Below are 117,638 nucleotides of genomic sequence, written 5' to 3'. Positions count from 1 at the left end.
CATAGGTGTTCCTTTTGTCCAGGTGGGAAAGGGCAGTGTGGAGTGCAATAGAGATAGCATCATCTGTTGGTGCGGTAAGCAAATTGGAGTGGATCTAGGGTTTCTGGGATAATGGTGTTGATGTGAGCCATGACCAGCCTTTCAAAGCATTTCATGTCTACAGACATGAGCGCTACGGATCGGTAGTCATTTAGTGTTCTTGGGCACAGGGACTATGGTGTTCTGCTTGAAATATGTTGGTATTACAGACTCAGACAGGGAGAGTTTGAAAATGTCAGTGAAGACACTTGCCAGTTGGTTAGCACATGCTCAGAGTACACATCCTGGTAATCCATCTGGCCCTGTGGCCTTGTGAATGTTGACCTGTTTAAACGTCTTACTCACAGGCTGCGGAGAGTGTGATCACACAGTCATCCGGAACAGCTGATGCTCTCATGCATGTTTCAGTGTTACTTGCCTCGAAGCGAGCATAGAAGTTATTTAGCTCGTCTGGTAGGCTCATGTCACTGGGCAGCTCTCGGCTGTACTTCCCTTTTGTAGTCTGTAATAGTTTGCAAACCCTGCTACAACTGACTAGCGTCGGAGCCGGTGTAGTACGATTAGATCTTAGTCCTGTATTAACGCTTTTCCTGTTTGACGGTTCGTCGGAGAGCATAGCAGGATTTCTTATAAGCTTCCGGGTTAGAGTCCCGCTTTATGAAAGCGGCTGCTCTACCCTTTAGCTAAGTGTGAATGTTGCCTGTAACCCAAGGCTTCTGGTTGGGGTATGTACGTACAGTCACTGTGGGGACGACGTCCTCGATGCACTTATTGATAAAGCCAGTGACTGATGTGGTGTGCCCCTCAATGCCATCGGAAGAATCCCTGTGCTAGCAAAAAAGTCCTGTGGTTTAGCATCTGCTTCATCTGACCACTTTTTTATAGACCTAGTCACTGGTGCTTCCTGCTTTAATTTTTGCATGTAAGCAGGAATCAGGAGGATATAATTATGTTCAGATTTGCCAAATGGAGGGCGAGGGAGAGCTGTGTGTGGGGTAAAGGTGGTCTAGAATTTTTTTCCCTCTGGTTGCACATTTAACATGCTGATAGAAATTAGGTAAAACTGATTTAACTTCTCTGCGCTACGGATCCCTTTTACGGGATCATTTTCCTAAACAACCGCTAGAATTGCAGGGCGCCAAATGCAAAAATATAAATATTTATAATCATGCAATCACAAGTGAAATATACCAAAACACAGCTTAGCTTGTTGTTAATCCACCTATCGTGTCAGATTTTGAAAATATACTTTACAGCGAAAGAAATCCAAGCTTTTGTGAGTGTAGCAATCAATGCTACAACAGCTAGCCCCAAATTAGCATGGTCACGAAAGTCAGAAAAGCAATAAATTGAATCGCTTACCTTAGATAATCTTCGGATGTTTGCACTCACGAGACTCCCAGTTACACAACAAATGTTATTTTTGTTCGATAAATATTACTTTTATAACAAAAAAACGCCATTTGGGTTGCGCGTTATGTTCAGAAAACCAAAGCCTTGTTCCGTTCGACAAATTCCAAAAAGTATCCGTAATGGTCGTAGAAACATGTCAAATGTTTTTTATAATCAATCCTCAGGTTGTTTTTAACAAACATAATCGATAATATTTCAACCGGACCTTAACCTATTCAATAAGAGAGAAAAGCAAAATGGAGAGCTCCCCTCTGGCGCGCAGGTACTATTCAGAGGACACCTGACTACTTTTGAAAAATCTCGTTCATTTTTCAAAATAATAGCCTGAAACTATGTCTAAAGCCTGGTCACAGCCTGAGGAAGCCATTGGAAAATGAATCTGGTTGATACCCCTTTAAATGGAAGAAAGACTGGCCAGGAAACACAGAATTTAAAAAAAGAATATTACTTCTGGGGTATATTTTCTCAGGTTTTCGCCTGCAGAATCAGTTTTGTTATACTCACAGACAATATTTTGACAGTTTTGGAAAATTTGGAGTGTTTTCTATCCTAATCTGTAAATTATATGCATATTCTACGATCTGGACCTGAGAAATAGTCCGTTTACCTTGGGAACATTCTTAAAAAAAAAAAAATATGACCCCTAGCGTCAAGAGGTTAAGTTTCCCTGCATTAAAGTCCCCGGCCACAAGGAGCGTTGCCTCTGGATGAGTGTTTTCCTGTTTGCTTATGGCGGAATACAGCTCATTGAGTGCGGTGTAAATGCAAGCCTCGGTCTGTGGTGCTATGTAGACAGCTATGAAAAATACAGATGAAAACTAGTATGGTATATAGTGTGGTCTACAGCTTATCATGAGATACTCTACCTCAGGCAAGCAAAACCTTTAGACTTTCTTCGATATCGTGCGCCAGCTATTGTTTACAACTATGAATAGGCCCCCGCCCCGTGTCTTACCAGAGGCTGCTGTTCTGTCCTGCCGATATAGTGTATAACCCGCCATCTGTATGTTCTTAATGTCGTCGTTCAGCCACGACTCGGTGAAACATAAGATATTACAGTTTTTAATGTTCTGTTGGTAGGATATACGTGCTTTCAGTTCGTCCCATTTATTTTCCAGCGATTGAACATTAGCTAGCAGAACGGAAGGCAAGGGACAAATCCAACACAACACATCAGTGAGTAACTGCCTTTTCAAGCATGGTGGTGGCTGCATCATATTATGGATATTCTGGACATTGGCAAAGACTGGGGAGTTTTTCAGGATAAAAATCAACAGGATGGAGCTAAGCACAGGCAAAATCCTAGCAGAAAACCTGCTTCAGTCTGCTTTACACAAGACACTGGGAAAGAGTTGCTTACCAAGAAGGCAGTGAATGTTCCAGAGTTGCCGAATTAGTAAAAAAAAAAATCTATGGCAAGACTTGAAATGTGCTATCTAGCCAGGACACCCAACACCTTGACAGAGCTTGAAGAAATATTGCACAATCCAGGTGTACAAAGCTCTTATAGACTAATAAAGGAAGCCTCACAGCTGTAATTGCTTCCAAAGGTATTTCTAACATGTTTTGACTCAGGGGGACAAATACTTTTAAAATCTAGGTAATGCATATTGTTTCATTTTTTATTATTTTGTAAGAAATGTTCCTCAAAAAATTCCACTTTTTCATTACAGAGTATTTTGTGTAGACAAAAAAATGGCAATTAAATCCATTTGAATCCCACTTTGTAACAATAAAATGTGAAGAAATCCAAGGGGGGTGAATATTTATGATGAACACTGTATACCCTCCCTTTGCAACCCTGCTCGCGGTGCTCTCCAACCCTGTTCCTGGAGAGATAACGTCCTGTAGGTTTTCATTTCAACTCTAATCTAGCACACCCGATTCTAATAATTAGCTGGTTGATAAGCTGAATCGGGTAAATTACAACTGGGTTTGGACCAAAAGCCTACTGGAGGGTAGCTCTCCAAGTACAGGGTTGGAGAGCCCTGCATTACAGCATATTGTTATTCCCATGCATTACCCAACCATTACCAGCAGATGGAAATATTGACTTTACATTGACTACTGCTTAGCCACAATGGAATAAAATTACTATTTGACACTTCACTGCAAAACACAGACTTCTGATATTGCCTCATGCAGCACGACACATCTCCTTCGGATAGAGTTCACCAGGCTGTTGATTGTGGCCTGTGGAATGTTGTCCTACTCCTCTTCAATGGCTGTGCGAAGTTGCCGTCATACATGTCAATCCAGAGCATCCCAAACTATTTCCCCCATAATTATCCATGTAATACAGTCCCTGCTGGCAAGATGTCAATTTTAGGACCTGCCATCCTCGGTCATCATCATGTAGGTAAGCTCAGCAGCAGCCTCTGTGATGTTTATCAATAGAAGAAAGTCTGACAGGTGAGGTGACTGCCATTGATAGTAAAATGGGACTTCTGAGGGGAATACAGAGCATAGTAAGTAGTCTACCTTTATTACTAGCCACAAGTGAACAGTTCCTTCAATTAATTCACTCCAGTTATCTGTCTGCCATTCTTTGTAGGGACCTTTGACAGTGTAGGGGCCGGAGACCCTCATCAATAGATTGTAAGACTGTGATGGTGTGTGATAGTGGTTTATAAGCTTGTCATGTTGGCTGACTAGGCCCTCGGGAGTAATCCACACAATTGAGAGGAAGAAAGATTTTGAATTTGCTCTAAAGTTTGTCAGTTTACAATGGGCTGATAAGGGCTGAGTTTAAATATTTGCTTGTGTTTATTTGAATAAAGGGGGTTGGCAGAAACTTGAATTTGGGACAATTTTCCAGTGATGACCTGAAAAGGGACTAATTTATGTCAATAAAGAAAAAATTCTGAGATATTATTCACTCACCCTTTGTGGCAAATAAAGACAGTATTTGAGGCAGTATAAACCAGACAGGCAGCGCATTTCTGATATTTTTTCCACTTATTGGTCTTTTGACCAATCAGATCTTTTCATATCAGATCTTTGTTTTAGATCTAATCTGATTGGTCAAAATACCGATTAGTGAAATAAAAATCAGAATTGGCCTGCCTGTCTAAACGCAGACTTTAATTAGACAATTTGAGCCAGCAAATTCTACCACTCTCGATTAGGTTGCGTGCTTTGGAAGTAGGCGGTCTTTGACCATTGCTCGCTGTACTTTGATATGTGTTCGGCTCAGCTGTAGAGTCAGTAGAGGACAACTGGGCTGTGCGGAGGATTTCTGTGAGTTAAACTATGGAAAACTAAAACCGTAATTATAGTCTACAGAAAAACTAGACCTACACTTTCGCGGGTTCACAGGCAGACGACTACATACTCAAACATTTGGTAAGTGTTTGTAATGAACTCTAATAACCGGGGAAACATTCGTGAATCAGAAACGGTTCGACTCGAATTTTCTTATGAAAAGCCTACACAGCCTAAAGTGCATGCTTGGTCGATACAACACTGCTTTTCTTCAAGAGTTCATGCCGCGTTGTGGTGTAGAGCCTATCAATTTATTCAGTCAAAGCCGTAATTGATTTTTTAAAATCTGCGTCTCGAGACGTTCCTCACTGCTCTGAAACTCCATCAAACTTTGCACCCAGAACCTACCACAACACGTGAAATATGCCAAATTGTTTTGACAGGATGAGGTAAAAGAGCTATGTTGTATTATTTAGGCTATAAAAGGCACACCGCTCTTGCACCTTTACCATTGAAATGACAAAAGTCGCCTATAGGTATATTATTAGGCTTTTTATTTCTTTAACATGTTAAAATTAGGGCTCTTGTCCATGACATGGCAGTGTCAAATATCCATTACGCTCCCCTACTTCAACAGGGTAGCCTACTGCATTGCTAGGTAGGTGGACCTGCTGTTGTATATGGAGATTTAGTAAAATTCCATGTGGATTAAATAACGGTGTACTATCTGAGATCCTTGGGACTTCCCTACCCTTTTGAAGTTGACATGTGTAAGGGTTAGGATTTAGGGTAGGGATTTCCTAAGGATTCTGAATTGCACTGACCATTAAATTACCTATAATCTAAAACCGTCAGGTCTTTAACTCCACTGAGTCAGGCTAAAAGCTTAGATCCCTGCTAAGAGTACGTTTTGGTACTGATTATGTATTTTCTAAAAAAAGAACATTCTATGACTGAACTTTGATCAGCTGCAGAGATCACCTTTCCTGGATAGGTGCCTGGGAGACTAAATATGGCTAAAAACTAGATTGCTATTTTGAGACTTGGTGACAGTATGCAACTTTTTTTGGGCAACCTGACCAAATTTACACAGATCTACAGTATAACTCACATTCCTATCATTCTACTTGAAAGCAAGTCTAAGAAGCTGTAGATACATTCTATGTGCCCTATTTCTGTTTCATGTTTTTGCTCTTACTTTGGGTTTGTACACCAGCTGAAACAACAATATTTTAGGTTATGGAAAATATACACTGAACAAAAATATAAACAGCACATGTAAAGTGTTGGTTTCATGAGCTGAAATAAATGATCCCAGGATTTCCATATGCACAAAAAGCTTACATCCCTGTTAGTGAGCATTTCTCCTTTGCCAAGATAATCTATCCACCTGACAGGTGTGGCATATCAAGAAGATGATTAAACAGCATGATCATTACACAAGTTCACCTTGTGCTGGGGACAAAAGGCCAATCTAGAATGTATAGTTTTGTGTCACAACACAATGCCACAGATGTCTGAAGTTGAGGGAACGTGCAATTGGCATGCTGACTGCAGGAATGTCCACCATAGCTTAGTTGAAAAAAATTTTTGCACTTTTTCTACACAATTTTGTAGTATCCAATTGATACTACAAAATTGTCCCATTGCTACAACTCCCGTATGGACTCGGGAGAGGCAAAAGTCGAGAGCCGTGCGTCCTTCGAAACACAACCCAGCCAAGCCGCACTACTTCTTGACACAATGCCTGCCTAACCCGGAAGCCAGCTGCACCAATGTGTCGGAGGAAACACCGCACACCTGGCGACCATGTCAGCGTGCATTGCGCCCGGCATGCCACAGGAGTTGCTAGTGCGCGATGGGACAAGAACATCCCTGCCGGCCAAACCCTCCTCTAACCCGGACAATGCTGGGCCAATTGTGCGCCGCTCCATGGTCTCTGTCGCGGCTGGCTGTGACAGAGCCTGAGCCTGGACTCTAACCAGGATCACAGCTAGCGCACTGCGATGCAGTGCCTCAGACCACTGTGCCACTCGGGAGGCCCGTCCACCATAGCTTTTGCCAGATAATTGAATGTTAATTTCTCTACCATAAGCTGCCTCCAGTGTTTTAGAGAATTTGCCAGTACATCCAACCGGCCTCACAACCGCAGACCACGTGTAACCACGCCAGCCCAGGACCTCCACATCTGGCTTCTTCACATGCAGGATCATTGGAGACCAGCCACCCGGACAGCTGATGAAACTGGGTTTGCACAGCTGAATACTTTCTGCACAAACCTTCTCAGGGAAGCTCATCGTCCTCACCAGGGTCTTGACCTTTTTTTAAATTTCTTATTATTTATTTTACCTTTAACTAGGCAAGTCAGTTAAGAACAAATTCTTATTTTCAATGACTGCCTAGGAACAGTGGGTTAACTGCCTTGTTCAGGGGCAGAATGACAGATTTTTATCTTGTATCTTGATTTGATTTTGCAACCTTTTGGTTACTAGTCCAACGCTCTAACCACTAGGCTACCTGCCGCCCCACCTATAGTTATAGGTGACCTGACTGCAGTTTGGCATTGAAACTGACTTCAGTGGGAAAATGCTCACCTTTGATGGCCACTGGCACGCTGGAGAAGTGAGCTCTTCAAGGATGAATCCTGGTTTCAACTGTACTGGGCAGATACTAGACAGGGTGTTTAGTGTTGTGTGGGCGAACGCTTTGCTGATGTCAACATTGAACAGCATGCCCCATGGTGGGGTTATGATATGGCCAGGCAGAAGCTATGGACAATGAACACAATGGTATTTTAATCGATGACAATTTAAATACACAGCAATACCATGACAAGATCCTAAGGCCCGTTGTTGTGCCATTTGTCCGCCGCCATCACCTTGTTTCAGCATAATGCAGGGTCCCATGTTGCAAGGATCTGTACACAATTCCTGGAAGATGAAAATGTCCCACTTCTTACATGGCCTGCACTCTCACCAGACATGTCACCCGTTGAGCATGTTTGAAATGCTCTGGATTGACGTGACGGCAACTTCGCACAGCCATTGAAGAGTGCGACAACATTCCACAGGCCACAAACAAAAGCCTGATGAACTCTATCCGAAGGAGATGTGTCGCGCTGCATGAGGCAAATGCTGGAAACCATTTTTCTGTTTTTGTATCTGTGATGCATATCTGTATTCCCAGTCATGTGAAGTCTGTAGATTAGGGGCTAATGTATTTCAGTTGACTGATTTTCCTTATGAACTGTAACTCAAAAAAATATATTTTTAAAATTATTTTTATATTTGTGTTCAGTGTATGATACTGAAATTGGTACAAACTGAAATTAGGCTAACCTATTCGTTTTAGCAACCAGGAAATGGTGGTGTGATTTCTGCGTAGTGCAACTTTGAGATGAGTGAAATATTCCTACTATTTCTGGGTTGGTTGGTTGGTTGTGTGGGGCCAAACAAACTGGATTGGCTTAAATTGACATGTAAACTATATTGAGTACTTTCGGAAAGTATTTAGACCCCCTTCCCTTTATTCCCACATTTTGTTACGTTACAGCCTTATTCTAAAATTGATGAAGATTTTTATAATTTAATCAATCTACACACAATATCCCACAATGATAAAGCAAAAACAGGTTTTTAGAAAAAAGTGTGCAAATGTATAAAAAATATACCTGAAATTCCATAATTAAGTATTCAGACCCTTTGCTATGAGACTCAATTGAGCTCCTGTGCATCCTGTGTCCATTGACCATCCTTGAGATGTTTCTACAACTCGATTGGAGTACACCAGTGGTTGGTTAAATTTAATTGACTTGATTTGAGAAGGCACACACCAGTCTATATAAGGTCCCACAGTTGACAGTGCATGTCGGAGCAAAAACCAAGCCATGAGGTCGACGGATTGTGTCACAGGCACATATCTGGGGAAGGGTACCAAAACATTTCTTCAGCATTTGAAGGTCCCCAAGAATACATCATTCTCAAATGGAGAAGTTTGGACTCTTCCTAGAGCTGGCTGTCTGGCCAAACTGAGCAATCGGGGGAGAAGGGCCAACCAAGAACCCCATGGTCACTCTGACAGGGCTCTGGAGTTCCTCTGCGGAGATTGAAGAACCTTCCAGAAGGGCAACCATCTCTGCAGCACTCCACCAATCAGGCCTTTATGGTAGAGTGGCCAGATGGAAGCCACACCTCAGTAAAAGGCACATGACAGTCCACTTGGAGTTTGTCAATAAGCACTTAAAGGACTCTCAGACCATGAAAAACAAGATTCTCTGGTCTTATGAAACCAAGATTGAACTCTGGCCTGAATGCCAAGTGTCACGTCTGGAGGAAACCTGGAACCATCCCTACGGTAAGAATGGGGGTGGCAGCGTCATGCTGTAGGGATGTTTTTCAGTGGCAGGGACTGGGAGACTAGTCAGGATTGAGGGGAAAGGTGAACAGAGCAAAGTACAGAGATCCTTGATGAAAACCTGCTCAGGACCTCAGACTGGGTCAACAGTTCACCTTCCAACATGACAATAACCCTAAGCACACAGCCAAGACAATGCAGGAGTGACTTTGTGACAAGTCTCTGAATGTCTTTGAGTGGCCCAGCCAGAGCCTGGACTTGAACCCCATCAAACATCTCTGGCAAGTCAGTTAAGGACAAATTCTTATTTACAATGACTGCCAAACCCGGATGACTCTGAGCCAATAGTGCGCCGCCCTATGGGACTCCCAATCACGGCTGGATATGATACAGCCTGGATTTGAACCAGAGATTGTAGTGACGCCTCTTGCAATGAGATGCAGTGCCTTAGACTGCTGCGCCACTCGGGAGCCCACTGTGCAGTGACGCTCCCCATCCAACCTGCCAGAGCACGAGATGATCCGCTGAGAAGGATGGGAGAAACTCCCCAAATACAGGTGTGCCAAGCTTGTATCGTCATACTCAAGGCTGTAATTCCTGCCGAAGGTGCTTCAACAGAGTACTGAGTAAAGGGTTTGACTACTTACGTAAATTAGAATATTTATTTTTTTGTAAATTAGCAAACATTTCTTTTGCTTTATCATTATTGTGGGAAAACTAATGCATTTTAGAATAAGGCTATAACGTAACAATGTGGAAAAAGTCAAGGTCTGAATACTTTCCCAATGCACTGTAAGTAAGGTTATAACTTGTCAATAGACAATGAAGAGACAGCACTTTTCACTTATGTATTTTAATTGACCATTCTAAATCACCTTTTATAACTATGGGGGGAAATGTGCTTGCTTCTAGGGGGTGTAAACGTTTAAGCCAAATTGGGATCGCTAATTCGGCTAGGATTAAAAAAAAATTATAAAAAAATTCTCCCACAATTTAAATCCCACTGAAGTTATCATAAATCAGATTCTTTGCCATGATAGACTATAAAGGCACAGGGAAAGTTGATTTTACGAGTCAGGCAAAACGACATTGAGAGATACAGATTACCAAGAAATGCCCACGGTTCTTTCTGCCTGCCCCCTCTCCCTCACGCCGGCTCGCCTGCTCTTTCTCTTTGCTAATGATGCAAGTGTGTGTGTTCAGTCTTCGGACTGTTGCGTGTAGAATATCCTAGCCTTTTCATTGATTAGGCCCTGCTTTACTGAAGTTGTGAGATATAGCATTCCATTGTGAGATACAGCTTTTGCTTACCGATAGATGGGCCTAGTGCACGGTTCTGACTGTCTGCCTGGTGGCCGACCTGCATATACTGTGCCCCTCCGTTCTCTGTCCCTCACTAGCTCGCTATGAAGGATGCAAGTGTTTGTGTTCTCGGAAGTGCAGCAACTAATCAGTCTCCTCCCGTTCCAGAAATACTTATACGTCATTAACAGTTGTAAAAATAGCAGAGAAAGGCAAGTGATAGCAGTGAAGTCTTGTATGGAAATACTTTGAGAAAGTGGTGAAATGCCAATTTGTAAGGTGGAATTGAGGTACAGTAATGGTAGTACGTGTGCAATGCTTAACCATCTGAAAAATACACACTGAGACCCAAACCATTTTGTCTTAGTTTTATCTGAATTTTTCTATTTGTCACATCACTACTTTCTACGATTTGTGATATGTTTCACCTAGCTAACTTAAGATGAATGCACTAATGTAAGTCGCTCTGGATCAGAGCATCTGCTAAATGACTCAAATGTGTAAGTGCTGTGCCCACACATTGCACGATCTTCACGGGCTCTGGGCTTTGAGGGACACATCTTTTATCGGCCCATCTTGGCAGCATGCTCTGAATCGTAATTACTAAGCTGCCCAAAGTGAAGAGTTCATATGTTAAATGTCTTGTGAGTCCGAGGTTGCGAAGATGCTATTCTAGAATGAGCTGGTTTTAATTGAAGTTAAGTTGGAGTGTCTGGTTCATTGTGTTCTCCAATGAATGAAAGGCTGTTGGTTTCTTGTGGGCTATGTCAGGGACATAGTGGAGGAGTAATGTGGGGAAAGAGGACGCTTGATCCTAAGTGTTTTATGGTGCCATTCTGCAATATGGCACGCTTCAAATTGAAATACTTCAGATTTTATGCACCATTGGGATTTTTCCATAGTGCTGACATCCACGTATTCCTATCACTATTTACTGGTTTAATGTCTATGGCTAAGAGAGGTCCACAAAATGGACAGCCCTACCACTGGAAAACATTTGTCTGTCAGTCTATAGACCTCCTGGATGTCAGTCAGCTCAATTAGGTTTCTATTCACTTTCTGAATATAAACATCCTGACCGTGTCCTGTCTGAGGACATCCCGGAGGCTTGTTTAGTATTCCCAGAATCCCTTGTTGGGTAGACTGTTTGGGGACAAGAGAATGTTATGTTGTCTCTCGCTGACTGTGGGGTGGAGCAGCTTACATTCTACTACACTATTCTTAGCCTGCTTGCTATCTAATGCTTCATTGATTCATGTCGCACCCGGAAGCAGTTCATTTGCCAAGTTATCTGTTGCATGTAATGGGGAGCAGGGATCTCTGCATGATTGGGCAGCTGAGTCAAGACGGGAATGACAAGGCACACATCATATGCAGCAAGGAAATTGCTCTGATGCTTAGATGGCAAAAAGTACAGTCATTTCACCATCAGATTCCACCGTTATTCACATTTTCATTATCTCTGATGGAAACCTCCCCCAGGCACTACTGAGTCAGTAAGGCATACCAAATGATTCCTTAGGGTTCAAATGCAATATAATTGTTATCTGTGGCACTCAATAGAAAATTCACTGGTTGGTTAAATGTCACTTCCTTCCTGCGCTGTCTATGCCCTCTGTGTGTAACCCTCAATTGCATACTCCTCGCGTCCTTTCTCTCTCTCTCTCTCCGAGTCTCTTTCTCAAAACCCATTGGCGGAGAAGGTCAGAGGGGATGGACATCTGGCTTTCTCATCCAATGGGTTTTGATAAGACTGCAAGGGGATGTGAAGAATATGCAATTGAGATCTTCCCAGATTGTGGCTTGTCTTATTACCCTCCATAGTCTGCCCTCTGTTAGTTCAAGGTTTCACTTCCCTCGTAACACTGGGAGCTGTCAGTGGTGAATGATATTCCCCAGATAGTAATCAGATCTCTCACCAAGGAGCCGATCAGTCAAGAATTCCAGGCTTTGGGTCTGAAGTACAGGGAGGACAGGGTCAGCCTTTTGTTATTTACATTTACATTTACATTTAAGTCATTTAGCAGACGCTCTTATCCAGAGCGACTTACAAATTGGTGCATTCACCTTATGATATCCAGTGGAACAACCACTTTACAATAGTGCATCTAACTCTTTTAAGGGGGGGGGGGTTAGAAGGATTACTTTATCCTATCCTAGGTATTCCTTAAAGAGGTGGGGTTTCAGGTGTCTCCGGAAGGTGGTGATTGACTCCGCTGACCTGGCGTCGTGAGGGAGTTTGTTCCACCATTGGGGTGCCAGAGCAGCGAACAGTTTTGACTGGGCTGAGCGGGAACTGTACTTCCTCAGAGGTAGGGAGGCGAGCAGGCCAGAGGTGGATGAACGCAGTGCCCTTGTTTGGGTGTAGGGCCTGATCAGAGCCTGAAGGTACGGAGGTGCCGTTCCCCTCACAGCTCCGTAGGCAAGCACCATGGTCTTGTAGCGGATGCGAGCTTCAACTGGAAGCCAGTGGAGAGAGCGGAGGAGCGGGGTGACGTGAGAGAACTTGGGAAAGTTGAACACCAGACGGGCTGCGGCGTTCTGGATGAGTTGTAGGGGTTTAATGGCACAGGCAGGGAGCCCAGCCAACAGCGAGTTGCAGTAATCCAGACGGGAGATGACAAGTGCCTGGATTAGGACCTGCGCCGCTTCCTGCGTGAGGCAGGGTCGTACTCTGCGAATGTTGTAGAGCATGAACCTACAGGAACGGGTCACCGCCTTGATGTTAGTTGAGAACGACAGGGTGTTGTCCAGGATCACGCCAAGGTTCTTAGCACTCTGGGAGGAGGACACAATGGAGTTGTCAACCGTGATGGCGAGATCATGGAACGGGCAGTCCTTCCCCGGGAGGAAGAGCAGCTCCGTCTTGCCGAGGTTCAGCTTGAGGTGGTGATCCGTCATCCACACTGATATGTCTGCCAGACATGCAGAGATGCGATTCACCACCTGGTTATCAGAGGGGGGAAAGGAGAAGATTAATTGTGTGTCGTCTGCATAGCAATGATAGGAGAGACCATGTGAGGATATGACAGAGCCAAGTGACTTGGTGTATAGCGAGAATAGGAGAGGGCCTAGAACAGAGCCCTGGGGGACACCAGTGGTGAGAGCACGTGGTGCGGAGACAGATTCTCGCCACGCCACCTGGTAGGAGCGACCTGTCAGGTAGGACGCAATCCAAGCGTGGGCCGCGCCGGAGATGCCCAGCTCGGAGAGGGTGGAGAGGAGGATCTGATGGTTCACAGTATCAAAGGCAGCCGATAGGTCTAGAAGGATGAGAGCAGAGGAGAGAGAGTTAGCTTTAGCAGTGCGGAGCGCCTCCGTGACACAGAGAAGAGCAGTCTCAGTTGAATGACTAGTCTTGAAACCTGACTGATTTGGATCAAGAAGGTCATTCATTCTGAGTTATGGTTTGTGTACGTTTGGGGTGGGGCATTGGACACAATGACCCAATTTGAATTTCCCTCATCTCCCAATCTCTCTTCAACTGAGCACAGTCTCTATAATCTCATGGCAACAACTGTTTGTCATTTGTTAGAAAAAGGTTCCTGTTGGAATTTAAACTCTGGCAGTCTGGATCAGGAAAAATAAGATCACAGGAACAAGGGGTATCATCTGCTTTGCTGAAAGGGATATTACAGACCAAGTGATCTATTGCAGCTCTAACTTAACCACCATCAGATTATCCATGGTGGCATCTGTGTCCACTTAGAGAACAAGCTCCAGATCTCCAGAAGGGAGGTTCAGGTTGCGGCTAACACACTTATCAGCTGTGGGAACAAATGTTCTCAATTTGTGTGTAAAGAAGGCTGGCTTCAGCACAAATGGCCAACTCCACATAACTGTCAGTCTGGCTAGTGGTTACCTAAGGATTTCAAGGAAGTTTTGATTCTGACTTTACAGTTTTCATATCTCAGCAAATGTGATGGGTATAGAGGTTTAAAACGCAGTAAATCTGTAGGTTGGGAGTGATAAATTACTGTGCTGACCTTGTTCTTGCTAGGAGACACTTTTATAAATGTTATTTTTCCATTCAAGTGTGTTCTCTGATTTTTTTGTTTATTTAAAATATTTTGTGGATCTGGCATTTTAATGGAGGACTACCTTTTGAGCCCTTATTTCTTGTCTAGTCGCTCATTGACCAGTAAGGGTTCTGAGAGATTAGCAGTGGTGTAAAGTACTAAAGTAGTTTTTTGGGGTATCTGTACTTTACTATTTATATTTGTCAACTTTTACTTCACTACATTCCTGGGGGGGGGGGAATTGTACTTTTTACTCCATACATTTTCCCTGACAACCAAAAGTACTCATTACATTTTGAATGCTTAGCAGGACAGGAAAATGGTCAAATTCACACACTTATCAAGAGAACACGTGGCCATCCCTACTGCCTCTGACCTGGTTGACTCACTAAACACAAATGCATCTTTTGGAAATTATCTCTAAGTGTTGGAGTGTTAACTTGGCTTTCTGTAAATTTTAAAAACAAGAAAATTGTGCCATCTGCTTTGCTTAATATAAGGAATTAAGTGATTTATACATTTACTTTTGATACTAAAGTATATTTAAAGCCAAATACTTTTACTCAAGTAGTATTTTACTGGCTGACTTTTATTTGAGTAACTTTAACTCAAGTATGATAATTGGGTACTTTTTCCACCACTGGAGATTTAGTGTTCTCGTTCAGCTGGTATAGCTCTGAGGTCATAATTCCAGACGTGTCTGAAGTGGACTTGCTCAGTGCACTGGGGGAGGAGTTCAAAGTCTTGCCTTAGACATGAACAATCTTGGTGAAGTCCTCCACTTAAAAATCAATTGGCTGTACTTGGTCAAAGGGTATTTTTCTGAAGAGGCTTGAAGCTTTAGGAACCGTTTTTTAAATTAATTACAGCCTTTCATTCACTGCAATGCAATGATTTCTAGATGTAGCACCTGTTACCTAATTTGATAGCTGGCTGTAACACAGCATGTAAATTGATTTATATTTCTTCGACTCATGTTTTTTATAGTTCAGACACCCCAGTAGGATTGACATGTTTGCCTGCCGATAGTACTTAGCACCTCTGAACGTAGTTGGCAGTCACACTTTTCTGTTCACACAGCAAAGAACTTAATCTCGTCAGCCTTGATAAAATATTAAAAACCATAAGGTAGTGTTGTTTTGGCAATGCATGTCTGTGTGTTGCTTAATTTATGGTCTCGATTCCAATGTTTACTAGCTGCGCCAATGTTGCTATTTTGTAGAAAGTCCTTGTTGATACTAGCCAGATGGCCATGCCTAGATAACTACCTAGTAAGATGACAAAGAAACCATTTAATTCACTCTCTATAATCCCCCACTACCAGTGCCAGCTTATAACCAATTGTTTAGCTAGCCAACGTTAGCATATTCGCTAGCTAGCACAACAGCCTAGCATCCTTAGCTGTGGAATTAACTAGTTAACACAGGCACCTGTTTCATGGAAACGAATCCATTGTGATCTAATTATGACTGTCAATACTGACTACAGTGGTTAGTTAGCTTGAAGTATTTCGTTTTGTGCGCATTGTCAGTGCACTTATCTAGCTACCATCCCAAAGTCTACATTGCATATAAAGTGTAACTGGCTCATGACATTTAACCGTGGATGTAGAAAATGGCAGAATATATTAATTTCTGTTACTCCTGATGGCTCCCCTACGTGGGGGTTTGTTCTCTGATTGGCTCAAAGTTGAGTTATTGGCCACTGAGTATTTCGATTCTACAAGTAGAAATGGCAGGTTCGTTGCTACCTGGACGGCACTCAGCAGGTAAGTCATGCTTTAGAACCAATAAACATGCCTCTGATGCATGGTTCCCAGGCCCCATGGTGTTAATACACAACCAACTCCACAGCTGCAGGAGCACTGCTCGCTGTTAAACCAATGATCATAATGTGTTGAGCAGGGCTCTTGTTTTCACCCAGCGTTCCTGTGCAACTTAACTGACAAACCTCGTGTGGCAGTGGGCTTGGCCTCAGCAAGCCAGCCTGTCAGCTCGTAGCAATGGCCACTGATTGCGCTCGGGAACAATGCCCGACACTAATCCCTGAAGAATTCCTTCCTCTCTGATCTAGCTGTGTGAAGAATGTAACTGAAAGATGGAGGCTCGCTAAGAATCACAGGAGATGAGTTCTCAGGCCCAGTCATCACTATTAATTTAATTTTGAGGGTGAGAAGCAGTGATGTGGGGAAACTGTCAGGGAGGCTGGGCCTGGAGGTGACACATCATTAAGACCAAAGTACTCTGGCATGATGAGGGACAACCTAACTGCAGGCCACTGTTTGAACTCCCCGACCTGTCAACATGTGAAGCCTATGAAAAATTATGCCTCGGCTTTTGATTCAATTAAGCCCTTGTTGATTTGAATTGGAAACTATTATAGAAGAGGGTAGCTAGCTATGGAATTTGTGTATTCTGGTAGTTTGCTTACTGTAAGGCCTGTTTGACAGGATTTCACCATTACCTTCACACACTCTTCAGGTGGCTGCAGAATTCGGATGTCTCATCCCAGCTAGGACCCTGTAGCTCTGTCATGTCACTGCCGCAGACTTCCAGTCACTGGTCTGGTATAAGCTCATGTTGTAATCTCAGGACTATCTACACAGGCCTATGGAGCCCCATATGTCGGAGAGTGGCTGGCGCGAGCTAACACAGACTAACCATGCAGTCATCAGTGGAATGGGAGGAATTTCTCAAATGCTGATAAGAATCCAGCTAGTTTCCCCTCAATCATGCATAAGCTTAGAGGAGTGAGGAATGTATGAGTTCCTTTAGCATGGTCTAGAATGTAGGCACAGAAGATGGTGTAACATGCACGTTTTAATAATACAAGGTATATGTGTTCACTGGGGAAGGAGAGGTTTAAAGCTGTGATGAAGCTAGTTGTTCATATGCAGGTACTGCAGCTCCATACTGTACAGAATCTAGATTGAGTTGACTGACAACAGGGCATCACAACATTGGCCATACCGCAGCAGAAATTGTGTTTTGTCCTCTTGCTGTCTTAAGCAGAGTTGCATTATTATGTGAAAGCTTATGTATTGTTGATCGTACTACAATGAGTTGACTTGAGACTGACCCTACTTTATATGTTGTCTTGGCAGGTCCTGAGGCCTGAGTGCCATGCCAGAGGAGTCCCACAGTGCTCTCCATAAGGGCCCAATGGGGGAAGGTAAGACCAGCCCTTTTAACATCTTATTGACTTATGTAGTTAGTTGTACAGTAGGCTATATGCTGTGTGATCTGAATTCTCCGATGCACTGGTAAACAATGATCACTTGGTAGTTTACAGCTGAAAGTCCATTACTAACCTCTGACTTGATTTTTGCAGTAATGTTTGTTTGCCGATGTGACTGTAGGATGCCAAACTAATGTAACAGTGATGGGTTATTCTAATCCAAATGTACAGGTTATTTTCCTTCAGCCAGAGTCCTGCATTGGTAAGTGGAAAAGGGCTGGCAACTGCAGAATAAAGAACATCTGGAAAAGCAGAACTTAGAAACTCGTGAATTCCCTGCCCACAGTCGGTCAGAGCTGGCCTGGCAGAAAAACTTTGATTCTGGAGCTAGACTGCCCCTTAGACTGCTTAGACCCTTTAATGTGCAAACCCAAACAAGGATCAGGATGTGTCTGAATCTAAAACCGTTCCTATGCTTTACCTGGCCAGTGTAACTGACCTGCAAGGTGGGGGGTGCTTCCTTAAATTACACTGAACAAAATAGAAAGGCAACATGTAAAGTGTTGATTTCATGAGTTGAAATTAAAGATCCCAGAAATGTTCTATATGCACAAAAAGCTTGTTTCTCACAAATTTGTGCACAACATTTGATTACATCCCTTTTAGGGAGCATTTCTCCTTTGTCACGGTAATCCATCCACCTGACATGTGTGTCATATCAATAAGTTGATTAAACAGCATGATCATTACACAGGTGCATCTTGTGCTGGGGACAATAAAAGGCCACTAAAATGTGCAGTGTTGTCACAACACTGCCACAGATGTCTGAAGTTTTGAGGGAGTGTGTAATTTGCATGCTGACTGCAGGAATGTTCAACAGAACTGTTGCCAGAGAATTATGTTAATTTCTCTGCCGTAAGCTGCCTCCAACATCGTTTCAGAGAATTTAGCAGCATGTCCATCCGGCCTCAACCTCAGACCACATGTAACCACACCAGCCCAGGACCTCGACATCCGGCTTTTTCACCTGTGGGATCGTCTGAAGAGGGGAGGGGGTTTGCTAAGGAGTTTTTCTGTTAGTAATAAAGCGCTTTTGTGGGGAGGAACTCTCTGATTTTGTTGGGCCTGGCTCCCCAGTGGCTGCGCCCCTGCCCAGTCATGTAAAATCCATAGATTTAAAGCCTAATGAATTTATTTCAATTGACTAACTTCCTGTAACTTGCTAAAATCTTTAAATGTTGCGTTTTATGTTTTTGTTAAGTATGCATTTCTTTGCAAATAATATTTAATAAGAACTCTACACAGTGCTCCTGTGTCCACATTGTCCCCCCCCCCCCAACCTCTCTTCTCCACTGAACACATTTGGCGCTGAGCTTCCACTCTGGCTGAAGAATGCCAATGTGTCAATGGCTCCCTTTTTCCTCTCCACCCGACCTTTAGCCACCACCACGGCCAAAAGAGGCCAGTGGCTTGGAGGGGGGACGTGTGCCGCCCTCATGAGTTGTCTCATTTCCTCAGACTATAGTTCAGTCTGTATTCAGGTGCCTTTAGCAATTGAAGCCTCACAAATCTCCCAACTGTTTTCACCCTCAAATTGTAGTTAAACAAATTGTGGCTTATTTGAACTAAAGCGTGAACCCAGAGGAGTTAAAGAAGCACGTTGTCAATTTGTCTCCTGTGGCTGGATAAATCTTAACAGGCAGCTGGGAATGTTGTCTTTTTGACGTAATGATTGGTTGACGTGAAGAACCAAGAGGAATGTGTGAAAGGAAGACCCCGGTCTGTGTGAAAGTAAACAAAATGATGACGTTGTCGTGACTTTCCAGCTCCAATGCATCTCTGGGGTTAAAAGACTCAAAAGTTTATGAAGTGACCACTCAGCTGAAAGAAAAGCCAGGGGGTTTGTTTTACTGCCAACAGCGTTACAATAACATTAGACACGTTTTGTCTACCTATGGCTGTCAAATATTCTGGCACTGCTCCAAGATGGCTTTATTTCATTTGATGTATCAGCTGAAATTCTTTTTTTTAATAAAAATATGTACAAAAATGATTCTAAAATAAGCAGGCTGTGATGGATTAGTACCCCCTAGAGTCATTTAATTTAATTGACTGTTGGCTGAATATTGGAGGAAGTAAATCCTTTCTCGGGTTTTATACGTTTATCTGTTTTTTGATAAATGTTGCATTATCCCATTTTTAGGAGTCCATTCATGCAAACTCTGACTTCTAAAAAAATAAATAATAATATATATATAAAACTTAGTCAATGTCCATGCTGTAGGAAAGCTAATGTACAGCTGTGTGAAGCTGTTGATGAAATGTGGCTGAACAGTGTGCCAAAGATCAGAGCTACCCCTGACCTACTTAGTAGAGCGTGCTGAAATTGGAAAGTAGCTATGCTTGCAGAATGTATGGCGCTGTAAAGGGGTTGTACTAATTTGAGACATCCACCCAGCAGCAGCTGTTCCAGCTGAGTATTGGCATGGGGCTCCAGACTATGGTGATCTGGCCAGGCAGTAGGGGCGATCTGGCATTTCTGGGTTAAAAATGTGATGGTGTGTTAGAAATGCCAGGGGTGATTTCTGGTCTGAGTTCGCCCCTGCCAAGCAGGAATGACTGGTCCTCTAAGTGCTGCTTGTTTAACTGAACCTCCAGACCTTTACTTTCACCCCTCATTCTGCTCCTCTATCAGTCATAGGCTGGTTGGCTGCACCAGCTCCAGTCACATGCACTCTAGGTGCATGTGGAGACTGCTTTAGTAAGGGTTTTAATGCTCTTGTCATTTAGATCCATTGACTGCAACACCGATCAGTATATACCGTAAAACTTTAATAGCCCAGGCGTTTCTTTGCTTATCACTGAACACAACAGGCACTTTTTATAGACTGCCTTCTATTTGAGCCAGGTGTCTTTCTTAATGCACACAGCTTTTGCTAATTTGCTAATTTGCATAGTTAATTGTTTAATTCAAGCATTCATTTCTAGCATTTTAATACTTCTAATTTCCTGCACTGTCACGTTTATTTTGTCTTTAGTATGCCTCTATTTAAAAAAATATTTATCCTTGACAGAATTATTTTCCTTACTCATTTTTGGCAGTTCTTATTTTCACCACTAAAGGTCTGTACTCCTGAAGTTGTTGCCTGCTTTTATGTTTGCCTGTTAGCTAGCAGTTCTCAGCTGTTGGCAGCCAATCACTAGCAGTTTCATACTACCGAATTTTTTTTATTTAAGTGGGGGAAAAAATATTTTCGGGTCTATACTGGATTTTTTCATTTAACACATTAAACCTCACAATTTTGACACAATGTTTATTTGAAACAGGTGTTTTATTTGCTAAAATGTTGCCTGGCTATTAAAAGGGAACAGCTGCTATTTGAGCCTCTGCGTTTAGGCATTATAATTGAAGTTTTACGGTATGTGTTAACTTCTATTGTTGGCTGAAGAACTTACTGTTTTGGGACCAGGTTGAGCAAAATGTAGGAAACTAGGATAGTCACTTGTTTTCAACATTTTCAGAAAACCTACTATTCTTTCATGTTTTTTTTCAACTGGTGAAAGGGATCATCTCTAAGCTCTTTTGTTGCCAATACCTTTATACATTCAGCCTTATACTGCATTGCTCAGTACCCTGCCTCCCACTCCCCACAGTCACATGGAAACATCTATAGAAATGTATCAGTCAAACTGACTTATTGCGGATTAAAGGTAGTTCGTGATGACGTAGTGCACAGAAAAATAACTTTAAAAAATAAATAAAATCCCATGTGCCAAATAAATTAAGAGTTGAAAATGTGATGGAGACCCAAACGCTACAGTTTGTGACAACTGTTGCATTTATATGGCAAATGTGCACCCTCCAGTCTTGGCATGTGCGCTCTAGCCAACAGCTCGTAGATAGTGTGGGTAGGCTAATGATGATGAGATTATTATGGATAAGTGCGAGAATTTTTCTTTTGTCAAATGGCAGCCATGCATCAATCATGTCACTAGAATAAGACCCTCAATATTTATTGGAAAGAATGACCTTCAGCACCCTGTGAAGTTCACATTAAATTAATGAATCTGTGGCCTAATAAACTGCATGCGTTCACCAGTCGTAATGGGAGGACCAGACAACATATCGTTGCGTGACTTAAATTGTACCGGAATTTCCTGTTTCCATCAGCCTGGTTTCATTTTTGCGTCATGTAATTAATCAGCATGAAATGGTTGAATGGAAACCTGGTTAGTGTGAATGATTTTACTGTCTCTTACAATGACATTCCTCCCAGAACTCTTCCAGTGGATTACACACATTAGTCAGACTTTCTGTTGAGTCTGATTCCCAGATCTGGGGAGGATCCACTTAATGTGCTACCTGTCTAAAAGTAGCTCTTGATAATCTCCTTCCATTTAGAACCCCCCACATTAGTTTCCTCGGATACAATGCTGCTTGTTTAAAAAAAAAAATGTTTCCTGTGTCAGTGACCCTCAGTTAAGATACGCCATCCTGGATGGACTCCCGAAGTCCCCAGACTCACCACCACCTCACTGCCCAGTTGTCCCCCACTGCAGGGAAGTGCTAACGGGGCCCTTGGCCTATCTGTGGACACACAGCCTGGTGGTAAAGTTTACAATGTGCTTGGACCGCTGTCAGATGGTGTGTTGTCCAGAGGAAATGGACCTTTTGAAGAGGCTATTTGGGAGGGGTTGCATGGAGACTTAAGTGGATCATCACATGCCTGTGCACTGAGGTCAATTGGCACTGCTGGGTCCTTCAGAAGTCAAATGTTGCTTTGTAGAAACTTACAGGATTAAATCAGGGTCTTTTGAAAAGATAAGCATCTTAAAAAACTTTAACTCTTTTTCTCGTTCAACCACTTTCTTCCCCTCATTAGTATTGGAATGATGGTACAATAGGTTGTATGTGCAGATAAATGTTTCCCTTGCCCCCAATTTTAGTTTTTAATCACTGTAAATTACAAGGTTTTTTCATTAACACAATTGTTGATCAGATCTTTAAAACTAAATGGGGGGGGGGGGGGCGGATTAGGAATTCCTTTTTCAGAAACAAGTGCACAGCTGAACTTGCAAATTATTAAGAAGACATCTATACAGTATATTCAACGATCACATTGTCATTATGGCAACTAAGCTGTATATTTAGAAAGTCAACCACAAACAGTTTCCCTTGTAAACACAGGACACCTAGCTAGATCTTGACGTATCTTGTGGAATGCAGGTTCAGGTTGTGTGCTCAGCCTCATTCACTGCTGCCATTCAGGTTTATTTACTGGCCTCTAAGCTAATCATTAACATTTCTTTGACAGTTTTGAACATTGAAGGCAAAGTGTAAATAAAACAAACAGGCTAGAAGCGAGATTCTTATAATACCAAAATCAGTGTTTTGTCGCTAGAGACGATTCATGGCTGAGAAGCTGGTTTACCTGACCTTGTGACTAGGGGCAATGTTTGGTTGTAAGGTGCATGATAATGTAGTCTCTGACTAATTGTTAGCGTCAGCCTCTTCCTCCTGAGGAGCAGTCTTTCCCAAGGGGATAAACTCCAGACTACACCCTCTGTTCCTTTATATTTTATCTTAAGGAAAAGAATGGAGGGGATGTTGGGAAGAGGAAGCACTCATTTGAGATGTAGAGCAAAGTGCAAGTCCTGGCTTTCCCCAACGGCATGACGCCAAGCCTTTGGCTCAAAGGATAAGTTAACTTATTAAGGGGCGCCTTCACATCCACAGGAGTTTGCAAGTGAAGGATATATACAAAAAGTACTAATCATCCAATTAGAGCGGAGGATTTTCCAGCTTGTGTGCCTTTTTAATAATAAAAAAAAATGTGGCTAGAAAAGTCAGCTTTATGGCTAGAAGGAATATTTAGGTTTGCGGATGCACAGTCGAGACATACAGGAACAAGGAATGCCCTGGTAGCAGTTAATCAGGAAAGTAAAATAGCGTGCTCATAAAGGTGACTGTAAATTTCTCAACTATTCCTACAGGTTGCTTTCAAAATGATCTTTTGATTGTCTTGATTCATAAGAATAGGTATAAAGTGAATACAATTGTCTAATTCTTGGGATTTTACGATAAAAGGCAAAATACCTTTTTGACACAACAGTGTGAATGAGATCCAAGATCCATTCTGTATCCAGCAGAGTGCTCTGTAGTTGATCATGTCTGATAAAAATATAAATGATTCTGTCTTAAGTAATCACTCGGCTTCATTTGTTGCATGAGTCTGTGTGAATAGAACAGCTATGTCCAGCAGTACTAACAGAATGGGTGGGGCTATACTATGCTGGTGCCTGCTTAGGAGGAAGGACACTGTTCACACAGTGAAGGACTTGATACATGGTTAATTTTCATCCTGGTGAACACATGCCACTTGAATGCCAATATCAGACCTGCAACAGGAAACAAGTCCAGGGTTCAGGAGAACTGTGGTTTTCTTTCATTGGCTTTCAGCCTCTAAAGAGGATGTATTCATGATCCTTTGTTTTCATAAGTGTCCATGCAACTATAGGAGGGAGAGGGATTTGCAGGCTGGATGTTAGACAGGTAGTCTTGTTCCTCTTTGCTAGTTCCTGATTTGGTTAGAAACATTCAAGGATCATTTAAAGGATGAAGACCGGTCACTTTTTTTAATGGAGAGGGTTTCATATCAAACAGATGAGGATTATGATGAGACTACCAAGTACCCTTGATACAGTTCACCTTTTGTTCATAAGGAAAGGTCTGAGGGTATAGGCTGCAGCAGGAGGAGTCATGGGTGCCTGTTTTGCATGTTATTTTTTATTTTTTTATGTGTCCTATCAGACGAACAATAAAAAATATATATATATATCATTGAGTTAATAAAGCCACATACAAACATGGTCTCTTTTTGTTGTTGACTTGAGTAAGGTGGATCCAAAATGCAGGTGTTTCAGCCTAGCTCAGTGCTTTCTATGGTGGGGCAAGCCAGCAGAAAATACGGAGCGTTGCGCCGTGATTGGCTCAGTGTTCTGTCACTCATGGGGACACTACGTCGCCGCCAAGTCTAAGGGTAGAGCTCAAAATCTAGCCTCTTGGGTGCTGCATAGAGTTACATTAGAAGTGCCCATCCAAGAAGGCTAAAGGTCATTGGCTACAGATAAAATGATGCCAAATCACTTTATATCTACAGTAGCTTTGATTGGACTGATTATGTCAACATTATACTTTCAATCTTAGCTAGCAAGCTATACAAGCAGTCATCATGAATTACGTTCACAATCTACTGGCAAATCCTTTTCAATCCTTGTCCTATGAAGAGAAGTTATAGATAAATCGTATCGGTGCTCATCGGCCATTGGACATAAACATTACATAAGTCTGAAATCTAAAATGTAACAATGAGTGGTTTTGAAGGAATCTGAGGCGAACTGCAAGCATTGCAAAGCAATCGCAAGCCTGCTATTTAGTGGAGTGGGTGTTTAAGGGTCTCTTTTCCAAGCTTAAAAGGATAACCATTCACATGCAACACCATGGGCCAAAAAAGGTTGAAAACATTGGCCATGCTGTCAATCCAGCATGACTTCTGCTGTTTTCAAGACAACTGGAAACTCTGGGGGGGGGGGGGAACTAGCTCCGACCGGGAAAATATGTTTTGAACGGTTATCCGACTCTGAATTCTAAGTCTGGAACTCTTGCCTCTTTTTAGAGTTCCGACCTGAAGATCACTGACGTCATGATTCAACCTTGTTTTTTCCTTAGTTCCCAGTTGTCTTGAAAGCACTATAATGTCAGACTGATGATAAAGTTTGACACAATTTTCCCACAAGGACTGCAGCGCCACCTTCCTATTCAAGTGAGCACAGCACATAAGAGAATCTAATGTATTGTATGCTACTGCATAAATTATGTAATATTAAGTGTATGTTGTGTAGTAAGCTGTTAGTAGCCCATGTGCCTCATCCTAATAATTTGGTCCCGTTCCTCCTCATAACTTAGCCTACTGTTCTGACTTGGTAGGGCACATGTAGCCTAGCCTGTTTTAGAGAAATGTAATCATTGACTATTGTAAGAGCTTTCATTGTCTGCTTATATGCCCGCTTTATTTATCCTACGGTTCTGACTTTGTGTACAGGGAGAAGACTAAGAACGGCCCATGTTCTGAATTCTGTTGCTGTACATTTCAAAAGTGCTTAACGTAGTTATATTGTCTATGTCCATCCTAGGTCGTTCTTAATCGAAATTATGGATTGCCTCTTATCCACTCGTCTCCTTATGCCATAGTTTGTACCTCTCAATTGTCAGTAGAAACCACATTTTGTTTAAGCAAGTCAGTCATATCAGCAATTTAAATTTTTTAAGCCAGTAAATGAGGCTGAATTAACTGTTTTGCTGCCAGCAAGGCTCCGCTGATAGTCAAGCCTAGCAGTGGTAAGGATTCACTCAATGGTGCAGGAAAGGAACCTCTGCTGTTGGGACAGCTTTATTTAGGCCCTAACAGTTTGTGGGCACCGTTTGTCATTGTTATAGTGCAATTCATGTGTTGTGTAGTGGCTTTGCTGGCATGCATCTAAAAAAATCTGAGTTTCTTAAACTCTCTACTGCGTGTTCGTAGATTGTAGGTGAGAAGGAGGTTTATATGTACAGTACATCCCAAGGGAAGGATTTCTCAGCCCTAAGTAAGAGAACATCTGGAATTTCTCACCTTCGTCATAGTGAGCACCTGGGTGGCGAAGACCATGTTCATCACTGCACTCTTTTGTTAAAGGTATGGGCGAGATTTAAGGAAATACGTTTTCTTATTGGAGTATTTATTCCAAGGTGTAGTTTTCATGTATGGTAGTATTACCAACATTTCAACAAATTTGATTTGTTGCTGGGTTTTCATGTTTCAACATCTCTATGGATGGATTTAGATCCTTTGCTGTTGTTTTACTATTATTTTCAACTTGGTTTGGAGTCCTTAGCTCATGTAGTCAGTTCCTCCTATTGAAAGCAGGATGTGTTGCGTTAGACAGAACTGTTAAGCACGGAGTCTCCATAGCAACTGCTTTGACTGGGCCATAAATATTTCCTAGGACAAAAACAACAACCCTTTGTCCAGTGTCAAATTTACATATGAACATGGAAGCCAGGGCAGGTTGGTTTGCATACCCCCACGTGAACATGGCAATCTCGCAACATCTCTCAATGTTTTGCAACTGACAAGTTACACAATTCTGTGGCTTGCTTGTCATATTCTGTCTTATGAAGGAAAGTTGATGTTGGAAAAAGGATATAGCTTCCTGATGAAGAGATGTAATCCTATTGTATCATAGAGAACACAAGACAATGTTGGGGGATGGTGGGGAAATGCGAAAGATTATTTGTCTTTGATTTGCCACTCGTTGACGACACAAATGTCAGGAAAAGGTCCAGTTGATGGATGTCTTCACAATATTGTTTTGATCACATGGACTCGGAAATGTTCCAGGTCGCCTGAGAATAGTATTGACGTATACACTGACTTGGTGACTGGGTTCATCAGGATGTCCAAACCAAAAGCGGTAGATAGATGGAAGCTTTTGCGCAAAACAAAGCGGGAACCACCACATTTAACCATGGCAAGGTGACTGGGAACATGGATGTGTACAAACAGACCAGCTATGACCTCTAAGGCAATGGTGGAAAAATGACAGTACAGGGACAAGGATATGAGAGGTATGTGTCAAGGACTCCCAGACAATCACTGATTTACTAAGGGAAAGCCAGTCATGTCGTGAACACCGACTCCTTGCTCCCGGACGAACTAAACACCTTCGACCACTTAGAGGAAAATTACTTTGAGCTGCTGACGCGGGCCCCCGCCACTCACGAGGACTGTGTGCACCCTGGTTCTCCGTGACCAACATGAGTAAGTCATTTAAGCGAGTTAACCCTCGCAAGGCTGCCGGCCCAGACGGCATACCAAGCCGCGTCCTAGGAGCATGTGCAGACCAGCTGGGTGGAGTGTTTACGGATATATTCAATGTCTCCATATGTCTGGCCTCACGTCAAGATGTCCACCATTGTTCCTGTACCCAAGAAAGTAATTTAGTTCAGTTACCTTGGCTATTGCCCCGTAGCACTCACTTCTGTCATCATAATGTGCTTTGAGAGGTGAGTTAAAAACCATATCACCTTACCCTAGACTACTACAATTCACATACCGCCTCAACAGATTCACAGATGACTCAATTGCCATTGCACTGTACACCGCTCTATCCCACCTGGACAAGAGAAATACCTATGTAAGAATGCTGTTCATTGACTACAACTCAGCCTTTAACACCATAGTGCACTCCGAGCTCAGGGACCTGGGTCTGAACCCCTCCCTGTGCAACTGGGTCCTGGACTTCCTGACGGGCCAAACCCAATTGATGAAGGTAGGCAGCAATTCCTCCACCATGCTGATCACCAACTTGGTGGCCCCACTGGTGAATGCTCAGCCCCCGCCTGTACTCCCTGTTCACCCATGACTGTGTGGCCACGCACGTCTCCAACTCAATCATCAAGTTGCTCAATATACAAGGGGTAGGCCTGATTACCAACAATGACAAGACGGCCTACAGGGAGGAGGTGATGGCCCTGGTGGAGTGGTGCCAGAAACCTCTCCCTCAACGTCAACAAAACACAGGAGCTGATTGTAGACTACAGCAGAGAGCACACGTCCACATCGTCGGGGCTGCAGTGGGCATGTCAAAAGCTTAATGTTCCTCGGCATGCAAATCACTGACTACCTGAAATGGTCCCTTCACACAGATTGTGGTGAAGGCTCAAGAGCACCTCTTCAACCTCAGGAGGCTGAAAAGGTTTGGCTTGGCCCCTAAGATCCTCACGAACTTCTACAGATGCGTCCATTGAGAGCATCCTGTCGGGCTGTATCACCACCTGGTACGTCATTTGCGACATCTGCAACCACAGGGCTCTCGAGGGTGGTGCAGTCATCCTAACGCATCACCGGGGGCACACTGCCTGCCTTCTAAGGACATCTACGGCACCCAGTGTTACAGGAAGGCCAAGATGATCAAGGACCTCAGCCACCCGAGCCACGGCCTGTTCATCAAAGCTGGAACCAAGAGTCTGATGGCCTGGCGATGGAAGCTGTTTAACAGTCACGACTAGCTGGCATCCGCCCAGTACCCTGCCTGAACTTTAATCACTGTTACTAGCCGGTTACCACCCGGTACTCTACTCTACACCTTTAGACTGCTGCCCTATGTACAGAGCCATTGAACACTGGTCACTTTAATGTTTACATACTGTTTTACCACCTGTGTGTGTGTGTGTATATACTGTTTTCTAGTCATGGCTCATCCTATATAACTACTGATGTACATGCCTTTTTCTAGTCATATACTGTCTATACACATTATTTGTGTGTGGGTGGTACCATTCAAAAATTTGGACACCTACTCATTCAAGGGTTTTTCTTTATTTGTACTATTTTCTACATTTGTAGAATAATAGGGAAGACATCAACTATGAAATGGCACATATGCAATCATGTAGTAACAAAGTGTTAAACCAATCAAAAATACATTTTATATTTGTGATTCTTCAAAGTAGCCACCCTTAGCCTTGATGACAGCTTTGCACACTCTTGGCATTCTCTCAACCAGCTTCATGATGTAGTCACCTGGAAAGTGTTTCAATTTACAGGTGTGTGTGTGGAATTTCGATCAGGAATTCCGCACACTCAATGCGTTTTGAGCCAATCAGTTGTTGTGACAAGGTATGATTGGTATATAGAAGATAGCCCTATTTGGTAAAAGACCAAGTCCATATTATGTTGAGAACAGCTCAAATAAGCAAAGAGAAACGACAGTCCTTTACTTTAAGCAATGAAGGTCAGTCAATCTGAAAAATTTCAAGAATTTTCAAGTTTTCTTGAAGTGCACTTCCAAAAACCATCAAACGCTATGATGAAACTGGCTCTCATGAGTATTGCCACAGGAAAGGAACACCCAGAGTTACCTCTGCTGCAGAGGATAAGTTCATTAGAGTTACCAGCCTCAGAAATTGCAGCCCAAATAAATGCTTCAGAGTTCTAGTAACAGACACATCTCAACATCAACTGTTCAGAGTAGACAGCATGAATCAGGCCTTCATGGTCGAATTGCTGCAAAGAAACCACTACTAATGGACACCAATAATAAGAGACTTGCTTGGGCCAAGAAACACTAGCAATGGACATTAGACTGGTGGAAATCTGTCCTTTTGTTCTGATGAGTCCAAATTTGTCTGTGATGCAGCGTAGGTGAAGCATTCCAGGTGACGCTGGTTGAGAGAATGCCAACAGTCTGCAAAGCTTTCATCAAGACAAAAGGTGGCTACTTTGAATTGTCTTAAAGAAATCTAAATATATTATGACTTTTTTGGTTACTACATGATTCCATATTGGTTATTTCATAGTTTTGATGTCTTCACTTATTGTGTGGTTTTTTTGGGGGGGGGGGGGCTTTCCTGTTTTGCATGTTATTTTTGCATTAATACGTGTCACATCAGTTTGCAAACAATGTTTAAAAAAATATATATCATTGAGTTAAAGCCGCATACAAACATGGTGTCTTTTTGATTTCTTAAGGCAGCTCCAAAATGCAGGTGTTTCAGCCTAGCTCAGTGCTTTCTATGGTGGTGGGGCAAGCCAGCAGAAAATACAGAGCGTTGCGCTGTGATTAGCTCAGTGTTCTCACTCATGGGGACACTACTTCACCACCAAGTCTAAGGGTAGAGCTCAAATTCTAGCCTCTTGGGTGCTGCATAGTTTACATAGTTACGTTAAATCACATATGTAAAGTAGCTTTTATTGGACTGATCATGTCAACATCATACTTTGAAAATCTTAGCTAGCAATCATGAATCATGTCGACAATCTACTGGCAAATCATTTTTGTTTTTTTCTTGTTTTTCAAAAACTCCAAAAAAATTTAAACCTGTAGTTTTGGCAAGTCGGTTAGGACATCTACTTTGTGATTGACACGTAACTTTTCCAACCATTATTTACAGACAGATTATTTCACTTAACTCACCATCACAATTCCAGTGGGTCAGAAGTTTACATACACAAAGATTGTACTTTTTGGAGAAATGTCCTCTGGTCTGATGACACAAAAATAGAACTGTTTGGACATAATGACCATCGTTATGTTTGGAGGAAAAAGGGGGAGGCTTGCAAGCCAAAGAACACCATCCCATCCGTGAAGCACGGGGGTGGCAGCATCATGTTGTGCGGGTGCTTTGCTGCAGGAGGGACTGGTGCACTTCACAAAATAGATGGCATCATGAGGGATAAATTATGTGGATATATATAATATTGAAGCAACATCTAAAGACATCAGTCAGGAAGTTGAAGCTTGGTCGCAAATGGGTCTTCCAAATGGACAAATGACCCCAAGCATACTTCCAAAGTTGTGGCAAAATGGCTTAAGGACAACAAAGTCAAGGTATTGGAGTGGCCATCAAAAAGCCCTGACCTCAATCCTATAGACAATTTGTGGGCCGAACTGAAAAAAGTGCGTGTGAGCAAGGAGGCCTACAAACCTGACTGTTACACCAGCTCTGTCAGGAGGAATGGGCCAAAATTCACCCAACTCATTGTGGGAAGTTTGTGGAAGGCTACCCAAAATGTTTGACCCAAGTTAAACAATATAAAGGCAATGCTACCAATTACTAATTGAGAGTATGGTAACTTCTGACCCACTGGGAATGTGATGAAAGAAATAAAAGCTGAAATAAATCATTCTCTCTACTCTTATTCTGACATTTCACATTCTTAAAATAAAGTGGTGATCCTAACTGACCTAAAATAGGGAATTTTTACTAGGATTAAATGTCAGGAATTGTGAAACTGAGTTTAAATATATTTGGCTAAGGTGTATGTAAACTTCTGACTTCAACTATGTTCAATTGTATTCTTCATACTATAAAATATTGCCATGGAATTCTAAGCAAATCTTGTCTGCTAAATGAATTAGTGTAGGCCAGATCAGGGCCTAACATAAGGAAAAAGAGTGTGCTATTCTGTTCTTCTGAAATGGACTACATTTTCTAATCGTAAATTACTGTAAGACTGGCAGTTATTTGCTTGACAATCACCGGCTGACACAATTCTGACTGCCACAGCCCTATCTACTACCATGTCCCGTTCAAAGAAGCTTAAACATTTTGTCTTGCCCATTCACCTTCTGAATGGTACGCATACACAATCCATGTCTCAAGGCTTAAAAATCCTTTTTAACTGGTCTCCATCTACATTGATTTTAAGTGGATTTAACAAGTGACCTCAATAAGGGATCATAGCTTTCACCTGGTCCCGTGTCACTCAGTTGGTAGAGCATGTCACTTGCAATGCCAGGGTTGTGGGTTCAATTCCCATGGAGGACCAGTACAAAAACTCACTAATGTAAGTCGCTCTGGATAAGAGTGTGCTAAATTAGAAAGTGTGTGTGCCGGACTCTGACATTGCTCGTTCTGATAGTTTGGGATTTTGTGTATTGCTAGGTATTACTGCTCTGTTGGAGCTAGAAACAAGCATTTTGCTGCACTTGCGATAACATCTGTGTACGTGCCCAATAAACTTTGATTTGACATGTCACTAATTCCAGTAGACTGTCTGAGATGGACATCATGGTCGTTGTGGAGAAGACGAGGTGTTTTCTGATCGTGGAACATCCTTTACATCAACAGTACCTTATTTGGTTCTGTACCGTGTGTAGTTCACATCAATCATGTCATCATAGGCAGACAGGGTAATATCAGTTATGTTGTCAACAAAATAATTATGGCTGAATTGTAAACGTCTGTAGATTACATTGTTCTGAACTGTCTGATTACTCAGCGACCCTTTAGAATGTCTCGGCTTCCTTCATCTCAGACTGTGGAAATACTATACTATTGCTCAAAGCCAAGGGCTGATGTACTCTCCGTTAATTACCTGCGCTGTTCTTCCAACTAGACCTGGCTTGGCTCAAGGGAAGGCCCATGGACCTGGAGTTCTCATTTGTTTAACTGTCTGACACTGTCTGTTCAAAGTGGTCCAAAACATGCAGGTCCCATTCACATTGAAGAACATTGTTCAACAGTATAATCTAAGGTGAACTATAGCTTCCCAGGGGGCCGGAGGACTGTGAACTAACAGAAGTAGTCATGCTTGTGGAATTTACATTGTCTGTGAAGTTTAACAGGCAGCAGCAACCAGGAATTCAAAGAATTACAATTAAGGGTTCCGAATGAATACAGCAGGAATCCCAGCTATTCTTCCTAAACAACAAGGTGATTAATAAAACAGCCCATAGTACTGTGTTCAGACATTAGCAGTTGATCTGATGTAATCCCTGAGCATGTACCTTACTTTACAATGTGACTTTTAACCTATTCCATTGTCATACTGTAACTATTTGAAACAGAAAACATACTTTGTAACGCTAAGTTATTGAAGTTGCAGTGTAGGCTAAAATGTACTCCAAATACTATGGTCTTTGTAACCTTGACTTTGATAATACTTCTGTTTGGCTGGGTTAATGATTGTATTGAAATGGCAGCCGCAAAAAGAGCTTGACATAGGACTAAAACAATTTTACCAAACCTTTTAGTATGTGACTGAGCTAAAGCTGGAGGGTTTGCATTTTGATTGTGTTGCTGTCACTCGGATTGAATAATATTGTGAATATAAAGTAGGTCTAGATCTTTTCTGTTTTGCTATTTTGTCCGTCATGGTAAATGACTGACGTACCAGAGATGTGTACTTTCCTCTCTGCTTATCCTGCGTCTGACTTCCTTGTCCAACTCTGCCATGCATCACAGTAGGCTAGCTAACTTAGTGCTAACCTTATTGCCAGTGCCACATGTTTACCTAGGCCTACAGTAGTTTCCCGATAGTGGAGGAATTTAGGCTTACCAGTGTTTTAACGATGCATCTTTCCTGCAACAGGGAAGATGTAACATGCATTTCCCAAAACACCACGAAGAGCGAATTGTCGCTAAGTGCGTTGTTGGAGGATGTTGATACTAAAAGGATCAAAAACGGGAGCACTGCTCTCGGATCAGCTTTCTCCATTCAAATCTTTCCTTGTCAGTATTGTGAAATAATTAACTGTTAACAGATCAGCTCCTATAGAGATATTACCACCTACGGCTGCTTAACCAATAAAAATTAACAAAATCACCAATTTGGCACGTTAGGCTACACATATGTTGAGACAAATTAGTCAGTAGCCTACAAATAGCCAAATAGAACTCAATTGATTGAACAGGAAATGTATTTCACGGCTTGAAATAGGCCTATAGCGTACTGTTTATTTTAATGGAATCATCTACGTTTTCATTTTAAGCATATTTTTACATGTTGCTTGTTTTGGTTCAATTGCTAAGACATTGACAACTTTGTAGTCCTCTTTCATCTGACGTTATGGGTGGTCGCAGAGACGGAATTACATGGTTTATCAATGTTTAGCGGAAAGCTTCTGTGTATAAAGTGACACGGGAGGGCAGAAAAGCGTCTAACGATGCACTTGGTCTGAGGCAGGTGTTAGATTATGACCATTTTCAAGTGCAACGTTAATAATGATGGTTTCCCCCAAATAAACTCTCCCACGAAGGTTCTAATGATGAAATTAGCCTTAAGAAGCTTTCGGGAAACCTGGCCCAGGGCATTTTTAATTTGCATTCCTTAGCATTGCCTGCTACATCAAATCAAATTTTATTGGTCACATACACATGGTTAGCAGATGTTAATGCGAGTGTAGCGAAATGCTTGTGCTTCTAGTTCTGACCATGCAGTAATATCTAACAAGTAACCTAACAATTTGCAAGTAATCTAACAAAGCCACTCCATGTGTGGTGGATGAAATCGTACAGAGGATCTCAAACCAATGGAGTGTGGTATCAGGCAAAGAGTACTTTCTCTTCAGTGGGTAATCGGAGTAAGGAAAGGGGGTGGGGAAGTTGCAGTAGAGTTGGTTTACGATTGCTGTTTTTGTCCCATATCATGTCTGGTCTGGGTGCTAGTGCCTTAGGCCTTCATGAGTTATGTTTCCTGCCTTACCCATCCCTTACAGAATTTGGATTAGGACCAATCTCACTGCCATGACTTGTCCTGATGGTGGTGATCCTAATGTTGAGTGAGTCACACCATTAATTTCAGAATTCTGTAAAAACCATATTACGATTTTATTAGCCTAGGACAAGTTATATAATTTGCTCTCCACTTGTATAACTGAGCGCCTTTGAGACTTCATTAGGGTTTGTTAGGAGACCGGGAGATCAGGGTGTATGTTTGGACTGTCCTTACTCCCCCAGTATCACCTCCCAATGGCTGGGCATTGACGTCAGCACAGCGGTTCTAGGAAGGGAGGGGGCGGCCTTGGCGGTTGGCGCTCAGAGCAGGCGAGGGAGTAATTTTCACAGCCAAAAGTAAATGGGGAAAGGAGGAGCTTCTGTCTGAGCAGAGACCAACGGCCTACTGTGCTATTACTCCCTGTAAGTAGTACTATTACATGGTTTTAGAACTACTTTAAACAGCTTTTTAAGAAGTGGTCAAGGTCAACCTTTGCTTGCAGGCTCATCCCTTGCTTCCTCTGACTTGACATGCGTGAGTCTGGTGTTGTTGCAGATGAGCTCTACAGTGGATTGTAGAGGCTGGATTGTAGCCCAGACTGAGATCACTGACATCATCCTGTCTATAAGTCTGTAGAGGGAGAGAGAGAGACTTGTTTTGTTTCCTGTATCTGTTGACTCTACAAATTACTGACCAGTGACCTCAAAGATCTTTCATCTACAATTTCTAATCATTTTTGTTTTACATTCATTATACCTAATCACTTTTGATTCTTTACTATATAAAAAGGGCCTCAGTTCTTCTGAAGTCATTGCTGACAGATCACATTTCTGTCCCGCTTTCCAAGTCCAGTCAAATGGCCAAGCTGCCTAGTGACAGGTCCATGTTATTAGTTGTGGGATGTCTGCTAATGACGCACATTTTATGACCGCTTTATTGATTTCATTAAGAATGTGTCAACACTGCTGTAGTTGGAAACAATTTCAAAGAGTGCTCCATGAAATGTCTGTACCACCGCTATCTCTCAAACTCTCTGTCCTCACTTGGCAATATCCCTGACTGCTGTGGCCAATTAAGGGATTTGTTCTCGACGGTGCCGTTTATTGGCAAGAGTATGTATTATTTAATCATGCAAAATGGGTTTGACCTTTGACCTTCAGAATACTTTCTGACTTCATATATTTGGAACATTCCCTGTCTGGGCAGGAAGGATGTGAAACTGAATATGGAATCAATTTCTCTTGATTTGAAAAGTAGCTCAATAAATTAGATGTATAAACAGGACTCTGGTTCCGACTCCCCTCTCTTCTCCCCCTCAGTTTTCCTTCTGTTTTTCCAAGACTTCGCCAGTACCAGTAAGGGAGGTTGGAGGAAATGGCTGGGTTTTCCAGAGAATGTGGAGCGCTGTAATTGGGGCGTGTCCGTAGGATTTGAGAAAGCCCCTTTTGCAGTAGAGCACTCTTCCTCAGGCTGGGACGCTGAACACTGGGTTCATACTGTCATATCATCTGACTACAGTATTTGATTAAATGTATCTAAAATGTAGTGGAATGTGCCAATTTTAACAATCTGTTTCTGCCCATGTGCTCTGAGACTCAATTCTCATTCTCTCTCTCTCCTCTCTATCAGAATCTCCTCGGTTATACTCTGCCCTCTCCATCAGTGGTGGCCATGAGCGACAAGACAGCTACAGCCGGCTCTGTGCTGACCCCTCAGCGGGAGAGGCTGAGCGTCCAGTGAGCCTGGTGTCCACTCTGTCCTCAGTCTCCTCCCGGGACAGCCACAGCCTCTACGGCAGTACCTCAGCCCTCCCCTCCACACCACCTCCCCCCAGTGGAGCAGACATTGACCTGGAGCTCAGCCCTGCAGAGGGAGCCAGGGAGCAGCCAGAGATCAAGACGCAGGGCCTCAGCCAGGGGGGGACCAGAGACCAGTGGCTGGACCACAGTCAGACCAGGTCCCAGTGCAACAACAACGCCACCACCAACAGGAGGACTAATGCACCTCAGACCCATACCTCACCCGTTGCCACTGAAGCCATGGCGCCCAACCCTAAGCTCAGCTACGTGGACCGTGTAGTCATGGAGATAATTGAGACGGAGCGCATGTATGTCAGGGACCTTCGCAGCATCGTGGAGGTGAGTCGCCTTGAGGGTTACACCCAATCAGTTCTGGTTATTAGGACGTGATCTTAATCAATGCAATCTTTTCACTATAGGTCATATGATTAGTGTCATTTAATAGGTCATTTCAGTGTTTCTTTTGGAATGGTATGTCGTTATGACTTAATGTCTGTTTAATTAATGTCTCTTTATATGGAGGTGATTTATTGGAGTTGGCCGTTAATGAGACAAAGGAATGGCCTTCATGGGTTTAGAGAGCAAATAAGGTTCTCAATTTTCCAAGTGACTGCTGGCCTTTGAAGCCACGTGTCTCTGGTACCTATAAAATATTCTAGGGTTGATTGTTTTACCAGAATCTAGTTTGATTTCCTGTTTTTTTTAAAGATGTGTTTCAGGCAAATGTTCCCTGTGTATTTCGTAACTCACAATAGCAGTTGCATTTCTTTTCTAAATGGCATTCTCATATCAGATGGAGAATTCCATAGTATGCAACCATTATAGCCTGTAAGACCAGCAGATTAGAATTGTAGAGTAGCTGATATGTGGTTAAGCTTCTGTATGTAGGTTAATGCTTTCTACATTACTGTGAAAGCATACAGAGCTGAGAGTGGGATCTTGTGATCTTTTCACGTATTTAGTTCTAAAGCAGAATCAGGGCCAGGACACAGCATCTCAAGGCAGAAACTTCTCCCCTGATGATCTTGGTCAGAGATTTGAACAGCTGCTACTGATTTCATCTTCTGGTTGTGGCAAATGGGACAGAGCTGATTCATCCGCTCTGCAATCAAGTCAACTGGTCTCTTATGGCTGCTGCCTTTGTAGTCAAACAACTACCAACTGTGCAGGTTGATCAGCCTCCCCTATTGCACCCTTCAGGTTGGAATAATTATCCACTTTGGATGAGTACTGACAGGAGCATGGTGGCGTAAGTCCTGTTAAGTGCAGGTTATAATGTCTTTAACGCATGATGCCAACAGGTCAGAGGTAGTGTGTTACTGGCACTCCTCACTGAGTCTGTGTCTGACTGGGCTGCTGGCGCCTTCCCTAGGTGTTGAAGGGAGATCTGCCCTTACCGAGCCCTCGCTACAGCATCCGCCAGAGTAATGACACAGTCCTGCTCCCCAGACACTCTCACACTTCCACTGGACTTCCAACTTTTCCGTGAGCCCTGCCTAGCTGCCTGCTGCACTGCGACCCAAACTAGGATACGGAGCCCTCCGGCCCCTAGCAGGCAATGGCCAACAAAAACACAGCCATCACAATGCCAACTGAAGAAACATAGGAGAGTAGCAACTTTTTTTTTTTCACATGCTGTTGCGGTGGGAAAAAGCTGGCCCAACAATTTGAACAAAATCTACAATTCTCTCAACTCCAAAAAAGTTCAACCTATCCAATCTAAATTCAGCATTTCAATGACTTGCTCTGCAGTAGCATCTTATGGTGCGAAGTTACAATAGCAGGGATGTTAAACTTGTCACTTCAGTGATGTATTTGATGATGCATCTGTTTGATTTTGTCCTGCTACTGTCACTTATGACGTTGACAGCTGTTAGTGTCTGCTCTACACATAAACTATCCAGGAACATGCTCCTCCACACCATATCATGAAAGCAGAAACCTCTTAATCTCAGCTCTAAGACAGTTGTGTGACAGGTTGACTCACACCTCCAATTCCGCCTCGACAGATGTCCTGAAATTCTGACTGTCAATATCTGTTTAATAGGTTCCATAGCCTTCTTCCCAACCATTTCTCACTAGGCCATCTCTGTCACTTGACTGCCCAGAAGTATTGCAACCCTTTAAATGCCTCTTCCCCTCCCATCCCCTAGAGGGCATTACCCTTTATGGGTTACCCATCCATAACCACAAGCCTAGACCTAACCTTGTACTGACAGTCTAATAGTAGGCTGTACATATAGCTAACTGCCAAAATAAAGGAAATGCCAACATAGTGTCTTAATAGGGTGTTGTGCCACCAGAACAGCCTCAATGATCCTTGGCATAGATTCTACAAGTGTCTGGAACTCTATAGAGGAATGTGAAACGTTCTTGTGTGTGAAGACTCTACTTTACTCTGCACTGACTGGGTGTGTGCATGTGTTTGTATACAAACATGAGTGTAATTAGGTGAGAGGAGCAACTGTGCCTATGTTTTTAGTTGATATTGTCTAGGCCAGAGTAGTCCTGCAGCCTGATGAGAGAGGGGTCATGGGAGGAGAACACTGTGCTGGTCTGAGACTGTTTTTTACAGAGCTACTGACCTCACAGTAACAAGTAATACATCCTTAAAATTACTATTTGAACCACTTAGATTTGAACACACTGATCATGAGTCATACAGTTTTGGTGTAATAGACAGCAGATAAAGACTTCATCCTATGTGGTCTTTTTAGCCTGCGAACAGGATGTGTAATAAATTGAAACAACATTGAAGCGGAATCCACCAAGGTGGCAACCACTTGAGCATGTTCAACTTTATCTATACACAAGCTCCCTCTACTGCAAATAATCAGAAATTGTAGTTTAGACAGAACACTCACTCCAGGATGGTTCTTCATTAGGCAGATTGTAGGTGCAGTATAACCAGTGTTATTGTTTCTCTAGGATTACCTGGCTCACATCATAGACATGGACAACCTTCCCATTCGTCCAGACCAGGTTTCTTCCCTGTTTGGGAATATAGAGGACATATATGAGTTCAACAGGTAAGCTGCAAATGTAATTGTTTTATTTTTACAGACAGTCTTCACAAAAACAACATAACCTAACACTCAAACTTTCGAGCAGACGTTGAGAAGACATATTGACCTTTTTAGTGGAATGCTCTTTTGACAAAGATTCAAAGGCTTCCTGGCAGGACATCTGTTTTATGGCTGTGTTGGAGAGTTTATCCGTCTAAATCTGTTTTGAGGACAAAGAGAAAATGACTGACTAACCAACACCAAACGCAGATTGGCCTAGAACAACACAGCAGATTGGGATCAGTAAAGAATGAGACAAATCACAATATGGCTCTATGTGTGAACTCTGCTCCAGACGTTATCAGGATGATCACCTGCTCTGTGCACCCATTTGGATGTTTAGATGGGAGATATGAAGCTGTTGTGCAGCATATGCTCACCAAGCCTCATGCCAAAAGAGAAAAAATGAAACATCCTCTCAGAGTAAGGCTCCTCCCACATGATTCCCAATGATGGCGTAATGCCATAAAAACCAAAGGGTTGAAAATAATGGTTCTGGTGCATTTACAGTTGAAGTTGGAAGTTTACATACACTTAGGTTGGAATCATTAAAACTCGCTTTTCAACCACTCCACAAATTTCTTGTTAACACACTATAGTTTTGGCAAGTCGGTTAGGACATCTACTTTGTGCATGACACAAGTCATTTTTCCAACAATTATTTACAGACAGGTAATTTAACTTATAATTCATTGTATCTCAATTCCAGTGGGTCAGAAGTTTACATACACTAAGTTGACTGTGCCTTTAAACAGCTTGGAAAATTCCAGAAAATTATGTCATGGCTTTAGAAGCTTCTGATCGGCTAATTGACATCATTTGAGTCAATTGGAGGTGTACTTGTGGATGTATTTCAAGGCCTACCTTCAAACCCAGTGCCTCTTTGTTTGACATCATGGGAACATCAAAAGAAATCAGCCAAGACCTCAGAAAATCATTGTAGACCTCCACAAGTCTGGTTCATCCTTGGGAGCAATTTCCAAATGCCTGAATGTACCACGTTCATCTGTACAAACAATAGTACGCAAGTACAAACACAATTGGACCACACAGCCGTCATACCGCTCAGGAAGGAGACACGTTCTGTCTCCTAGAGATGAACGTACTTTGTTGTGAAAAGTGCAAATCAATCCCAGAACATCAGCAAAGGACCTTGTGAAGATGCTGGAGGAAACGGGTACAAAAGTATCTATATCCACAGTAAAACGAGTCCTGCATCAACATAACCTGAAAGGCCACTCAGCAAGGAAGAAGCCACTGCTCAAAAACCGCCATTAAAAAAGCCAGACAACGGTTTGCAACTGCACATGGGGACAAAGATCGTACTTTTTGTAGAAATGTCCTCTGGTCTGATAATAGAACTGTTTGGCCATAATGACCATTGTTATGTTTGGAGGAAAAAGAGGGAGGCTTGCAAGCCGAAGAACACCATCCCAACTGTGATGCATGGGGGTGGCAGCATCATGTTGTGCGGGTGCTTTGCTGCAGGAGGGACTGGTGCACTTCACAAAATAGATGGCATCATGAGGTAGGAAAATTCTGTGGATATATTGAAGCAACATCTCAAGACCTCAGTCAGGAAGTTGAAGCTTGGTCGCAAATGGGTCTTCCAAATGGACATTGACCCCAAGCATACTTCCAAAGTTGTGGCAAAATGGCTTTAGGACAACAAAGTCAAGGTATTGGAGTGGCCATCACAAAGCCCTGACCTCAACCCTTGTGGTGGCATATTTCTGCTTTACCAAATAAGGAGAGTTACAAACTTCACACACCAGTCAGAGTTATACTTAAACTACATATTTAATAATAAGAGCTTTGCAATAGCAATTTGACTTTCAATGATGCACCATTTCTAATGAACCATTAGAAGTACCAACAGAAAAGTACAAAGATATTTTATAGCCAAGATACACCCCTCTCAACCTACATGATCTTAGGAACAGTTCAAAGGTTACGATTTGTATGAAAGATATCTATAAAACATAGCAGACAGTTACTGCTGTGTCAACAGTTTTCATTGTAAAGACCAGTGTCTGGCCCCCCTACTCCAAACTGGAACCGTCTCTCCCTGGTACGGTATAGAACAGAACCATTAGCTCATGTTCTCTGGAATGCTCTTTAGGTTTTATCACCCAAAGACATCGTAAATCTCCTCTGTCAGTGTTATTTCATAGAGGCCCATCCTCAGTAGAACACACACACAATAGTTAACGGAATACTCTATTCTGTCGAATAAATCAACCATTATAATGCAATACAAGCATTATAACATAATCTTGCAATTTTCCACGACATCCTATAGACAATTTGTGGGCAGAACTGAGAAAGCGTGTGCGAGCAAGGAGGCCTACAAACCTGACTCAGTTCCACCAGCTCTGTCAGGAGGAATGGGCCAAAATTCACCCAACTTATTGTGGGAAGTTTGTGGAAGGCTACCCAAAACATTTGAACCAAGTTAAACAATTTAAAGGCAATGCTACCAAATACTAATTGAGTGTATGTAAACTTCTGACCCACTGGGAATGTGATGACAGAAATAAAAGCTGAAATAATCATTCTCTCTGCTCTTATTCTGACATTTCACATTCTTAAAATAAAGTAGTGATCCTAACTGACTGAAGACGGGGATTTTTTACTAAGATTAAATGTCAGGAATTGTGAAACTGAGTTTAAATGTATTTGGCTAAGGTGTATGTAAACTTCTGACTTCAACTGTATGAGATTTCCACCAGTGTAGACTACTAAAATAAAGGTTTTGATTAGTCATTGTTACATCTAAAGCAGGGGGAGTTTTCATGTACATCCCTCTGGCTCAACTACAGCATCAATATACAATGTGTTACACTGTGGGGAGTTTGCTTTTGTTTTATAAAGTAAATGAAGTTAGACTGGATTATTAAGATTTAGTCTGACCCAGACATGGCTGCTACAGCCTGGTGATGCGTGCCATTGCCAGCGTTACACTTCCCATCATCTCGGCTAAACTCTGCGACTGAGTCGTGCCATTTAGCAGGAAGTGCCCAGGGTGAGCTGATCCGCAAGAGCCAAGCATACTTTTAAAGCACTGGTTTGAAAACATGTGCAACTCTTGCACTTTTCCCAGGTGATGGAGGACATATTAATTCAAGCAGAAACTGTATGAACCTCTGAGGAGATGTGAAATGGCATTCTCTTTTATCATTGTATTGGAGAATGAATGTCTCATGCAGCAGACTGTAATACAGTTCATTTTCATACACAGGGTTTTCAGGCGGTCCTAGACTTGTCATTCAGTTTATAGATGTGCATGACTGACTAGTGACTGCCTCTGAGTCATGCTATTATTAAAGCTACAGTACTGCTCCCGTTTCAGGGTCAGGTCTCTGTAAAGGTCATCACACTGAAATCTTATTTTATCCCTGAAACAGAAACAATGTTTCCCTGCCACTATAGGCCACATATTGGCTTGATGAAAGAATGTCTTGGAACTTGTTCATGATTTGTCAAGCAAATGTTTGTCTTCAGGCAAAAATAAACCTCAAACAAAAAAGTATAAAGACAAACCATTGTACTCAGCATATTGACATATTGCTATGTTCCTTTATTTCGTCAGCCCATGCAGCTGAAGGGTGTTTGTTGTAAGTTATGAAAATGTTTGATTTTGTGTGTGACCATGTTAAAAAAAAAAGAAAAAAAGTTGGTTTTGTACTCCTTTTTATGTTTTTTGTTCTCCTTGTGTCCACTCTGCTGTGGGAAACCTGACCCTGTTGAGTCTTTGGGCAGAATGAGGTTAACCAGAACAAATGCATTCAGCCATGCAAAACATAAGCATACATAACATAGTACCTGAATGTAGTTTACACTGACCTAAACCTTATTCTAGCCTTGCGTCGGTCTGTCTTCCTCCACAGTGAGCTGCTGCAGTCTCTGGACATGTGTGAGAATGACCCGGTTGCTGTGGCCAGTTGCTTCGTAGACAAAGTGAGAGGAGGCCACTCACACAGACTGAATTGATACCTATCATCGGGAAGCTGGACAGGCTGGAGTGTTATTGATCTGGTTTTGTGTTTTTCCTCCCTTTGCTATTTTATAGTGTGACGCTTTTGAAATCTATACACAGTACTGCACAAACTACCCCAAGTAAGTAGAAGAATGGAAAGGTTTTCTGAAACCTTTGGGGGACATGTTAAGAATCTGTAACCTTAAATAACAATGGAAGTCATATGATACGATCCATTGACTTGTGTTCCCTCTAGCTCTGTGGGTACACTGACCGACTGCATGAGGAGTAAGACTCTGGCCATGTTCTTCAGGGATCGCCAGGCCTTCCTCAAGCGTTCTCTCCCCCTGGGGTCCTACCTGCTCAAACCTGTCCAGAGGATCCTCAAATACCACCTGCTTCTGCAGGTACACTGGTCCTCACTGCATACTACCTTTTCTATGGGTGGAGATGGTCTAAGTAAGCTGTATAGAATTGTACTTCTGCAATTGCAGGTTAATTGTGGGGTCCCTTGACAGGAGGCCAATTCATTTTTTTTTTACCTGGTAAGATGGCAATGGTAGAGCATTGTATAGCATACAACAACACATTCAACTTCTTTCCAGAGGTCTTGATTCCTCATGTTCTGGCTGTTTGCCCTCTAACAGGAGATCGCCAAGCACTTTGACCCTGAGGAGGAGGGCTATGAGGTGGTGCAGGAGGCCATTGACACCATGACCGGGGTGGCCTGGTACATCAATGACATGAAGAGGAAACACGAGCACGCTGTCAGGCTGCAGGTCAGTATGGCTACTCTCAGGGAGAGGTGAATGGAATTTGACCCACCCCTTTCCACCTTCCACTATTGTTACACCTGCATCATTATATAGTGTATCTAATTGGGCTAATTTTGTATGTGATTGTTTCTCAATAGGTTTTATATCAGTTAATGAAGTGTAGCTACTTCTGCTCTGCTCATAGTTTATCCTGTCTGTCTTGACAGAGGTTGTGTTGATGGGGAATCCTTTTAGTCACCCAGCAACTATTCCAGGTTGCTCTCCTGCTGCTCCCACAGTAACTCCCTGACTGAGTTTACTGTACTGTGTGGGGGCAGGCTATTAAAAAAAACAATGTTTAGTTGCACAGTCTTTGTTGTTCCAATAAAGCAGCCCATTAACTTCCATAATCAACCTTAATACGTTTGCTGAAGCCTAAATCTTTAGAAAAAAATTGGCCAAAGCAAATGTGTAAACCTGCTCCGTGTGGTATTGATCAGTAAGCCTCCGAGGTGGCTCAAAGCTCCATGTCTCCCCGACCTCTGTTTAGTTTGGTCAGGGATTTGGGGCCTCGTTGTGACTCAATAAATCTACCACAGGGCCACAGTGTCTGCTGGGTTTTCTATTTGTTTAAATTTATGCCTCATGGTGAGTTCACTGCCCATTGGTTCCTGGCCTACTTGTTGTTTTCTGTTGTCGCATTAAAAAAATACTGTTCTCTTCAGACTTTGCACCCCTTGTGCATGCTTTCATGTACAGTTTTGTCAGTGTTGTGTACCCAGACTATGTTTAGGAGACCTAGATACAATCAGGAGTGTGTGTGCAGGAGATCCAGTCTCTCCTGATCAACTGGAAGGGTCCTGACCTCACTACGTATGGAGAGCTGGTGCTGGAGGGAACCTTCCAGGTCCAACGTGCCAAGAACACCAGGATGCTGTTCCTCTTTGACAAGATGCTCCTCATCACCAAGAAGAGAGGAGAGCACTATGTCTACAAGACACACATATTGGTAATGAACAAAAAGTAGAGGAACTTAACCCAAATACCATGAGCTTGCTCTGTTAGGTTGGCGTAACGTTGCTCCCTGTGGTTTCAGTGCTCGACCCTGATGCTGCTTGACAGCGCCAAGGACCCCCTGCACTTCAGTGTGATCCACTTCAAGCATCCCAAGGAGCCTCACATTGTGCAGGTGAGTGTGGATCATAAGCCCATCCTCTCTTGTAATAAGAGTAGTTCTGTATGAGCTCAGTATAATTGACAAGTGTCTTTTTCAGGCCAAGACTGTAGAGGAGAAGTGCCTCTGGGCTCATCATATCAAGAAACTGATTCTAGAGAACCACCACACCATTGTCCCACAGAAGGTAAACCTATAGCGACAAGGGTTTCCTCTCCACTCCTGTCAAGTAGCCCACAGTCTTGCACCAGCCAACTCTAATCCCTCCTAAACAAATGCTCTGACTTCCGGGTTAACATGTGAATGAAGGTTGTATGTGAGGGTGGGTTCTGTTCTTTTCAACAAAGTTAAAATATACATTTTCTAGTTCACTAACTTTTCTAAGGTCTAACGCAACTTCTTACTTGAAAATAGCTCATAAACTGCGTCCCAAAGACAAGAGAAATCCGAACGAAACTTACCCACAGTACCTATGGCGGAAGAGACTAGTATGACAAACTCTGCACCAGGCCTACCTACCGTCTTTGACAAACTTTGCTTCATGATTCTCAGAACTCAATGGGACAATAGACGCTGCTTTGGCCCCAATATCAGCTACTCTCGATAGCGTTGCAAAACCATAATGGCCATGGCCAACAGATTTTGTTCAACATCCATTATCCATCTGGCTACAAATATCTTTCAACTATGCAGTGATGTTTAACATACAATTTCAATCTATCAAATAGAATCTACAGATTGCAAATTTAAGATAAATACTTTTACTAAGATATTAGTATATCATTAATTGACTGACGCATTCTCGCCATATCTCCCAACAGTACTATTTCTAGGGTCAATTTTAGATCAATGTTCTGCATTTTCAGCCATTCCTGAATCTGAGACCAGAAACGGGCTACCTGAGGGCAATACCAAAATAAATGGTCTTAATTCTGTATCCTCACAACAAAATCTGCAGAGCTTTGATGATTGAATGCCCCAAATATTCAAAATTTTGTTGGTGGCAAGAATTCTATATAATAATTTTAGCTGAAAAGCACAGTCTTGAATCTTGCGTCGTTTATATATCAACTCATACACCCTGTACCATGGATTCGGTACATCAAAAAGCTCATCCCAACTATTTTGCAATCTGTATGGCACAGCTATCAACATCCCGGTCCTCATATGAAACTGGTACACTTTCCTATTTATGCTATTTTTATTCCTCTGCCAGTTTTGATCCTTTACATTGGGCAGACAGACCAGTTCCCTGCCACCTGCCTCCAGTTTTGGGGTAATGCTGCAATCAATTGGTTGTACTCTTGGAATGAGCAGACCTTCCCATACAATTCTGGACTAAATATAAAACTTGAGTCATTGGCATACATGGACACCTTTTTTGTTTTAAAGCCTTGGATTTCTAATACTCTGTTGTTATTTGATCTGATTTTAACTTCTTATGGATGGGGGGCAGTATTGAGTAGCTTGGATGAATAAGGTGCCCAGAGTAAACTGCCTACTACTCAGGCCCAGAAGCTAAGATGTGCATAGTATTAGTAGATTTGGATAGAAAACACTCTAAAGTTTCTGAAACTGTTTGAATGATGTCTGTGAGTATAACAGAACTCATATGGCGGGCAAAAACCTGAGACAAAATCCAACCAGGAAGTGGGAAATCTGAGGTTTGTAGGTTTTCAAGTCTTTGCCTATCCAAGATAGTGTAAAATTTGGTCCGATTGAACTTCCTAAGGCTTCCACTAGATGTCAACAGTCTTTAGAACCTTGTTTCAGGTTTCTACTGTGAAGGGGGAGCGAATAAGAGCTGTTTGACTAAGAGGTCTGGCACAATGCCAAGAGCTCAGTCATGCGCGTATGCCGTGAGAGCGAGCTCTGTTCCTTTTCATTTCTAAAGACAAAGGAATTGTCCGGTTGAAACATTATTGAAGATTTATGATAACATCCTAAAGATTGATTCTATACATCGTTTGACATGTTTCTACGAACTGTAATGGAACTTTTTGACTTTTCGTCTGGACTAAGTGTGCCTGCGCCTCATGAATTTGGATTTGAACTAAACGTGTGAACAAAAAGGAGGTATTTGGACATAAATTATGGACTTTATCGAACAAAACAAACATTTATTGTGGAACTGGGATTCCTGGGAGTGCATTCCGATGAAGATCATCAAAGGTAAGTAAATATTTATAATGCTATTTCTGACTTCTGTTGACTCCTCAACATGGCGGGTATCTGGTATGGCTTGTTTTGGTGCCTGAGCGCTGTACTCGGATTATTGCATGGTGTGCTTTTTCCGTAAAGCTTTTTTGAAATCTGACACAGCGGTTGCATTGAGGAGAAGTATATCTTTAATTCCATGTATAACACTTGTATTTTCATCAACATTTATGATGAGTATTTCTGTAAATTGATGTGGCTCTCTGCAAAATCACCGGATGTTTTGGAAGCAAAACATTACTGAACATAACACGCCACTGTAAACTGAGATTTTTGGATATAAATATTAACTTTATTGAACAAAACATACATGTATTGTGTAACATGAAGTCCTATGAGTGTCATCTGATGAAGATCATCAAAGGTTAGTGATTCATTTTATCTCTTTCTGCTTTTTGTGACTCCTCTCTTTGGCTGGAAAAATGGCTGTTTTTCCGTGACTAGGTGCTGACCTAACATAATCGCATGGTATGCTTTCGTCGTAAAGCCTTTTTGAAGTCGGACACTGTGGTGGGATTAACAAGTTTATCTTTAAAATGGTGTATAATACTTGTATGTTTGAGGAATTTTAATTATGAGATTTCTGTTTGAATTTGGCGCCCTGCACTTTCACTGGCTGTTGTCAAATCGATCCTGTTAACGGGATTTCATCCATAAGAAGTTTTAATAGCTAGCATTTCGATGGCCTTAAGGAATAGATATGGTGACAGCAGACACCCTTGTTTTAACTCCTCTTGACAATTCAAAACTCTCTCGCGAAATATCCGCTATTTACTATTTTACACCTGGGGTTGTTATACATTACTTTTACCCATTTTATAAGAATCACTGAAATTGAACAAATCCAGGCATTTTTATAAATAAAATCCGGTCTTTATCAAAGGCCTTTTCAAATTTCGCTTTAAATACCAGGCCTGTCTTCTTAGATGTTTCATGATGTTCTATTATTTCTAGTAGTTGTCCTATATTATCTCCAATGTATCATCCATGTAAAAAAAAAAAAAAAAAACTGTCTGATCAGGATGAGATGCTATTGAGCCCACACTACTACACTGTCTGAGGCAAGGACTACATGCTTTCTGGTAAGTTTTGATTACAATCCTGGGTGGGGTGAATATATTTTATACATGATATACATGATTTTTTGTTAACTAGTAAATAGTAGCCAACAGCAAAGTGTGTTTAAATCATTTCTAACTTGTTAACAATTTCTGCTAGTTAGTTTTTGCTACCTACCATGTGGGTTTTGGCTTGCTTGAGCCTGCTAACTGAGTGTTAATTCACCTGCTTCCATACATGTTTCATTTTAAAACGTTTATCTTAGAAAGGAGTTGTTTATTTTAACTGGTCAACTATTTATATGTACATGGAATTGTATTATTTTTAACTCATTTTTTTCTAATCTTTACAGGAAAATGCCACGGGCACAATCTGACTGCAACTAATGTAGAAGGAAAAGCTGTGTACATTTGCAAATACTGTGCCAAATCATACGTGAAGAATGCAACAAAGATGCAGAATCATCTGGCTAAGTGCGTAAAGTTCCCTCAGCGCTCACAACAAGCAACCTCTGACAAAAGTCCCTCTACTTCTATTCGAGGTCAAAATGATGAATCGGACACATTATCGATAGCAGCAGCTCATGGTCCTCGAATCAGAAGTTGTTTTCTTTACTCAATGGCGGAACGTAGTCATAGAAATGCTGATGAATGTCTTGCACGAGCTGTGTATGCAACTGGTTAACCTCTGGTGCTCACAGGCAATGTGTATTGGAAGAGATTTCTGAATGTTCTTCGACCCAGCATACACCCTTCCAAACAGACATGCTTTATCTACTCATTTGCTGGATACAGAGTTCAACAGAGTTCAAGTGAAGGTCAAGCAAATCATAGAGAAAGAAGACTGTATTGCAATCATCTCTGATGGGTGGTCAAATGTTCGTGGGCAAGGAATAATTAACTACATCTCCACCCCTCAACCAGTATTCTACAAGAGCACAGACACAAGGGACAACAGACACACCGGTCTCTAAATTGCAGATGAGCTGAAGGCAGTCATCAATGACCTTGGACCACAGAAGGCATTTGCACTGGTGACAGACAATGCTGCGAACATGAAGGCTGCTTGGTCTAAAGTGGAGGAGTCCTACCCTAACATCACACCCATTGGCTGTGCTGCTCATGCACTGAATCTGCTCCTCAAGGACATGACACTGAAAACAATGGATACACTCTACAAGAGAGGCAAGGAAATGGTTAGGTATGTGAAGGGTCATCAAGTTATAGCAGCAATCTACCTCACCAAGCAAAGTGAGAAGAATAAGAGCACCACGTTGAAGCTTCCCAGCAACACCTGTTGGTTTTGGTGTTGTCATCATGTTTGACAGTCTCCTGGAGGGGAAATAGTCTCTCCAAGAAATAGCCATATCAGTCTGTCGATATGGACAGCCCCATCAAGAGGATCCTCCTGGATGAGGTATTTTGGGAGAGAGTGGTAAGCAGCCTGAAACTCCTGAAACCTATAGCAGTAGCCATTGCACGGATTGAGGGAGACAATACCATCCTGTCTGATGTTCAGACTCTGCTTGTAGATGTAAGACAATAAATCCATACTGCCCTGCCTACTTCACTGTTGCTCCAAGCAGAGGAAACTGCAGTACTGAAATGCATAAAAAAGCATGAAGACTTCTGCCTGAAGCCCATACACGCCGCAGCGTACATGTTTGACCCCAAGAATGCTGGCAAGAGCATCCTGTCTGGTGCAGAGATCAACAAGGCCTATGGTGTCATCACTACCGTGTCTTGTGACCTTGGCCTGGATGAGGGCAAGGTTCTTGGCAATCTGGCGAAGTACACTTCCAAGCAAGGGCTTTGGGATGGAGCAATATGGCAGTCGTGCCAACATATCTCATCAGCCACCTGGCGGAAGGGACTTTGTGCATCTGAGGCTCTTTCCCCTGTTGCCTCCATCCTCCAAATCCCACCAACATCAGCCGCCTCAGCACAACTGGTCCTTGTTTGGGAACACACACACACCAATGCATGCAACAGGCTGACCTGTACAAGGGTTGATAAATTGGTGGCCATCTGGGCAAATTTTTGGCTTTTTGAGCCTGATAACGAGCCATCCGCAACAAGGTTGGAAAGTGACAGTGAAGATGAGGCCTCAGTCTGATGTTCAAGAGGTGGACATTGAGGAGGTCCAGGGAAGCCTGAGAGGAAGACAACCAAAGCTTTAGTTTCTAGACTATCATTTTTACAGATGTATGTTGCGATGGATCATTCAATATTCCCTTTTGTTCAGTGAAATCATCCCATGTGAAGAGTCAACTCCATTTAATTAAAGTTCAATTTGTAACTAAATTGATCATTTTAATTCTTTGAAGGATTTAATCATTTGCAATTGTCTACTTATAAGGTAAAAGGTTTATGTTTCTGTCTCCACATGATATGGTAAATATATCAATGCAAATTGGTATTAATATTAATTCCCATATTCCCGTTAATTCCCACGGAAAGTTTCCACCTCTGAATATTCCCCAAAATGTGCAACCCTAAAGGTATCCCAAACAATATTTGCTGAACCTATATTATTCTGGAAAAATTCAGTTATAAATTATTTTATCCTCCAGTAAACTTTGATTACATTTCCAATATCCCTGTCCACATGGAAATTCTGTAAGAGTTATGTGAAGGTCAATGATGATCCGATTGCATTCTCTCCTATTAAAACTTTTTTAACCTTTTGATGCAAGAGACAAAGTAGTCAAGATGACTAGCTTGATTAAGTCTCCTCCGTGTACACTACCATTCAAAAGTTTGGGGTCACTTAGAAATGTCCTTGTTTTCCATGAAAACATGCATGGAAATTATTGGCAAAATGAATATGAAATCTAGTCAAGATGTTGATAAGGTTATAAATAATGATTTATTTGAAATAATTGTCCTTCAAACTTTGCTTTCGTCAAAGAATCCTCCATTTGCAGCAATTACAGCCTTGCAGACCTTTGGCATTCTAGTTGTCAATTTGTTGAGGTAATCTGAAGAGATGGCTTTTTCTTTGCAACTCTGCCTAGGCCAGCATCCCGGAGTCGCCTCTTCACTGACATTGAGACTGGTGTTTTGCGGGTACTATTTAATGAAGCTGCCAGTTGAGGACTTGAGGCGTCTGTTTATCAAACTAGACACTCTAATGTACTTGTCCTCTTGCTCAGTTGTGCACCGGGGCCTCCCACTCTTTCCATTCTGGTTAGAGACAGTTTGCGCTGTTCTGTGAAGGGAGTAGTACACAGCGTTGTACGAGGTCTTCAGTTTCTTGGCAATTTCTCGCATGGAGTAGCCTTCACTTCTCAGAACAAGAACAGACTGACAAGTTTCAGAAGAAAGTACTTTCTTTCGGGCCATTTTGAACGTGTAATCGAGCACACAAATGCTGATGCTCCAGATACTCAAGTAGTCTAAAGAAGGCCAGTTTCATTGCTTCTTTAATCATTACAACAGTTTTCAGCTGTGCTAACATAATTGCAAAAGCGTTTTCTGATGCGCAATTAACCTTTTTAAAATGATAAACTTGGATAGCTAACACAACGTGCCATTGGAACACAATAGTGATGGTTACTGATAATGGGCCTCGGTACGCCTATATAGATATTCCATAAAAAATCTGCCGTTTCCAGCTACAATAGTCATTTACAACATTAACGATGTCTACACTGTATTTCTGATCAATTTGATGTTATTTTAATGGACAAAAAATTTGCTTTTCTTTCAAAAACAAGGACATTTCTAAGTGACCCCAAACTATTGAACTGTAGTGTATATCTCACTAGGTCGAGGGTTTTTTAGTCTCCAAATATCAACTATTACTCTGCCACTCTTAATAAAGCATGAAGATCTCTAATGGAGATCAGCGCATATATATACAACCACATATATTTCAGACCTAGATCACCAATATGCTATAAACCCAGATCCTCAGCTATACAAAAAGCAATGATCTTCAGGCACAATTTGATCATTTGGCTACATCCAAAGCTGAAAAGCTGTTACAGTCCAAAGGTTCTTTCTATGAGTATGGTGACAAAGCCAGTCAACTATTAGCCCATCAGATAAAATGCAATGCAGCTTCTCGTTTCATTCCACATATTAAAGATGCCCATGGTACTTTGTTGTCGACCCCTTCCGATATCAACAAAACCTTTATCATTATATTCATCTCTTTACACATCTGAATCCCCAACTCACTGCCTCTAAAATGGACTCCTTCTTGGCAAACTGAAATGCCCCTACAATCAGCTCATCTGACGCAAAACATTGCAAGAATTACGAGAATAATTTTGGTAAATGCAGAGTAGCAAAGCTCCTGATGGCTACCCCAGAATTTTACAAAACATTATCTGATAAACTTGCTACTTTTTTGAAGGTGTTTAGTGATTCCATAGCAAATGGTTCCCTGCCACTTATACAAGCTTCTATATTGCTTATACTTTAATTTATTTTGTATTTACTTAACCTTTATTTTGAAAGAGAAGACATTGAGACGTAGGTCTCCTTTCCAAATGTGCTCTGTATAATACTATTTTTAAATAATTTGTGTACTTTTATAATCATGGTAAGCACAACAAACACCACAAATCAACCCGAAAAACAGTTGCATTCCTCCTCAAATAAGTCCCCAATCAATACGTTAAATTGCACAAACGGCACCAGAACATCAAGATAAAATGTATTTTGAATTTTGTTCCAGCAATACAGTGCATTACATTTAAAAGCAAATTTACCTAGCTCGGTGGAGACCCTAGAAACCTTAAGTTAACCAATCCTGTGACTGGGTTAGGCAACTTAGGTGTCTATACTTCAACAGAAGTTTATGAAGTAGGGCCTTGTAAACAAAGGAGTAATGTACATTTCTCTGATAAAAATGTTTGCAAAGTTGTGCATTTACGAATGATTTAAGAATGTTAGCTAGACAAGGAAGCCTTGAAATAAGGCGATAATTCATTATTAAAATCACTACGATTTTTTTTTTTTAAGGCAACAATGATGGGCACTGCACACTTAAGCAGACCAGAATCCAATTGCCGGCTTCAGTGGATTTCTTATCTATTGCTAGCATCACTTGTCTATTGCTAGAATAATTTCTCTGATCATTCAGCAAGTTTTCCCTATCAGCATCCAGCCCAATATCTTTGTAAATAGGCTTAGACGTTCTTCCAAATAGAGCCCGCTGATTGAAATGCATCAATTACGGCATTTTTTCCCCCTGTAATGAGGCCAGTGTATGAAGGAATTTGTTGTGGCAGAGAGGAGGCAGTTTTCCAGAATTTAGCCAGGTTCCCATTACAATCTGAAAGAGCAGTTTTGTAATAATCAGATTTAGAATTTACACAATGATTCCTCAGTTGCTTAAAATCTTGTCTGACAGGCCTGAGCCTGTGTTTCTGACCTTGACCCAAGCATCATCCCTTTTTATGAATGACTTTTGATAATTATAGGCGTGTACTAGGCATTGAATCTACCTTTTTAACCCTTCATTTTTTTGAAGGGAGCATGATTATTCCCAATGGTATTGAAGACATCTGCAAAGAGGCGCAAAGCTAAATCGGGTTCAGGGATAGCTGAAATACAATCAAGGTCACTAGAATAATGATTGTGTGGACTCACTTTCCTCTTTGTAATGGCGCGAGGCTTATATTTTTTCTATTCTCACATCTCTAACACAACTGGGCAATGATCACTAATCTCTTGGAAGAAGACGCCAGTAGGAACATATTTATCTGGCGTATTCGTTAAAATAAGATCAATCACAGTTGACTTTGAAGGATCTTCCCCAACCTGCCGGAGGCATTGCCATGAGACAAACTGCTTTAAAATGTTAAATCTAGCCAGAAGGGGTTCATCTCATACATTTTACTCGTATGTTATGTGCTTCGGCAACACCAGCCTTAACAGAACTATGGAGAAGTGGGAACATGAGATGAATATAGAACTTAAACTGGTGGGAAAGCGCTATTAAAAAGGGTAAACTCGTCTTCTTCCTGTGCTTGACTCGGACTCATCCAGTTCAAGGTGCTCCTTCGAGTTCATTATGAGCAAGTCCAGACTAGCAGACATATACCCTGATATATAGAGGACAAATGTGAATGCTGTGCTCAATCTTCTGCAAACCTAACACGCGTCCTGGTCTTTCTCCAAATGGATAAGCTTTCTGGACTTCCGTCTTCTGAAATCTTGTCACCGTATCTTAGGGAGATGGTTGACGTTGAATAGCTATGTTGCTGTTTTTGGAGCTGTAGAAGACCCCCCCCCTCGTATATTGTCTAAGCACTCCATATTATTGCATTCACAACTCTTCTGGCTCGTGGCAGGATTCTGCTGAATTGGAAATCCGCAGCCCCTTCTTCCCTAGCTGTATGGCTCTAAGATGATATATTTATTCTTAAATTAGAAAATATCATTCACCTTAAGAGGATAAACAGATAAATTGTACTCTCTTTGACAACCCTTTATTTCATTATTTGAAGATTTCTCTACCCTTCCTACTGAATGAACAATTACCACGCTTAAATATAAACAATTACATTTAGCTTTAACCTCTATGACTGGACTCCCATACAGTTTTAAGATGTTGACCTAGACTGCATCTATGGCGCTATATACTATTCCTTCTAATATGACTAGTAAGATTACCCAAATAAATGATTCTCATTCAATTATCTACTACTGTTATCTCTTATATATTCTCTTCTTATATATTATATACTTCTCTTATTATATATTTATATTATGACAAAAAAAAAAATATTAGTCTGTTAACACACTTCTGCATAAAATGTTTTTTGTGTGTATCTCCATTTAATCTCCTTTATGACATGCTGACGTTCGTTGTTTACATGTAGGCCTATGCACCTTATAGTAGGGGTGGGGGGGTGGAGCTGTTCTTTGTTTTAAAAAATAAAATAAACATATCAATGCTGCATTTGTAAATTTGAAGTCTAATAAAAATGACTCTACCGTTTTCTTTTGATTTCTGTCTTCCAGGTAAAAGAGGCCATCCTCGAAATGGATTCTCTCTGTGAGTATTCCAGATAAATATGTTTCATATGAATAAAAGGTAAAGGCACTAAACATAGCTGTGGCTGTTAACAAAGCAACAGAAAAGGCTGTCATTGAGTGCAAGCGGATCACTTCACTGGAAATATGGAACAATTATTAACTGTTGCGTCCCCATTTGAAGAGTAGAGAACGATTTCTTTAATTCACTGACCTGGTTTTGAGTGAGTGAGCGGTAGTGACTGAGTGATGGTGTTGCTTGCTGTGCTTTGTGCAGACCCAGGGTCGGGGAAGTACCGCTACAGCCCAGAGAGGCTGAAGAAGGCTGGATCCTGCCGGGCTGAAGACCTTTCCGCAGAAGGGAGACCCGGACGCAGGACATCAGGTGAGTTAGTTCCCTCCCCCCTGCACATGGTAAAACAATGTTTTGTTTTACAACACCAAAGCCATCTCTTCAGGCTCGATTGGTTCCACTTACCCCACAGTTCTACAGTCTGAAACTATTCTTAACGAGGCTCCTTTTTTTGGTTGCGTCTCAGAAGCTCATTGCTTGTGATATCAGTCCATGAGAATACTGTGTTTGCCACAAATATATTCACTATGCTTCAACTATGTCTTTTTTACATTTTAGAACCAGGGAAAGAGATCGTAAGGACAACCAAAGGTAAGGCAAAAGGGATGCCACTAATTTACTTATCATTGCGAACTTGTTAAAGAGGTCCCTGTTAGAGGCTATTCATTATCATGATGAGATTTGTACGTTAAATGAAGATTGAGACCAGATACTGAGTCTCAGTACTCACCCCATGCTGTCATTCTGCCGTAGATGGACCCCTGGACAGCCAGATCAAAAGGCCAGACCCCTACTCCTCTCTCAACCCCACACCCCCCTCTGTCCTAGATGTTAATTATGGGCCATATTACTGAAAGGCTTTGTCATTCAGGAGCTCTTTTCAATAGTCAAATTCAGTCCTGGCTTTAGATCTGTGGCTCGCGCTGCTCTCATGCATTCTAATTGACCCGCAATGAAAGGGCAGTGATGGGAGATAGAGGTGATTATGGTTATATGAAGAGCAGCAATAAGTTGGAAATAAATAAGTGTGGTTAGGTTATATTAAAAACTAATGGATTTTGGAGGAAATTGTCCGTGTGTCTTCCCCAGTCAGTCTGCCATGGCTGTGCAGTCAGCCTCGTTATCTCTGCTGATTTTTAAATAGAGAGCAACAAAGGGATAAACTAAGTACCTCTGTCTTGTCTCTCTGACGTCTTTACGCCCTCTCAAATCAAGTTAGCTACAAACCTAATGCCGTAATTTTCTTGTTCTTCATCTTCCTCAGTCAGAGAGGACTGTCCTTGTGAATTGCCTCATTTCTAAGTCTCTGAAAGGAGCCATTTCTCATTCACAGTTTATCCAATTAACTTGCCAGTTTTCAGATATTATTAGTGTGTTTACAGTGATATAATTCTACTTTCTTGTTGTGGCAGCATTGTTGACATTCTCTTATTTTCTCCTCTTCATTATCTTCTCCTGACTTGCAGCCATTCTGAAGGTAAGCTTCCCAATGATGAAAGTACATTTTTCCCTGCCATGTTTTTTCTCCTCTGTGCAGAAAAGAGAAATCGGTTGACTCCGTTCAATGTGGTTCAGTGAGATGTTGTTCTCACAGGTTTGACACTGACTCTGAAAGGAAATGCAGAAAAAAGCTTGCTGAGAGAAATTAACCCGAATAGAGGAATTGCTACTGAACCATATTGTGTTAATAATGGGCTGAACCATATTGTGTTAATAAAGGCAGAGGTTTCGGTCTCAGGGTTTTGTTGATTAGTGATGTGTCCACAATGTGGGGCGCACAGCATGCTAGCTTGGCATGATCACATTGTTGTACCTTCATATCTCACGCCGTGCTAAAGCAGTCACATTGATACCATTCTTTTCAACACCTTGCAATTACATTAAAAAGGAACATCTCTATGCTGGCCTTGCAATAACACCTCAACTCTCTGTGACTTCAAGCTACAGCACGCAGACAGTGAAGGTGCTCTTCTGGGGGACAGGCGTTCCCTGCAGCCAGCTGCTAGTGTCAGTATGCTGGGCTCCAGTCTAGGTGAGGCTGAGAGGCCTGGTGTGCTGGGAGCCCAGGAGGAGATAGCTGCTCCAGAGATACCCTCCTGTGGCCTGAGTCCTAGTGAGGACCCTAAGCCAGGGTCCTTACCCTGCCAGGGGGGCACTGAGCAGCAGGAGGAGGAGACTGAGGAGGAGAAGGGGGAGATGAACACAGATGATATTCTGATGGAGGATGACCAGGTAGCCGACTTTGCCATCTCCTGCTGGCACTATAGGGCCAGGGCTTTACTTTCCGCTCGGTTCACAACGGTGAGGCTCACTGCCACCAAGGGGTTTCCTATTTCCTCTGCAATTTCACTGGCTTGCCAATCAACCATCTCCCTCTCTGTTTACCTCAGCCTTGATGCAATTCACTAAAACCCAGCTACCATTTGCCGTACTCATGGAATGCTTCTGGTTTTCACACTCGCATAATAACTGCATGGACTAAACCTTCCAGGAATGGTAACAACAATCAGTATCATGGAAATCTGGTCACTGCAGATCAGATTTATAATTCATCATGTTTGTGACTTCATTGAATGTTGGGGAAAATGTGACTATTGAAAGGCCTGTTTGAATTTGAGGTTTTTAGAATGGAATGGTTAATAATGATGGTGGGAAAAATCAACAGTTACATCGTAATAGAATTTTGGATGATATTATATTGATACTTGACTCTGTATCGATTTAATTAAATTGTTGCTAGGTAGCCTTAGCTAGCGCTAGTCGGCTTTACCTGCACCAAAACTCTGGTATTTTTCATCCTATAGCTTGTTCTCCATCTCTTTTTTTAATAGTGAGCCAACATGTTATCAGCACGTTTATTTCCATGACTGATCAAAACAAATGTTCTCATGCTCTCTTGTCTCTCTGCAGCAGACATATAGTGAGCAATATGTTTGGAACATCATATCATAGTATTGAATCACAATACATATAGAATTGTGAGAATTGCAATAGGTATTGTATCGTGAGTATGTCATATCGTGATAATGTCGTATCGTGATAATGTCTTATCGTGATAATGTCGTATCGTGAAGTCTCTGGCAGTTCCCAGCCCTAATGGTTAACGCGCACACTACCATTGCTTTTCTCTCGTGTGTTGCGGAGCATTACAGACCCCAAAAATTGTCAAAACCTTCAGCCACCCAAGTCATAGACTGTTCTCTCTGCTACCGCGTGGCAAGCTGTACTGGAGCGCCAAGTCTAGGTCCAAAAGGCTCCTTAAGAGCTTCTAACCCCAAGCCATAAGAGCCATGTTTTACCCTGCTGCTATTTGCTGTTAATTATCTATGCATAGTCACTTAACCCCTACATGTACATATTACCTCTGCACATTGACTCTGTACTGGTACCCCCTGTATATAGCTTAGTTATTTTATCGTGATACTTTTTTTACTTTAGTTTATTTAGTAAATCAAATGTTATTTGTCACATGCGCCAAATACAACAGTTGTAGTAGACCTTACCGTGAAATGCTTACTTACAAGCCCTTAACTATTTCTTGAACTGCATTGTTGGTTAAAATATTTACTAAATGAAATAAAAAGTAACACAGTAAAATATTATTTTCTTAACTGCATTTTTAAATATTATTTTAAAAAATTATTTCACCTTTATTTTACCAGGTACGCCAGTTGAGAACAAGTTTTCATTTACAACTGCAACCTGGCCAAGAAAGTAAAGCAGTGCGACAAAAACAACACAGTTACACATGGGATAAACAAACGTACAGTCAATAACACAATATAAAAATCAGTATACAGTGTATGCAAATGGGGTAAAGAGGTAAGGCAATAAATAGGCCATAGTGGTGAATTAATTACAATTTAGAAATTAACACTGGAGTGATATATGTGCAGATGAGGATATGCAAGTAGAAATACTGGTGTGCAAAAGACCAGAAAAGAAAATATGGGGATGCGGTAGGTAGATGGTAGGATGGGCTATTTACAGATGGGCTGTGTACAGCTGCAGTGATCGGTAAGCTGCTCTGACAGCTGATGCTTGAAGTTAGTGAGGGAGATATGTCTCCAACTTCAGTGATTTTTGCAATTCGTTCCAGTCAATGGCAGCAGAGAAGTGGAAGGAAAGGCGGCCAAAGGAGGTGTTGGCTTTGGAGATGATCAGTGAGAGATACCTGCTGGAGCGCGTGCTACAGGTGGGTGCTGCTATGGTGACCAGTGAGCTGAGATGAGGTGGGGCTTTACCTAGCGAAGACTTATAGATGACCTGGAGCCAGTGGGTTTGGTGACGAATATGTAGTGAGGACCAGCCATCGAGAGCATACAGGTTGCAGTGGTGGGTAGTATATGGGGCTTTGGTGACAAAACAGATGGCACTGTGATAGACGGCATCCAATTTGCTGAGTAGAGTGTTGGAGGCTATTTTGTAAATGACATCGCCGAAGTCAAGGATCGGCAGGATAGTCAGTTTTACGAGGGTATGTTTGGCAGCATGAGTGAAGGAGGCTTTGTTGCAAAATAGGAAGCCGGTTCTAGATTTAATTTTGGATTAGAGATGCTTAATATGAGTCTGGAAGGAGAGTATACAGTCTAGCCAGACACCTGGGTATTTATAGTTGTCCACATATTCTTAGTCCGAACTGTCCAGAGTAGTGATGCTAGTCGGGCAGGCGGGTGCGGGCAGCGATCAATTTGAAGAGCATGCATTTAGTTTTACTAGAATTTAAGAGCAGTTGGAGGCCAAGGAAGGAGAGTTGTATGGCGTTGAAGCTCATTTGGAGGTTTGTTAACACAGTGTCCAAAAAAAGGCCAGATGTATACAGAATGGTGTTTGCGTAGAGGTGGATCAGAGAATCGCCCGCAGCAAGAGCGGCATCATTGATCTATACATACATCATTGATATACATTGTTGGTTAAGGGCTTGTAAGGAAGCATTAAAAGGTAAGGTCTACATTTGTTGTATTCAGCGCATGGGACACAATTTGCTTTGAAAATCAACATTGTAGAGAAAACAAGTTAGCAATTAGCCTTGTGCGTATTTGATGGGTGCATTTGCATTGAGTCAATGGATCCACAGAGCTGATGTATGACTTCAAAGGTGAATTTGGCTGTCAAATCAGGGAGTCAGGATAATATGTGCTTTGGTCTTCACATTAGTTAGGTTTCCCTTTTGATTTTTCCAAAACTACAGAGGAGCTTTATTAGGGTTAATTGCTACAATGGCATTAAAATGGCTTGAATGTTGAACATCCTGTAATATGAATGGCAGCTGTCTATATAATGTATTGTCACACAGGTGCGTTACAACTAAATGCAAATCAGTGCTGCCCAGCTTGTGTCTGGAACCAGATGATAGAAAAGTCTTGTGATTCTTCACTGTATGGATTTGGCCATCTAAGACCCCGTGTTCACCCTAAGCATGCTGCAGTTCCTTTCATGTTGTGTTCTGCTACCCCAGGATGAAGAACACTATGAGGTTGTAGTTAAGAAGGCACCAATGGGGGAGAGGAAGGACACATCAGCCCAGGAGATCAGCGAGTTTGCTACAGAGGAGACCTTCACTGACCAGGTATGAAGAGTTTGGACTGGCTGGGTCAAAGTTGAACCAAATCTGTCACATGAGACTAGGCTTCAAGAGATTCTGAACGGATGAATGTTTTCTTTTGTTGTACTGTATCTCAAATATAGGGGATACTAACAGAAAAGTCTTTTGAGGGGATGGGAATTTGGGAAGACTGGTAGGTGGCCCAAAATGGTTCGGTTCTGATCTAATACAACTAGGGGGTTGTGTATTTATACCCTGTAAATGAGAATGTTCCCTCCATGTTGTTGCCCCCTGTCATCTCTCATGGTCAGAGGGAACATTTTGATAGATCCTGGGTGCTCTTGTCTGCTTCCAAGCCGAGTGTAACAAGTTGTTTTGATCCCTCCCTTATTTCCTACCCGACGCTCCCACTGCATTCCTTAACACACACACATTCTGCCACAGCCAGACTGCAGCTGGAAATTAGTCTGTTATAACTTCACACTGCGTTCAAATCTGTGAAATTAAAACTGTTAAACGTTTTTTAAAGTGCTACATTTTTCAGCAGGGGCGTGTGAAATGGCCGGTGGCAATTGTGATGAATTAGCTATAAAGATACAAATGGAATCAAAATGCTCTGAACGTTTTATTACACATTCTACTGTGACTCTGTCATGTAGTCAGAATATTCGACGCCATGCACTACCAGACGTGGATCAGAGATCATGGCTGCTGTAGCAGATTTAACCTGATCATTTGACTTTGACTTTGGCTCATTGATCCAATGTCAGATAATGACTGGTGATTTATAACTACCTGTTGACTTATCATATCCATATTGCTTTATTCCATCCTGATGTTAATATTCACTCTTCCTTCCTCCTTATCCAGGTGTATGTGGAGGAGGTGCCTCCTCAAAGCAGTGCTTCTAAGGTATTAGTGATGGAACAGAGTGAGGCGAACCCACCCCTATGCACAGATCCTGATGCTTCGCCGACCCTGCCTCCCAGACAGCTTGAGACGTCTCAGACACTGGAGCCTGAGAGGGGTATCGGGGGAGGAGTAGAGGAAGAGGGAAGGTACAGAGCGGGAGGGGAGGAAGAGGAGAGTGACTGCTCTGTCCAACAGGATGAGATGAACTCATCAGTGACAAATGGAGAATGTTCAGAGTTTGGTGCGGCGGTGGGAACTGAGACCAGCCGCATCCTGCCTGCCTCTGTGTTGTACCAGGGCAGTATAATCACTGAGCATTTTGTCGGCAGCCTGGTGGTCTCAGAGGACCTGTGTTCCCTGGGCTACCCCTCACCTCAGTTGGGCAGCAAGAGCAGCAGCACACCCTGTCTGAACACCGAGCTCGAGGAGGTCCAGACCCTGGTTAACTCCACCCCAGAGCACCCACTGCTCCTGAAAGGCAACACCTATACGCCTGCCCCTAGACCAGATGACCTCATGGAGGTGGAGCGCAGATCCACTCTCTCCAAGCAGGACCGGATACTCATCCACAAAATCAGGAGGTACTATGAGCATGCAGAGCACCAGGATGCCAGCTTCAGCATCAAGCGCAGGGAGAGCCTGTCCTATATTCCTGCAGGCCTGGTCAGACACCTGAGCCGGCAGCTCAACAGCAAACCCCAGGACCAAGCGGTTCCAGGGCACAGCAAGGTCTCCCCGAACAACCGGCCCACATCCTGGTCAGTGTTCGACCTTCCTGGCTTAGAAAAAGAGCAGAGGACTAATAATACCCCTGTGCTGGAGCCACAAAAAGCTGCAGACATCAAGCCCAGGTCCCAGAGTGTCAATGATGTTCCTGTTGGAGACGAGGATGAGTTCTTCAGACCATCCTTGGACATGGTCCAAGTGTGGCAAGACATGGAGATGGAGGAGGTTTATGGGAGCCTTGGGAAACCCAAGGGTATCCAGGGTACAGAGGACATTGTCCATCCCAGATCACATCTATCCCGGAAGGGGGGAACCAGCAGCGAGAGCCCTGAAGCTGAGTATATCGAGCCCCTGAGGATCCTGGAGGAGTCAGACATGGATGCTGTCTCAGAGGAATCCCCATCACCCATCACAACCTCCCCAGACCCCTTCTCAGGGCAGGAGTCCTGCCAGAATAAGACTACCAAGTCCTGGGAGAGAGACACAGTCAGTAGAGCTCCCCTCCCTAGGATCATCAGCCTGCGTTCAGGGGCGGAAGAGGACCTGATTCTGCAGGATATGGAGAAGATGAAGAACAAGGTTTTCCAACTGGCCCGCCAGTACAGCCAGCGCATCAAGAACAGCAGGCCCGTGGTGAGGCAGAGAAACATGGAGGCTGAGAACCACCTTGCCCTTAAGAACCTACCAGCTGTCTATGAGGAGAAGGTCCAAAGGAGAGACTGGGGTAAGCTGTCAGGGATCTGTTTTAATGTTTTGCTGATCCATTATGATTTGATATGATACTCTAATCTGCAAAGCTAAAATGATCAAGCTGCTGTCCTTTATCTCTGACCTGTCTTTCTGTGTATGCAGGTAGGCCTAACCTGACACTGTCACTCAAATCCAAAGAGCAGGTGGTCGTGCATGAGCGGAGGACCCCAAGCCCAGTCCCAAGTCTCAACTCTGGGGCTAGCTCACGGGTCACGTCCCCCTGTCCCAACAGTCCTCACAGCCCAGTGCAGACACAGAGTTTCCACTGGCCAGATGTCCAGGAGCTGCGCTCCAAATACACTAACCACAGGCTGGACCCTGGTTCCTCCCACCCATCACCTGTCAGCCATAGCTGCTCCGTCCCAGAGAGGATGCAGAGTTGCACTGAGGGCTTCAGTACCTCATGGAGCCCCAATGGCTACTCATCCAGCTGCAACTGCTCCACAAACACTAACAGTGGACTAACAGACTCACTTGAGACTATGCCATCCATGGACCACCAGGGTGGGAGTTCTGTGGGAGAGGCTCAGCCCCAGCCACCACTTTGCAGGTGGCACTCTTTTGATCACTTGCTAGGAACACTGCCTCTACAGGAGCTGCAGAACCTTCAGGAGACAATGAGGAGCTGTTACATAGCTGGTCAGGCTACCCTGCCCAACGAGCACAAGGTTATTATAGTGGAGCGGGTTGCTGGCGATGGGCCAGAGGAGACTGGAGGGAAGGCGAGAGTGGAGGAACAAGGAGCTAAAGGAAAGACCAAACTTAAAATCTCGAAAAGCCTCGACTACCAGTACTGTGCCAAGAGGTCTGCACTGACTTCAGGCAAAAAGATTGAGAGTAGTCTGGTAAAAAACCTACGAGCAAAATTCCAGTACTTGGGATCAAACACTGTAAATGCCCTGCCTATTTGATCGCTTTCTGTAAATAATGAAATAAGCCTTTTCTTACCTATATATGCAATTGACGTTGAGAAATATGACTATAAATACTGTCTATTAGGCAGTAACTACTGCTACTGTGTTAGGAGTACCATTTTCATGTTCATTTTCTACTTTTTGTCTGTATTATCACCTTATCTCACATCACTCTTTTCTCACTTCTGGTGTTGCCTACTAGGGATATTGAACAATCAAGAGCACCCCATGGGAAAATGTTGTGACTTTGTAAAATGTATAAATAGTTGTACATGTGTCTTGTTCTTACACCATCATGAAATGTGTTTACATAAGGAGAATGACTATGTATATAAGGAAAATGGTTTTGAGAAAAAAAACGTCAGCATATTGAAGTAGATCTGTCCAGATTACAATTTTTTTTACCCCCCTGTGTAACAATGCAATGGTCATCCTCTATTTGTGAATCAATTGTGAGGGTCATAAGCAAGGAAATAGTGAAAAGAGATATGCGACTTAATATGTCAATTTGGAAGGTTGGGCCACCATTTTTAAAGTTATTTATTGCAGATTTACAGCCATTAGGATTCACTCAACCCTATTTGACCTTTGGTCAAAGTGTTTTTCCTTCAGTTGTTTAAAAATGGGAGATGTATGGTCTGTGCTGTCTACTATTCAGCCAGATGCGCCACATTTAGCTACTATTCAATACTATGATTGTTTCCATACATCACTGGAGTTGTTTTCTGATCTAGTTCCTTGTTATTTATAAAATGATCCTCGTCTTCCTAGACCATTCCAGAAACGGCACAGAATAATTTCATACTTGAAATGGCATATATGCTCAATAAAATCTGAGCTATTGAAATTACAGTACATTTTTTGTGGTTAATGTAAGTAGGAAAAATAATCAAATATGAAAAATGGATTTCCATGTCTCGCTGAGTTAAGTTATTCTGAATGACTGGGTCTTGCTATTACAATATCCTAACATCCCTTTGCAAAACCCTTTTTAGGGCATAACTGAATGACGGAAATAATGTATAACCATATTAGGGGGGAAATTCAGGCAGAGATGTTTACAGAGGATCCATTATCTGATAGTGACCAACAGTAAAAGTTTAACAGACTTGGTAGCTTATGCTGTTCCTGATGTTTGAGCAGTAATACATGACAACGGAGCAACTAATGCTGCTCTCAGAAGAGATTTATAAACAGGATATATCAAACCCAATAGTTTATTACAGGACTACTGACTTAATGCAGTGATCTTCAACCCTGGTCCAGGAGACCCACAGGGTGTGTAGCCTTGTGTTTCAGCACAGCACCTACACCTAGGTGATGATCGATTCAACTACCTGATCGAGTCAACCAATCATCAATCCCTTGGTTGGTTGAATTGAATGTTATAATAGCAAGTCCCTGGCTGCCCTGAGGATTTAAAGACTCCCAGTTGGTGCAAACACAAGGTTGTAGTCTATTTATTGGACATTGTGACTGAAATATGATATACACATTATATAATTTCATTTTGATGCCATTGATTAATCATATCTCTCCACATTGTTTTAATGGTCATTCACCTACATGGAAAATAGGTTAGATCTATATGCATAGCCTACTACAGTAGGCCTGCATTGCGCTTTTAGCCATTGTTCTAGGAAAGAAATGGTTCCCCGCCCCTCAAGGTTACAGAAGAGTAACTCTTATGACGCGCTCGGGCGCTCTGGATGTCACCGAATCCCATTAATGCCTGGATGCTGTAGACTACGTGTACAACCATACGCGCAAGAGGCGTATACCTGAACCATATCCCAGGTGCGCAGACGTTTCTTTCCGTGTGTTTTAACTACTTTTTAGTAAATTTTGCTGTAGCAAGAACAATGGGCTGCGCAATATCAGGGCTGGCACCGAAAACAGCTGGAGAGTCTAAGACGGAGGATGCTGTTGCGCATCTCAGCAAGGAGCAGATTGAGATGATCAAAGAGACGTGGAAAGTTATCCAGGAGGACACTGCAAAAGTTGGAATTATTATGTTTGTCAGGTGAGATGTTCTGATTCTTTTTGTTTTAGTTATTTGTAAGCAAGATAGACATTTTTGCTTTATTAGACTGAATATTTTCATAAATATTTATGGTACCTCTCATAGAAAGGCAAAACATTATCTTCAACACTATTGCTCTCAATTTAAAATAACAGCTATTCAATTCCAGATATGATTGAATGAGTTGCGTAGATCAAAGACAGTTGATGACCACAGGGACTGCATGATGACTGACTTATAATAATTAATGACACGACTATAAACCAAAAAATGAACCAACAACTTCACATTATTAAAATTGTTATTACACAGTAGTTTGTCTTTTTGGAAATTATACCTGCAATACATATGACTGTGGAAACAGGATAAAATTGTAGGATCAACACATTATTATACACAATATAACAATTAAATGAGAACTGACCCCCATCATCCTAATAAAATGTTGGCCCTCCTTGTGCTGCCTTATACAAAAAGCTCTCAAGACCTTTTTAGGGAGAGACATTTAGTCCACAACCAAGAGGGCTCTTGGGGCTCAATGATTTAATGTGACATGGTGCCTAATCTCTGCTCACAGCAAGCAACTGTACAGTACGTAGTCCTATTCTTTAACCGCTGCCACATCCCTCTGCCTTGTGGCTTGAAGACTTTCATGAAGGGGTTGGAGGGTGTTGCCTCCCTCCCTCCCTCCCTCCCATCATCTTACATCATGTCTCAATATTACATGATAAATATACAGCACAGGCCCCTTCCCTTCCTATCTATTGACAAACGAAGACACTTGCAGCAAAGAAAATACATATCAACAAGCCCAATAGCCACCCTTTGAAATGTAATAGTTTGCAGAGAGAAAAAAACAATGAATAGTTTATGCAGTCCTAGTTTGGTGCTAATGTAGTCTGACATTATGGCTGTTGATGGAGAGAGAGAGAGACCACCAGGCACAGCACAGAAGATGCTCAAATCCCAATCAGGGCAATATAGTGCCTTCAGAAAGTACTCACAACCTTTCACTTATTCCACATTTTGTTGTTACAGCCTGAATTTCAAATGGATTCAATTTAGATTTGTGTAGCCTTGTGTTCCAGTACAGCACCAACACCTAGGTAATATGGAAGTGGATTCTTTTTTTTAGAAATGTTTACAAATGAATAAAAATGAAAAGCTGAAATGTCTTAAGTCAATAAGTATTCAACCCCTTTGTTATGTTAAACCTAAATAAGATCAGCAGTAAATATGTGCCTAACAAGTCACGTAGGTTTCATGGACTCACTCTGTGTGCAATAATAGTGTTTAACTTGATTTTTGAATGACTACCTCATCCTACCGCAAAAAATGTGGCAAAGAAATGAACTTTATGTCCTTAATACAAAGCGTTTTGTTTGAGGCAAATCCAACACAACACGTCACTAAGTACCACTCTTCCTATTTTTAAGCATGGTGGTGGCTGCATCATGTTATGTGTATGCTTGTAATTTTTTGGGATAAACTGAATAGAGCTAAGCACAGGCAAAATCCTATAGGAAAATCTGGTTCAGTCAGCTTTCCACCAGACACTGGGAGAGGCATTCACCTTGTGTAAATGAGATTTCTGTATTTTATTTTCAATAAATGTGAAAGAAATTCTAAAAACATGTTTTCACTTCATTATGGGGTATTGTGTGTAAATAGTTAAGAGGAAAAACATATTTTATCCGTTTTGAATTCAGGCGGTAACAGAATAAAATGTGGAACAAGGGGTATGAATACTTTCTGAAGGCACTGTATGTGAGAATGCTGTTCATTGACTACAGCTCAACTGTATCCTAGACTTCCTGACGGGCTGCCCCTAGGTGGTGAGGGTAGGCAACAACACATCCGCCACGCTGACCCTCAATCAGGGGTGCGTGCCAAGTCCCCTCCTGTACTCCCTGTTCACCCACGACTGCGTGGCCGCGGACGACTCCAACGCCATCATTAAGTTTGCTGACGACACGGCTGTGGTAGGCCTGATCACAGATGATGATAAGACCGCCCACAGTGAGGAGGTCAGAGACCTGGCAGTGTGGTGCCAGGACAACAACCTCTCCCTCAACATCAGCAAGACAAAGGAGCTGATTGTGGACTACAGGAAACGGAGGGCCCAGCACTCCCTCATTCACATCGACGGGGCTGTAGTAGAGCAGCTTGAGAGCTTCAAGTTCCTCTGTGTCCACATCACTAAGGATCTATCATGGTCCACACACACCAACACAGGGGTGAAGTGGGCACGACAACACCTCTTCCTTCTCAGGAGGCTGAAATGATTTAGCATGGGCCCTCAGATCCTCAAAAGGTTCTACAGATGGACCATTGAGAGCATCTTGATTGTCTGCATCATCACTTGGAATTGCTATTCCTTGGAATCTGACCTCAAGGCACTACAGAGGGTAGTGGATATGCCCCAGTACATCACTGGGGCTGAGCTTCCTGCCAACCGGGGCCTCTATACCAGGCAGTGTCAGTGGAAGACCCTAAAAATTGCCAAAGCTTCCAGCCACCCAAGTCATAGACTGTTCTCTCTGCTACCGCAAGGCAAGCGGTACCGATGCACCAAGTCTGGAACCAACAGGACCATGAACAGCTTCTAAGCCCATGCCATAAGACTGCTAAATAGTTAGTTAAATAGTCCAGGTAGCTATTTGGTTAACTATCTGCATTGACCCTTTTTGCACTAACTTTTTTTGACTAAACACATACAGTGGGGAGAACAAGTATTTGATACACTGCCGATTTTGAAGGTTTTCCTACTTACAAAGCATGTAGAGGTCTGTAATTTTTATCATAGGTACACTTCAACTGTGAGAGACGGAATCTAAAACAAAAATCCAGAAAATCACATTGTATGATTTTTAAGTAATTAATTTGCATTTTATTGCATGACATAAGTATTTGATACATCAGAAAAGCAGAACTTAATATTTGGTACAGAAACCTTTGTTTGCAATTACAAAGATCATACGTTTCCTGTAGTTATTGACCAGGTTTGCACACACTGCAGCAGGGATTTTGGCCCACTCCTCCATACATACCTTCTCCAGATCCTTCAGGTTTCGGGGCTGTCGGTGGGCAATACGGACGTTCAGCTCCCTCCAAAGATTTTCTATTGGGTTCAGGTCTGGAGACTGGCTAGGCCACTCCAGGACCTTGAGATGCTTCTTACGGAGCCACTCCTTAGTTGCCCTGGCTGTGTGTTTCGGGTCGTTGTCATGCTGGAAGATCCAGCCACGACCCATCTTCAATGCTCTTACTGAGGGAAGGAGGTTTTTGGCCAAGATCTCGCGATACATGGCCCCATCCATCCTCCCCTCAATACGGTGCAGTCGTCCTGTCCCCTTTGCAGAAAAGCATCCCCAAAGAATTATGTTTCCACCTCCATGCTTCACGGTTGGGAGGGTGTTCTTGGGGTTGTACTCAACCTTCTTCTTCCTCCAAACACGGCGAGTGGAGTTTAGACCAAAAAGCTCTATTTTTGTCTCATCAGACCACATGACCTTCTCCCATTCCTCCTCTGGATCATCCAGATGGTCATTGGCAAACTTCAGACGGGCCTGGACATGCGCTGGCTTGAGCAGGGGGACCTTGCGTGCGCTGCAGGATTTCAATCCATGACAGCGTAGTGTGTTACTAATGGTTTTCTTTGAGACTGTGGTCCCAGCTCTCTTCAGGTCATTGACCAGGTCCTGCCGTGTAGTTCTGGGCTGATCCCTCACCTTCCTTATGATCATTGATGCCCCACGAGGTGAGATCTTGCATGGAGCCCCAGACCGAGGGTGATTGACCGTCATCTTGAACATCTTCCATTTTCTAATAATTGCGCCAACAGTTGTTGCCTTCTCACCAAGCTGCTTGCCTATTGTCCTGTAGCCCATCCCAGCCTTGTGCAGGTCTACAATTTTATCCCTGATGTCCTTACACAGCTCTCTGGTCTTGGCCATTGTGGAGAGGTTGGAGTCTGTTTGATTGAGTGTGTGTACAGGTGTCTTTTATACAGGTAACAAGTTCAAACAGGTGCAGTTAATACAGGTAATGAGTGGAGAACAGGATGGCTTCTAAAAGAAAAACTAACAGGTCTGTGAGAGCCGGAATTCTTACTGGTTGGTAGGTGATCAAATACTTATGTCACGCAATAAAATGCAATTTAATTACTTAAAAATCATACAATGTGATTTTCTGGATTTTTGTTTTAGATTCCGTCTCTCACAGTTGAAGTGTACCTATGATAAAAATTACAGACCTCTACATGCTTTGTAAGTAGGAAAACCTTCAAAATCGGCAGTGTATCAAATACTTGTTCTCCCCACTGTACGTTGCTGCTACTGCTAATGATCTATCCCGTTGCCTAGTCACTTTATTCCTAGTTATACTGTCACGATCGTCTTTCTGTGGAAGAGAGGACCAAGGCGCAGCGTGATACGAATACATCTTCCTTTTTATTTAGAGAAGATGAACACGAAACGAAACACTTTTACAAACTAACAAAAAACGACCGTGAAGCTACAAAACGAAAGTGCAGACACAAGCTACTAACGTTTAGACATAGACAATTACCCACAACCTGTCTAATGCCTATAGCTGCCTTAAATATGGCTCCCAATCAGAGACAACGATAGACAGCTGTCTCTGATTGAGAACCACTCAGGCAACCATAGACATACCTAGACACCTACACTGAACACAACCCCATAAACTCTACCAAAACCTCCTAGACACTACAAACACCCTCGACTAGACAAAAACACACAAACATCCCCCATGTCACACCCTGACCTAACTAAAATAATAAAGAAAACAAAGATAACTAAGGCCAGGGCGTGACATATACGTACATATCTACATCAATTACCTCATAATCCTGCACATCGACTCAGTACTGGTACCCCGTGTATATATCCAAGTTATCATTACTCATTGTGTATTTATTATTACGTGTTATTAGTTTTCTATTATTTCTCTATTTACTTTCTCTCTGCATGGTTGGGATTGGCCCGTAAGTAAGTAAGTTAGTCTACACCATTTGTTTACAAGGCATGTGACGAAGAACATTTGATTTGAATATACTGTAGTTTAAGGTGTGAAGCTCTTTAACTATTGTTTTCTGTAGTTGTGTGGGAGCAACAGAGACAAGGGTAATTACCCTTACATCAATGAGGTGTGGTATGAATTACATTGTGCCTATAAATTAAGAACGACATTCACGGTGAAGAATATTCTGGGTCCTACAACAATAGGGTTCATCTAGAAATCTACTTGATATCCATCTCACCTAGTAACAGAATTATAATATAATGTATTGAGGTCTACATTCAGTGCAGCATATGTCTAGAATATGAAGATGTTTTTGTTTATTTTCTTTTGCGTTATTACTTTTCTTCTCTGTCGTTAATTATATTATTTTAAGGTTCTAGTAATTTTGACATAATTCCGTATAATGAATGTGTCAATTTAAGTCCCCTGAAGCATGTCTCTTGTATCATCAGCCAAAATTCAGAAAATTATTTATTCTTAATGCTAGGAAAACATAGCAACCATTCAGAGACCCATTTTGAAATCACCTCTCACACACCTCTTCTCTGCTCCTATTCATTCATCTGTCTTTCATGGGCATTGTGTTTATGACAGTGACAATTGGCTGTGATACAACTGTGAGTGTGAATATGACAAGGTTATTTTCTCTCTCACACAGAGGCAGTAAGAGGTGGAAATTTAAGTGTATGTGCAAAGCTCTTATACCCCACTTCATAACCAGAGGGATGGGGGAAAACACAAACATGGGAAGGGGAGGAGATAATTAGCAATATAAAGCCAAGATATTCATGCATGGATCCTATAGATTCTACAGAGCTTTAATGGTATGTACCGTATATAGTGATGTATGCATTATGGAACCCAAAGCAGGGCATTGGGTTTAGTGATTACATGACTATTTTAAGATAGACACCTCTGCTGGAATAGCTACCTGATAGGACTGCAGCATTAATGAAATATCTTGGTAAACTGGAGCTGGAGGTGATTGAGGTAGAGGCTGTGAGGAGGAGAGATGGGGCACACATACACATACATACCTCTGCACACGCACAAACACACACACAAATTCTGTGCCTGCACTGTATCTAAGCTTATTGTGGGCTTTTGGAACTTATGTACCATTTGACTCTGATATGACTGGGTCTGAGAAGGCAGGGGAACTCATTACAGCTCTGTAAGGGGAGAAGGAGAGAAGGCTATACTGGTCACCCCTGACAATGAGTGGCTTGATGCTGTGTGTGATTGCAGCCCGTAGTAGGCCTGGAGCCCAGCAGAGAAGGACTGATGATGAGAGCGCAGCCAGGACTGAGAACTACAAGGGGCTCAGTGGTACCATCAGATCTAATGGAGAAGTTCTTAAAATCACTGCATGGCTCAGATGGGATGACTTGTAATGCCACCTTGAAGACAGATATTTACAAGGATAGAGACAGGCAAGGCTTAACCAAATCACAATATCAACAGATGATTCAACACTTGCATTATAAAAAAAACCATAAATAATTACTTTCAATACCTTATTGACAGCCTTGCTTGAACTCTGTTATGTAGTCAGTGGGAGAACTTGGAGGACAGAGGGATGTTTTTTGTGAGGGAATGAATATGTCAGTTTGGTTTAAGGCAGGCTTTATGAAGCTGGCTCTTGGAGGCTCACGAATGTCTGTTGTCTTGGTAACAGGTTGTTTGAGACCCATCCAGAATGCAAAGATGTATTCTTCCTGTTCCGAGACGTGGAGGACCTTGACAGGTTACGGACCAGCCGGGAGCTGAGGGCACACGGCCTACGGTCAGTCGCCACAGTACACTGATTATTTTTCTGTCAATTTTGCATTGATATCAATGTGAGATTCCTCTTTCATCCAGCTCTCCATTCAGTACTCTGTTGAAGTCTCTACAGTGCACAGCTCTCAAGTTCCATACACTACAGCCGTTGTGGTATTATTACATTTCAAATGTCAAAATCTCACAATGGAGCATCACTGATTTTATTGAAACAAAGGAATTTATGACATACTGTACAATTTAAGTTTCCTATTTCAAAGATCTGTCAACACTGTTTGTGTCCCTATATGAGATGTAAAAACGACAGTAACATGAGAACAAACTACAATGAACATCCCATAATCACAATAGTGTTAATGTTAAGAGAGCTTTTTTCTAGCTGAGACTGAAGAGCTGTCATATCCAATCTCTGGCTGGCTATTATCACATATTGCTGCCAGTGAAGAACACTCTTATCCTCCATATGCAGTTCTCCAATGGTGTGTTTACTCCATTCTGTTGTGTCACTGGGTATGCTGAGCCTCTTTGTTTATCTCACCATGAAAGGCCAATAAACCTAATTAAGCCTGAGGTCTCCACTTACAGTTTTACTCAATCGCGTACAAGCAATTTTGGGATCTGTGTTGAAACGTACCTACAACAGAACAGAAATGATAAAATGCTCAAATACATTTACAGAACCTCTGATATTTTTCTTACCTTAGTACGTGACTTGCTTTTGCAAAACTTTAAATACAACTGTCATCAGTGAATACAAAATTCTGTTCACAAAATATAACACATTGTTTTCATCAGAAGACAAATGTGTGCAACTGTGTTCTCTGTTTCTGGCAATCAATAAATACTACTGTACATAATTCTAAATCACCCCATCGGTGTCAAACCATGTACAGTATAAGGAAATATCTAGGGTCGTTACATGTCATTTCAGCAAGCCATAACACCCACCATCTCAGATTGTTCTGAAATACTTCCTGTAGTTAGAAACAGATAAGATTAGCATTCCTGCAACTTTATTGATCTCTGAGAAATTATGCTAATTCATTGCACCCAAATTGGCCAATCCCACCCCAACATTGAGTATACAGTATCAGGTCTCTATGTCTGACAAGTAGTATGGAGCTGCGGCTCGAAGTATTGTTTCTTCATCCTATGTAATCTATTCTTAACGAATTTGTTAAAGTTTTTTTTCCACTGTTCAGAGAAATTAGTTATTGAATTTGTTGTGTCCCATCCTACATCCTGATATTTGACCACTAGATGGTGCTGTTCCTGCTGTTCAGGGATTTTTTAAGAAACCCCTTTTGATGTTAAAAGGATAGTTCACCCAAATTGCAAAATTACATATTGGTTTCCTTACCCTGTAAGCAGTTCATGTACAAGGTATGACAGCAACCCATGCTTTGGTTTTGTTTATCTTGCCACTGTTTCAAAAACAAACTTTTTAGCAGTTGTGCAACAAATCCAATGCAAGTCAATGGTACCTATATTAGCATTTTCACACTTCATGTCCAAATCATCCTAAAGTATCTAAAAATGCATTGTGTAACTCAATGATGTTACTTATAGATGATTTGAATATGACGCGCAAAAATGCTAATATAGCTACTGTTGACTTGTATTGGATATAGTTTTGATTAATGTATTTATGTTCTGAGAAAGCAACTACATTTTAAAAACAAATTTACTGTTTTGCAAAAGGCCACAGAGTTATGTGTCTTGTGAACTTTGTGTCTTCTGAACTCAACAACATTGTTCCAAAAAATGCTTCTACGTGATTGAGATTTTATAAAAAATCGAAGGTATGGAGGCTGCAGTGGCATTACAAGAGAAAGACAGGGATATGTACACAACATCTCCACACAGCCTCTGCACTCATCCTCCCAGGAGAAGGCCAAGTGGCCCTCAAACCACTCACACGGACATTAGTACAAATGTCCTCACCGGCGGCCAGGCTAAGAGGGAGCGCACCCATTTAACCTTTTGTGCGTATTTATCGTTCTGCATAAAACTCCCTAAATCAAATCAAATGTTATTTGTCACATGCTCTTTAACGTAAAATACAGGCCTGTAGGCAACAATTAAACCATGTTCAGCGTTCAATGTTGTAGAACAATTATTGAAAGAGAGGATAAAAGATGACAAAATAAATTGGACCATATAGGTGTCTGCTGTATGATCAGTGATGGTCCAAGGTATGCCTGTATGCTTGTCAGTCAGGCTGTCTTTCATAACCAGGCCTGTCTTCCTTTTCTCTCAGAGTGATGTCCTTTATTGAGAAGAGTGTGGCCAGACTGGAACAGCTGGAGAGACTGGAGGTTCTGGCTGTGGAGCTGGGGAGGAGCCACTACCGCTACAACGCCCCACCCAAATACTACAGCGTAAGACACACACTGACAATGCATGTTAAGCAAAGTTACAGTTTGCATTTCTATAGATATTGATATAGATAATTTCCTGTTCTGATGTGATTTATTTCCAGTATGTAGGAGCAGAATTCATCTGTGCTGTTCAACCCATTCTCAAAGAGAGATGGACCCCTGAGCTTGAGGAGGCGTGGAAGGTACACAATTCAATCTTTTTCGGCGACCACTTTGATTAAATACGTGGGTGTCAATCATGAGAATCACATCTGAAACCAATTCTTGTCCAAGAGGTCCCTTGGCTTTCTGCAGTGCCAGAGTTTTCCACATCCAATGACACATGTCAAGATGGAAATGGTCACCAGTGGAAGAGAGAGGTGACTGACATGAAAACTAAAATGATCCAGAAATGACAATATTGAGAATGGCATGGCTCTGTCACATCATGGCTACTACAAGATCTTTTACATGTTAGCGTCATGTGTGGTAACCCTACTTGACATAATTTGCAAAGTATTACTACACTCATCAATTGAAATATCAGTTTCAGTAAAATGTAAATCTGCGCTCACATAGATTTAACTGTGTGTTAGTGTGTATGATGTAAATAGTGTGTTTTAGACAGTCACTGTGTTTTTAAAAATTGGTTTTATGCACCACAGGACTCTGGTAAATCAGGGCAAGTTTTACTGAGTGCACTATCCAAGTTAAATATACGGAATAAAAATATAAATGCAAAATGCCACAACAGTAAATTTAAATAAAGAAATTAGGCCCTAATCTATGGATTTCACATGACTCTAAAGGGGTGTAACCATGGGTTGGCATAGGCCTACCCACTGGGCAGCCAGGCCCAGCCAATCAGATTTAGATTTTTTTATTTTAACCTTTATTTAACTAGGCAAGTCAGTTAAGAACAAATTCTTATTTTCAATGACGGCCTAGGAACAGTGGGTTAACTGCCTGTTCAGGGGCAGAACGACAGATTTGTACCTTGTCAGCTCGGGAATTTGAACTTGCAACCTTTCGGTTACTAGTCCAATGCTCTAACCACTAGGCTCCCCTGCCGCCCCAGAATGAGTTTTCCCCCACAAAATGGCTTTATTACAGACAGAAATATTCCTCACCAATTGCACACCCCCTCAAAACTTCAGACAACTTTGTCATTGTGTTGTGTTACAAAACTGCACATTTTAAAGAGGCCTTTCATTGTCACCAGCACAAGGTGCAATGATCATGCTGTTTAATCAGCTTCTTGATATGCCACACCTGTCAGGTGGATGGATTATCTTGTCAAAGGAGAAACGCTCACTAACAGGGATGTAAACAAATTTGCGCACAAAATTTGAGAGAAATAAGCTTTTTGTGCGTATAGAAGATGTCTGGGATTTTTTTTATTTCAGCTCATGAAACATGGGACAAACACTTTACATGTTGCTTTTATATTTTTGTTTAGTGTAAATTAGATGAAATGAGTGGAAGCACTGTAGTTTACCATTAACGTTCCAATGAAACTGTCCGTATTGGCCTCTAGTGGATTCATGGAGAACTACCCTTACAACTCCAACCTTATTCCTGGGATCAGCTCCTGTGCCGAGGATAAACTACTGGCCCTACTTATCATTTATGTGGAGTGAGCAGTATTTCCTGACCAGAAACATTCCAGGCTCTACTTATTTCCTAGTATAATGCCTCCCTGCACTCCTCTTAACCTAGACTGTTAATACATTGTACTTACAGCTGTAGTGCCAACCAAACACTAGACTAGTAATACATTGTATTTACAGCTGTAGTGCCTACCCTAACCCTACTGATGTAGCCTACTTAGACCAGTAGTGCTAACCCTAAGCTGGTACTAAACTCATCAAAAAAAGAAACGTCCTCTCGCTGTCAACTGCGTTTGTTTTCAGCAAATGTAACGTGTAAATATTTGTATGAACATAACAAGATTCAACAACTGACACATAAACTGAACAAGTTCCACAGACATGTGACTAACAGAAATGGAAAAATGTGTCCCTGAACAAAGGGGGGGTCAAAATCAAAAGTAACAGTCAGTTTCTGGTGTGGCCACCAGCTGCATTAAGTACTGCAGTGCATCTCCTCCTCATGGACTGCACCAGATTTGCCAGTTCTTGCTGTGAGATGTTACCCCACTCTTCCACCAAGGCACCTGCAAGTTCCCAGACATTTCTGGGGGAAATGGCCCTAGACCTCACCCTCCAATCCAACAGGTCCCAGACGTGCTCAATGGAATTGAGATCCAGGCTCTTTGCTGGCCATGGCAGAACACTGACATTCCTGTCTTGCAAAAATCACGCATGAAGGAAGAGGATGTCTTCCCTGTAACGCACAGCGTTGAGATTGCCTGCAATGATAACAAGCTCAGTCCGATGATGCTGTGACACACCGCCCCAGACCACGACGAACCCTCCACCTCCAAATCGATCCCGCTCCAGAGTAAAGGCCTCGGGGTAGCGCTCATTCCTTCGATGATGAACCCGAATCCGACCATCACCCCCGGTGAGACAAAACCGCGACTCGTCAGTGAAGAGCACTTTTTGCCAGTCCTGTCTGGTCCAGCGACGGTTGGTTTGTGCCAATAGGCGACGTTGTTGCCAGTGATGTCTGGTGAGGACCTGCCTTACAACAGGCCTACAAGCCTTCAGTCCAGCCTCTCTCAGCCTATTGCAGACAGTCTGAGCACTGATGGAGGGATTGTGCGTTCCTGGTGTAACTTCATTTTTACAATGAAGATGTGAATTTATTTTGATTTTTACAAATTATCTTTGAAAGACAGGGTCCTGAAAAATGGATGTTTCACTGAGTTTACATTAGACACACAAACCTTGATTATAATTCAACATTATTACAGGTGTCCTCATAATTCTGTTTTGTGTTTCTGAACCAGACCCTATTCCTGTACCTAACCAGGCTTATGAACCAAGGCTACCAGGAGGAGAGGAACAGACATCACCAGGTGGGAGCCTCCCCCAAGGAGAGGAACACAGCCTTATAAGAGACCTGGCTGGCCTCAACTCAAGAGCTGGTTGCTTAGCTGTGTATATAGTGTATTTATTACTTATAGTGACCATTTTCTACTTTGCTCATGTTATCAGCCTACAACGTAAAGTTAAACTGTTCATTCCTTGTTATTTTATTTAAAATCTATTTCAGTCTTTAGATCAACAAACCACTGCCATATTGTAATTTATTTTGAAAAAAACAGATCAATTTATAACATCAGCTGTATTCCTCATCAATGAAATTCTGATACAGTGACATAAATGGCAGATGAATTATGTCAAAGCAGCAGCTCTGCTTTTGTCTGTCACATTCACTGGAAAGTAATTATAATCCTTACAGAGCATTTCCATGGTTAGGTGTACACCCAGTAAGGTGGTGATAGTGTTTGATGAGGTTAAAAACAAATGTACATGGTTCTCTCTGTATCCATAAATCAAATATGCCTTTCAGCTGCCAGTAAATATACTAAATCATTAAGTTTCAAAATACTTTCCCCTCACTCAATATTCCATCATGACACATCCATCCCACAAATTAGATGATGAAACACAGGAAACTGCACATATTTCTAAATACCAAAGCAGCCTTGTGTCAGCTAACTTTGGGACCCTTCCTCTACAGCTTGCCTTACAACTATGAATTTACCAACTTAATTTAGTGGACAGACACATGACTGTTGAAAAATTTCATTGGACCAATAAGGAACTCAACCATTTAATAATTTTGTCTTAAATACCAAAGAAAACTCAGGATCTCACTTTCCATCATAAAAATAATATTAATTTGAATAGCAAGAAAAAGCATTCGGCCCCAACCATAACAAATGTATATGGCATCGTCACTCACAGTAATAATCTATCCACAAATGCTTAAGACAAGGTCCAATTGGAAAGTAAATCAGAACTTTAGTGAAAATGTAATCAAATTGACAAGCAAACCAAACTGAGGGATAATTCAAACATAAATAGAGACAGGGCCTAGTAGTTCAAATTAAAACGATTTGAAAGGCATTTCATCAACATGTTCCATCCTTTCGGTGACTCCATAAATGAATGCAGCTCTGTGTAACTTTGATCCACACCATAGATGGGGGGGGTGAATCAAAAGGCAGCTCACTTGTAGTATCCTCTGACTGTTAAACATCCTCAGCTCACCCTTCCTCCCTATATAGACTGATGCCATTCACTGGCCAGGGATGAGACATTGCTGTGTAAACAATGGCATGATGTCAAAGCTGTCCCCAGGTGGAGGATGGTGGGCCTCAGGGAACATATCAGAGCAGGAAGGATGGAGGTAGAGGTGATAGTTAGAGCTCCTTGGAGGTGGTACAGGCCAGTCTGGGTTCCCCCAGTATGCTATGAAAGAGTCTGTTGCTCATTGGGTGGCTTTGGTTTTCTTGCTTTTGCTTTTCTTGTCTTTCTTCTTGAGCCCGTCCATGTGAGCTCTCAGGAGGTTAGAGTATGCCTGGCATGTTGAGAAGAGGGAGAGCAGACAGACATTTCTCAAGTCAAGAGAGTATTTAAATGATTTGCATAATACCTTTTAACATTATACATCTAAACAAACAATACAATGTGCATTCAGTGCTCCAGTGACTAATTTGTTAGAAAAACCAAACTTCAATGTCTGAGTACCTACCATCTGGAACTTGATTACTTCTTTGCTACTAACCTGGAGATACAAGGAAACCCCTGATTAGCACTACTGTCTGCAGACTATAGCATATCAACATAATGTTTCAGTTAATTCCTTTATGGATTTATTTCAACATAGATAGCTACTCTGAGGAAAAATTTACATTGTCTATGCCTGTGATGTGGTTGTCCCACCTAGCTATCTGAAGATGAACGCACTAACTAAGTCGCTCAGGATAAGAGCATCTGTTAAATGACTAAAACGTTAGAGCAATGGACAACCTTTGATTACTAAGTAGAGATGGACTAATTGCATGACTAGGAAATAGTTGTATTATAATGCAGAAAACCTCTTCATCATCACGACTTCATTGCCACATGATGCTGTAGATTTACCACTGTGCTGATTTTCTTCTTGCCATCTGACGCTCTGAGTAGACACTTGTTGTCTGCTGGTTCATAATTCACTGGGTGACCTTTCCTTGGGACTGGTTTGGTTCTCCCATCATCTGTAAGGTTAATGACAACACATTACAGCCGGGCTCTCCAACACTGTTCCTGGAGAGGTACAATCCTGTAGATTTTTTCCTCCAACCCTAATCTAGCACATCTAATTCTAATAATTAGCTGGTTGATAACCTGAATCAGGTTAGTTACAACTGGGGTTGGAGTGAACACCTACAGGAGGTTAACTCTCCAGGAACAGGGTTGGAGACCCCTGCATTACAGGTAATCAGAAATCTAAAAACAGTACATAAACCGATTAACATATCCTGGAATAATTTAGTTAAGGAGAGAACACCCAGTAGCCATCAAATAAGTAAGTTGTCAAAATGTGAGAACTTACATTTCTTTAACGTGATGGCAACACTGCCTGATGTCCTGCATTTCTGGAACAGCCGTGTCAGCTCCGTCAAAAACTAGAAGGAAAATAATCCGATTGAGGTTTGTAGATAAAAGGATAAAATGTGGTAGCCATCTGGCTAATGAGCAAGCTAGCTAGCCAACATGTCTCCGTTTGTGTAATTCATAGATAATGTTAGCTATACGACCTAGATTGTTTTTTATCGTGTTAGTTACTTCTAAATAAATGTATTGGCATATTTATAGATGTATTCCTTTTTATCACGCGGACCACAGAAGCAATTCAAACGAATAACGTTAGTTAGAAAATGCTAGCCGAATGTGCCTAGCTATCTAGCTAACGTTACTGGGTTTGGTTAGCGAACAGGCAGCAGTGATTGATGCCAATGCACAATACCTAGCTAATTAAACCAGTCCTCTCATAATGTCAATTTCTAAGATATACTACATTAGTCGATGGGGTTTTCTAACTTACCGAGTCGTTTTCAAGTAGTACCATGATGTTCACTGCAATTATTTAGCTTCAGCTTGCTGGTCAGCCCGTCAGAAGCACACGTAGCTAGTACAACATGAAACACCGCCCCGTGATCTTTCAACTTGCAAAGTACGCACTTCTTCTTCGATGAGGTTTAACGGCGGTTGGCATCCAATAAATGTTGCATTACCGCCACCTACTAGACTGGAGTATAACTCCCTTATACTTACCTTGAAAAAATAAATTAACACATACTCCAAATACTGCAGTCACACAAAAAAAACACGCACACAAAAAAACACCACCCTACTCCACTATTTAAATGTATTTAGTCCTATTTTAGGCCAACGTTCCATCCCTGCAGTAGAGTTGATAACCATTGCTATAAATGCAAAAAATCCAATCTTACTGAAACATGCATACCTTGTTGGGCTATCTCTCTGTACTGGCAGATCTACTACTGACACCACTCCTCTAAGGATCCCTCCCCCTTGACACATCTTCCTCTACTTTCTTCACTGTCTAAGCATATGACAACTTCTGCATACACTAACCTTGGAAAACTCAACCTGACTCTCTCCCACCGGACATTTCTGATCCCTAGCCCCATGTGCACCCCTACAATTAACCTCTACTTTCCTCAATGCTACACATTTCTTTGTCTCATGCCCTTCTGCACACTTCTCACACCTAGGAACCTCCCTCCTACACACTGCTGTCAACATGCCCATAATCTTGACACCTGTAAGAACAATGTATTCGGCATAAAAGCTTGTACAGGATAACTTATACATCCTAACATCACTCAAAGTAAACACAGAATATTCTTCTTCCAGTTCTTATTCTTCTATGATATCATGGCAGTCTGCAAATAAACGTTTAAAGTGCATGCCACCACCTACTACAGGTGCATCCATGTCAGATCCATCAGTCTGACAGTAGGTCCACTTACTACAGGTGCATCCATGTCAGATCCATCAGTCTGACAGTAGGTCCACTTACTACAGGTGCATCCATGTCAGATCCATCAGTCTGACAGTAGGTCCACTTACTACAGGTGCATCCATGTCAGATCCATCAGTCTGACAGTAGGTCCACTTACTACAGGTGCATCCATGTCAGATCCATGTCTGACAGTAGGTCCACTTACTACAGGTGCATCCATGTCAGATCCATCACTCTGACAGTAGGTCCACTTACTACAGGTGCATCCATGTAAGCTCCATCAGGCCGCACCATAGTTCTACCAATCTGTTTTACGGCCTCTGCAAATGATATATCATAACTGATCTTATATGTTTGAGCCTCTCTCTGTACCTGGCATCCACCAAATGCTGCACTGTATTCTCCCTCACAATTACTGCACTTAACCTTCACATTGCTTCCACATTCACTGTAATCATGAGCCCCTCCACACTTGGCACATATTTTCTTTCCTTTACACTGAGCAGCTACGTCCCATTTTTTGGCATTAAAAACACTGCAGTGCATAAGTGACATATCCCCTAACATTGAAACTGAGGAATCCTATCTGTACTTTCCCAGCAACTTTCTCAAACCTCAGTATCACTGATAAGCTTTCACTTTGACCCTCTTTCCCACTGATCAACCTTTTGGCCTCAATCACTCTGCCTTCCTTCACATTATCTTTAACATCATCTGTGAACATAGATATCGGGACCCCAGTGATGACCCCTCAATCTAGCATAAGCACCAGGGACATGACTTTTAATCTTCTTCCCATTAAGCTTTTCCATTTCCAGAATCTTGAGCCTGGCTACCACACAATATTAACAATCTAACATTTAAAATAAATCAAGCTAATTTCACTTTTCTCTACAGCATTAGTTAGTCAGATAAGTGAGGCCCTGCGGTCTCATCAAACACTATCACCACTTTCCCCTCCACACATCATTACTCTTGCTTCCTACCTTGGCCCTCTTAATGCGTTCTTTACTAGACACCCCACTTCTTTCTGTTTCATGACCTCTCTTCTTCCTATGTCTTTCCACTACTGACCATTCCGGTCCTTGACCCTCATCTTCCCTCTCCACACCATCAGAACTGTTACCCATATTGTTCGCATTCCAGCTTTTTCTCAATTTCCTCCATTTCGTCCACACTACTCGCAGCCATTTCCGATCAAGGAAACTTCCTCGTCGGGTCTGTCTTTAATCCAATGTCTTACGATGATGTCCTAACGTTACAGTATCCACACTGAATATTTACATTACTGCCATCTAATGTAGAGAAAATCAAACAAACACTTGAATAGACGAGACCGAGACCTGTCTTTTGCTGCTTTGATTTTAAATGAATTATCTTGTATAATAAAGCATTTTTGTTGCAAAAATAATGAGCAATCAAGTATATATCATGGAATTGTATTTATTTGCTTGCAAAAGGTATTAAGGTACATTTTCCCCCAACGTACCCTAATAGACAGTGAAATATTAAACATTCAAAATTACATTTTAAACAAATAATGAAGCAAATGATGAGTGTTCAGTTGCAACGTCCCTCATAGAAACAACCAAAGACAACAACAAAAAAGCAGTCCAACAGGCTTACTGTTATCTCCCTAAGCCATAACTGCCATAACTGAATACTTTGGGGACTTTTCTAAAGTAAACATTGTTATAACTAAGTGTACGGATGGTAAGTAGAGCGCCTATCCTTTTGAGAGGGCACAGTCAGGGTGATGACCCAAGTCAGCGAGACGTACAGTAAACTGGGACTGCCAGTCCCTTTCAAATACTGCTCTGAGCTGCCCCTGCAGAGCCTGGGTCCTCCAGGCCCAGTGTGGTGCGTACTGGGAAACCACCAGCCCCACTCCAGCTGTGGTGTTGAAGTAGTCAGCTGACCAGTTAGATGTCCCTGAGGGGCAGAAGGATTGGGAATTCAAGTTATTCATTACCTGTAATGCTTTCATGTAGACAACTGTGTCTGTTCACATCAAAGTATTATAATATTCAACTATTTTCTGTTGATACGGCTGTCTATCCCTTACCAATATATGCCATTTTATCAGTCACCATGTATTTATTATGGTTTACTCTAGAGTGGGGTATCTCTGACTGGTTCCCTACTGGCACAATGGACAGTTTCTGAAAAAGAGGACAATCTGGCATTACAGTACAGAAAAGAAGACCATCACATTGGTTGAATAATAATACCAGTGGCCTATATGTGTCTTCCTACCACTTGAATGCTGATGCGCTGGGCAGGGTAATTCAGCGAGGCTAGAGACTGAAGAAAAGGAAGCATGGCTGGATCAGAATCCCGTCCACAGCTCACCAGCAGACGGACCTTAACATTCCGCTCAAAAGCAGCCCTCTTTAATGCATCATCAATGGCTGGCCAGTACCTAAAGGATAAGTTAAAGAGGTACACTACCGGTCAAACGTTTTAGAACACCTACTCATTCAAGGGTTCTTCTTTATTTGTACTATTTTCCACTTTGTAGAATAATAGTGAAGATATCAAAACTATGAAATAGCACATATAGAAAGCAAAAGAGGTTTCAACAAATCCAAAAATATTTGAGATTTGTCAAATAGCCACCCTTTGCCTTGATGACAGCTTTGCACACTCTGGCATTCTCTCAACCAGCTTCACCTGGAATGCTTTTCCAACAGTATTGAAGGAGTTCTCACATATTGTTGGCTGCTTTAACTTCACTCTGCAGTCCGACTCATCCCAAACCATCTCAATTTGGTTGAGGTCGGGTGATTGTGGAGGCCAGGTCATCTGATGCAGCACTGCATCACTTTCTTTCTTGGTCAAATAGCCCTTACACAGCCTGGATGTGTGTTGGGTCATTGTCCTGTTGAAAAACAAATGATAGTCCCACTAAGCCCCAACCAGATGAGATGGTGTATCGCTGCAGAATGCTGTGGAAGCCATGCTGGTTAAGTGTGCCTTGAATTCTAAATAAATCAAGAGACAGTGTCACCAACAAAGCACCCCCACACCATAACACCTCCTCCTCCATGCTTTACAGTGGGAAATACACATGCAGAGATCATCCGTTAACCCACACCGCATCTCACAAAGACATGGCGGTTGGAACCAAAAATCTCCAATTTGGACTCCAGACCAAAGGACAAATTTCCACCGGTCTAATGTCCATTGCTTGTATTTCTTGGTCCAATCAAGTCTCTTCTTCTTATTGGTGTCCATTAGTAGTGGTTTCTTTGCAGCAATTTGACCATGATGGCCTGATTCATGCAGTCTCCTCTGAACAGTTGATGTTGAGATGTGTCTGTTACTTGAACTCTGTGAAGCATTTACTTGGGCTGCAATTTCTGAGGCTGGTAACTCTAATGACCTTATCCTCTGTAGCAGAGGTAACTCTGGGTCTTCCTTTCCTGTGGCGGTCCTCATGAGAGCCAGTTTCATCATAGCGCTTGATGTGTTTTGCAACTGCACTTGAAGAAACTTTCAAAGTTCTTGAAATTTTCCGTATTGACTGACTAATGACGGACTGTCGTTTCTCTTTGCTTATTTGAGCTGTTCTTGCCATAATATGGACATTTTCTTTTACCAAATAGGGCTATCTTCTGTATACCCCACTACCTTGTCACAACACAACCGATTGGCTCAAATGCACGAAGGAAAGAAATTCCACAAATTAACTTTTAAGAAATGCATTCCAGGTGACTACCTCATGAAGCTGGTTAAGATAATGCCAAGAGTGTGCAAAGCTATCATCTATGCAAAGGGTGGCTATTTGAAAAAACTAAAATATAAAATATATTTGTATTTGTTTAACACTTCTTTGGTTAATACATGATTCCATATGTGTTATCTCATAGTTTTTATGTCTTCACTATTATTCTACAACGTAGAAAATAGTAAAAATATAGAAAAACCCTTGAATGAGTAGGTGTTCTAAAACTTTTGACCGGTAGTGTATACTCAATTAATCTTTCAATATTACAAGAAGTCAAAGTAAGTAAAACTCAACGGTGGATTGAAAAAGGCTATGAGTCTGGTAGGACAGTATGTTCACCTTTGAGGGTGTATGAAGCGTGTGGTGGGGAAATACTCCATGACTGCCACATCAATGTAGTGCTGTGCCCCTGAGATCACTGAGAGGATAGAATCAAGGTCCTGCGTCCGAGAGGCGGGGCAGAAAGAGGGAGGAGAGGCCTGGGAGAGACAGAGTATAGACATCACATTGCAAGGAAGCAAGGGCTGTAATGAGTAGAACTGTGATGAGATGGTCATTAGATGAGAAAAAAATATCCAGTCAATGTGTTATGACAATAGACACACTCTTTAATTCTCTCAGGTTTTAATCAGATGCTAATAGTTTTATGGTCCAAGGCACTCTGAAAGCAGTGAATGGGAAGTGAAACAGAAAGGACTCACTGTGATGTAGATTTTGCTTGAAACATTATCAGTCTTCAGCAGCAGGGGGTGCTCTTTGTTGATGGCAGTGTCATACTTGGAGGGCCAAGGGTTTGGGATGGAGCTGTTGCGATGACCCATCACCCAGTATGACTCAAAGATCTTATGGAGGTCCTCAGCCAGACTGGAGCAGTTATAGATCACCACTCCCAGTTCCTTTACCTAAGGTGATAGTGCATTGTTACCCGTCATGTAGGAGCAAAACGAGTGAGATTATTTAAGGTAGTTCTATTATATCATCACTAGACATTTACCTGTGTAAGAGACCTCCAATCCATGTTGGCACTTCCCAGGAAAATGTGTTTCCTATCAACAATCCAGAACTTACTGTGGAGTACACCCCCAGTCAAACGCCCAAAGGGCACCTTTCTTACTTGGACTCCTACAGTACAGATAACCAATGAGAGGAGATTAGAGGATAAAACATACAGTAGGATAATATACTGTGTACGAAACATTAAGAACACCTTCCTAATATTTCAGACCTTTCTGTCTCAGAACTTGAAGATCTGTGGAGTTTGTCAGCACAGAGGGAATACTTGTCACAACTCTCACTGACACATTTCTGGAAGGTAAAGCTCCAAACTGCTCCAGTATGTTCTTTCCCTGTTGATAACAGTAGATAAAGTGCAGGCAAATTCACAGGGATGACTAGTTGACAGCGGTTGTCAAACGTATTTCAAATGTATTTTTTTAAACTCACAGGCAAGTCAGTGGAAGAGTTGATATTGATGTCATCACCGGTAAGAGTCCAGTAGAAGGAAGCCACATCAACTTGGTAGGTTGCCATGGACAGGAGATCTCTCCAGGCCTTGTCCACTGGGGTCCCAAAGGTTGCATTGTCGTCATATTTCATATACAGGGGAATGCTCTCTACAAGGATTATACTGAGGAATTCACAACAGGACCTGTTAAATTTCTAGTCTTTGAGGAGGATTACAAACTGGAGACAACACATCCAGACACACTTCCCTTGCCAAAACTTAATTTGACTGTTTTATATTGTCAATTCGATGTATTAAAGTAAAAACGTATACTATGTATACGACGCTCACCGGCTTTGCTCTTCAGAAATGTTATTTTGATCAGTGTTTGTTTCCTGGAAGATCTTGTAGTTTTGGAAATGCTTTTCTGTGCTCTTCTCATACATAGAAAAGGAGAGCAGTGCCCCGAATGCAGTCAAACATCCCACTGCCACAGCAATTGACACAAGCCGTTTGGAGCCCTGAGAACATGAACACAGCCATGTGATCAATATAACTGTGAACAGAAGTTTGAACAGACTTCAGTTGTATCAACATAGATGGGAATCTACTGAAAAGTCTGACAAGCAATTCTTACCCTTATGTTGGGAACATCGCTATCATGTAATGTATTGTAAGGAGAGGACATCTCTGGCATGGATGTTTCTGATGTACTGCTGAAATCCAGACCTAAAATGTTATTGGTCATGCATATCATTTTAAACATACATTTAACATACAAAAACAACTTACGCAAACAGAGTAAAGCGGCTCGTCTTCTACAAGTGATTTGTCGTTAAAATAGCCTTCCTCTAAGTCCCCAGAAATTGATATGAAACTAGGTATGACATTTACTGTCTACCAGAAAATACATGGTTCCTGTTTTTCTTTCATTTCCCTTTTTGAGAGGTCAGGATATACAGTATAAATAAAAGTACTTGTAAAACATGATTCTGTTGAGTGCTACAATATTAGGCTTATATCAAACAAGTGGCTTTGGAATAAAGATAATAAAGATGACAGTACAACATAATTGATTACAAATCTCTTTATCACATTTTCTAAATTATGCACAAAATGTATAACCTTTCCAAGAAATTCATTCTGGAAAACATCATAAATAACAGATGCTGAAGGATGTGGAACTTAACATTACTTTGTTTAGGGTGCAAGAGCCAACCAACCCAAAAAACAAACCATGGTGACTGATGACTTTAAAGGGATATGAGCTAGGTATACAACATTTGACTCACATATGACATCTATTTCTCAATTAAAGTGTTTAACTGGAGCTTTGATGGAGAAATGTAAGAAATACAACTTTCACAAAGCAGAATAGCAGCAGCACTTCATGTCATAGCAATCAAAAGCTCAAAGAGACAGATTTAACTGAGCCCAATGGGTGTAAACAAGCACTGTACTTTGTGGTATGAAACCATATATCCCAAAAGGCTTTGTGGCACTGAGGGAAATTCCTTTTACAATTTCATATACAGCTACACAAACTGTTGAAAAGGAGAAGCACTTGTGGTGGACTGTAGTCCCTTTATTTTATTGCATTTTCAGTCTCCTTTCCTTCTGGACAGGATATCATTTATACAATCTAACAGAATGAGTGCAACCCCCTTAGTAAAAAAGGTGGCTTAATGTGTAGCTTCTCAGGATAAGGTTAAAGGATCCCAATGGTACTACACTAGTGCAAAATACAAGATGGAGTGGTCATATCTAGATCATCAAGTCTTAGATATGTACATGTAACATGACATTTTTATTTAATGTATAATTGCACAACAATTCTGCTCACAATTATGATGAATGATTAGAACAAAACAAGAAACAGCAAGTGCATCTTGCTGTTGACACCTGATACAGTCCTTTAAAACTGGCATCAACATCACAGGAGTTCATGTAGTGTGGTGTGCTTATTGATGGAATGAAGGAGTGTACAGCAATGAAACTGGAGAAAATATCTCCAGAAAGCGACACTGAAAACTGTCAGAGGGCATTTGAGTCAGTAAAGTGTTAATAATAACTTCTACAAGACAAGTATCATTGGTATTCTTTGGCAAAATTGAAGCCACAGATGACGATATCAACAAAGAAAGGGGAATCAAGAAGGGAACAGAAAGTACACAGCCCTGAGATACAGTGAGCTTCAATAGTATTGGGACAGTGACACTTTTTGTTGTTGTTTCAGCTCTGTACTCCAGCACTTTGGATTTGGAATGATACAATGGCTATGAGGTTAAAGTGCAGACTGACTACTTTAATTTGAATGTATTTTTGTCCATATCAGGTGAACCGTTTAGAAATTACAGCACTTTTTGTACATAGTCCTACCATTTTAGGGGACCAAAACCATTTGCTGTTTATTTTGGTTGCGTTTCAGATTATTTTGTGCCCAATAGAAATTAATGATAAATAATGTACGGTGTCATTTTGTATTGTCACTTTTATTGTAAATAAGAATATGTTTCTAAACACTTCTACATTAAAATGTGGATGCTACCATGATAATATCATACCCCAAGACACGCTAACCTCTCACCATTACAATATCAGGGGAGGTTAGCATTTTTTGGAGGGGGGGGGTATGATTTGTGCATCTGTAACTTTCCCACTCATCATTATTCACAATTCATTCAGGATTATCAGTAATCATGGTATCATCCACATTTAATGTAGAAGTGTTTAGAAACATTATATTCTTAAAGTATCTCCAAAATGACAATTCATTATTTACCATTCATTTATATTGGGCACAAAATAATCTGAAACACAACCAAAACAAACAGCAAATGCATCCAACAACTTTGTAGATTCACAAGCTTGATATAATCACTATCATTGCGTGCGAGGAATACGGGACCAAATACTAAACTTGACTACTTTAATACACAAGTGAATTTGTCCCAACACATTTGGTCCCCTAAAATGGGGGGACTATGTACAAAGTGCTGTAATTTCTAAACGGTTCACTCGATATGGATGAAAATACCCTCAAATTAAAGTTAAGTGTGCACTTTAACCTCATAGTCATTATATCGTTTCAAAACCAAAGTGCTGGAGTAGAGCCAAAACAACAAATGTGTCACTGTCCCAATACTTTTAGAGCTCACTGTATGTCTGACCACATTATTGAGAGCTGTGCAATCAACTGACCAGTTATGACAATCAAACCTATCAGCAATACAAACACACTTTCCAAATGGCGCTAGCTGGTAGAAGCCCTGAATGAGTCCTTTGTTTTATTCTGTTTCAAAGCCTAAAATCTCTGGGCTGATCTACGCAGATACTCCAGAAAGTTGGCTGTTGCTAGGTGATTAAAACTAACGTTCTACCCCAGCACTAAGCCCCCCAGCCCTGCCCACCCAACCATACATTCCACACAGACTTTCAGTTCTGACAACAAGGAAATCTATAGTGTCAGATAGTGCCAGAGGAAGCAGACCTGATGTCTACCTTTGACTCTAGAGAATATATACGCACAAGTTTCTACTGGCAACATGAGATACCTTGTAAAGCAATGACTCCTAGAGCCATTCTTACATTTCATTTAAAAAATGCCTCAGTGTCTTTTAAGAGATCAGAAAAATAACATTCTATTTGCTCAAAAGCAAGTGTCCAAGTGCCAATTTATAAACTCTTTAATAATATATAAATCATTACAATTCAATACTTTAGCCATTCTTCAATAGGTCTGGTCCATAGAGGGAGAAAGTGACTATTCAAAGAAAGCAGTGATGAAGTCTTGAATAAACCTATCAAGGAATCCTGGAGAATTCCTTTATATAAATTCTTTACTTATACATTTAATCAAGCAAAGTCAAAATATGCTTTAATTGTATTAGTTAATTACTTTAGTAATATATACTTCCTTAAATAAAATATACTCAAGCTGTTTTTAAATATACTGTGCTCTAAGCTGATTGCGGCAAAATTTCCACAATTAATAAAATTACAGAAAATCAATCAAATGCAAGTATGCTTAAGTTTTCTGAGCGGGAGATCAACAAGGGTATATGGCAGAATAATAACCTCGTCTTAAAGGCCCAGTGTAGTCAAAATTATGTTTATGTGTTTTGTATCATATTGATCAACAGCTGATGAAACTAGCACTAATCCTGATAGTTGCTGGTTGAAAATACAATGCACACAGGTCCTTCTAAATCAGCAGGTTTGCATGGGCGGACATTTCGGCTTTCCATGGTGACATCACCATGCGGTAAATTGGTTAATAGACCAATAACAAAGAGTTCCAAACCTTTGCTAAGAACAGCTAGTTTTCAGTTTTCTTCCCCACTCAGACCACTCAGACAGTACTAGCAAAATTATTGCTTGAGAAATAGTTTGTGTAAAAAGTTATTTTTGTCAATTTGAATATAAATCTATTACAGTAAGGTTCTTATATGTTATCCAGAATTTGTTTTATATTGATATAAAAAGAGCTGCATTGGGCCTTTAAAGGGATTTTCCCTCGACTGAACTAACCACTGTATGGCTTTATGTGTCTCGTACAACCCCTTTCTCACACCATGGCAGTTCAATGTGCATTGCAGTTGTCTAGTAGTGCACACACAGTACAGTAGTGTCTTTGTGCGGTGGGGCCACAGTTCTCCTAGCAGTGCCTATTTCCCCCTCTCTAATCCACTCTCTCAACACCTGGAATTGTGGTGCAGCAGTGAAGGGGAGGCACTGTGTTCCAAAACCTCAGACCACGTAGCTCTCTGCCTCAGAGGCCACAACTGATCTCCTGACACTCTCACTGGGCCTGGAGCTGGCAGAGGGAACCCCACCCCGCTGGGAACCTGAGGTTCTCCAGTATCTCGAAGGGGCCCTGGATGGCTTCAACCCGGCTGAGGAGGGCACTAGGAGTGGAGGCTTTGGCTGGCTCAAGATTTCCACTGGGCTCAATGATAGTGTTGATGACTGTGGATGGGACAGAGAAATCAGGCATAAATCAACACATCTAAAATGCTGAGTGGGAAAAAATAATTTAACAAAAAGCAAAAAAAACATTTTAAGTGATGCTTGTTTACATGGAGGTTTTACTCGATTATTGTGATGAATGTGCACTTACCTTCAAGTTGTCTCTGAACTGTTCTGAGCTCTTTCAGAATAGCTGTGATTTCCTGAAATACAAATAGGCATGTTACACACTGCTGAGGGAAATAAACATTACACAACAAATCATCACAAATAACTATAAACTAACTGGAGAAACTTGAGGAAATACCAACCTTGTTTGAGCCTTTCAGGACAGGGATGTCATTTTCAGTATTGAGCTTTGATTCAATCTCCTCCCAAACGTTAGTTTTGTTGTGGAATAGTACCCTGCAAGCACAAAAACACACTCTAGAGTACAGACAGAGCAACCACATATCAAATTAGGAAGTCCTATATTGAATATTTAAGGACCTAAGGATAGGCTATCTGCCCAACACAGTTCACTCAGTCTCAGTCCATTAGCCATGCTAAGTGGCTGAGCTCACTCAGAAAGTCACGCAGAGATAACGAGATTACTACATATCAGAGGACTAATACAACTTCTCATCTGGTTCTGGTATGAGATGTGAGGAGAATGGACAGAAAAGGTATTGTAAACTTTTAAACATGCTTCACGTCTATGTATAAATTCATACTTTATTTTCTCAGCTAGCTGCTCTGTGTTTTCTCGAATAGCCAGAGAGATCTGGGACACTGGAATCAACATCAGATCATCCACAACAACCTGGAGAGAGAGATCACAGACAAAAACAAATCAGTCAACTCTCAATTTCACAAAAACAAGGCTGAACAGCAACTTATAAAAGAGACAGAATCTATTTATAATGTTCAACATTCTCAAAATGTCTTGAAGTGGTATGATAAATAATAGTATAGTCTAACCACTTCCTGGTTCCATCCTCTGTGCTTGGAGTTGTATTCCTGGTCATTCATAATGGTTTGGTCGGGGTCCCTGGCTGCAGCGGATCCAGGAGGAACTCTAAGGTAGTTCACACCAGCCTCTGGGATGGGATGGACCAACTGCAATACAACAGGAGTCAGACAGTCTCAACAGTTAAGGACGGTTATCATATGTGCCAATCATAAGGTAGCTGATGTGGAAACAGGGAAGAAACAGCAATCAAGATGAATTCATGGATACAACCCCATTAATGACAGTCAAATTAATGTTTTGCATTGGCCACAGATGCGAGAGCAACTAATTGATAAATCTGCAACTGAGACGGCTGGGTAGCCTGAGGAGATGGCTGTGCTGTCTGACAGCATAGAGATAATGAAAACTCTTGGTTGATATGTTGTGTATGTCTTCTCCAGCCATTGTAACAGGAATCAGTGAACACAGGTGAGGATATACTGCATTGTGTGCTAAAGAAAATATCAGTGTAACTGGGCAGTGTGGTTAACATACCACCTCCCTGGCGGTGATGGTAGAGACAGGTGTATTGGCCTCCACTGCAGAAGAGCTCTGAGGATCAGCATCACCAGTCACATCATGGATCTCCCTGGCTAAGACGGACAGATCTTTAGCCAGGTCCTGACTCAGTCTAGAAGGGGAGAACAGACCAACATAGGGATGGATACCTCAGGCAATCTACCAAGAGCGAAAAAGTTTCAAATGATCTCACTACTGTTGTGAACTCAATAACCACTTCAATTAATGTGCAGATAATTAAAGCACTCAGCAATAGCATGAACTGGCTTATGCTGTGTCCTTGCCATCTCAATTCACCTTGCTATCTCAGCACTGTGAGAGGACCAGTTCTGGTAGGCGTCTCCCTCGTGACTCTCCTGGTCCGAGTCTCGTGAGCGGGGTTTGGGGCGTGGGGGGATGAGAGGCTGGGAGCGGGAAGCTGAGGGGGTGTGTGAGCGTTTGTGTTTAAGGGTGCTCTGGTTAGAGTCAAATTCCTCCTCGGAGGTGGAGGTGTAGTCAGAGCCTTTCTGTCGTCGTCTAGAGCCTTTCAGCCATGAATTGGTTTGAAGGGTGTTTTAGAAAGTTAGGAGGATGAGGAGAAGGAAGGTAAAAACAGAGACACCATGAAAGGACACCATTAAAACACTATAAACACCACACATCCCAAAACACCCAAATATACCCCATAGACCCATATAAAAGGGTTTTGTAGTTTTGTGCTCATTCAGATGGTAAATGTACTGATGCAAGATTTAAGTCTTGCTGTATAAACTATTCATTAGGATTTTCTTTGATTCAAAAACATTCACAACCAGAAATGAGCACTCAACCCAACAGTAATGGCTACTGTCAAAGTCATGTTGTTAAAGACCATCGTCATATAGACACAACGTAGAGAGCAATATAGTGAAGTATAGTTAAACCACAGATTATCGCTCAAAGGATAGAACACGGTATTCCACATCTGACCCACAATATTCTCACAACATTGTTCTAGACAGTTATGTTATCATGATTGAAGATTGCATAATGATTATGAGAACATTGTGCAGATGGTATCCACCTTCACCACAGGTATTCCAGTAGAAATTATTGAAGGGATTATATTTCAATTGCAAATAGCAATAGAGCATTAGTGAAGTTAGTGGAGGCCCTTAAAGCCAAATCTCCAGAAGAATAAAACCAAGGCTTGCAACTTCATAACTTGTTAGTTGAACTAATTATCTCAAACTCACTCAGAACCAATTCATCTAGATAATTGATAGGACGTGACACCTTTACGCAGACCTAAATTGTGATGCCTCCAATCCAGAAGAAGTCATTTTCATGGTTCATTACATCTCTGTAATATTTCAGGAACGGCTGAGACATTTAAAAAGTTTACCTTTCAGGTTCTTACACCTGTAAAAAATAATTACTAAGACAGTACTACATAAAATTACATTTTAAAAGGCAAAGGGGAGCCTGATATGCGTGTCTGTTACTCACTGGCTGTGCTGCTGGTGTATTTGGCACTGCTGGAGCGGACGCGGGTGATGAGCTTGCCTGGAGCTCCAGAGGCCCTGCCTAGCGCAGGCTTAGTGCTGGGCCCGGCCACGGAGGCCTTAAGGCCAGAGCCGCTGTTGGACTCTGTGCTGCGGTTGGAGAAGCCTGTCCTGGGTGCGGAGGACTCTGTATCACTGGGAGTGGTGAAGGAGCTAGTCCTCTTCCGGGGCAGAGCCAGCATGTCCAGCCTGGAGAGCTGCTTCTTACTGTCCTGGGAGGCCTTGGAGGTTCCACTGGCTTCCTGGGAGTTCTGGGAGGTTCTGTCCGTCTCTGTAACCTCGTTGTCTGATGCCTCGCCCAGGCGAGCCCGGCGAAGCATTGAAGCTCTTGTGGGCCGTGGGGCAGACATGCTGTTGGAGCGGCTTAGGGCCTGGGCCACTTTGGAGGACTTAGTGGGATTCTCCTTCTGCAGGGGGACGGTGTACTTCTTGCATGCAGCGGGCCGGGAGCCCTCCTGGTCTGAGGAGATGGTTTCAGGCCAGTAGGGTAAGCTGAAGCTCTGGGGGTCATCGCTCAGGTCCATGGTGCCATGTTTTACAACACAGCATCTCATCCCCAGCCTTCTGTCTTGTTCAGGCTTCCTGTTGCTGTCCACTCTCTGGGACCGCCGCTTCTCTGACAGGCGATCGAGGGCTGACTGCTGGCGACTGGGCTCCTGGGTGAAGGAGCTGGCAGAGAACCTCTCCCTCTGAAGGCCACAAGTGATAAAGGGCTTCTTGGATCCGGTCTTGGGGGCAGTCTGGTTGTTGCACAGGCTGGCAGTGCTCGCTGAGTCCATGTCAGACTCCCCAGACAGAGAGTAATCTATGGGGCAAGGAGCAACATCAGGCGGCTGGGCCTGGAGCTTGGCCGCCAGTGCAGCCAGAGCGTCCCCGGTCCCATTGAGGTAGGAGTGGGTGTCCTGGCTGCAAACACCCTGGAACGCCTCAGCAGGGTCAGGGTCACTCAGAGCAGGCTGGCTGGAGATGTGTGGGAGTCTGGTGACCTGGGCAGCATCACTTGGCTGGTCCTTAATGAAGCTCTCCTGCCTGACCAGAGACACTGAGATCTCCTTGGGCTGAGGGCTGTTTCTGCCCTGGTAGTCAAGCTTGGGAGCGGATGAGTTGAGCTTGACTGTCTTCTGAAAGTCTTGTCCACCCTGTTGTTTGGTCAGGGTGGCTGCGGAGAACTGTGGTGTGTTGGGAGGTGGTGGTGGTTTTCTCTCAATCTTAGGTGTATTGGGTCTCGATCCCCGCTCCTGTTTGGACACAGTCTCCTTAGAGCCAATGTAGAATGATGTAGACTTGGCTGGGAGTGTGGGCCCCTCCTTTTTACTGGTCTGAGATGTACTCTTGTCTGTCCTCTCTGGTGTGGGCATCTTCCTCTGCTCCACGATGGAGCCGTCGTCTGACTTACTGGCATCACTCAGGCTGTCTTGGTCAAGGTTGTCCTGTACAGACAGGTTGTGGAGGTCCTCCTGTGGTCCAAGGACTCTGGAGCTCCTCTCTTTGATATCATAGGTAAAGTAAGTGTCCTGATGGATAAGAATGCTGGGAGTTGGAGTCTCATTATTTTCCATCGATGGTGCCTGAGAAGGAATACGCTGTGTTCTGGAACTCTGGCCTTCCGATTCCACACTATTGATGTTCCGACTGAGCGTCGCCTGATGGACGGTCCTCCCACCAACTGAATGGAAACAGGAAGATACATTTTTAATCAAGTTGATAATCAGGACTATAACTCATTATCATTTCAAATTCTGTGCAAATTCCCATCAGGTGTCTTACCTCCTCCTGACAGGTCCATCTGTGAGGGGATTTCGAAGAGGTCTGAGGCAGGGCCAGAGTGTGTGTAGCTGTCTGCCAGGCTGGCCCAGCGAGACACCCACTTAGAGCCACCAGGTACCTGCAGGGAGGATCACACTAGTTATTCACATGTCTTGACAGCAGTCAATAAATACATATCAGGCTTAAAATAGAAGGAAAAAAATAACACAATCACATTCAAGAAATTATATTTGATGATTGACAAACCGATTAGGCGAAGAAACACATTTACAGCTTAGGATGTTGGGATATTTTTTATATCTGAAAATGACGTTTTATGACAGCAAAAATCCAACCCATTCTACTCCTCAGATAGAAACCAAGGACACCACCAGTGAAAACCAGTTGGACACACCCAAACCCAGTCGGAAGTAAAGAACTACCACACCAACACCCCCAGAAACCAACAGAGACAACTAAAGATCTAAGAGGGATATGAGGTGAACCATGGAGAATCATGAGATCAGAACAAGTAGAATTGTGTTTCCAAAGCTGATTGAACCAGCAGACTGATTGTTGACTGGTTCGCTGTAGGAATGTGTTTTACCTGCACCAGATTCTGTCCCTGCCCTGGACCTGGCATCAGATCCACCAAGCTACTCTCCCTACGCTCCTCCCTGTCCTGAAACTCAACAGGCTTATATGCTGCTGCTGCAGTCTGGCCGGGCTGCTCTGGCCCCTCAACAACACCAAACACCTGTCAGGAACAAAGCATGATGTGTGAGTGTGAACGCTGTCTCTGCATGGCTGGAGGCTGCCACATCCACTGGCTCTCCTGTGTGACACTCGTGTTGGCTTGTGTAGGAAAGCATCATTGTCGCATACTTGACGCATACTTGACAAGGCAGGTTATCTCATGGTGAAGCACATGGCATGACAAGGTGTGATATTAAACAAACTTAGAGAGATAAGACGACTACAGAGAACGACAGACAACTACAGAGAACAAGACAACTACAGAGAACGACAGACGACTACAGAGAACGACAGACGACTACAGAGAACGACAGACGACTACAGAGAACGACAGACGACTACAGAGAGTAAGGCAAAAGACTTGCCTGTTCTATCTTGCTGCGTGCCTCCTCCACCTCTTTATCCTGAACCTCTGTCTCAATGGTGTAGGTGCCTGCTTCACTCAAGGTATCATCCTCCTCGTTCCCCAGGCCTTTGGGGATTGTGGCCTCCAGGCTGCGTGGGGCCTCCAGGCTGCGTGGGGCCTCCAGGCTGCGTGGGGCCTCCAGGCTGCGTGGGGCCTCCAGGCTGCGTGGGGCCTCCAGGCTGCGTGGGGCCTCCAGGCTGCGTGGGGCCTCCAGGCTGCGTGGGGCCTCCAGGCTGCGTGGGGCCATGGGCATTAGAGGAGCTTTCAGGGGCACAGACTGGTGGGCACCGGATGAGGTCTGAGTCAGGTATGGGACAGGGGGCTGAGGGGGGCTTGGTGTGGGCGGGTGGGAGTGGGGGGCTGTTGCCTCTACTGTTGGTGGTGGGCTGGTGGTAGGAGACACAGGTGACGTATTCTTCTCCCAGGTTGTGTTCATGCTCGGCCTAGACTCCTGTCTGGACTCCCTCAGGAACTCAGCCGTGAAGTCCTGGGCCAGTTTGGACCTGCGGCCCACACTTCTAAACGGCCTGGGAGGGATGGAGCAGGAGGAGATGCCGTTACTGATCCAATCCTCCATCTTCTCCCTCCTCAGGGAGCCGGCCCTCTGGGGGCCTCCAGAACCCGGGCCCTTCAAGGGAATGGTGTACTGCTGGGTGGGGGTGCTGGGGCCGCACCTTTTCTCCGGCTTGTTCCTGAGGGCCGGGCTGTCGAGCTGGCCTGTGTTGTTGGTGAAGGACTGTGAGCGCTTCTTGCGTGGATTGTCGTCAAAGAACTCAATGACGAAGCCCTGCTGGGGGTCTGCTTTGTCCTGGCTCGGAGGAGGGGAGTGAGACTGAGGATCCTCTGAGTCAGGGTTGGTGAAGGGTCTAGGGAGGGCCAGCTGGGGTGGTAGAGATGTGTGAGGGCCCATCGGTGGCTTTAATTGGACAGCCTGTTTCCCGTTTACAACAGGATCCTCAGAGTCACTCCGAATCCCATCCTCATGGTGGTGGCCTGACGATAAAAACAAAAACACGTTAGCTCTCAGACAGCAACAGAGGATAATAACCGTGGATTCAGTGAATAAATTGTCAGAGTTCACCTGTGGAAGCCTCGTTGCAGATGGGCAGGCCACTCTTTGAGCTGAACATGTCCTCTGTCTGAGACCTCCTCCTCATCATGCTCACATCGCTTTGGACCAGCCAATCAGCCACCTTGCACTCCGCTGATATCACCTCAGTAGGCGCTGTCACCGCCTCCTTACCCGGGAGCTTGCGTTGCTGGCGGAAGGAAAACTTGTTCACATGGTCCTTGATCTTGATCTTGCTTGGTGTGCATTCATCAAACTCAATGGTGAAGGAGGCGTGGCTCTGCACCACAGGGGGTGTGGAGGTGGGGACTGGAGGGAGAACAGGGACAGGGAGAGAAGGGGAGTCAGTGTCCTTAGTGGGAACCTCATGGAGCTCCTGCTGCTGGAACTCCTTAGTGGGAATCTCAAAGTAGCTTGGCTCCCTGTGGTGTGAGTAGATTGTCTTGGCCTGGCTGTCTGACAGGGAGCCGCTGACCTCATGTCTGGAGCCCTCTTTAGTATTCTCTGTTAGGGCAGACACAGTGGGAAGACAGTAGGTCTATATAGATCAATACTATATAGGTCAATACAGTAATCCCTCGTTTATCGCGGGGGTTACGTTCCGAAAATGACCCGCGATAAGTGAAATCCGCGAAATAGAAAACTTTTTTTTTTTTTACAATTAGCAACTATTACATGTATACAAATACAGTGACTCACGTGTAGGCCGTTTCGTCGACATTATGGGTTTAGGAGATGTTCGAAATTACAAGATAATTTGGCCAACTTAATGTAAATTTGCCAAGCTGTTTTATGTACGTACACATAACTGCACGAGACGACAAAATGATAGCACAATTCGTAGCATGTTTTGATACAAGAAGCGGGAGTGAGTTTTTAGCGAATCAGAATGCAGAGCACAATGCACCAAAAAAAAAAAAAAAATGCATTATGAAAATCCGCGAAATAGCGAATCCGCGATAAGTGAACCGCGAAGTGGCGAGGGATCACTGTACTGTAAATTGCAGGCACAAAGGACATGAAGTATGTGAGGTGGGTAAGGGAAGGAATCACAGACACTACTCTAATGAAATATTACAGGGGAGTACTAACAACTGTGGCATACTACACCATTCAAGGAAAACAGATTTTTAAAACTCTGTCTCTGCCAAGTACTCGCTCTTAAACTGAAGCCACAAATAACAACATAGCTCCAGCAGCTAGACTGAGCAAACAAACAGATACATCAGCCAATCAGTGGGTGCCAGGCCAGCTGGACATGTAAAAATGTCACTGTGGGAGCTTGGAGTCCCAAAGGAGAAAGGCTGAGAGGTAATCTGTTCCAGCCAGGCTGGGCAGCATGAGGCTGACAGTCACCCTCCCTCCTCTACCCAGTCCCCTGGGCTTACAGGGTAATCCATCACGAGGCGCTGGCTGCTGGCCTGACATGGTCCAGGACTGGCTTGGCTCAGTGGGACACTGGCCGCTCCCTGTCCCCAATGGGCACTACAGAGCTTGCCCAGAGCTAAACACCATTCATCTCTTAGTACACTGCATCCAACACTGATGTGGTGCCATAACAAAGTGTTATGTTTGCCACTCTAATCAAATACAAGAGCAGTAACCTTTATGAGCCAGCACAGCTAATAAGAAAACTGAAATACCAGGCCTCTTTCAAAGTGACACACTCACTTATCCTGATCAACACATTCATTGATAGAGTAATAGTAGAGTAATGTTTGTTCCAGACCTGCAGGGTCCTCGTCTGGCCGCTGTTCTTCACTGTGTTCAGCATCATCCTCCCCCCACCACAACGGCTGGCCATACAGAGGAGTGGGTCTGGACACTGGAGCCTCGCTGGCCACTAACAGAAGCACACACACGGACAGAGAGTGAAAGAAACCAGAGAACAGAATTAGTATAGCGCCAACTGAATGATGTAACTGTTATTCCTACTATTTATGGCAGAATGATTGCACAACAGCTTTAGGCCTAAACACCATAACATCGGTACAATGCAAAATCATTACAAAACAGCGTAGCAAAAACAGTCACAGTAGATAACATTAGGAATAATATAATGCATTTTGTCCTACGAAAATGTTTCTAACTTTAATAAGAACCCGCTCAGCATATCCTCTGGAAAAACGTGTAGCACTGGGAGGGGGGTCCCTCCTATAACTTTTATGTCGAAGTACTGAGAAGCTCAGTTCTAGTGGCTTTTTAAAAAAGGACATTATTCTACAAAATGAATGGAAATAAAAGTATGCCGACACCATTTCAAATATAATTTCCACCTCAAGAAATGAGCCCAATAACACATTGGTAAAATTATATATGTTTAATTATTTTAACATATTGGGCCAAGTAAATAACCTATGCATGGTCCATATTATCAGGTAGGCTGTGCCTGTAGCCCAAATGATGCAGCAAAGTGCAAATAAATAGGCGAAGCATGGTGTTTCCTATCTGCATTTACCCTATTTGGCTAATCATTAGCCAGATCCCAAATGTGATCTTTTAACTAGTTATTATCCTATTGATGAATTTTATGCCACAAAAAACATGCATAAACACAGTGAATATAATGTACTGTAGGCCTACCTGTTAGGGTAACTTGGGGTAACACACCCCTGCCTGTACTTCTCACAGAAACCACTTAATGTCACAATTGCTCGCAACACTTCCCTGGTTGCCACTACTATTGCGCTACTATTTCATCAAAAAAAGTTAAGTCACTCCCCTCCACCAAAAAAAGTGTGTGGTAGGGTACCTAGGGCTGTGGCGGTCACAAAATTTGGTCAGCCGGTGATTGTCAGGTGATTGTGAAGCAAATAACGGTCGGTCTCACGGTAATTGACCGTTAATTAACATAAACAGATTAAGCATCTCCTGGCTTCCTCAAATAGCCTACAAGCCAATTAAAAAGTCTAATAAATCCATTATCCTACACCTTCACAATAAATCCATTATTTATTTTAGACAGAACTAAAGAAGCATGATATGAAGAAAATGTAGTCTATTTCTGAAGAAAAGAATAGCATACTCTGAGTTGTCCTTATGTTAGGTCCTGATGTGGCTATGCCAAATGGCTGTGGGCTACACTAGTTCATTTAGCAGACAAGATTTGATTATAATTACGTGGCATTATTTTATAGTATGAAGAATGCAATTGAACAAAGCTGAATAAAATATAAATATTTTCTCCAAATGATTTCAGGGAGTGCGCACACATGCAGCTAGCTATTCTGTGTTGGGCGGCTAACAAAGAAATAGGTACTCTATGTTTAATTTAGAGTTATTAATGTAACTTTAGTTGTTCTACAAACGTTGGGCTATATGTTTTGATTTTTAATACATTGTAATGCTGCATGATGAGACTAACGATGATTTGAAAAAAAAAGTCGCTTGAAAAGGCATGAGCTCTGCTTAGTTTTTTGCTCAGGCTGTACACACTCCAGTAGTCTCTCATTCACAATTTGACAAGCACTTGATAATGCCTCGAATTTCACAGTGGCCGTAATGCACCCTAAAAAAAATCCATGCCTTTCGCAGCCCGAGTGTGCTGCGCAATCCAAAGCGTCTCTCACTCACACAGCTCTCTGTCACGTGATCGGGTCTTTCTCACAGGCTACAAGTGAAAACCGACACATCGGGGACGCAACTGTGCACGTCCTTATCCAATTATGAGGTGCATATTGAAGATAATGGAAGAACTGTCTACATTTACTTTTTGTCAGTCAACAAGATGAGTAGGCCTAAAGAACACCAAAAGCACTAACCTATGTCAATCTACTATCCCCCATAGTACAAACGTTGAACTATTCTATTCTGTGCGATAAATAAATATTCAAAAAATAGTCTGGAACAGTTGTGGGATGCGATAGATCTCAAATTAATACAACCACTAGCATCAACAAAAAAAATGTATGCAGTGTAGCTGACCCAACAGATCAGAACATTTAGCATAAAATGTTGATAAACTATTAGGCTATTTCTTCACAATATAAGCGCAGCAATGCACACATGGTAGTAGGCTGTAAGCGGGAATGTTCCATTAGCGGAACACACCATTATCAAAAGTGACCGCAAATGCAATTATGCATGTAATGCTTTTATAAAAGGAACATTTATGGTGAAAATGATCTTCCCCAAAATTGAAACTCACATGTTGCTTGTGTGTGTGTGTATATATATATATATATATATGTATATGTATATATATATATATATATATATATATACATATGTATATATATATATATATATATATACATATATACACACACACACACACACACACACACACACACACCAGTTCGGCTCTACACCCCTTGTAAAGCGGATTAATGTGCTTAATTAAGAAGTTATTTGACCACTTTAGTTGTGATACAAACATCATTAAACATATAGGCCTATGGGCTAGGCTACAATAGCTGTGCGACTATGATTAGAAAAAGTTTAGGGGGAAAAAAGGCATTATTTCTTAAGCTGGGCATCATTCAAAGGTGATCATATATAATTCACAAGTGATAGGCTAATATTGTCACGCATCAGACTATTCTTAATTTAATCTTGTCTGTACATATACTAAATAATATATATGTGACATTTGTTTTGATTTAGAATGGACCATTAACATGCACCTGTATCAAAACAGGGTCAGCGGGGGAAAAATACATGTCATCTATGCACTTATATAGTGAATGGAGGAAGCTTTTCCCAGTGTTTCATTTTCATGCCAGCCAGGTAGGCTATACTCATGTTGTAAAGATAAGCAATGTGCTTAATTTTAGGAAAGTTGAGAAATAAATATAGTAGGTCTAGCCTATAGAAAGCTGATGGGATCCTTGTTTATTTATTAGCAGCCATCACGCTGTTTTCTCCCACAATTACATATCCTATAGAAATGTTGTGCAACATGAACTCATGGGCTCTCATGAAGTGTTTGATTAGATTTCATATTACATTTGGGTTGATGTCAGAGTGATTAGAGGGACAATAGAGTGCTGAGTACCAAGCAGTTAGCAAGTTTGGTAGGCTACCAATGACCATCAGCAGCATCAGAGCTTGGAGAAGCCTAATTACCGTGACTAAACGGTCATGTGGAATTTGACTGCCTTCATGACTCGTGGCCGCCGGTATGACGGTAATACGGTCACAACAACAGCCCTAGACGCGCCCTTCTGTTTCTCCCTCTCTCTGTTGATGTCGTATTGTGTGTCCTGGGAAACAGCACATGGGGGGGTAGTGCTTTGGTTGATTTAGGCCAGCTTGAGAGAGCCCCAATGGAGTGATTTAGTTTTCACATAGACACCAGGCATGTGGATAATCTGATTTATGCCACATAGGCTAGCATCCCGGGCTGGCCAGACAGCTGTTAAACGTCATCACAGCAATGAAGGTGACAGGAAATCTGCCCTAATGCCCTTACTGGTCAGATGGATAAAAACAATATGGATCAATCATGATTATGTATGTATGTACAGTGCTGTGAAAAAATATTTCCCTCCTTTCTGATTTTCTCTATTTTTGCATATTATTGATACTGAATGTTATACTTAATATTAGATAAAGGGAACCTGAGTTTACAAATAACAAAAGAAATCTTACACATTGTATTTATTTTAAAAGTTTTCCAACATCCAGTTCCCCTGTGAGAAAAAAGTAATGGCCCCCTTACACTCAATAACTGGTTGTGCCACCTTTAGCTGCAATGACTCCAACCAAATGCTTCCTGTAGTTGTTGATCAGTCTCTCACATCGCTGTGGAGGAATTTTGGCCCACTCTTGCATGCAGAACTGCTTTAACTAAAGCAACATTTGTAGGTTTTCAAGCATGAACTGCTGTTTCAAGTCCTGCCACAACATCTCAATTGGGATTAGGCCTGGACTATGACTAGGCCATTCCAAAAGTGTTGCTTTCAAGCTATTTTCATGTACTTGATTATGTGTTTTGGATCACTGTCTTGCTACATGACCCAGCTGTGCTTCAGCTTCAGACGGATGGCCTGACATTCTCCTGTAGAATTCTCTAATACAGAGCAGAATTCATGGTTCCTTCTATTAAGGCAAGTCGTCCAGATCCTGAGGCAGCAAAGCATCCCCAAACCGTCACCACCATGTTTGACCGTTGGTATGGAGGTTCTTACTGTGGAATGCAGTGTTTGGTTATCATCAGACATAAATGTGACCCATCTTGTCCAAAAAGTTGTCTTGTGTATGAGCAGGTGTTCCTAATGTTTTATACACTCAGTGTACTGTAGATGGAAGGTTATAGCAGTTTGTCTTAATGTTCTGCTCTGGAGAGATGGGTCACTAAACTCTGCAGGCCAGTGTTGTTATTTGAAAAGCTTCACATTTTACTTTCATTACCGTATCTCCTCCCTTTATTGAAGATTAGGATTAGCAGTGTCCAGTCTCCTTCTCCTCCCAGAAGGATTGTGTATCACATGACCCCATTTATAACAGAAGGCCCCTCTCCCTGCTTGGTCTAGGGCCTGGGAATAGCTGATTCAGTGTTTCTGCTGCACTCATTTTGGAGCATGAAAAATATTTCTGCTGAGGCGCACTCCGAAGATGCTAGAACAGTCCACATTTACTTTTCCTCTGCAAACAAAATGAGTAATGAACAGAAAAATCAGACTACCCCATAGTAGAATAGTTTATCTATGTACCTAGTCGTCTTGTTGTGTGTTCTACATGAGAGAAATATTCCTCTCGTGGCACAGTCAAGTTACAAGTGCCATAGGGAGGGAAACATGCATTCTAACAAGCAGTCAATGCACAACAATTCTTGCAATTGCGAAAACAGCAGTTAATGGCCTTTGTTAAAAAGAGGGGGATCCCAGCTTTCCATTCCTACTTAATTTATTTCTCAACTCCTAAATATGCAAACTGCACCATTTTAAACCCAGAGTTTTTAGCAGCAGCATGGTTAAGGATGTCACTGCTCAGCAATTTGCAGTGAGTGCATAGCGGAGGGTGGGGATAAATGGAACACCGGTCAATTCTAGGGTAGCTTGAAGTACAACGCCACTCTACCTCAAAATAATTTTTGGGGGGTGACTTAACTTGTGATGAGATAGATCTTTTTTGTTGTGCAAGAGTAGTGGCAACCAGGGAATTGTTGGGGGGTGGGGGAAATTGTGACATTAAGTGGTTTCTGGGATCAATAGGATAATAACTACAATAGTTAAAAGATCACATTTGGGATCTGGCTAATGATTAGCTAAATAGTGTAAATGCAGATAGGCAACACCATGCTTCAGCCTATTTATTTGCACTTTGCTACATCAGTTAGGCTACAGGCATAGCCTACCTGATAATATGGACCATGATTAGGCTATATACACATGGCCCAATATGTTAAAACATTTATTTTTGTTAATTACAATGTGTTATTGGATTAATTTCTGGATGTGGAAATTATAATTTACATGGTGTCAGCATACTTTTATTTTCATTCATTTTGGAGTAGAACGTTCTTTTAAAAAGTCACCAAAACTGAGCTTCTAAGTCCATCTACATGAAAATGTTGTTGACTCATATTTCATAGAAATCTGGAAACAGTGGTCAGTTACTGTAATGTCTATGGTGGAAAGAGTGAGTAGCCCTAGGTCCTGTCATGGTTTACTAGTCACACCCAGGCCTACTGTACACTCAGAGAGCCTGCAGACTGCTTTACAGACAGGAAGCAGAAGGAGAGGTCAGGCTCCACAGTACACACCTTGCAAGGCAGCAGGAAAAACAGACATATCCTGCTAACAACCTCAGTGTCTGAACTGTCAACAGGGTGCGGACCCTGCCACTGTACTGTCACTGTGGTCACCTCACCAGTCCAGCTGCTTCAGTAGGAAATAAGGAATCAGTCAGCAGCTATACTAGCCCATCACATACAGGCAGAGTGGGAGAGGAAGAGGCTGAATGTAAACCTCTAAAGGAAGTGTTCATTGCTGGTGTCTGTCGTGTCATAACCTTGTGACTGTCAGTAGTTAAAGCCACTAGTGATGGTCCACCCCTGCATTACCCTGCTGAGAACATCCCTCAGTGCTTTAGGAACTTAACTGCACTGTAAATCCTATACAATCCCAAAAGATGTAGCCCTGAGCAAAGCTGAGGTCAGAGGGACACCTGTAAGTACTGTACTGTGCGGTGCGTGAGACAGCAAATCCACAATCACCCTAACAGCAGTGCCCGCTTGGCACGAAAAACACAGCCTCACACACACACACTTCTAATCCTTCTAGTGCACATGCTAGCTCCTTCAGGAGTAGGTTCAGCACTACTCCCTATGTCTGGATCCCCAGTCCAGAGGCATGGCAGACAGACATAAGGCTTTGTGTGTCCCAGCTCAACAGGCCAGGCCAATATCACTTCACTCATCCTGCCAACTGGAGTTCCACACTAGTAATGCTGCTCGTCTGACCCTACTGGATTGAACCTTTGACCCGATCCCCTCACAAGGTAACTTGATCGACCACTAGGGGTTCGCTTAACAAGGAGAGCTATGTGCATCTACAGATCCTCTAACACTTTTTGGTATAAAAGGTTTCTTCTTCTTCCTCAAGTAAATAAGATAATGAAACTGACATCAGCAGCAATCTTTTACCTAAGGCATAACAGACTGGTATTTGCTGGTACTGTTTGTGGCAAGACAAACAGTTAAGTTCATCAATTGTAATTGCTATCATTTTCGACCTTGCAGAGAAAATGCCTAGGCCTGGTCTATAATGTAGGATAGCACATATACTGTGGGCTCTAGAAGAAAAGGACAAGAGGTGGACTGGGGCAGAGTTGAAGTTGCGAGTTAAAAATGTTTTTACCTGCTGCGAGGGCAGCTTTATGCTCTGCTTTCTCCTGTTTGAAGCAGGATGAGTCTCTGGTCTTCTCCTTAACATGCTGCCTCTCCTTCTCCTTCTTCCTGGCCTCCAGTGCCTTCATACTCATCTGCAGCTGGCTGGTGTACTTCTCATGCTAATACACACAAGAGGAAAGTAGGATATGAAGAAGCCTCTACCTGACTATCACTCATATTCATAGATGATATGTACATGTGTGGAAGTTCTCACTTACTTTGAGAGCCTCCTCTGGCACCTTGTGTTGACTCCTCTCCATGATGTACACATGAGAATGTGGAAGCAGAGTTAAAGGTTTATTCTGACAGGAGCCACTGGGTTATAATAAATAATACATGCAGCTTTTTCCCCCTGTTATCTAAACTCAATTTAACTATTCATGTTTTTCAGCTCAGAGGTTCACGAGTCCAAGAAATGTTCAGTCCAGAGTTGAACATAATCAAAAACCCTGACTCAAACCACAAGGAATGAACATGCTGGGAGAGTTTGGTACACAAACCACAGAGGAAGAAGAAAGTGTTTTAAATTGCAAGTGTAGACAAAACTTTATGAAATCCAATTGTTTGTAAAAAAAAATATTTACAACAGAGCACTCAGAGGTTAAAAAGTATGCATCCTTTTGATCCAATCAAGAAAATCCCTAATCAATGAAGAATCAATAAAACAATAAGAAAATTACAAAATCATAATCAGATAAACAAAAGGATATCATATCCAAAGCGGATGACATCAGAGAGCATCAGGGTAATGTAAGTCTCGTCTGGGATTCTCAGATCATTCACAAAAGTCTGGGGAGAAAATAAACAGTTTGTTTTTGTGTGTTTACATTGAAAGCATCAGAAAAATGTATACACAGGAATTATTTATTTTCACAACAATCCTGATTAGTTCAATTCCATTGGACTAATAACAGATACTGATGATAAATGAGTTAGTTGTCACACTGGCAACAGGTCCTTCCCTTCCACACACAGCCTCTGGGGTTTGCCAAAGCTAAGATGCTTTGCAGTTGGCTGTTTTCCCAGTGAAAGTTAAGCTATCCTACCTGTACGTTAAGGCATTAATGAGATTATGCAGTTATGTAATGGCCATCTATGCTGAGTAGGGCTCAGGAAGGCAGTCAGGGGACACGTGAGTAAATAGCCTATCAGTGCTTGTACAGTAAAGTACAAATAAGCAAAGAAACAGCCACCATGATACATGTCAGTAACATCTAATATTCTGGTCTGTTTAGATGGGGGTGTTCTAACAGATGGTGCCCACAATACACACTTCAGGGAAAAATGCAGTCTTTCCCTCTCCTCATTACTGTGGAATAAAAGTGCAATGAAGTGACAATAGTACAAAGAGAGGGAGGGAGGTAGGTAGATAGAGAGAGAGAGAGACAGTGTGTGTGAGAGACACCAGAAGAAGACGGGAGAGAGACACCAGAAGAAGACGAGAGAGAGACACCAGAAGAAAGGGACCAGGACAGCAGAAATTGCAGTGCTCATTGCTGCTCTAACAACCATCTCTGGCACTGAGAGAGGGCTCTTTTGTGCTAGGGCCTGGGGGACTGGTAGTGGGCCTCTGGACCCTCCAGGGAGGGCTGTGGCTGACTGGATCCTTTATTCAACTTGTATGCAGGGGACATGGACTCACCCCATTCAGGCTGCCCAGGTCCTTCACCATGTGCTCGTCTGTGGCTGGGTTGTAGTTGACGACAGCATGCTGCTTGTCCACACTGCGCGACTGTAAAACAAGACAGAGAACAAAGCTGAGAATCTCATACTGATGGGCTAACAAACCTCAGACTGGATACTGTCATAAGCAGTGCAACAAAATATCTGCAATGAAGGCTACATGCATGTACAGTAGATACACAGTGTGCTTATAACCGAACGAATAGGCTTTTGAGTTTGCTTACATTCCTGCAAATAATCACTATTAACCAATGCAAGCCTGGTGCTTATGGTAACCACTGTTGAAATCAAATAATATTTTATTTGTCACATGCGCCGAATACAACAGGTATAGATAGATCTTACCGTGCAATGCTTACAAGCCCTTATCCAACAATGCAGTTAAGCAAATATTTACTAAATAAAACTAAAGTATTATATATATATAAAATAACAATGAGGCTATATACAGGGAGTACTGGTAACGAGTCAATGTGCGGGGTACAGGTTAGTCGAGGTAATTTGTACATGTAGGAAGGGGTAAAGTGACTATGCATAGAAAAAGTCAAGGGGTCTGAATACTTTCTGAATGCACTGTAAGTAAGCAATATTTCCAATGATGCCTGAAAGTGTTGCCTGAAAGTGTTGCCTGAATGTGGACAAGAGCAGCCTTTCAATTCTGCAAGCAGATGTGGTGGGAAGGACATTTTGAACAAACCACAGACTGAGGAAGCATTATTTTTTTCCAGTGGCTTAAATAAAGAGATAAAGCAAGACTGAGAAGTAAACAGAGAGAAACTCCCCAAAAATTCCAAACAGTAACTAGGAATGCATCAGTTGCATTTTGCTTTGACATTGAACAGTTGCCAGAGGCAATTCTCCCAGCAGGCACTAATCTTATAAACACTCGTAACACAAACACTCACAAATACACACCTCTCATGTACACACAGGTCAACTCCTACCAGATCTCTAGTACATTAACCTAACTTGCTTTCTTTGAGTTATGACTCTAATATAGGCCACATCCTTTCACAAGAGGGTGAATGGACAGCTGATTGTCTAAGGGTCACATGACAGATTGATGGTTTCTGGTGTGTAAACATAAGGTGCTGTAGATGTCGTACACACCTGCAACATGAGCTCGCACTCCTCCCGGCCTACAAAGATCATCTCTGGTGGCAACCGATGTCTTGTACCTGAGCTGCTGACCAGGAACCATGACGTCACACTCATCTTGGAGCCCCGACTCAGAGCCTTCTTCACATCCTGGGAGGGGACAACACGTAGAGAAGTAGATTCTTGTTGTCACCACATTCACAGTAATTGTGATTTAAATTCGTAATCCACTGAATGGGATTTTGGTGGCTGCACAACTAACCAAGCAACTATTTATAAGATTAGATTACCAATTGGACAACCAACAACTCATCAAGTCTTTCCAAATCTATTTACACAACTCATTTGATAATGTGCTTTGACAGTTGAGTCCATTATTCTTAGGAATGTCACGTTGTCATCAAGTGATACTCATGCACACACACACCACACCCAAACGAAAAGGCATTCAACACACAGGGATTCCTTCAATACTGGCCCGTGGAAAAGGATAAGGAGGAACTGACTACGTTTATGCCCCAATTTATTTTCCACAAAGCTGAGCAAGACACTTAGTTAGACATGTTGCAAACACAGCAACTTACAGTCTACAAACATGATTGGATCTTATCAAGCTAGACAATGGATTTGTTTGGGTGCCTGAACTAACTAATTCTCAGTATTGATCATCTTTGCTGAACAAATCATACAGTTTGGTCAACCTCAACTTCTATTTGTTACAATAATGCTACCATACCACTCAGAGAAAATTGGTTTGGAAGGAGGTGCAACTAACTACACGCATAACTAGGCCTATGTTAGAAATATCTGTGATCAATGGCTTGTACTGTGGTGGTAGTAGTAAGCTAGGCTAACTAGTTGCTCTCCAGTCACTTTACTAGCCAATAATTCCCACACAGCTCTATGGAAAATGAATGCAAATCATCATATCTAGTTGTCAAACAAGTAAATCTAAAAGAATATGTCCGTGATGGTAATAGAACACGATGCTGCTGAAGGTTCCAATGTAACAACACTTGCTGTAACGTTAGCCAGCAGTTGACATGTTAATTCTTATGGTGAGACTGACCCTTCACTTTTACTAAATTATCTTAATTCGAAAGAATTTGTAAATGACTGGTCTGCCACAGTAGCTACGTTCTGTCTGTGGCTAACTAGTTAACTTTAGCTAGCTACCTATTTTAGCTGAAGGCCAAACATGATCATACAGGAAATAGGAAAGGTTTTCCCGAATCGACAAAAGCCGTTTTTACGACTCCCTCCCTTCACAAGCATACCTTTAATCCGGACCCTGCTTTCTTCAGAAGAGTAGCCAGCGTTAACACAATAAATACAAATGTACAGTTGTATCTGTGTCCTCGTTTAGTAAAGTAGTCACAAGAGCACTGATGGCCGTCCAGGTAAATGGCGAACACACCCTCACTTCAACATGCACTTGACAAGCCGACAAACACTGAGATTCCACTTCACTTTCTCTGCCGCGCACAAGGCTCGACTTCTTCCAGTGACGCTAACTGTACCAGTCAGTGCCATTGTCAAATAAAATGCTTTAACACCTGCATGACAGACAATAATAACACAAAAAACGTGAATAAAGTATCGCAGTGCTAAATAAAAGTACAGGAAATTGTCTAACTTTGCTCTAAAATTTGGTGAAAGGAAAATAATACAAAACGTAAGTGATGGTTTTGTTTGTATAAGTAATTACATCTGAATTAATAAACCAGAAAGTAAATACAACTTTTGTAACAACAGTATTCGTGAAATTATGTTTCAGAAACGGTCAGTAATGTCGTAGAAACTCGTTCACATCGAGACAGCATTCCTTTAAAATGACCAGATGGAGTGGATTTCATTATAATGACAGTGTTATTTCTGGTGGATACAATGTTGCATACATCAGACAAGTGTGGAGTTATTTTCAGTCAGTCCACAGAAGACTGGAAATAATGTTATCTTTGGTTTACGTGCGATGCTTTAGTAAGTAATCATCAATCACTGCCTATTGAGAATTACCTGTCACGGATGTTCTACTACTATCCGCTAGATGGTGCTCTACCTACGACTAAATAAAAAATGCCTGTCAAAATTCCAGTTGATACCAAGCACTTGCAACTACTTTAACATATGGTAGTAAACAGATCACTACATTTACTTTCCCATGGCCTGCATGCAGGTAGGTGCAACATAACTACTTACTGATTGGGCTGAGAATATGGCATAATAATAGGAGTTGGTTTAAGCACATCTGGGGCCAGACAAGCTCACAATGAGACACCAAACTTTTCCCAAACCCAAAAGCCCTATTCGGACGGGATTAGTTTTACTGGGGTGGTTAGGTAATATACACTAATATACACTACCGGTCAAAAGTTTTAGAACACCTACTCATTCAAGGGTTTTTCTTTATTTTTTAATATTTTATAAATTGTAGAATAATAGTGAAGACATTAAAACTATGAAAGAACACATATGGAATCATGTAGTAACCAAAAAAGTGTTAAACAAATCAAAATATATTTTATATTTGAGATTATTCAAATTGCCACCCTTTGCCTTGATGACAGCTTTGCACACTATTGGCATTCTCTCAACCAGCTTCATGAGGTAGTCACTTGGAATGCATTTCAATTAACAGGTGTGCCTTCTTAAAAGTTCATTTGTGGAATTTCTTTCCTTCTTAATGCGTTTGAGCCAATCAGTTGTGTTGTGACAAGGTAGGGGGGTATACAGAAGATAGCCCTATTTGGTAAAAGACCAAGTCCATATTATTGCAAGAACAGCTCAAATAAGCAAAGAGAAACAACAGTCCTTCATTACTTTAAGACATGAAGGTCAGTCAATACGTAATATTTCAGAACTTTGAATGTTTCTTCAAGTGCAGTCGTAAAAACCATCAAGCCCTATGATGAAACTGGCTCTCATGAGGACCGCCACAGGAATGGAAGTCCCAGAGTTACCTCTGCTGCAGAGGATAAGTGAATTAGAGTTACTAGCCTCAGAAATTGCAGCCCAAATAAATGCTTCACAGAGTTCAAGTAACAGACACTGTTCAGAGGAGACTCTGTGAATCAGGTCTTTATGGTCGAATTGTTGCAAAGAAACCACTACAAAAGGACACCAATAATAAGAAGAGACTTGCTTGGGCCAAGAAACACGAGCAATGGACATTAGACCGGTGGAAATTTGTCTTTTGGTCTGGAGTCCAAATTGGAGATTTATGGTTCCAACCGCTGTGTCTTTGTGAGACGCAGTGTGGGTGAACGGATGATCTCTGCATGTGTATTTCACACCGCAAAGCATGGAGGAGGAGGTGTTGTGGTTGTACCAAGAAGGAGCGTGATGGACTGCTGCATCAGATGACCTGGCCTCCACAATCCCCCGACCTCAACCAAATTGAGATGGTTTTACATGGCAAGAGAGTAACAATTCCAGCCAGAATAATCTACTGTTTTTTGGAGAACTCCAAGGTCCTCTGATAATACCAATCCCGTACGAATCGATGTCTGCGTTTGACAGATGTTGCTCACGTTTTGAGCAAGAAAACAATAACTGATTCGATCAACTGAACGAAGTGTTGCGCATAGCCTATATATGAAGGTCCTACATGTATCAACCTTCACAATGAATGCTTTTGTTCATATGTTTTGTGCGTATGAATTGAATATTGCCAAATGCATCAGTAAAAACTATTGCGCCTATTTAATGTAACCCTTGCTGTCAATAGATCTCAAAGCAGCAAACAACTGACCTAAACGTTTGGAAATGATATATTCACTTTCATATCCATAGCCTTAAAACACATCTCAAGTGCACTGTTTAGCTCACATCTCAAGGCTGGGGGCATTTAGGACGTCTACTGCGGATCACAAAAATATCCTAATGATTATGATCACACTTCTCCAATACAAATATTATGGCGACACAATGGTTTAGAAACTTGGGAACCAAGCTCGAGTGATCAGTGTAGCCCTGTTATCGCCTGGATTTGTTGAATTAACTTCAGGCCTAGAAAAAAAACTCAAGTTTTCCGTCATAACTGTCAATTTATTTAAAAATATATAAAGAATTATAGGGGGCAGTTTGGAATAATCGTCCTCCGTAATAACAGACATTCTGGGGTAATAATTACATAACCAACGTTCTCCAGTAATACTAGTCCCGTGCGAATAGGGTTTTACTCCATTGTTATTGAGATACAGTATAATCCCTGTCCTACCTTAACATTGGTTTCTCTGAGATTGTGACCTCTCTCTAAGGGCAAACCCTTCTGTTTCTCTGCTTTGATTACTTTGAAAGGATCGACAAAGAAACCTGTCGTCCCAGTCAATTACGAACACCAGTTTATTTTCATCTTCCTCTCAACATCTTAACACACCCTCCTCTATTCTAGCCACTGAGGGCCTTACAGGCAGCCATGTGAGTAGTTGGGTATTGACAGTCATGGGTGTGAGGAGAGGAAGATGTATGCCTCAGGCCTTTTTTCAGGGCCTCTACTCGTGGTTGTCCTCAAGCAAACTTCACATGGAGGAAGACTTCAACTTGTGAAAGTTGACTCGCTTGTGAAAGTCCCCTTGCACAGTCTTCACATTTTTGCTGCCTTAATTAAATCTACAAAGGGAATATTTATATTTTTTTCCTAATGATCTGCAAAACCAACTCCACATTTTCAAAGTGAAAGAAATATTGTAGAACATTTTCCAAATTAATACAAATAAAAAAATATGAAAATGTCATGATTGTGTATGTCTTTACATCCCAGAGTTAATACTTGGTGGGAGCACCTTTGGCAGCCATTACAGTTGTACATTGTTTTGAATAAGATTCTACCAGCTTTGCACAAGTCTTAGGGCAACATTTATTGCTCAAGCTCAGTAAATTTGGTTGGGAGTCATTGATGGAATATTCAAACTTTGTCTCTGATCTTCAAGCAAATGTACGCCAGCAGTCAGACTGGATCATTCAGGAACACTCAACATCTCTCTGTGTGTCTTTGGGATGAAAAAGTGTGTTGTTGTCCTGCTGAAAAATACAACTCTATCCCAGGGTTCAGAAGGCTGAGACAGCGTTTCCTCTAACTTTTCATCTGGGCTTTTCTCTTTTCATATTTATTTTGATCCTGACAAATTCCCCAGCCCCTGCCAGTGACAAGCATACCCATAACATGATGCTGCCACCACAATACTTGAAAATACAAAGGGATCAACAACATTGCGTACATTGAGCTCAGGGAAATTGGGCTACTTTGAAAACAATGTCGCTAGGGAAAATGTATTGGTCGCGGGTTGCAGGTTTTTGGGCTATTTCTAAGTTGCACCGCAGCTGCCATGTAATTTCTCTTAAAAAATATATACACTTCTCAAAAAAATAAAGGGAACACTTAAACAACACAATGTAACTCCAAGTCAATCACACTTCTGTGAAATCAAACTGTCCACTTAGGAAGCAACACTGATTGACAATAAATTTCACATGCTGTTGTGCAAATGGAATAGACAAAAGGTGGAAATTATAGGCAATTAGCAAGACACCCCCAATAAAGGAATGGTTCTGCAGGTGGTGACCACAGACCACTTCTCAGTTCCTATGCTTCCTGGCTGATGTTTTGGTCACTTTTGAATGCTGGCGGTGCTTTCACTCTAGTGGTAGCATGAGACGGAGTCTACAACCCACACAAGTGGCTCAGGTAGTGCAGTTCATCCAGGATGGCACATCAATGCGAGCTGTGGCAAAAAGGTTTGCTGTGTCTGTCAGCGTAGGGTCCAGAGCATGGAGGCGCTACCAGGAGACAGGCCAGTACATCAGGAGACGTGGAGGAGGCCGTAGGAGGGCAACAACCCAGCAGCAGGACCACTACCTCCGCCTTTGTGCAAGGAGGTGCACTGCCAGAGCCCTGCAAAATGACCTCCAGCAGGCCACAAATGTGCATGTGTCAGCATATAGTCTCACAAGGGGTCTGAGGATCTCATCTCGGTACCTAATGGCAGTCAGGCTACCTCTGGCGAGCACATGGAGGGCTGTGCGGCCCCACAAAGAAATGCCACCCCACACCATGACTGACCCACCGCCAAACCGGTCATGCTGGAGGATGTTGCAGGCAGCAGAACGTTCTCCACGGCGTCTCCAGACTCTGTCACGTCTGTCACATGTGCTCATGTGCTCAGTGTGAACCTGCTTTCATCAGTGAAGAGCACAGGGCGC

The 117,638-nt window shown here is 42.2% G+C and overlaps 5 protein-coding genes across 8 annotated transcripts; 2 read left to right on the top strand and 3 right to left on the bottom strand.

Annotated features, from left to right (window-relative positions):
• Window positions 1-4,561: 4,561 nt before the first annotated feature.
• Window positions 4,562-65,361, top strand: LOC139553654 (pleckstrin homology domain-containing family G member 3-like). Its single transcript, XM_071366216.1, has 20 exons — window positions 4,562-4,797; window positions 17,434-17,501; window positions 36,179-36,687; window positions 39,277-39,377; window positions 43,304-43,373; window positions 43,486-43,532; window positions 43,649-43,799; window positions 44,040-44,171; window positions 44,974-45,156; window positions 45,244-45,336; window positions 45,422-45,508; window positions 55,578-55,611; window positions 55,867-55,974; window positions 56,221-56,253; window positions 57,129-57,139; window positions 57,610-57,894; window positions 59,762-59,857; window positions 61,121-61,231; window positions 62,078-63,569; window positions 63,698-65,361. The coding sequence occupies exons 2-20, from the start codon at window positions 17,453-17,455 to the stop codon at window positions 64,504-64,506; spliced, it is 4,401 nt and encodes a 1,466-aa protein (XP_071222317.1). The 5' UTR covers window positions 4,562-4,797; window positions 17,434-17,452; the 3' UTR covers window positions 64,507-65,361.
• A 125-nt stretch (window positions 65,362-65,486) lies between these two features.
• LOC139553652 (neuroglobin-like) lies at window positions 65,487-79,703 on the top strand. The gene is made up of 5 exons (XM_071366212.1): window positions 65,487-66,532; window positions 73,257-73,364; window positions 75,621-75,741; window positions 75,843-75,923; window positions 78,635-79,703. The coding sequence occupies exons 1-5, from the start codon at window positions 66,372-66,374 to the stop codon at window positions 78,740-78,742; spliced, it is 579 nt and encodes a 192-aa protein (XP_071222313.1). The 5' UTR covers window positions 65,487-66,371; the 3' UTR covers window positions 78,743-79,703.
• LOC139553653 (signal recognition particle 14 kDa protein-like) lies at window positions 78,918-81,917 on the bottom strand. 2 transcript variants are annotated; one of them, XM_071366213.1, is made up of 5 exons: window positions 81,724-81,917; window positions 81,232-81,304; window positions 80,781-80,893; window positions 80,389-80,421; window positions 78,918-80,214 (listed from the first exon to the last, which is right to left on the bottom strand). In XM_071366213.1, the coding sequence occupies exons 1-5, from the start codon at window positions 81,745-81,747 to the stop codon at window positions 80,125-80,127; spliced, it is 333 nt and encodes a 110-aa protein (XP_071222314.1). In that variant the 5' UTR covers window positions 81,748-81,917; the 3' UTR covers window positions 78,918-80,124. The 2 variants fall into 2 exon arrangements, with proteins under 2 accessions (XP_071222314.1, XP_071222316.1); XM_071366215.1 differs by lacking the exon at window positions 80,389-80,421 and having other exon boundaries at window positions 81,724-81,882.
• A 2,178-nt stretch (window positions 81,918-84,095) lies between these two features.
• LOC139553649 (5'-3' exonuclease PLD4-like) lies at window positions 84,096-88,736 on the bottom strand. 3 transcript variants are annotated; one of them, XM_071366208.1, is made up of 11 exons: window positions 88,635-88,736; window positions 88,480-88,558; window positions 88,194-88,363; window positions 87,842-88,025; window positions 87,624-87,744; window positions 87,393-87,520; window positions 87,100-87,300; window positions 86,738-86,877; window positions 84,925-85,090; window positions 84,734-84,830; window positions 84,096-84,600 (listed from the first exon to the last, which is right to left on the bottom strand). In XM_071366208.1, the coding sequence occupies exons 2-11, from the start codon at window positions 88,537-88,539 to the stop codon at window positions 84,395-84,397; spliced, it is 1,473 nt and encodes a 490-aa protein (XP_071222309.1). In that variant the 5' UTR covers window positions 88,540-88,558; window positions 88,635-88,736; the 3' UTR covers window positions 84,096-84,394. The 3 variants fall into 3 exon arrangements, with proteins under 3 accessions (XP_071222309.1, XP_071222310.1, XP_071222311.1); XM_071366209.1 differs by having other exon boundaries at window positions 88,480-88,555; window positions 88,635-88,708; XM_071366210.1 differs by lacking the exon at window positions 88,635-88,736 and having other exon boundaries at window positions 87,842-87,957; window positions 88,480-88,555.
• A 178-nt stretch (window positions 88,737-88,914) lies between these two features.
• On the bottom strand, window positions 88,915-112,955 carry LOC139553651 (centrosomal protein of 170 kDa protein B-like). Its single transcript, XM_071366211.1, has 18 exons — window positions 112,715-112,955; window positions 111,450-111,587; window positions 110,299-110,388; window positions 109,367-109,445; window positions 108,875-108,933; window positions 108,625-108,775; window positions 101,550-101,663; window positions 99,833-100,324; window positions 98,711-99,744; window positions 97,611-97,728; window positions 95,788-97,509; window positions 94,618-94,843; window positions 94,297-94,432; window positions 93,771-93,908; window positions 93,524-93,612; window positions 93,122-93,215; window positions 92,962-93,013; window positions 88,915-92,810 (listed from the first exon to the last, which is right to left on the bottom strand). Exons 2-18 carry the CDS (start codon window positions 111,552-111,554, stop codon window positions 92,644-92,646), a joined length of 4,866 nt encoding a protein of 1,621 aa, XP_071222312.1. The 5' UTR covers window positions 111,555-111,587; window positions 112,715-112,955; the 3' UTR covers window positions 88,915-92,643.
• Window positions 112,956-117,638: the final 4,683 nt, after the last annotated feature.

Source organism: Salvelinus alpinus, chromosome 25 (assembly GCF_045679555.1).
Source record: "Salvelinus alpinus chromosome 25, SLU_Salpinus.1, whole genome shotgun sequence".
Taxonomy (NCBI): Eukaryota; Metazoa; Chordata; class Actinopteri; order Salmoniformes; family Salmonidae; genus Salvelinus; species Salvelinus alpinus.
The sequence above is the reverse complement of the archived record's forward strand: the minus strand, read 5'-3'. Positions and strand labels throughout refer to the sequence as shown.

Coding starts and splice junctions, on each gene's coding strand:
- LOC139553654 (XM_071366216.1), top strand. CDS start 17,453: ATGCCAGAGGAGTCCCACAGTGCTCTCCATAAGGGCCCAATGGGGGAA. Junction 55,612..55,866: donor CCTCGAAATGGATTCTCTCT/GTGAGTATTCCA, acceptor TGCTTTGTGCAG/ACCCAGGGTCGGGGAAGTAC. Junction 55,975..56,220: donor ACCCGGACGCAGGACATCAG/GTGAGTTAGTTC, acceptor TTTACATTTTAG/AACCAGGGAAAGAGATCGTA.
- LOC139553653 (XM_071366213.1), bottom strand. CDS start 81,747: ATGGTACTACTTGAAAACGACTCG. Junction 80,894..81,231: donor TGCCATCACGTTAAAGAAAT/GTAAGTTCTCAC, acceptor TTAACCTTACAG/ATGATGGGAGAACCAAACCA. Junction 80,422..80,780: donor AGAAGAAAATCAGCACAGTG/GTAAATCTACAG, acceptor TTGTATCTCCAG/GTTAGTAGCAAAGAAGTAAT.
- LOC139553651 (XM_071366211.1), bottom strand. CDS start 111,554: ATGAGTGTGACGTCATGGTTCCTGGTCAGCAGCTCAGGTACAAGACAT. Junction 100,325..101,549: donor GCCAGACGAGGACCCTGCAG/GTCTGGAACAAA, acceptor CTGCCCTAACAG/AGAATACTAAAGAGGGCTCC. Junction 93,909..94,296: donor CCATCACCGCCAGGGAGGTG/GTATGTTAACCA, acceptor GTTGTATTGCAG/TTGGTCCATCCCATCCCAGA.
- LOC139553649 (XM_071366208.1), bottom strand. CDS start 88,539: ATGCCAGAGATGTCCTCTCCTTACAATACATTACATGATAGCGATGTT. Junction 88,364..88,479: donor GCGATGTTCCCAACATAAGG/GTAAGAATTGCT, acceptor TCATGTTCTCAG/GGCTCCAAACGGCTTGTGTC. Junction 87,521..87,623: donor TCAAGTTCTGAGACAGAAAG/GTCTGAAATATT, acceptor TCTGTACTGTAG/GAGTCCAAGTAAGAAAGGTG.
- LOC139553652 (XM_071366212.1), top strand. CDS start 66,372: ATGGGCTGCGCAATATCAGGGCTGGCACCGAAAACAGCTGGAGAGTCT. Junction 73,365..75,620: donor CTGAGGGCACACGGCCTACG/GTCAGTCGCCAC, acceptor CTTTTCTCTCAG/AGTGATGTCCTTTATTGAGA. Junction 75,924..78,634: donor AGCTTGAGGAGGCGTGGAAG/GTACACAATTCA, acceptor TTTCTGAACCAG/ACCCTATTCCTGTACCTAAC.